Raw genomic sequence first — 141,967 nt, 5'->3', positions numbered from 1 at the left:
GCTAAATACCCTATAGCTAATTTTATGTCTAACCATAGGATTTCTGGGTCACATGCACTTGTTATTGATCAATTATCTACTGTATCTATTCCTAGTAACGTGCAGGATGCATTGACGGATCCAAAATGGACAAAGGCGATGAATGAAGAATTGGAATCTCTTCAAAAGAATGCAACATGGGAGCTAGTACCTATGCCGGTTGGAAAGAAGACTGTAGGGTGTCGTTGGGTATTTACTGTGAAGCTTAATGCAGATGGAACTATTAATAGATACAAGGCGAGGTTGGTTGCCAAAGGATACACACAACGTTATGGGATTGATTATGAGGAGACTTTTGCACATGTGGCAAAGATCAATACTGTTCGGATTCTAATCTCACTTGCAGCAAACAAAGATTGGCCCTTGCACCAGTTTGATGTAAAGAATGCGTTTCTTAATGGGAATTTGGAGGAAGAAGTGTACATGGATGTGCCCCCAGGTGTTAAGAATTACCCAAGTGAAGTTGGCAAGGTGTGTAAATTGAAGAAGTTTTTGTATGGCCTGAAGCAATCTCCAAGAGCCTGGTTTGGGAGATTTTCAAAGTCCATGAGAGCCTTTGGGTACAGACAGAGCAATTTTGACCATACCTTGTTTATCAAGCGCAAGAATGGTAAGATTACAGCTCTTATTGTGTATGTTGATGACATGATTGTTACAGGGGATAATCCGAAAGAGATGAATGAGTTACAAAAGTATCTGTCAAAGGAGTTTGAAATGAAGGATCTGGGGCAACTGAAGTATTTTCTGGGTATTGAAGTTGCGAGGTCTAAGAAGGGAATTTCACTGTCACAGAGGAAGTATGTTCTTGACTTACTTACTGAAACGGGGATGTTGGACTGCAGTCCAATTGAGACACCCATTGAGATGAATCACAGACTTGCCATTTATCCTGATCAAATTCCAACTGATAAAGGAAGGTATCAACGTCTTGTAGGAAGGTTGATTTATCTTTCACATACTAGACCTGATATTGCTTATGCTGTGAGTGTTGTCAGTCAGTTTATGCATTGTCCTAGTGAAGAACATATGGATGCAGTTTTTCGGATTTTGAGGTATTTGAAGATGGCGCCAGGTAAAGGATTACTGTTTGAGAAAAAGGATGAATTGGAAGTTGGGGGATACACAGATGCAGATTGGGCTGGTGATAAAACTGACAGGCGTTCTACATCTGGGTACTTCACTTTTGTAGGAGGGAACCTTGTCACTTGGCGTAGCAAGAAACAGAAAGTTGTGGCCAGATCAAGTGCAGAAGCTGAATTTCGAGGTATGGCACATGGAGTCTGTGAAATGTTATGGATTCGTAATGTCCTGAAAGATCTAGGTTACAAGCTTAAACAACCTATGGATTTGCATTGTGATAATAAAGCTGCAATTGAGATTGCACATAATCCAGTTCAGCATGATAGGACAAAGCATGTGGAGGTTGACCGTCATTTTATTAAAGAAAATCTTGACAGAAAGGTTATTCGTTTTCCATTTGTAAACTCAGAAGAGCAGTTAGCTGATGTTCTTACTAAAGGAGTGTCCAGGAAGATATTCGACAGCTCAGTTGACAAGTTGGGCATGATAGATATCTATGCACCAACTTGAGGGGGAGTGGAGAATAGCTGTAAATCTTATGTAATTATGATTCTTATTTATTTAGGTTATCATGTAATTATAGGAATGATTGTTTCCTATTAGGGTTAGACTACTCCTCTTGTCCTTGTATATATACCCCTTTGTGGGATGAATAGAAAACATTATTGAAAACCCTAAATCAAAGTATTCTTTTCTACTGTGCCTATGTCTCTTATTATTATTATTTTCATTTTCTCATCACAATTTTTGTTTCGATGGGGAGAAAACAGAATGAAATGAAGAGGAAAATTGAAGTCCATTTCAGACAATTTCATGCATGAAAACTTTTAATTCGAATTAGCAACATTACTGACATGCATGATTAAGTCATTAACAGAAGGATCAGAGTCCAATCAGTGAGCTTTGACTTGTTGGTAATCACGCTGTGATCTGTTGGTAAGTTTTAATTCTAACATTGTAAAGATCATGGGTTCGAATGTTCGATTCTTACTTACATATGTAAGAGTGTGGTAAGCTAAAGTTTTTTTTTTTAAAAAAAAAACAATTGTCCAATCGGTGGACTAATTATTTGGCACGTCATGATGATCGGTGCTTGCAAAATGTAATTCTTGAAAAAGAGTTACCTAAATGTATTGTCTTGCATCTCGAAGATGTTGGCAAATTGGGTCGTCCGATGTCGTCCGATCTTTTGCTACTACTCAATTGTAAAGCCATGACATATGGTTTTGGCCCTCTCTTGTTCTTGATTTGGTTTCTTTATAAGAGCAGTAATGTTCTTGCATCTTTCCTTTTCCTTTTGCTATTTCATTATACATTTGTGTCTTATTTTCTTCGTTTGTTTCACGGATTTCCTCAAGAAAGCTCTTGCATCTCTTTCTCAGAGGCAAATAGAATGCATGACATATTAGCAAGTTGCAATTAACTCATGAGTTGGGACTGTTGCGTATTGCAAATACTATATATATATATATATATATATATATAGCTACTATTTTTTTTTTCCTAGCCAGAGAATTAGCTACTAATTTGTTGACCGTTTTATTAGTCAAATGACATATATTGAGACATCACTGACATGCCTTATATAGTTATATATGAATTATTAAGACCGAAACTAATAGATGAAGAACAATTTCGAACCATTAGGAAGACAACTCTCGGGGGCGGGGACCTAGCTGCGGCCGCCTGCCCAATTATTTGGCAGCTCATGATTGGTGCTGCAACCTCCAACTTCTACCTTCATGGGACTCTCCGATTCACAAAGCTTTGAAAAGTCTGTTTGGAGAAATTCAGATATGTCTAACTGACCTTCATTTAGATCCATTATGAAATCATTCCACGTCACATCATTGCACAAGTCGTCTCCAGCTAGCTCTATATCATTCTTGTTTGCTTCGGCTTCAACGGTGGCACCGGAGAAAAATGTTGTTTTATTGGTAGTAGTAGTAGTGGTGGTACTTTCAAGATGATAACGCTGAAGATCTTCTTTCTTAACATTGTGATTGGTGAAGCAGTAAGAGCTTGTTGGTTTGACCATCCCTCCTCCAACCCCTCCATTATTTTTGGTCGAATGTGGGTCGTCCTCGGCGGCGCCGCTGCCGCTGGGGGATGAGGAGTTCTCCTTGATCTCATTTAAGTGATTTTCTTGCTGTAGCTTCCTCCTTAGAGTGGAATTCCAGTAGTTTTTAATCTCATTGTCAGTTCGGCCAGGTATTCTTCCGGCTATCAATGACCATCTATATATACACAGCAAGTTCTTTATCTCAAAGTCAATCACTATAAGTCTATAATTATATTTAAGTACGATTAACTGAACAAAAATGACGATGTAGATTATTAATTATAAGGAAAATATAAACTGATAATAATAAATGTGTGTAGGTAAGAGGAGGGGAGTATTGAGTTCCACCTGTTGCCCAAAAGTCTGTGGAGCCTGATGATGAGCTCCTCTTCATCATCTGCAATGTTGCCTCTCTTAATATCAGGCCTCAAATAATTCAACCATCTAAGTCTCACACTCTTCCCACATCTTTTCAGGCCTGCAGAAAACCACTCACAATAGAATCCATCGATACTCAAGCACTAATATTCATCTCTAATTCTGACATGCATGCATGCATGCATGCACATTAAACTTATTAGTTGAGGAAAATGGAAGAATCAAATTAAAGCACTTACTAAGATTCTGCACCAAAAAAAAAAAAAAAAAACTTGCCTGTTTCTTTTGAAATTTTTCCCCATTTGCCTTCACCGTGCTTTTTGACGTAGTCCATCAGAATCTGGTCTTCTCGGGCGGTCCACGCTCCTTTCTTCATTCCCTCCTTTTCGAAGCGAGAGCTTCTTCCCATTTCTCGACCACTCTCTTCCTCTCTCTGATTATCTGATTTGTCGGCTTCTCTCCGTGATCTCACTCTCTCTCTCTCTGATCTCTCTGTGGTGAGTATGTTGGGGAGTAGTTAAGCGACTATTATATATATGTATATATAGGTGCTTTTTTATATATAGGAATATATAGCCAGCTAATTTTCTTCATATTGTGTGGTTGCAATAATGAACAGTCTTTTCTTTTTTTTGGCTGAGGAATTATAATATTAGCACTGTGATATATGGATGACATGAGTTCAATTGGAAGGTCGTTGGTTAACTCTCTCTCTCTCTCTCTCTCTGTAAATGTAAATATGTAATGCCCACTTACTTCTACAGTTCAGGAAGCTAGCCATAAGTAATTTCGAATTGCTGTAAGTAGGTTTTGGAGGCTAGGGGACGATTTTGGTGCAACTAGCAATCATGTTACTGGCTTGGTGGTCCAGAAGAAATTAATGAATTCCAAGAGGTATCGTTTTCAGAGATTTAATATATACCCACCCCATTCCTGGCCACGTACATCTATACTACTTTCTGAATACTACTCTTTCTCCGACACATACTGCAGAACACCGTCCATCAAAACTTGTATATCAAACTAGGGAAATTCTAGTGTACCGGTGGGTATCTCATACCCACATTTACAAAAGTGAGAACAAATTTTGTTGTCAAAGTTGTAATTTGAGTCATACTTTGTGTAATCTTAGTTCTAATAATGGTAATTACACCTCTTACGACATTTTACAAGTTTTTGAACAAATTTGTTGTCAATGTTGTAATCTTAGTTCTAATAATGGTAATTACACCTCTTACGACATTTTTACAAGCTTTTGAACAAATTCGTTGTCAATGTTGTGATTTTTGTTTAACTATATGTAAATAATGTAAATGAATATGGTAACTTTTGTTCTCAAAGTTGTAATTTTGGTTCAAATACTTGTAAATTTTTGTTCAAATAGTTGTAAATGAGGGTATCTCATACCCACCAGTACACTAGCTTGTCTCTATCAAACTATCATCAATTTTTTTGTCAAAAAAATGAAAAGCCATCATCAATTTTGATTTCTTAACTAGAAGATTGTCAAGTTTTGTTGCTGTCGATGGATGACTAAACTACCGGTAAGAAAATGGGGGAGGATCTAGAACACCGACTTACACTTGCACCCACATGAATACATTTTATGGTTATTAAAAAAAATGTTGACTATAAATATCAATAACTAAGATTACTTATTAAGTGTTAGGTCATTTGCCCCCGCCGGTGCATAGAAGAATTTCTATGAGAAAATTATTAAAAATTTTACTTGAAAATAATTAAAAATATAGTCTAAGTATGATGCAGGATTGATTGATACCTATTTAAAATTAAACATTTATATAATATTATGAAATTTTCAGAACTTGGTTGTAGTAGTAGCTCATATAGTACCAATGATTACCGAATGATAATCATGTTATTTGGTGTATCCGACCATATAATAATATACACAATATGGATACATGATCTATTAAGTTTCTTATTTCATTCATGTAGGGAAATATTAGAAGCTATGTTTTTTCTTTTAGTTATTATACAACAACTGAAACTACACAAAATACTATGTTTCACTTGCAAACGAAAGATTTATGCCAGTACACTGTACAGGTGAATAACAAATATTCATGCCACTACACAATATTTTTTGGGGGCATTATATGCTATATATGATAAAGCACTGTATTTGGGGTTGGATCTTTAATATTGTGGCTGAAGTCTTATTCAACTTTCAAAGTGATCATTTCCTCCCTCCCGTACGTTGTCTCGTGTTATATAGCCTGTGGCACGTAGACATAACTTGTGGTTGACGATCATAACGATCATTTAAAGAAGGATTAAATTCTGTTTAGTCCCTGTACTATGACTATTTTTTCGTTTCAGTCTCTAACATTCTCAATTAATCTGAAAAGTCCCTAACGTCAAAATTTCCGTCTGATTGGTCCCTCCCGCGTCAAATTAGGAGTTGACATTAGGTGAAATGTTCAATATACCCCTCTGTTATTTCTTTTTCTCCTTTTTTTTCTTTTTCCTTTTTAATTTTTTTTTTTCTTTTTTCTTTTTTCTTTTTCCTTTATAATTTCTTTTTTGCTTTTTTATTTTTTTTTTCCTTTTTAATTTCTTTTTTTTTTCCTTTTTTCTTTTTTCTTTTTCCTTTTTAATGACCATCGTATCCTACTGCATCTGTAGCGCCACGTCGGCGAACCAATCCAGATCGACCCGAAACCCCAATTCTTGTTCTCCATGCCAGTGGCCCTTTTTTTTTTCTTTTTTCTTTTTCCTTTTCTTTTTTTTGTTTTTCTTTTCTCCTTTTCAATTTCTTTTTCCCTTTTTCTTTTCTTTTTTCTTTTTTCTTTTTCCTTTTTAATGACCCTCGTATCATGCTACATCGGTAGCGCCACGTCGGCGAACCAATCCAAATCGACCCGAAACCCCAATTATTATTCTCCACACCGGCGGCCATTTTCCTTTTCCATCACTATTCTTCTTCTTCACTTCTGGTTTTGGTCAACTTGGCCATCAAAAATCATCATTTCAACCAGACCCAAAATCCAAATCACCATTTTGAGCAAGACCCAAAAACCTCAGGGTCTGAAAAAATGGTAGTTTTCAGTGAAAAGTTTCCGGATTGAGGCTTGATGTGGAGAGAGAAAGTGAGATTTGAGTGGGAGAGAGAGAAGTAAGCTGTGAAAACAAGAGGGGAGTGGTTTAGCGGCGAATTTCCGAGCTGATTGGAATCTGCTTGTGTTTGGGAGATGGCGTCGGCGATGATGGAGGCAAGGGCGGATCCCAACAGAGGGAGATGGCTTCAGAGAAGGTGAAGAAGTGATCGATCAGCTCCTAGCCTCTTGCTTTTGCTCGATGTCCATATCTGCACCGCCAAGCTAGGTCTTTGCTGGGTTTGGTTTCAATTTCGGGAGTTAAACAGATGGATTGTGGAGTTTGATCGGAATGAGATTGGTTGGTTGAGGAATGAGAAAGTAGGCAAAATGAAAAGGAAAAAAAAAGATAAAAAAGAAATTAAAAAGGAACAAGAAAAAAAGAAGAAAAAGCAAAAAAGAAATTAAAAAGGAAAAAAAAATTAAAAAGTAACAAGAAAAAAAGAAGAAAAAGCAAAAAAGATATTAAAAAGAAAAAAGGAAAAAAGAAAAAAAAGAAATTAAAAAGAAAAAAGAAAAAAAAAGGAGAAAAAGAAATTAAAAAGAAAAAATAAAAATAACAGGAGAAAAAGAAATTAAAAAGGAAAAAGAAATAACAGAGGGGTATATTGGACATTTTACCTAAGGCCAACTCCTAATTTGTCGCGGGAGGGACCAATCAGACGGAAATTTTGACGTTAGGGACTTTTCAAATTAATTGAGAATGTCAGGGACTGAAACGAAAAAATGGTCATAGTACAGGGACTAAACATAATTTAATCCTTTAAAGAAAATCTGGATTACCATTAAATGAAACAAAAATAAACTTGCTAATGCTATTGGAGGCCCCGAGTATGCTATTTCCATTATTTCTTTATCGTGAAGACCTAAACGAAAAGGTATATACGCCCACTTAAAGTGACAAAATTGCATAACCACATCTTCTGGGGAGCATCTTTCAGTTTTGGGATGTAGGGTCGATCATCCCCCCAGAGGCTTTGTTGATAATTTCTCATAATTGAGTTTTTTTTTTTTTGGTCAAATGAATAATTGAGTCTACTGTCTTAATTTGTAGTAATAGTTACCACACTGATCATGTGAAACCAATGCAATCTCTGATTTCTCCCGCCACAACCTGTAAAATGTTCAAACCATTAGTATCTACTGATCATGATTGAGTCTCACCTGCTTCTTTGGGAAGTTACTCCCACAACTTTCCAGTGGGTTTAACTTTCGATATGAGTCATGTGAGCAATCTTCAACGGGTTTTGTACTTAATTGATAAGCTAAACAGATGTTCTTAATCGGGGTCGTCCAGAGTACCTTGATGTATGCCATACCCTTATTTTTTTTATTTTTTTCTACTTTTAGTAAATTAATATAATGGAAACCTACTGAACTGGTCAACAGGTTACCCAATTAAATATCGACATGTGTCATTTTAAAAAATAAAATTTACCATATTAACAACACACTTTTTCTTGATATGTAACATTGTTAAAAATCATGTAACAAGTATTGTCAAAGTAATAAATTACACATAGTTGAACTACAATTACGACTTATGACAACAGTTGTTGTGGTTATTGTAATTGAGTGGTCAAAGATGTAAATATCATATTTGGACAACTTTTATCAAATGGAGAACCTTGATTATCAAGTGGAGAAGCTCCTTACAATACTGATTTGTTACATATCTTTTTGTCTAATTTTAATTTTACCATGTTCACAACACAAATGTTGTCGAAATTGTAAAATAGTTGGTAATCTTGTAAATTGTATAGTTTTTGAAGTAATTACTACAATTAGAATAAAAGTTACCGCTTTTACATCATTAGTTGTGAGTTATGGTAAAATATGTAGTCATTGAGTAATTATTCCATTAATGATAAAAATATGAAGATTTACCACTTTGACAACAAATTTGTTGTTGCAGTTGTTAAATTGTCCATAAATTAGTACATTAGTTTAGGTTGAGTAATTACTATAAATAGGACAAAAGTTACCGCTTTTACATCAATTTTTGTGGTTGTGTTAAAATGTGTAGTCATTGTAGTAATCATTTCATTAATGATAAAAACATAAAGATTTACCACTCTGTCAACAAATTTATTGTCACACTTGTGAAATTATCCATAAATTACTAGTACATAGGTTGTAGGTGGAGTAATTACTATAATTAGAACAAAAATTATCGTTTTTTCATCAATTGTTGGAGTTTGTGGTAAATTACGTCGATTAAAAGTAATTACTAATTTGAGGATGGACATTACACAATATACTACTTTAATTACGCAAGGGAGAACTTTATTACACAAATGAGGACGGGTAAAGCTATGGGCATTACTCATACATGTTCTATTTTATATAATATTTACCATTCTGAGGACTCATGTAACCACTTTGAGGACACATGTGGTAATTAGAAAAAAAATCCTCATTAAAATAAATAAGGTATTCGTTAGAGTAAAGTAGGTTCTCATTAGAGTACAGTAGATTCTCATTTGAGTAAATAAGTCCTAAAGTAGGTTCTCATTTGACTACATTTAAAACAAATATTATCTATTTTTACACTAATTGTTGTGGTTGTCGTAAAATGCATGTAAAAAGAATTATATTTGGTTAAGGAAACTACTAATGATATAATTAATTGTTAATAAAGACTACTTAACTAATACTAATTTTGCGAGCTTAGGTTAGAAGGTTTTTAACCACGTGGTGTGGTGTGTTGGTCGAATGGCCTAGTCTGGAACCCCCAGGTCTAGCGTTCGAATCTCAGCTCCATCCCGTGGCCAGCAGATTTGAGGGACCATTTGGGTTCGTGCGTCTGCGGTGCAGTGGATTAGTCTGGCTTTGCCAGGCTTTCGCCGCAATGTCGGTGCAGGTGTCCTGGCGCTGGGATACCACTGCATGGGTGTGTGAGTTACTAACAACTAACCCGATCAAAAAAAAAAAAAGGTTAGAAGGTTTTTGTTTTTAATAAGAAAAAAACGTAATTTTCAATTGTGTAATTATCCATTGATAACAAGCATTAATCAAACATTAATTCGCTAATGATAAAATTAATTAGTAATATAGACTAGGGTAAAGCTATGGTATGTTAACATTTCTCATACATCAACTATTTTTACCACTTTAGGGACTCATGTTACCACTTTGAGGACTAATATTACTATTTTGAGGACTCATATGGTAAACTAAGAAAATTTACCACTTTAAGGACTCATGTTACCACTTTGAGGACTAATATTACTATTTTGAGGACTCATGTGGTAACTAAGAAAATTTATCACTTTAAGGACTCATGTTTACCACTTTGAGGACTAATATTACTATTTTGATGACTCATTTTACCACTTTTAAGGCAATTGTATGCATGTTATACGTTAACACATTGTAGAATTTTCCTATAGACTAAAGGAAAAAAAAAATTGGAAAGGCTAAGGGATAAACAAGTTAACAAATTGTTAAATATTTTGAACCATTGGATATATTACTAATCCAATGGTCCAAAATATTTAACAAATAAGGGTATGGCAAACACCAAGGTACCCAAGAATTCTCCGTTCTTAATCATCCACGGCTTTTGCTCCTCTTTGATTTTTATATGACTTTGTGTTATTTGTTTTTGCTAATTTTGCTCTTGTTGCTATTTAGTTTTATTTGATTTTGACCATAAATATCTAAAGCCTTTAGTGCATGTTTTCCAGGTCGAGTTCCTTGCTGTGCTAGAGGCTTACATTTGCTGTTAAACCATCTTAATTCTATAACAGTTGAATCGGCCTGGAATTGGTTCAAGCACTTAATCTGATTTTTCTTCACTTAAGGATTAATTGTTGGTGGACGACATTCAAGCTCCACTGACTTCTCTAACGTACAACAGTTTTGCTCCACCATCTTCAAAGGCAAAGCAAGGGAAATAATGTTCATCTTATGGCAATACTCGCCTGTTGTTAATTATTAGAGGCATCCGGACATAATCCAGATCTGGACACATTCTTTCAATTATCAAACAAATCCTTTCCGTTTCTTTCTTTCTGTTGCTTATTAAATCTTTCTCGTAGCAACTAATTAAGATACTATGATAGTGTTTGAAAGGGGACGAAATAATCAAATATAGCTAGACACATTCGGCAGTGTCTCTTTCTCTGCAGCTATGCAAAACTATGACGTCGATGAGTTAATTGTCTGTTGAATTCTTAGGTTCGATTATTTTGATGCAACTACGTCACAAACCAGAGACATGCAACTCCACATGCACTTTTTAGTGCTTTTTTCTACTCTCTCCACTTAATTTCCTTTGGGTCATTAGAACTCTACTGGTACTTTTCTGGTGTTTTTGTCTCTGCCTCATATTCATGCGTATTGGCTGCTCAGTTCTTGCAACTTCACCTAAGGGTACTCTTTGCTTACCAATTTGTTGAACAAGTTGCATCACACCGTTGTTTATTTAACTACTGAAAAGTCTAGCGATTTTTATTGGTAACTGTTGACCGAAAAGTATCGAACCAGTTTCCTTTTCCCTTTTTTTTTTTTTCTTTGTGATATGGTCGTACACATTGTATTTACAGAAGACATATAAGTGAGGAAAGCGATGCCACAAATATGAATATGAAATATCAACGTGTTTAAAACCATAAATAATTTCACAACCTAGTAGGCCAAGCAGTCAACGGATGGACCCAAATTACAAAACCCACTAGACCTCCCTCACGTGCTCTAAGCAACTACTCCCTCGAGAAAGTGAGTAAACCTTTCTTTTTTCCTTTTCCGTCCTTCTTCTCCCTCGAGAAAGTTCTTGCATACATCAATCGTACCATGTGCGGTGATGCGGGTATTTTGAGTATTTCACCTTTATAAGTAGGGGTAATTTTGAAATAAGGAAAAAAATTTCTGATGCTCGATTGGTCAGCCGCACCGCCACGTGGTACAGCTGACCCTACCCAAAAATTTCTCCACTTCTACATTATGAGTGTGATTAGATTGGTTCATTAATTGTGCTGCCACTGTTTGAGCTCAAAAGTATATATTTTGGCTGAAAAATGGCTACAGGTTCATAAATCTGAACTAAATATATATAGTTTCTTTTTTTTTACTCTGAATGACAATGTAACTCCCCGTCCCATCCCTGATGTCAGTGAGATTTGAACCCGTTACCTCCACAGTGTTAGTTAGGTTAGATAACCAACAGGCCACGGCCTCACCGACTCTTCTGAAGGAGGCTTGACAGCAATGACCAATTAAGTGAAATTAAAGAGTTTATAGAGTTTTTAGGTAAAATTAAAACGTCAGAGACTGAAACGTAGGAACGTCGTGATCTTTATATATTTATGAGTAAACAGTATTTTGTACTTATTTCTGTTAATGTCTAAAAGTTCGGCGGTAGCTGAACCTTTGTTAACGCTGATCCGGTGGGCGGATCGATGTTTGTGATGCCCGCCGAGCCTCCGCTACCTGTCAAGTAAAATACAAAGGGCGTCAGAGGGAGACCGCGTTGGGCGGTCTTCAACTCTCCGATGCCTAAGTTAGTTAATGTATTTATGTTGACAAAGTAACAGTAGGTAAGTATTGAATGCGTAATTAATGAGGAGAGAGGAGAGGACCTTTTATAGGTGAGGAAGAGGTTGATCTTCTCTTTGTTTTCGATGTGGGACTGATATGCTTCAGTTCCCAGTTTCAGAAGCTTCTGATGCCATCTTGGCGTGGGGCGTGGCGCGTGGCGGCGCGTCGGCGGCGATCTGGAGGTGGTCCGACATTGGGGCTGTAGCCCGCCTGGCGGTGTGTCTGCATGTCATTCCTTTGGTTGGAATTAGTACCTTTGGCGGTAGAATGAGCGTAGCCCATTAGAGCTAATTATGCTTGCAAATGTACATGTATGTACAATTTCATTTTAAATAAGGTGGGTAACGGTTTTCAACGTAGGAACATATTGAGACTCATCATCCTCCTTTGAATTGCAGTTTCAGTCTCAACAATAAATTTATTTTGTTTTCGACCCAAAAAACAAAGGAATAATTTTGTGTTTCTTTCTTTGTCCAAACCATATATTTTTAAAGGTAACAACCGTAACATGTGATGGCTCCGTAAGTCCGTATGATTTCAGCAGTAGTACCAATACCCTAGTACACACCACATGTGCCTATTGAAAGCCTAGCCTACCTAGCTATTAAACCCTTGTGAGGTTATTTGACAAAATCAAAGTCGGCCATGTAACCTCCCAACGACATTTTGATGTGGGGTAAAGCTATGGTATGTTAACATTTCTCATATATCAACTATTTTTACCACTTTAAGGACTCATGTTACCACTTTGAGGACTAATATTACTATTTTGAGGACTCATATGGTAAACTAAGAAAATTTACCACTTTAAGGACTTATGTTACCACTTTGAGGACTAATATTACTAGTTTGAGGACTCATGTGGTAACTAAGAAAATTTACCACTTTAAGGACTCATGTTACCACTTTGAGGACTAATATTACTATTTTGAGGACTCATTTTACCACTTTTAAGGCAATTGTATGCATGTCATACGTTAACACATTGTAGAACCTTCCTTTGATGTGAATGGACAGGTACTTTTAACTAACTAGTAGGAGATCGATGTTTTATAATATTTCGAGTACTGAAATTTTATAATCCAGTTCTATAAGATTACTTCATTCAAAGCGGCACATTGTAAATAGTATACAATTTAACAATTCGCGTTTTTAAAGTTTCAATTTTTTTTTTTTTGAGGGAAACGGAATCAGGTTCCGAATATATTAATCAAACGACGACTCTCCGTCAAGCTAGAGGGATTCAAAAAAACCCCTCCTAATACAATCAAAGCACAAAGCATACTGCGAAAAACACAAATAGTCCTAGAGACAACAGAAAAAAAAAAAAAAAAAAAAAAAAAAAAAAAAAAAAAAAAAAAAAAAAAAAAACCAAACTAGCTAAAACACGAAACAAAATAAAACGTCTACACCTGTGCAACCCTGAGATAGGAGGGCGGAACAAGGTGAGAAAATTATTCAAAGCAAAAAAAACAAAAAAAACGCAGACCTACACAATCCCAAGCAAGCAACTAGAATGACGCATTGACGCCTAAGACCTCAATTGGTGTACATCTCCGCAATCATCCCAGCAACAGCTTCACCAAGGACAATGTTGGACTACAACCCTAACCCTCTTGGGGTAGGGTGGTCTTCTCCATAACCTCCTCAACTGAGCCCACTACAGCCGAAGCAGGAACAGGCTTAGGTTTATTCCGATGACCACGGGGCCTACCCTTCTTCTTCGGAATCTTCCCATCAGTAACAGGAACCTCAACTAAGCCATCAGCAAGTTTCATGCGTTTTCTGTCCTCGACCCAATCCTCCTCACGAAGTCGTCGCACACCCAACACTTTAGATGGGTGTCCAAATGAAAAAAGACCACAACCCTCAGACCCAAAAAGCCCAACAGATGGCCCACTGGCCCATTCCTTGGTCAACCCAGACTCAACAGTCAACCCTAATTCATAATCAGGATTTCCCGCCGAAGACCTCGGAGGCGCCAAGGGAAGCACCGAACCAGTTCCGCCTCCACCTGCACAGCCATGCCTGCAACCAGTCCACCGCCAACCTCCGGCACCACAGACCCAGAAACCATGACCTCCTTCATCGGAGGTGTCGTCGATGGCGTAGTAGCTACATCTGGCGCCAACTCTGCATCGATCTCGGCCTCCCCCAGCAGCAAACCTTTGTCGCAGTCATTTCCGGCATGAGTAAAGAAACCACATCCTTTACAGATGCCATGGCACTTTTCATATTGGAACTCAAGCACCACCGTCAAATCCGGCGAGAAGCAAAATTCACGCTTAGCCCAGACCCGCCGACGAACGTCATGGATCAGCCAGATTCGTTGGACAGCCTCCTTCCTCCGCAACGCAATTTGGTCAGCCCTAACAAAAGTTCCCAAGACGTTGCCAATCCGGGTTAAAGCCCGATCATTGCGCATGGCAACTCTCAGACCCTTCACCGCCACCCAAACCTCCAAACAGTGCAGAGGAATCTCCGGCAGAGCGCTAACCCCGTCGTAGTCCGCCAACAACAGCATCGAGTTACTGTAGTACCAAGGGCCGCCGTGTAGAACCCGGTCGACTGTCACCTCCTGTTCCTTGAATTGGAATACGAAGATCCCCCCTCCTCCTCACGGATCAGAACCTTCTCCTTCAACCGCCATATCCCGGAGATCGCCGCCGAAAACGACTGAATGATCACCGGTTTCTTGTTAAGCAAACGGCCACAGAGGTAAAAGAAAGGGTCGTGGATCAAGTCTCCGCCCCCAACCAGGCTCACTACGGCCGCATTCGACAAGGCAAGAGTCCCCGTCCCATCTTCCGCCGCCATCGCTGCCCAACGCTCGATCAGTTTTTCGGCTAGGGAGAAAACCCTAACAGAGCAAAAGTCGACTATCTTACCCCCTAATCAAGAAAAAAAAATATAAAATCAGTAGCTATTATCTCAAAAAAAATATATAATCAGTAGCTATTAAAGTTTCAATTGATCATAGAACTTTTGAGATAATAGCTACTGATTTTATATATATTTTTTTTCAACTATTTTGTTTGCCATAATATAAAGTGCAAAAAAGAAAGAACGAAACTATTTCACTTTCGGGTGTTTATATTCCTTATTTTAGTACTTCTCGGCCAACCAACTGATCAGCATTGGACCTCATCAATTCATTATTTCGTTCATATATATTGATGACATTATTATTACGAAATTGGCATCTTATGAAGGGGATATGCTTATCAGGCTAATTTCATAATTAAACCCTTTAAAAGTTTGTTTGTGTTTTTATTAATTTTTTTATTTACAGAAATCCAGAATATGAAGAATGTCATGACTGTGAAATTGTGCTAGTTTTCTTCTTTGTCTCTTTGCTTGGGCCTCTGGCCCCCATCGTACCCAAAAAAAAAAACTACACTTTCTTATATCAAATTACGCAAAATTGGCGGAGGGGGGACACATTGATCGAATAATGCCTTTAAATGTCAATCCTCCCACTGAAAAATGTGAATCAAATTATGGCAAATTATGCTAAATAAGAGGTGCACATTAAATAATGCTAAGAAGAAATATAATTGTCAATAAATAACTTATAAATCACAACTACTTATAAAAGAGAATACTCAGTGTACCGACGTGCACTTGCATCAACAAAGTAAAATAAACCACTAGACTAAATGATGGTGGACGTTAATTTACTTTAATGTGGTATAAAAAATATGCCTAATATTGTTCCTCATAGTCATTAGTGGATGTGTTCCTTGTTCGCGGTCAATCTTCACAATATCATATATAAAAATTCTCTCATTGCCTTTTCACCATGAATTCGGAAACCGAAAGCATATGGCTAGCTCAGTCGACTAAATTGTGCATATCTAGCTAGTACATACAAACAAAAACAATGTTGCCTTTTCCAGTTGTGGTGGTTTTGCATCAGTGGGCTCACACAATTAACCTGTTTACAAACTCATGTGCATTTACCCAATGGGAGTTTCTATTCATACCTCTTCAATTGGTATTTAGACCTCTCACTTTTTCCAAGTAATAGTTGACTTTGTCAACTCATGTCAAATTACCAATAAAGACATAAATAGGAAGAAAAAAAAATCTCTTCTTATCTCTACGAACAGTAATAGTCTTCAACTTGGGAAAAATTTTCTCCTCCAATGTAAACCCTAAAATATATATCACCAAATGTTATTTAAGGTTGAAGTCAATTTTCTGAATTTGACTTTGTCTTCGTAAAGTGATAGACTTCCTTACTCACAAAGCTGACAATTTACAAGATCTATCACTGCGCTATAAAAAAAATAAAATGAGAGAAAATGGGAAATACAAAGACATCTCAGTTGATGAAGCCCTACTCATTCTGAATGCAATCAAACATGTGAACGAGCGACGACAGAAAGTAGTACTCCAGCACGTTTATATGACAAACACAGCAATGGGTAGTTGTCCACAAGATCTTCCAGCACATCATCAGTGCAGAGCAATTTTATGTTGAACTATTCTATAGATATGATGAAAAATTCGACCATCTGATATAAATCTATGTATGTTCATTTCAAGCTGCTATGGAAACAAGTATGAGAGAATCAGTTTAGGGACAATGACACCTCAATGCAATGAAAATAATACTTGGAAAACATATTTATACGAGATGATGAGTAAACATGGTATTGTTGCCTATGCTAATCGAGAGTCGACAATTCATTGAAAAAATGCTAGCACCTCTGTTACGCATATATGGAGGATCAACTTCTAAAAAAAAAAAAAAATTTGCTGCAATTCCAAATCTTCAAAAACTGAAGGAGATCAAACTACTGATTTTTTAAAGTATGAATAGAATCTAAAAAAAAAAAATGTCTTTTATTGATTTTTTATTGGACGATGGGCATTATAGGAAAATTAGAGAGGTGTAGATAGCAAATTGCTTATTTGTAAAAGTAAGTTGGAGGTCTATTAAGTAGTAGGGAGGTCCCAATGCCAAATTTGGAAGTATGAATATAAGCTCCCATTAATTAACCACTCTGAAAGATAAATAAGATAACTCTTCATTTTTTTCTAACATGACATAAACATGACTGATGACTCCCATTTAACGCTACTATCTCTCTAACCAATAGAAAGAGATGAATCGTTGATGGCGCTTAGACGTCGCCGAAAGCTACCTCCATGCCACCACCGTGTGTTTGGACCACAGCCATGAGCCATCCGTAGCAATTTGTGCCGTGGGACTCAATAATCAAGCTGTCATTGTGCGCACATCAATTTCCAACCACATAATCGGAAATGATTCTGTCATTTACTGTTTGTTCGATATTCTAGTACAAGACCATTGCTAAGCGATGTTCCATTTCAGCTGACCTATAATTTCCACTTAAGCAACACGTTCATATTCAATTTCTAGGGCCGCAATAGAAATGACAAAGCAGAACCAGTCCAATTTCATCCTATTTGGGCTGCCCATTCCAGCCATACTCAGAGTACCAATGGGCTAATTCTGCGTTGGGCTGATCCAGTCTTGAGCATAGAGTTTTTAATTTTGTTTTTTTTCTAGGGGGGTCTTTATCTCTTGGATTTCGAGAATGTCAATGGAAGGAAGTCAACTTTTGGGCTATCTATTTCTAGTCCATAATTTTATTAGACCAACAATTAAGTAGGCTCGCTCGGGCATAAAATGTATAAATAAATAGACCAATAATCATTTTTTATAAAGAGATTATCTATAATCTTAATTTCAAGTTTTTTTATATATATATTAAAGGTAGAGTGTCAAAACATTATAATCAATAAATAAGCAAAGACACTGAGCCGCCTCTATGTGGCTGTGAAAAAGAGACACTGCTAAATGTAATACCAGCCCACCTATTCAATGAAACTGAGGGCGGAGTAAACTAATAAGACATTAATAATAATAAATTTTTCTCATTCAGAATTTTCTTTCCATTTAGCGTAAATTTAGGCAGAAAACCTAGTTCTCTCTGAAAACTAGAGTAGAGGTTAGCGGCTAGGGTTTCGCTGATCTGAGGATATCAACGTTGAGAACGACGGTTCTCATAGATCGGAGGCGTGATGGCAGAGGCTATGGTGACTCGACTGGCGGCGGCACTTGCACTGACGGATGACGCGGTGGTGCAGTTTGGGGAAGCTGGAGCAGCGGCTGTTGCTGCGTCTGGTTTTTATCTGGTGGGTCGTATGTTGGCACCTAGGGCAGAGGATGCTGCTGGATTGCCCAAGGCGATGGCGGCGGTATGGGGCCTGCGTGATCGTCTCTCGATCACGAAGGTTGAAGGGGACCGCTTTCAGTTCCGCTTTGTGGTGAAGGAGGAAGGTCAGAGAGTTCTGCACGGGGGCCCGTGGCATTTCAAGAATCGGATGCTATTGCTGGAGGAGTATGATGGCTTTGGGGCGCCGGAGTTGGTTCCATTGAACTCGTTGGAGGCATGGGTCACGGTGCGACGTCTACCTCCACGTCTGCAGACGGAAGAGTCGTTGATGCTAATTGGATCGTCAATGGGCCGGTTTCTGCGGGCAGAGAAGTTTGCACTGCAGCGGGGTTCTCCTGAGCAACTCTTCCGGGTCCTCTTGGACGTTCGCCGGCGTCTCTGGGGGCAGCAGACTTTTGGCTTTACAGAGACGGTAAGGGCGGAGGTGGATCTGTTCTATGAGAAGGTCAAAGGGTGGTGCAGAGAGTGCGGCCTTTTCGACCATGGTGATCGGGTGTGTGATCAGTTTTTGATTAAGAAAAGTGGAGGTGGGCTGACCGGACCTACAGGGTTAGTAGCGGGAGGTCAGGTGACTCCGGCGGTGGCTAGGAAAGAGCCGTCTAAGGTGATCCTGTCAGAGACTCCAAGGTGCAGCGCTGGTGTTCCTGCGACACCTACACCAATCCTGTTAGGGCCGATGGCAACAACTGGAGTGCCAAATCTCATGGATATTGTTGGCCGGTCCATGGAGATGCTAAAGGGGATACCAAGCTGGAATGCTCCATGTCCCATTCAATCTGGAGTCCCACTGAATATACCGGTGGCTCCCATAGCTATAGAAGCAGCACAAGTAAGTGGTGTGAAGCGCTCAGCTTTTTCTGTGCAAGCTCGTCCAGGTAAGAAGGCTAAACTGCGTTCTGATTCTTCTGCATTAATGTGCTTGGATGTGGAGGAGGGTTTTGGCTTACCTAATGATAATGGGAAAGTGAAAATCTCACCTTTGAAGAATAAGAGGGGTAGGCCTAAAGGGTCCAAGAATCAGTTAGGACCGAGGGTGCGTAGTAAGAGAGTGGTTCGGAAGATTACTATTGCCGAGACTGCTGACGGACAGGTGGGCAATGCCTTGTCTGTGATGGGAGAAGATACTCCATCAGGGGAGAAAGTGGGTTCTGAGGAGGTATGTGTGAGTCCTCTCCTGATGGGGATGACTTCGGGTACCGCTCAAGAATGAGTTTTGTCGCCAAAAATATTCGGGACATCTTGGCCTCTTGATTCTCTAGGATGTTCTAGGATAGATTTTGGCAGGGCTTCATAATCTTTAAAAAGGTTGAATTACTTAGGTAGTGACTCTTTTGACAGTCCCACAGGGATGGGTCATTATGTGTAATTTCGCTGATCAATGCAATGAGTTGACAATTCTCTCAAAAAAAAAAAAAAATAATAATAAATTTTTCTCGCATAGTCTATTATTGGTTGACATCCTCATACCAATAAACCCTACATTCCTTTGTGGGTATTGAAACAAAAAAACAACGTACATCAAAACTCAAAAGCCACGCAGAAGCCAAGCCAGAATCAACCCGGATATCATGTTCAAAAACCACATGGATACCATTCCAACTAATTGTTGACCCAACAACAACCCAAATAGCTAAGTCCAAGCCCAACTCTGAACAGAAGAAAGCCCAAGCCCAAGTCCAGCCCAAGCGCAACTTGGTTTGATTCTTCCAGCCGAAGTTGCAGCAAACCAGTACGACCTTAATCTAGTATACAATCGACACCCCTCGAGCAGACGGCTTCCACTAGTGTCGCGAAAGACAGAAACGAGAAGAAACCAAAGCGAGGAATCAAACAATAACTCCGGTTGGGGTGATCTGGAAGACCCTCCAAACTGACGTAGCGCCGCCTCGATATATTGGACGCAACCGCCACCCACCCCCACTTCGGAAATACCAGCACTGATCCACCACCTATAGCTTTTACCCCAAAACATGTCACCAGAGACTGCTGCCTCGACGAATAAACGAATTGCCAACGCTCTTAGTCAAGGATATGATGAGGATAGAGAGTAGACAGAAGCCTACAAAAGTCTCCATGAGGAGACGACGTCAGAGTCGTTGACCTGAAAATCCGCCGCTTCCGTTCAGATTCTCGATCATAGTGGCTAGCTAGGTTGAAATCCTAGCAGGGCAAAAAGTGGATTGTTAGGTTAGTTAGCAACTGCTCTTAAATTGCAGTTTCTTTTCTAGCAGTTTGAAAAGAAAGATTTTCAAGTTGCAATAGCCCATCATATTTAATCTCAAGGAAATATGTGGGAATCTTCACTCAACATCAATGAATTTTCCTCATTAAGTCGGTCTGGTATTTTTGTGTAATCTAGTAGATAGCTATTTGGTAATATGAAGTTGCATATACTTTAATAAATATACAAAATTCAAAACTTTCAAGTTTCAACATTTAATGTGATTATACCACATCAACTGGCACATAAAATGATTTTAGATCATCTAAACACTATTCTATACTGATGTGGTATTACATATTCATCTTTTTATAAGTTCTTTAACGATTAATCTGATTTGCACAAATGCATGATATAAAACTTAGTCTCGTAACCATTTTGATCTCATCAGATAAATATATAATCACATGCATGTTTTAGTTTGAACAGCTAAGTTTTTACTTTTTTAATTTCAATAGCTAACTATTTTTTAATTGAGTGTATTGGCGGTTCATGATTTATTGTTATAAATTATGTATCCCTGTCTTTTGTAAGCTTATATATAGGCCAACATGTACTTGATGAGTGACATTTGTTAATTTTTTTAAATTTGTTTGCCGTTAGATTATGGATTCAAGCTCCAATAAATTGATGTATATGCGATAATTCTACAATTTATTCTCAAAAGTTTGGTTGATTTTTTTAATATTCATTATTTTAAGTGCATTTTTAATATCCATGTGCATTCATTGAGTTTCCACGAGATTATTTAGTTTTCAAATTAATTGAAGGTAATGAAGAAGATGGCAATTAAGATGCTATGCTAAGCGAGACAGCGAGAGCTACTCAGTGACTGACTACCAACTATCTATACAAGAAAGACATTAAACTTCAATAACAAAACAAAGAGGATCGGACTACTGGGATTTAATCAGCTCAATTTTTATTTTACTACATCATCAATTAATAATACTAAATCAATGTTTAATTAAACATCAACCCCTGATGTCCGGCATGAAATTCCGGGGGGTCAACTTTGATAGTGGAAACAGTCCTCTCTCATCCAATCCTTGAGCATTTCCTCCGAGAACAAGATGGGTTCGGAGCTAGCTGAGGAGCTAGCTGAGGACCACTTGTAATTGTTTGAGCTACCACCACCATTATTGATATTGCCACCGTATTGATCCTCCAAACCTTTGTCACCGCCACCAAACTGACATAGTTCCCAGTAGTCGTCGGAGCTATCTGGAATATTTTCCGACACATTAAAGAGCTTCCCCACATCAAATTCTAACACCAAATTCTCTGAAGGGGAAGTAGTAGTGGTGGTGGTGGTAGTAATAGTGTTGTCTTCCTCAGAGTTATTTATGCCCTCTTCCAAAGCAGTACCATGAACATTTTTGACTAATGGGTGCGGGACTAAGTGCGAGGTGACTACTACTCTGTTGCATCTCACTGCCCTTGTACGGATGGCAGCAATGGAGTCCAGCACCGTTGTCAACGATTTAGTCTTATATTTCTTCTTCTTCTTCTTCTTATTCTTATTCTCTACCGTTAGAGGTACTTGATGAACATCATCCTGGCCGTTATTCACCTTCTTTCCTAAGGTCGTGTTCCAGTAATTCTTGATTTCATTGTCTGTTCGTCCTGGTATTCTCCCAGCTATTAGGGACCATCTACACATGGATGGAATCAGCTAAACCATATAGAAGTATTAGGAACAAGATCAAGAAAAATAAAGTGAAAAGTTAAAATACCTGTTGCCTAGTAGCTTGTGGAGCCTAATGATGAGATCCTCTTCTTCCTGAGTTATATTACCCCTTTTGATATCAGGTCTCAGATAATTCAGCCACCTCAGTCTGCAGCTCTTTCCGCATCTCTTTAGACCTATATATATATATATATATATATATATATATATATATATTGACAAGAGTACGTACCAAACTTGGTAAGCAAAGCCATGGAAATGAAATGAAAAATATGCATCATTATCGACCAGTTACCAGCTTCTTTGGGAATTCTTCTCCATTTTCCTTCTCCATGGGTGTTGATGTAGTCTATGAGAACTTGGTCCTCAATAGCAGTCCAAGCTCCTCTGTTCAGTCCCTCCTTTACACAACAAGGACTTCTTCCCATTTTTTGATCAATCAAACTTGATTTGACTTTCTCAAAATTTTCTTTGCGTCTCTATATATCTATATCTCCCTCTTTCTATTGGGGAGCTTAGCTTCAGTTACAGGCCGGATATCCCACTAGCTAGTAACTGAATCTTAATTAGAAACTTTCCTTCCAAGCTGTCTCATTAAATAACCCAACAAACAAAATAGATAAATATTAGACCTATGTTCCAAATTGGAGTTAAATAAAAAGTCCTCGAAAATGATAATTCAATACAAAATTAGCCAGTGGGTGGACTTGCCCATTTTTATAGTGGTATTAGAAAATAATTTTACTACCTCTAAATCATATGAACTGTCGGCAAAAGCCTAAAAGAAAATTAAAAAAATATATGAAAATTAAATAGGAAAAATAAAATTAAAATAAGTTCCTACAATAGGATGAAGTAGAAGTAGAAGTAGTTATTAGTTCACCAAATAACAGCAGAGACTTATAAATGTAGTATTCCACTATTCCCTACTTGTTCCTACATATAACAAGTTGTTGTACAAGATCAATATTATTACTCTCCTACATAGAATGCGGGTGGATAAATCGTTACGTGCCTTAAGGGCTGTTTCATTAGGGTTTGTGAAACCCTAGGTAAAGAGTATCAGTAGTAGTAGCTAGCGTCAACTGTGAGTGCCTTATCATTAACGGGTGAGAATTTGATAATGTTTTTGGTGGAGGAGAAGGAGGATTATAATTTATAAGAGTGAAAAGGGATCAATGTGAATGGATTTCATCAAAGCCAGGATTCATCTGTCCCATATAGGCCAGCTCCTCCTTATTAATTGATTACTAAATTTCTCACAGACAAAAATATAAAGATCAAAACTCTCTTAATTTCAAGTATATATATATATATTTTTTTTTTTGGGGGGGTGGGGGGGGTCACTTTCTATCTTGTAGTAATTAAATTGGTTGCAGATAATGTAGGTAAGCCTTCTCGTTTGCAACTTGTAATATGTATGGGCACTAGGGAAGTTATAGAGTTCGATGGTGGTCTAGCTCTGCAGGGGTCCCTGTGGTATTGAGTAATTCGATCAATAGAGTCAGATGGACTTATTGGAGGGCAAGATCGATCGAGTGAAGTATCTACCCATTCCCGGCTAGCTATCTACAGCTCCTTCATTGATGATATAACTGCAGCACAACTATGGTCTAGTGTTAGTAGATCAATGCGTTGTATGGCTGGATATAAGCCACGGAAAATTAAGATGAAGTTGGTCATGTCATCGAAAATGTAATGCGTGCAAAATATTTGTAAACCGGGGCCTATTAGTTACATTGTGTTTTGATATCATTTTTCTTCTACTCCGCAATCGATCTTAATTTACCTTATGTAGTCTAAACGATTAAATATCTTTTATCGAGCTCGTAATGACGGAATGTGCGCTCCTCACACTTAGTTTTGATCAAATATTTACCGCTTTCAAATAATAGCTTTTATTCGTATGTCAAGAAGTAACAAGTTGTTACAATTTTGAAATAATAAATTGTAATATTTTTGGATATGGTTTTAATTTTCATGTTTTAGTTATTGTTATCTATTTGTAGGAAGTGGCTTTATGCCGGCAATAAGTCCCTACCCTATTGTGGTAAGGGGACGTGGGTTTTGTCTCAGTATACACACTCAGTGTACCTTGTCTGGCCTAGCGAGGCGGCAATCTGTTTGCAGGATCAAATTGACGCAACCTTCTAGTGTTGCAGGATGAAACATAGTGTCGCCGGATTTGTTTCCATGCAGTAACATAGTGGGAAAGCTGAGCTATTTGTAATTATGCTTATTCATAATAGAGTTATCTTTCCGGTATGTCACCGCTTTGTCAAAGCAAATAGAGTAGCCATATGTGCACTCATTGCTAGTTGATGCTTGTTAGAATACATAGTTTTAGTGGAGAATCCTGGTATTATTCTGAGATGTTCTCTTTATGCTTATTGTAATCTGGGGTTCAGGCACAAGATTTTACAGTTTCATTAATCAAGATTTGAGGGCAGCCACATCAACCCCCTTTCAAAAAAAAAAAATTGTAATATTTGTTTTAAAAATTGAAGATCAATCAGCAATGGAATAAAACCGATCCAATAAAATCCATTTGGTTAGCTCATATATAAATTGGGCATTAGAATTCTCAAGTAGTTCTCTCTCTAAACCCTACAGGCCGGCGTTTTTCTGACTGCGAGTTTCGTGCTCGTCCGGTGGCACCCGGGCGTCGGGGCTGCCCTCCGGGCTGTGCTGACGTCTTGGGATCTGCTGCCGGACGGGTATTCTATTGCCTGTGGGTCTCCGTCGAAGGGATGTAGGGCTGGGCTTGGCGGCTGGTATAGACTGGGCTAGGGGGAGGTGGTGGTCGTGCAACCAGGGAGGGTGATCGATCCCTGAGGCGGGTTTTTGGATCAACGGCGCCTCGGGTTTTCTCGTCGGTGGTGTGTGGTGCTCAGATCTGTGATCGGGATTTGTTTTTCTCCGTGCTGGCGTCGGTCGTGGCGGCGAGGCCGTGGTGGTTTGGGTCGTACACAGTGAGCGATTGTGGCGGCGAGGATCGTGGCGACAGACGGTGGACAGAGATCTGCCTGACTGTGTCGTACGGCGAGGATGGGATGGACAGGTGGACTGGGCCGGATCAGTTTGTTGGGCCCTGCGTGGATCTCCTTTGCCGGCTGCCCTATTTGGGTTTTTAGTTTTGGGCTGAGGTTTCTACCCTAGTCCTATAGCTTCTAATTTGGGCTAGGGTTTAGGCTCTTGGCCCAAACCTATGTTTTTAGCTTTTGTCTAATTACAATAAGTTTCTTGTATTAGGAACCTAACGAGTGTTTTGGCTTGTCTATTCGCTATGTTTCCATAGCTTTTAGGCTCGCTTTTAAAGTGAGCGATTAATTCGAATATAGTTGGTCTATCCTATGTACTACTGTGGCTCCTCCACGAAACCTTGATCTGGCCATTGTTATGTGTCAGCGGGTGAGTATGTAATGACCTTCTTGGCATGCGCTATTATCAATGGAATTACCATTATTCAAAATATATATATATATATATATATATATATATATATATATATATATATAAATTGGGCAATACACTACTAATATTGGAGATTATAAGCTCATATATACAAAAATTAAAGACCCAATAAAATGGGAGATTTTACCAGCTAATATATACACGCAATTCCATTACTTGAATTTTTCTTTGCTTTGGTGAAAGAAAGCATTGCCTGAATGATTAGGGCGAAGAGTCATAGATTTATGACTAGCACGTTAGAGGAGACAAGTAAGGTAATTATTGGCACAATTAACGGTTAGGGGTTCGCAGAAATTGCAATATATACCTATCTAGTATCTAAATCCTATATTCCTATATAGTAAGGTAATTATTGGCACATGCACATTGTATGTATTAAACATGATGTAGTCTCATATCAATACATTTACTACTGCAACATTATTCCCAGGCCGCGCCACTTGTTACAGTATGTGTTCATATGCGGTGGGCGGATATTTATTGGCAAAATAAAGAAAAAGTATGTATGTACGTGCGTGGTTTAAGTTTTCGCCATATTTTCTAAGTAATATTGTGGTTGCTTTTGGTGGATTATGTACTAATAGGTTGAAAAAGAAGAGATAGTATGAGCACGTGACACGCATGTGACTATTTTCGCGACAATAACTAAAACATGTAGGACTGATGTAGCTCAAAATTAAGAAATATATTGACCAATTTTCTAAATGGGCTCAGCTCATTATTAGTCCATTCGATCCCATGATGAAATCACTCTTCAATCTTTATTTTAAGTACTTATTTTGTAATCGGATACATTACTTGACATCTCATCTATTTAGCTCTAAAATTTTAATAAGTTTTTTGAAAAAATAAGAAAGAGCTAAATTTACTCTACCAAAGTACCAAGTTTTAAAGTGTTTCTATCATTAACAGGAACAACGAGTACGCGCCTGAGAGAAAGAAGAGAGTTTCCTCCCTGTCCGGTGGCAAGTTTTTTCGCCGTCGTCGGACGGGCCATTGTTGACCCCTTGTGGGTCTGGTGAAACACAGTGGTTGTCTATGAGGCCCAGGAGGAGGAGATCGCGGCGGTGGGCAGGTTTTGGATCGTCCCTCGCTGGCTCGATCGGCAGATTGGATTTCGAGTTCGGAGGCGGCCAGGTTGTAACGAGAACGGGGTGGAGCGGCTGGGGTCTAATCGAATTGAGTCAGTCTGGTTTGGATCTCATGGATTTGATCTGGTATGGTATATCTCTGTGGCGATTCTGCTTTGATGGGATACGATCTGGGATTTCGCATCTCTATGGTGTGATGAGGATGGCAGATCGATGTCGGAGAATGTCCGACGATGGTGGCGGAGCGGGGCGGTGGAGGATCCACTGGCGGTGGGGTCGAGCCAGGCTTGGCTGGCGTCTGGTGTATCTCCTGCTTCTTGGATTGGGCCTTGGGTTTGGGCCCTTTTATGCGTCCAAGTCTGGGCTGGTTGTTTAATTTCTGGTTTTAGTATTATTTATTTTAGTTGGTTAGTATTGTCTCGCCTTTGGCGAGTAATAAGTCCCTGCAGGTATCTTGTAGGGCTAGTCGGGCTATGTGCATGTGTGTGCACTCAAAGTGCCTTGTCTGATCTAGGTAGGCAGCGAGTTCCTTGCTTTGTTAAATGGTCGCTACCGCCTAATGGTAGGGTAAAGTTAAGTGTCGTCGGATTTATCCTCTGGCGACAATATAGTAGGAAAGATGTGCGTAAGGTAATTATGCTACTTTGTAATCAGGTGACTTGATGCATAAACTCTTCGCAAGCGTACGAATCGTGTCAAGTAAGGGAAGTATTTGGACCTTAGTTTATCGTACCTCGGGGATTAGGTGTTGGACCTAACCAAGATAATTGGCGGTAGGATACTAAAAGCACACAAGAAAAATAAAAAGTAAAATAAAAACTATAAACAATCAAGGCACCAAGTCTTGGCAATGCTCGGCTTAGCTCACACCAAGCCTATTCAAAGCCACTAACTTGTAGCCTCAAGATGGGTATACACAAATGAGTCGATGGATTTAATATTTGAGAATTGATTTGAACTTAACAAAAAGTAATAAAATGCAAAGCTATTAATAAAAATGCAAGGAAATTAAACTAAAAAAGTGTGAACAATATAATGAGAATGTCGGGTGCTAGGGAGGTTCCTTCACCCAAATCTCATGTGTCGGAAGCTAATCTAATGTAGATGCAAATTTCCTACTTTGGCGGTAGTCGTATCCAAGGCGGTTTAAGGCTCAAGGACCAAAATTCCCTTTCATGGTATTCCTACTCCGGTTCAAAGGTCGTAGGAACTCACTTGACACGAATTAGAGCCGGTTCAAGGGTCTCTAATTCACATCAAGAGGCCTAAAGATCGAGGAATTAGACTACTAACACTACTAAAAAAAACTTCAATTGCGACGGCAGTTTGCGACGGCAAATAAGCATTTTGCCGTAGCAAATACTTTTCGCGACGGCAAATTGAGCATTTGCGACGGAAATGTTAGCGTTGCAATAGGTGGCGTCACAAGATCCATTTGCGACGGTAAATTTCCGTTGCAAAAAGTATTTGCGACGGAAAACTGTTGCCGTCGCTTCAGTTATTATTTTGCGACGGCGATTTGCTACACAAGCTTCCGTCGCAAAGTCTTCATCAGGGTAGTCCATGTGGAGGTATTTGCGACGGCTATGATGCCGTCGCAATGTATACATTTTCAAAATAACCGCCAAAACCTTACCGCCAAATTTGTTGCTACGGTTAGTTTGCCGTCGCAAATATATTTATATTTTTTTATTAATTTTTTTTAATAAATAGATGAAATTATATATTTTCATACCAATTGCGACGCTGAAATCGCCATCGCAAATGCCAATTTTATTTATTTATTATTATTTAGCCCATTTCCACAAAATTAAACAAATGAATAATAATAATAATAGTTAAGATATTAAATATTTGGATCTATTAAATCAAAATAACATTAATTCATGAATAATATACTTAAACATATCCATTGACTCATTGTACCATATTCAAATACAAATACTAAAGTGAAAATAATGTCATTTGTAAGTATTGAACATTATAATAAGCACTCTTAAAATAAAACAACAATCACAAGTGCATCATTTTACTTTGTCATTTTGTGAGCTTTGCACTTGCTTTCATTTGCTTTGCTCTTTTTGCCATGAGAACCTGTAATATCAACATATAAAAACCAATGTTAGCTTAATGTCCAATAGGCAAGATAGACAACAAATTGCACACTCTTTCGTGATGGTTTCTGTACAAACAAAACAAAAAACATTAAGACATTAATGAACCTCAATCAATAGTCAGATAGTCAAAACAACTAACCCTCATATATTCAAAGATCATCTCAACTCAATATCATCTTTAGCAAGTAGTATAACACAACTAGGGGCTGTTAACAATAATCTATCATCCTTTCAAAAAAAAAAAAAAAACAATAATCTATCATAACCAAAACAATGAAAAGCCTTTCATGAATGGAAAAGAAAAGCAACACCTATTAATATGGCTGAGGTTAGTTACACGGTAGCTGGAATCACAGAAAATATAGCTGCTTCATCATTACCCAAATAGACAACAAAACCATTTGAGATAAATATATCAACAAAGCAACACCTATTAATATGGCTTCAACGGAAATAGTCACATGGAACTAATCAAATCCACAAACCAGATAATGAAGCACAATCCAAAAAGTCCATCTAAATTTTGAAAACCAAACCACAAAACAGTTTCAAAAACACAGCTCAGAACATATCTTCCTACATCATCCACATATGGCTTTATAACTTTCCTAGCCTCATCTGAAAATACTTTTTCTTTACTCAAACTGTAAATTTCAAAAAGGCAAAATCAAGCTGACCCAGTAGTAAATCAACTTGAACGAACTAACAATCTTTAAAAAAAAAAAAATCACAGATCTAATCATACTCAACAACCATACAGCAAAAACAAGTTCATCAATATCCTTCGGTGAAAAACCACAACAAGCTACAGAGCTCAAAGTCACAAACAAATACATAATCAAACATTTGCAACATAAACAGAACCAATTTCCAAGTGAAAGGACATAAAAAATCATAAGTATAGACCTCAATAACTAGCCTGAAACAACAACCATTTGCAAGCAAGCCAATTATAACTCATGTTTATGATAATGTCAAGCACCAACTAGAAATACAATATGTAAGAGCAATATAAACAATTAATATAAGAAAATTGTTGCAATTGCCTAAATTTATAAGAGAATTACCCTTTCAGATCCATTTTGTGAAGGGGATGTTACTGGAGAATTCTGCTCCAACAATGGCTGGTCACTATTTGCATTCGGAGTTATTTCATCTCCTATAGACTCCCTCAAAATTTCATGCCTGCTAGTTGCATCAGCAACCTAAGAAATATATAATACATATATATACACATAATAAATTTAAGTTAGTGCAAGTAGTAATACAATTGACAAAAGTCTAATTTATAAACCATATATCTGCATATTAAGTTTGTACTCAACCTGTTTAGGAGACTATGTGCTACTGTCCTTATTCTGCAGAAAATCAATTCGAGCATGTAGTTGCTGAAGCTGCAGTTGAAACTCTTGACGCACTTGTTCAGTGATTTTTTGTACGAGATCATCTGTGCTTTGAGATATATTTGATTCCTTTGGATATACTAGATTACGAGGCACACCAGCTCCAAAAGTACGACAATACCCATGACCATCATCTCCCATCAAAGAGTGGAAAATTCGATCTTTAACACTACCCTCTTTGACCATCTGTTGCCTAAGTTTATCCAACTCTTATCCATAGTGAGATGCAAGTTTTCTAGATCAATCAAACAAAACATTGAGTCAAGTTTATGTATGTCAAAGGCTAAAGGTTTATTTATTATACATATTTGTGTTAATGAATTTTTCCATTATTTAGAAGTTTGTCTTGGTTTCATTAAGCTACATCAGAATATGTATGCATGTCTTGTGCAAGTTATATTTTACGTAAATTAAATAATGTCTTTTTATTTAAGATAAACAAGTGTCAACTCTAAAAGACTAATGTACATCAATAAAAAAAAAATAGCATAGCCATATTACATTGCCACAGATAAACTTAGTACTTCTTCCATAATAAATGAAAACAGAAGAAATATAAAAATGGGGATGAAGTACTAACCTGGTAATATCAAGCTCTTGGCTTTGGATTGCCAAAATTAATTCCAAATTCTTCACTGCTGACTTGAAGATGAGCAGCCTTTTTAACTAATGGATGTTTTAAACTGCAGCAGAAAATAAAATGAGTGTTGCTTGTCATTACAGAAGCACAATGAACAAAAAGCTACTACCCAAACAATTAAACTGGACCTATTGATTAAAATCCAAGAATGTAAAAATTTATCTATGACATTGTTGAGGCAACCATAAAAAGAAGAAGAGTCACGGTAGTATTACAATGATATAACCTACCGAATAGGAAACTTGAAAGAGTCCAGGTCTTGAAGTCAGAGATGGGAAGCGATTCCTAGTAATGGAAAAAGAAACCGATTTAAAACTAGAGACCCTGCTGCTGCGTGTATATCAACATTGAACCACAAGAACTGAATGTCAAGTACAACAAAAGACCATTGAATAATAACAAATATATGAACAGAATGTCATAATAACAAAAATGCATCTTTGATTGAATGTATAAATGAAGTTGTGAATGCAACGAAATCTATACATGATTCTGAAGAATTCTGAGATGAGAATTCTGAAGAAGTTGTCTTGTTGTTTTCTTTAAGTTTTGTTTCTGATTCTCTGTACTCTTTTGGACCCAGGCCAGGGGAAGAGTGAAGGAAAAAGGGCTTATCACTACAATTATTGCAATAAAGACATTACGGGGAAGATCCAAATCAAGTGCAATTCTTGCCCTGATTTTGACCTACGTATAGAGTGTTTCTCTATAGGAGCAGAGCTGACATCTCATAAAAGCTATCACCCTTACCAAGTTTTTTTTTTTTTTTTTTTCAGGAAAGAAAAATAATATATTGCTGTCCACAAAGATCAATTCATTCAACACCATTACATCGTAAAGATTTATGGCCCAAACTAAACTATAATGATTAGTGGAACTGAAGCAATTTTTTGATGTACATAGCTTACAATTTTGGATGGAGGCATTAGGATTGATAAGAGGCTAAGAAAGAAAAATCTCAATTATGTATCTGAAAAGGAATAGAATAACTATATACAATAATCACTTTCTTCTTTTTATTCTAATTCAAAGGTTCAACCTAGGTAATGCAGTATTGACTAACTCCCTAGAGTAACATTTAGATTTTAAGACCTTTCTTTTGAACAATTCCTATAGTTTTGGTGAGTACTGAACTTATAATCACAATTTAGCATCAAGTATGCGATTTTGAAGAGATAAGCTGAACAAACTAAATATTTGGTCTTTTACATTAAACTGTTGTTCAATTCTATATCTGAACAAATAATGCATGTTCTAAGCACACATACAAGAACACATTTAGATTGCTTGCTTGATCCATGAATATCAACTAAAAAGGGAATCTCATGAACCATCCCCCTGAAAAAGCACAGACAGGAATACGAGAACAAGGTTTCGAACAACCAAACACAATCCCCATATAATGCCTAATCTGAAGGCAATATAAAAGCTCTGCTCCAATCAATTGGTAGCATTTGACCAAAACATCCCACTAGCAAGGGTCATATTGACTAAGCTCAAGTTATAAATAATAAAGCATATCATATACGGTAAGTTTTATGTTCAATGAGCAAATTCATGCAAAAGTAAGCAAGCCACACTTGTCCCAAAACTATAAAATCACAGTTGAAAAATCAAACCATTTTGTAGCCTGTGACCCAACGATGCAATTACCAATTCCAAGCTAGTCAATGAAACTAGAGAAATTTGGAGAATAGTGCAAAATAGTTTGCAACATAAGACTACTTCAGGCATAAGACTAGTCAAGGATGCCTATCTCTTGGTAGTTCCTAAAGGGGTAGTGAGACTGCCCTGTGACACCCGCAATCCCATCAAACCAATAGAACAACCTCTCAACCCATTAGGCTAGCATAAAGCTTAATAATAAGCTCAGGCAAATTGCGAGATGAGAATTGTACCCATCTAATTATAATTATATCAAATTGAGACTCTCGTATAGACTTGTAATGCCTACCCTCAACTGCCGTCCCATCACACCAGCTCAAGTTTTACTTATTCTGGAAATTAATTCAATTTCAGCAAGTCCTGCTCCAATCATTTGACTCGAACAAAACCCAAGAATATATAGAAACAACTCTAAGCTAACAATCAACCAAGTATCTATTGTCAACTAAGCAATCAACAAAACCAAATCGAGCCATAAACCCTAACCTAAATCCAATAAAATCTACAATTAACAGCAAAATAAAATGACGAAATCAAGTAAAACTACCTTGATGATTACTCGATAGGAGAAGTAGGCCTGCACGCCATTGCCCAAATACCTCGGTAGGTTCCCGTTCGAGGAGCTGCAAAGCATATATACACAATCAAAAACCAAGATCCACAACCCAACCAGCTACCTCCTAAAGCTACTGTAATTTGCAATCAACAGACTAGATCTTCTTCCCAATCACATCCCATACAGAACCAAAATCAGAACATGAAAACAACCAAGAGCGAAATTATACCAAAAGCTGAAAATGAAAGAGTCACCTGTAAGCTGATGGTAAGAAGAAGATTCGGTTATCAGAATGTTTAGAACGACGGGAACGGTGAGGTTCCGGAGCTCAGAAAGAGGGTGATGTTTGGGCGAGAGTGAGAAAGAGCGCGGTGATGTTTGAGACCTTGGGAAAAAGAGGGAAAAAGAATTAGGGCTGAGTGTTTTGTTAGTAGGACATTTGGCCAAAAAAACAAAAGAAAAAACGGAGGGAAAATTATTTGGGTTACCGCCAGAGTAATACGGTGACGTTTATGTGTTGCCACGGCTTTCTTTCCGTAATTTTTTTTTTTTTTTTTTTTTTGTAAAGTACATATATAAATAAGTTTTGCGACGGCAAGAGGAAACGGCGTCGCAATTGACTACAAATTTACTACGGCAAAGATTTTCCGTCGCAAATGATAAGCCTTAATCGCGACGGAACATTTTCCGTAGCAATAGGGTGTCAATTGCGACGGCAACTGTCGCCGAAGTAAAAAGGCGAAGCAATTGAAGTTTTTTTTAGTAGTGTAAGCGACCCGCCCGCGCATTCACGCAACGGGTGTAAATCACCATGCTTATAACCCCTCGAATACAAAATTGAAGGTTTCTAGCTTAGGAATTAGAGGGGGGTCAAGCCTCTAACTCCATCCTAGACATGCTCAAAATACACACCCTAGAGTTGACTAGGCCCCTAAACATGCATTTTAACCCAACAAAAATAGATATAAGCATCCATCATATGAAAATTGCATCATTACATTAAAATAAGCATCTTTTACACAAGATTTGGACTAGGGCACACAACCCTAGCCCCCAACAACAAAACTACTCACTACCCATCACCAAACTAACATCAAAATACATAATTGAAAGAGAAAAAAGTGAAGAGAAGTAGAGAGTAACAAGAACAAGCCACAAATTGCTATAGAGCAATTATGACTAGCCTTGATTTATGGCTCCCACTTTTACCCAAATTTGATGTTTATGAAGCTCTTGATGCTTGGGCTCCTATTTGAATCTTGTGGAATTGATGAAGTTTTGTGGTGGAATAGTGAAGAAAATATAGAAAATGGGTTGGAGGTGGGTGGTTCGGTGTTAGAGAGAAATGTTAGAGAGAAGAAGGAAGGCTGAAATGGGGTTGCGGCAGGTGAGTGAGAAGAAAGAGAAAAATGGATCTGGGCTGTGCGGCTGGTGTTGTATGTCTTGGGGGAAGAAGGATGAATAATGAGGTCTGCGGCTGTTTTTGGGATTGAGGTGAGAGAGAATAGCTTTTTTTTCGGCTACTGTAGGAATGTGTATATATATATATATATTAGGTCATGGTTTATGTAAGCCGAGAGAGATAATAGAATAAGGATGGCAAAAGGCATGTGGCTGGGAGAGAAATGAGATAAGAGAAGGGATAGGTGGCAGTGTGTGATTCGTTAGAAGAAAAGGATTTTTTTTTTTTAAATCTCTTTGCTTAGCTAGCTGCACAACACGTGCATGATTGAAGGATGATGGCTGACTTTGATTGATTAATCAAAGATTTGATTAATTAATCAAATAATTGATTAACTAAAACCAATTTTCTTCTTCATCTTTTCTATTTTTCTTTCCTCCTTTTTCTTCCATTTTCTTCTCTTCTTCTTTTGCTTTTTCCACGAGCTCAAACCAATTATTTTTTTTCTTCTTCACATATTTGCTTGCATCGACCCGTTGACCATTGTTGACTTTTCGTCCGTTAGTCGATAATTTCAATTAGCTCCAATTTTGCCTCATTTTCTCATAATTTCTATAACTCCGCTTATTTTCTGCAAAATAAATAAAAATACATTAACTACATAATAATTGATATGAGGATTAGCTTAATTCTAGTGTTTTAGATATAATTACACGTATATAAATGAGTGTAATCATCAGGTTACATATCGAGTTTTCTTTCCGTTATGTCACCGCTATGTCAAAGCAAATAGAGTCGCCAGTAGAGCGCTCTTTGCTAGTTGGTGCCTAGTTGAATACAATTATTTGGTGGAGACTCGTGATAGTATTTTAGGACGTTCTCTTGTTACTTATTGTAATCAGGGGTTTAGGCTCAATGTCCCCCCCCCCCTTGTATTTGATAGTTTCATTAATCAAGACTTGAGGACAGCCGCACCAGCCCTTTATTTCAAAAAAAAAAAAAGAGCTAAATCCTCAATGCATGTTATTCCACGCCAGTTCTAATTTAGTGACATTAAGTTTTCACAGCTCAAAGCAACGATGTAACAAATATGCTACTAAACATCGCGGTGCATACTATACACAATATATATATATATATATATATATATATATATATATATATACAGATCCTATCCAGAGTGAGGTCTTACTCTGTTTGCCTCAAAATCGTCTCAGCCGAAATGAGGGCCGAGGGACTTGTGGTTGAATCGTCCTTCTGATATTGCGCGGGCGTGCCAACTCGCGGTCGAATGGCCGACTGAGGTTTAGATCTGATTTGCGCTTGTATCTGACTTCTTTCAAATGATTGTAGGCCGAGGAAGGAACCCTCTCGGCCGTTAGGTTCTGATGCCTCTGTTGCAAGGACTTCGGTTAGGCGTCAATCCTGACCGGGATCTTCTATCACGTTCACTTCTTGAGTAAACTCAAAGGTTCGGGTGACAAGCGAGAAGTCTATTGGGTGAAGGTACTCGCAAATCACGGTGAAGACGAATGTGAAGTGGACTCGGTTGTCAAAGCGTTGTGAGATTATGTGTGTGTGAACAACGAATCGCATCGACCCAATCCGGACTGGCCGAAAGAGATCAATGGATGATAATTCTAAGTTATGAACTACTCCTAAGTGCGAAAAGTAAAGTGCATATAAAATAAATGAACAAGAAAGTAAGGTGCTTGAATGTAAAGTACTGAATTGAAATAAGAAACTAGAAATGAAAAACAAGTTATAAAAGTTGAATCGAAGGCAAAGTACCTATGAGATAGTAAGAGAGAAGTTTGTGTAAAAGTTGTATATTGATTTGTTTGTGTGGTGCAGGACCTTTTACAATGATTTACAATGTGCTATATATACAAGTCAAAAACCCTAGCTAACTTGTCCTCCAAGACGTGGAATTGAAGTAGGATTCTCCTTCCTTCTAGGATTGATTCGTCTCATAACTCCCTGACTTAGCTGATATCTGAAATCTTCACAATTGAAAACATTGATTTACCCGAACTCTTTCCTTGAATGACTTATCGGCCGAATTATTGTTTGGGCTTGGCCGAACCACTCCTACTTTGCCTTGCAGCCAGTTTGTATAGTAGCTCATATGAACTCGGGCCGTCCACCATTATGTCTATGAGATCCACATTTCTTCATATTTTGGGTCATGTGACCCAAAATCCCAAACCTCAATCGATGCATTCAGCCATACATTTCGAAAACCTCTAATCTCGGTCGAATAGCCGAACACTGCTTTTATTCCGGTCGAACGACTCAAAGCTTCCCTGATCAACCCTCAAGTCAGCACACCTGGGAGTTTCCTAAAATCAGGTGCAAACATACTCTGAAATTAACGTGTGAGGGTGGAGTTTAGGGTAACTTTTCGGTCTCATATTCACATCTCGACCGTCCAGTTTTTAAGTACTAGTGTATAGATCATCTCTACAAAGTTTCAGCCAAATTGATGATCTTTAAGGCATCTAACTCACTTAAACCAATGGACGAACATAATATGTTCACCACGAACAGAATATGTTCACCTTAAGGCAGTTATCAATGCCTTAACGGCCATCAATTTGGCTGAAATTTTGCAGAGATGATCTATACACTAGTACTTAAAAACTAGTCGGTCGAGATGTGGATATGAGACCGAAAAGTGACCCTAAACTCCAACCTCACACGTTAATTTCAAAGTGAGGTCTCACTCTCTATATATATATATATATATATATATATATGGGCTAAATACTAGTTAGTACCCTGTAGTTTAGGTCCAAAATCAATTCAGTCCCTGGACTTCTAATTTTATCAAAAACACCCCTGCACTTTCAATTTTGATCTAATAGGTCCAATTTGTTAATATTCTGTTATGGGTTCAAGTTATAGTTTGATTATTTGTTGAAAAACTATTTATTTTTAATAGTAGGACTCACTCCTAAATTGACTATGCAGACCACCTCGACACCACATCATAAAACATAGGCCATATATGAGCCACATTAACAAGTTAAATAACTCAATTGTCGGAAAACTAACAAATTGGACCTATTAGATCAAAATTGAAAGTGCAGGGGTGTTTTTGATGAAATTGGAAGTTCAGGGACTGAATTGATTTTGGACCTAAACCACAGGGTAGTAATTTGTATTTAGCCCTATATATATATATATATATATATATATATATATATATATATATATATATATATATATATATATATATAGATTTTATCCAGAGCGGAGTTTCACTTTGAACTTAACGTATGAAGTTCGAGTTTTAGGTCACTTCTCAGTCGCTTATCCACATCTCGACCGTTCAGTTTTTAGGTACTAGTGTATAGATCATTTATGCAAATGTTAGCCAAAATGATGATTGTTAAGGTATCTAACTCGCTTAAACCAATGGACGGACTGAATCTATTAACCTGAACCGTACTAGGTTTAAGGTAGTTATCAATGCCTTAACGATCATCATTTTGGCTGAAAATTTGCAGAGATGATCTATACACTAGTACCTAAAAACTGAACAGTCGAGATGTGGATATGCGACCGAAAAGTGACCCAAAACTTGAACTTCACACATTAATTTCAAAGCGGAGCTCCGCTCTGGATAGGATATATATATATATATATATATATATCACTTCCTTTTCATACTGTAAGTCTGTTATCATGAAATGAAAAGAATCCATAAAGAGTAGTGCAAAACAAAGATACACATTTTATAATGGGCTAAATACCAAGGTTCTAAAAAACGCTAGGCGCTAGTCGGGCGGAAGGCCGGGGACTAGGGCCTAGGGGCCTAGGCGGGGACTAGGCGGTTTTTTTATTTTTAGAACATATAATTATATATAAAAAATATAAAAGGTATTATAATGTTTGAAAATAGTAAAAATATTCAAAATATAAATAAAATGTTCAACAACAATGAGATAATGCGTTCTTAGAAATTGATTTGCGTTAAGAATAAATGAATAATATAAACCCACGTGACCACCCACCCATGTATCCAGTCACCGGGTCACCGATATATCCCTTTCATTCTCAATAAGATAGATGGATGGATAGATGTTAGCTGAGGATGTTTAATTAACACCACACCACGCCACACCACACCGACTGGCAGACATTTATGCAGGAAAAGAAGAAAAGAAAAATCGACGGAGGTAAGATGGGTGTGGTGATAATTGACGGAACGACGGTGAAGGACTTCGTGAGCGACAAGGTGCAGTTCAAGAAGAGCGTGGACGAGCGTTTTGCTGCTCTGGATCTGAACAACGATGGTGTTCTGTCCCGGTCGGAGCTGCGGAAAGCATTTGAATAGATGAGATTGATCGAGATCCACTTCGGCTAGAAGTGGCGACCCCGCCGGATCAACTGATGCAGCTCTACGATTCCATATTCGATAAGTTCGACTGCGACCAGAGCGGGACAGTGGATCTGGACGAGTTCAGGGAGGAGATGAAGAAGATTATGCTGGCAAAAAAAAAAGATAGAAAACGCCTAGGCGCCGACCGCCCAGAGACGCCCAGCCCCGCCTAGGTCTCCTAGGCGGCCGACTTTATTCCCAGCGCCCAGCTCGCTCGACTAGGGGAGAATCAGAACGGTATTGCTTCGCCTAGCACCTAGGCGGCGCTAGGCACCGATTTTTAGAACCTTGCTAAATACTGATTACTATCCTGTGGTTTAAGTCCAAAATCAATTCAGTCCCTGAACTTCTAATTTCATCAAAAACACCCATGTACTTTGAATTTTGATCTAATAGATCCAATTCGTTAATATTTTGTTATGAGTTCAAGTTATAGTTTGATTATTTGTTGAAAACTATTTATTTGATAGATTTCTAATAGTGGGACTCACTCTTAAATTGATTATGCAGACCACCTCAACACCACATCATAAAACATAGGCCATATATGCGCCACGTCAACAAGTTCAATGACTCAATTGTCGGAAGACTAACAAATTGGACCTATTAGATCAAAATTGAAAGTGTAGGGGTGCTGTGAATGAAATTAGAAGTTTAGGAACTGAATTGATTTTGGACCCAAACTAAAGGGTAGTAATTAGTATTTAGCCTTTTTATAATTCATGATTTGGTTGATGTGGCTACTAACAGATACAACAGTAAAAGCAAGGAATAAGTTGATCGATCATCAGTGTATTAGTCAAAATCAACATGATGATGTTTTATAGATTGTGCCCTAGACAGCGAGATCACTAAAGTTATTCACTAGTACGTACTGTATTATAAATACAGAGATTTTTATAATTGATGACGCGACAAATATATTTATTTTATATCTTAATTCATAAAATCCAAAATTCTTTCTTCGTCTGCAACAAAGTCCGTGAAAGCTGCCGAAAGTTGAAATCCGAAATCTGAATCACTTTGATCTTCCCAGCCGATCAAGTTGTCCATCAATTCCTGCGATATTATCACATTCATAGGTGCTTCATCATTAGCTTCGGCTTCAGCTTGACTGGAACTATCCTGAGGCTGTTTCTGAATTTGATCCTCTCCTTCTCCTTGAACCATCAGTACCTTATCAGTACTGATCATACTGCTGAACTTTGTAAAGTCGGTATCCAGAAACTCCGACAGAGTTATCTCCCTGGTGTAAAAATCCATCAAAATATCCGACGAATCTTCTTCCGTTGTAGTTGACGTAGTAGATGAATGAGAGAATAATGACCCTTCACTGGATTCAGATTCAACTTTGGAGTCATGACGATGATCCTCTTCAACTTTGGCCTCGTCGGAGGGTCTCATATTCTTTGCTGCAACCTTAGACTTTTCCAGCTGTGATTTCTTGCACAAGTGGCCGTTCCAGTAGTTCTTGATTTCATTGTCTGTTCGCCCCGGAATTCTTCCTGCTATTAGAGACCATCTGTACATATCAATCAAAAGTTCAAAACCTACACTAGTCAACAAACTACACATTCCACTGCTAGTTATATTATTAAGAAGTATTATATTCGATATAAACAATAAGAATACCTGTTTCCTAAGAGTTTATGGAGCCTAATGATGAGGTCCTCTTCCTCTTGCGTAATATTGCCTCGTTTTATATTCGGTCTTAGATAATTCAACCACCGAAGCCTGCAACTCTTCCCACATCTCTTGAGCCCTGCAATACACAACTAATTATAATTAAGTCCTATAAGATTTCAACTGGCATAGGGGTAATTAGATAGTTCTGATTTATCTGATTATGAAAAGTACTCTCGATCTCACCTGTTTGTTTAGGAATGCTGCTCCATTTTTGTTCGCCATGACCTTTGATATGATCCGCAAGCATCTTGTCTTCTTCAGCTGCCCAAGGTCCCTTGTTCACTCCCTCCTTAGAACAGCAAGGTCTTCTCCCCATTCTTAACTGAACCACTTACGCTTCTATCTCTTTCTTTCTGTGATCACACTATGACTATGACACTCTTTTAACTCTTTGAGATTCTAGCTAGAAACACTCGTACAGTGTTAGCTAATTACTTGAGTGGTGTTGGGGTTGTCTGCGTCAGTGATGGTTCTTATATAGTATAAATAATAAAATAAGTCATAGGCGGGTCAATGTTACCCCAAATTTAGTTTTCTCGAGACAACATATAATTAGATGTATTAAATACCCAAGCAAAGAAGAGTAATAAATTAAATGAGTTCTATAATAATGTTTTAAATTATAGAAATTGTTGTAAATATTATTTCTTATGTGGCTGTCCACGTTATTAGTTAGGGACCTACATGTAATATCTCAATAGTGTGAACACTTATCATGTAAACCCTACCTCTATATAAGGGAGGCCTCTGAGACTGAATAATACACTTCTCTATTTTCCCCTCATCCCTCTTCATCTTTTTCTTACTCTCTACAAAAGTAAGTCAATACTTTATAACACGTTATCAGCACGCTCTATTCTTTTCTTTAATACTCTATGATGATCCATGAGTCCTTATGGTGCAACTCCGTTGCTTCTAACCATTACTCAAGATCTATGAGTCTTATACTTCAATTACTTTTTGCATCAATTTTTTTTTTGGCAAGCATGCGTCAATGGTTTCTCTTCTGTTTGCTAACTATGGGCAAGATATATATTAATCGCACTATGGTTCTGCAAATATATATAGATTAATCGCACTATGGTTCGCAGAAACATCTTGATATATATATATTAATCGCACTATGATCTTGATATGTTTTCATATGATGCCCTCAACGTTTCTTTATACATATATATATATATATATATAAAAAAATATATATGAGGTATATGTTGTTAACATAATTGATATATGTTTGCCGTTTCATTACTTATCGCATATTTAATATGTATTTAATTAAATTTATCTTATATGTTTTATCAATTAAGCATACTTAATATTCATAATACAAGTGAACCTGAAGTTTCACTACTGCTACTCGAGCCAGAAGTTTCGAGTACATATCCGTTTGAACCCGAAGTTCAAAAATACGGAATTTTAGAACCTGAAGTTCTAATCATAAGAACACGAACCTGAAGTTTCGTGCATATAATTGCGATCCAATGTTCACTTTATTTTTTTTTCGAACCTGAAGTTTCGATATTGATTACTTGTTAAGAACCTGTGGTTCTAACACTATATATGGATCCTAACATACCTCATCTTCATTGTGGCAGGAAGATGACGAATTTGGCAAAATTGGATTTTGTCGCCCTTGACATCTCTGGCAAGAACTACCTGTCATGGGCCCTTGATGCCGAGATTCATCTCGAAGCTCAAAACCTTGGGCCTACAATCAAGGAAGGAAACTCAGCGTCCCCGCAGAATAAAGCTAAGGCTATGATTTTTCTGCGCCACCATCTCCATCAGGGATTGAAGGACGAGTACTTAACTGTCAAAGACCCACTTGAGCTATGGACAGGTTTGGCAGATAGGTTCGCTCACCAAAAGACTGTTGTGCTCCCTAGAGCACGTTATGAATGGACGCATCTGCGCCTTCAAGATTACAGTTCTGTGATAGATTATAATTCTGCCATGTTCAGGATCACCTCCCAAATGAATCTTTGTGGAGAAACTGTAACTCAGGCCATGATGCTTGAAAAGACCTTCTCCACTTTTCATGCCTCCAATATGGTCTTACAGCAGCAATACAGAGAAAGAGGATTCACCAAATATTCTGATCTCATCTCTTGTCTTCTGGTGGCTGAGCAAAACAATGAGCTCTTAATGAAGAACCATCAGTCTCGCCCTACAGGATCACAACCATTCCCTGAAGCGAATGCTATTTTTACTAGTGGTTATGGCAATAGACGTGGTGGAAGGCATGGCAAAGCCCGTAACCGTGGTCATAGACGTGGTCAGGGTCGACAAAATGGCCAAGCTCGTGGGGGCTACAACCAGCAGTTGGGCCCAAGAAACAATGCCAAGATTACTAAAGGAAATGGTCAGATGATCAAACCTCATAAAAAAGAAGACAGTGTTTGTCTTAGATGTGGTGGTAAAGGCCATTGGGCTCGCACCTGTCGTGCAGAAGACCATTTAGTGGCCCTCTACAAAGCTTCCTTGAAAAAGAAACATGTGGAGACAAACTACATTGACCACTCTGACCCATGGGATTCATCTGAGCCTATAGACATTACTCCGCTCGATGTCTCAGATTTTTTTGCGAACAATGGAAGCAATTTTGATGATATGACCAGTGGTGGAATTCTTGACGACAACTAGTTGTCAGCCTATGTTTAGGCATTTTTTCCATTATGTATTTCCTACATTAGCCGTATTTCCTTTGTTTTTTTTTTTTAGTCTCTATCTAGTCTGGAAGTTTTTTTTAAATTAATTTGTCTCTCTCTAGTTTGGAAGTTCAATAAAAGACGAATGTTTCTATTCTATTATATATTTATTTTTCAGGACAGATTGAATTACCATGTTTTCTGTTATGATGATCGTTACTCCTACTTGTGTTTGATTATGACTACAAGTTTCCCGGCATGTAGATAAATATCGATGGAACTAACCTGTGCATATATGTACTTATCTACGTGCATGAAAGAATCTTTAGTAGTTATCACAAATATGTTTACTTGCATGACATTGCAATGATAAGCCTGTTTTTTTTTTCAAATGTTAATTGATAGGATACACTCAATTTTGTTGACTCAATCCATTCAATAACACTATCACACCTATTCCTATTTGAATTGTTGCGCTGAAGTCTTTGCATGTGACTTGACTCTTAATTAGATTAAGAGTACTGGTAATAGGATAAGATTTCACAACATATCAACATTATCTCTCCTTCCCTGCCTATATACGTTATTTAGGAACTTATCATTATAATTGTTTCAATCGTTGTGAGAGATATATACTTTAACTAATTATAATTTGGATAGTCCTAGTTTTGGAGGAGTTATTTTTTTTTTGGGTTCAGATTTTTTTTCTTTCGCACCTAACTCAACACCTATTCTGAACCATCTATATGATTGTGAATATTTTTAAATTTTCATGCCATACTCATACTAATTAATTATTTTTTTTATGAAGGCATGACAATGGATTTTGGATGCTCTCAACTTATGAAGGATGGAGAAGAAATATGTCTTGCTGACAGTGCCACTACACATACGATCCTTCGCGATCGGATTTATTTCTCCACTTTAACGCCTTCTAAAGCTAATGTGACTACTATCTCAGGTCCTGCAGACCTGATTGAAGGCTCCGGAAGAGCCCACATTAGGCTACCCAATGGAACTCAATTGTCCATTCAAGAGGCTTTATACTCTTCGAGATCCAGAAGAAATCTCCTCAGTTTTAGAGATATCCGTTTAAATGGATACCACATTGAGACCACGAATGATAATCATGTGGAATATCTTTGCATTACATCCAATAAAAACTGCCAAAAGCATATATTGGAAAAATTGGTTGCCCTATCATCTGGGTTGTATTACACAACCATTCAACCAATTGAGGCATACCATGTTGTGAACCAGCAGTTCAAAAATCAACATACATTTATGCTTTGGCATGACCGTTTGGGTCACCCTGGATCCACCATGATGCGTAGGATCATTACAAATTCCAATGGACATCCATTGATGACTAAACATATTGTTTTGCCAAGCAACCCTTGCAAAGCTTGCTCACAAGGGAAATTGGTGGTTAAACCATCTTATGCAAAGATAGATATCGAATCCCCGTCTTTTCTACAAAGAATTCAAGGGGACATTTGTGGACCAATTGACCCATCTTGTGGACCATTTCGATATTTTATGGTCCTAGTTGATGCCTCTACAAGATGGTCACATGTTTGCCTCTTGTCTACCCGAAATGTGGCATTTGCCAAACTACTTGCTCAGATAATTAAATTACGAGCTCAATTCCCGGACTATAGTATCAAGTCTATTCGTCTAGACAATGCTGGTGAATTTACATCTCAAACCTTTGATGATTACTGCATGTCTATGGGAATTGAAATTGAACATTCGGTTCCTCATGTTCATACACAAAATGGTTTGGCAGAAGCTCTTATTAAGAGACTTCAAATAATAGCTCGCACTTTGCTAATGAAAACAAAGATGCCCGTTTCTGCATGGGGACATGCAATTTTGCATGCAGCAGCTTTAATTCGGTTGAGGCCCATAGCCAACCATCAATATTCCCCATTACAACTTGTTTCTGGGAGCCAGCCCAATATCTCCCATCTTCGAACATTTGGTTGTGCTGTTTATGTGCCTATTGCACCGCCACAACGTACAAAAATGGGCCCTCAACGTCGATTGGGAATCTACATTGGTTTTGATTCACCATCCATTATTCGGTATTTAGAACCCATGACGGGTGATACCTTCACTGCACGGTTTGCAGATTGCCATTTTGATGAGACAATATTCCCGCCGTTAGGGGGAGATATGACTGTTCCAAATGAACGTCGTGAATTAATGTGGACTGTACCCACTATATCTCATCTTGATCCTCGTACTAAAGAAAGTGAAATTGAAGTACGAAGGATTCTGCATCTTCAAAATATTGCTAACACAATGCCTGATGCATTCACTGACACAGCAAAAGTGACAAGATCACATGTCCCAGCAATAAATGCACCGGCAAGAATTAATGTCCAAATTGGACAAAATAATGTGGCGGCCAATGAGCCATCTGCTGCACGCCTGAAACGTGGCAGACCTGTAGGTTCAAAAGATTCAGTTCCTAGAAAGAGGAAATCAAAGGCACATCTGAATCCTAATGAAATCGCCCCTGAAGAGAATATTGGGCAAGACATTAATGTCCGATCCACAATTCATGATTCTGTAACTACAAAAGAGGAAAATGACATCGGTGAAACACAAGCCCATGAAGAGGCTCAGGTACCTGAAAATAAGGAAATTTCCGTAAACTATGTGTACACCAATGAGTTGTGGGATCGTAGAGATATGATCATAGACAATATATTCTCATTCGCAGTAGCTACTGAAATAATAAAAGGCGATGACACTGAACCTCGCTCTGTTAATGAATGTAGACAGAGACATGACTGGCTCAAATGGAAAGATGCAATCCAAACTGAATTAAATTCTCTAGAAAAACGCAGTGTTTTCGGACCTGTTGTCCAAACACCACCCAATGTCAAACCGGTTGGATATAAATGGGTATTTGTAAGAAAGCGTAATGAGAAAAATGAGATTGCAAGATACAAAGCGCGACTTGTTGCGCAAGGTTTTTCTCAAAGGCCTGGGATAGATTATGAGGAAACATATTCTCCCGTAATGGATGCTATCACATTCCGCTATCTAATAAGTTTAGTAGTTTCGGAAAAGCTTGATATGCGACTTATGGATGTTGTTACTGCATACCTGTACGGTGAGTTAGATACTGATATCTACATGAAAGTCCCAGAAGGACTTAGGTTGCCTGAAGCAACTACAAATCCACGCAATATGTACTCAATCAAATTGAGACGATCCTTATATGGATTGAAGCAATCTGGACGAATGTGGTACAACCGTCTCAGTGAGTATCTACTTAAGGAAGGATATGTCAATGATCCTATATGTCCTTGCGTGTTCATTAAGAAATCAAATTCTGGTTTTGCAATAGTCGCAGTTTATGTCGATGACATGAATCTGATTGGAAGTTCTGAAGAACTTGGAAAAACTGCTGAATATTTAAAGAAAGAATTTGAAATGAAAGACCTTGGAAAAACAAGGTATTGCCTTGGGCTGCAGATTGAGCATTTGGATAGTGGGATTCTTGTCCATCAATCTGCTTATACTGAAAAAATTCTAAAGAGATTCGGTATGGATAAAGCTCACCCACTTAGTACCCCAATGGTTGTCCGGAGTCTTGACACTATGAAAGATCCATTTCGTCCAAGACAAGAAGACGAAATTATCCTCGGTCCAGAAGTACCATATCTTAGTGCTATTGGTGCCCTGCTCTATTTGGCACAATGTACAAGACCAGACATTGCATTTGCAGTTAGTGTGTTGGCAAGATATAGCTCTGCTCCAACATCACGCCATTGGAAAGGCGTAAAAGACATTTTACGCTACCTTCGTGGTACAACAGATATGGGTTTATTTTATACAAATAAATCTGTTGATAATTCCACGATTGTTGGATATGCTGATGCAGGATATCTCTCTGATCCACATAGAGGTCGCTCTCAAACAGGATATGTTTTTACTTGTGGAGACACTGCAATTTCATGGCGATCATCTAAGCAAACACTCGTGGCAACTTCCTCTAATCATTCAGAAATAATTGCATTATATGAAGCTGGCCGAGAATGTTTTTGGTTAAGATCCATGATTCGCCATATTCGAAGCACGTGTGATTTACCTTCAGTAACTGACAATCCAACAGTCATGTATGAAGACAATGCTGCTTGTATTGCTCAGATTAAAGAAGGATTCATCAAAGGTGACAAGACTAAGCATATCGCACCAAAGTTCTTCCACACCCATGAGCTTCAAAAGAATCAAGAAATTGCAGTAAAGCAAATTCGATCCGATGAAAACTTAGCTGATTTATTCACCAAATCTCTACCTAAGTGTACTTTCCAGAAGTTAGTGGAAGGGATTGGATTGAGACGACTCTCGAAGCTATCAAGCGATGCATGCAAAGATCAGGGGGAGATTTCAATCAGGGGGAGCATCAAGAAACATGCTACCTAGGACATATGCGCGTTGTGCTCTTTTTGTCCTTCGACCAGGGTTATTTTTATCCCACTGGGTTTTTGTTACCTGGCAAGGTTTTTAGTGAGGCAACAATAAGCGCGTCCAATGCCATCATCAATTGGTGGACATCCAAGGGGGAGTGTTGTAAATATTATTTCTTATGTGGCTGTCCACGTTATTAGTTAGGGACCTACATGTAATATCTCAATAGTGTGAACACTTATCATGTAAACCCTACCTCTATATAAGGGAGGCCTCTGAGACTGAATAATACACTTCTCTATTTTCCCCTCATCCCTCTTCATCTTTTTCTTACTCTCTACAAAAGTAAGTCAATACTTTATAACAGAAATTTCATAGTCGAGCTTCAATATTTCGATACTTCATAGGCTGAAACATTTTCGGTCATAAACTCATCATCATCATCATTATCCTCTCTACATGATACTGATCAGATTTACATCGAGTGAATAGTGAAGAATATTCAACGTGATTCAGATTTGCATGTGCTGTAATCAGGCCGAGTGATCCACCTATCATAAGGACCTTACTCCTGTAGAGGCTCGCGTGCTATACACATGAGTTCTGAGCACTACCAAAACCCTGTTACGCGCCTGCATGTAGAGTACGTGGGGAAACTAGTGATAAATTATGCTGTAAAAATGAGATTAGGGAATAATATTAGTGTTGTTTAAGGGGGTCATGTGACCATGCATAAGACATCGATCGTATGGATTATCGTTTGTCTTGATTAATAAAGCTTAATGATAATAGCTAAGCTTAGCTTGGTCTTTTCGATCATATTCAATATATTCAACTACCATTCCAATAATACAAATTCTGGGCCCTTTGAAGCTAACTTTCCCGGTAGGGTCTTTCCCAAACTTGAAAGTTCGTTGATTCTTTTACCCTCTTTTTCACCTCTTCACGATCACTTGTCAAGTTAGCCATAGTTCAATTAATAAGGCACATGACTTATTTCGATCGAGTACAATGTCAAAATCAAATTGATCGATTTTGGGCATGCATGTACTATTATTGCCCAGTACGTTGTCTTGGATTTGTTACATATCACATTTGAGACATGTAAGAGCATTATTGAGTATTGTTCGTTATATGATCTTGTACAAATAATTTTGTATGAATAACAATGGTAATTGTGAGCAACAAAACAATAAAAGTTCAATGTCAGGTAAATAAAGTAGTTGACTAATTGAGCAAAACTTCTCTTAAAAGCGTTATGTGGTCTTTTTTTCTTTTATTATTATTTTTTGATCTTTTTGGTTTTCTTTTTATTTGTTTACTTGCAAGTTTTTAAAGATTAATAATGAACTAAGGACTTGAAAATTGGGTACTATATTGATAATGATTCTTTTTGATAGCTTCATGGCCATGTAAAGAATCTTTTATAAGGAAGCAATTGCAACATTATCTTGCTCAGTTTCCCAATTCATTCATGTATTTAATATTCGGCTTTACGTATGCACTCTGCATATATATCTTAACCCACCTGCATTCTGTAATCTCCTCGACTCGAAATAACTTCATCGATCTCATCCTCATCTCATAACATTTGCACGTACAGTTAATCTACTTACTCGGTTGGTCAAACCAACCTCCCCCCATGCCATTCAAGATCGAGCTTTAATTTTCTTACATGCATACGAGTAATTAATCTATCTGGACCCAATTCTTTCATTTCATAAATTCATATGGCTTGTGCCTTACTGCCATATATTCTATCAGATTGCAGAAGCCCATATACTATATCTTGATATAGTAACAGATTAGTTATTGTACCAAACGTGGATAAAGAAATTTAATTATCATATGGAGAGGGCCCAAATGGATAAGATTTGGATCCACAAATATTAATTAACTGCACTTGGAAAGAAAGGCTTGTGCTTTATACTCGATCACCAAAAGAAAAAAGAAAGAGCTAGCGCTGCGCATGCATGTGGCAAGCTAGCTTCTCAATTATGTGCTATATCTGTATTATAAAAATCAAATTCAAAAAGTTTCCCTACTAATAACATATATATATATATATATATATATATATAAGGCCATTCCATTCCTTATAGTTTCATGTTCTGAGAACCCGACCGTATCCTTTTCTATTGCATGTCTGGCAAGTTGTTTTGGAAACCCATCAAGCCCTAGCTAGCTAATTCGATCAACTGTTCGGTCAAGAAAGAAAGTGGCCTCTAATAAACCAAAAACCTTACCTTTCTTTATAAATTACTAAATTACCAGCTCTAATTAATATATCATATCATACAACCCATCATATACACCACTAGGTTAATTATTTATTAAGCTGCTGGCTATTACCGCCGGCTCCATTTTATTCCTTTAGTTAATTCTGTCGTTAAGAATCGGACGGATTCAACTGTGGAATAAAGGAAATGTACAACATAGCTATTACATAAAGCCAGCTGCCCCGTGATCGATATTTAATTAAGCCACCAAACCAACGAACCAATAAATCGTTGAGGATTGATTGACGAAGCCAAATTAAATCAAATCGTATGTGCAGGAGATTTAGATGTTAGGCACAACTATGACAAACTTGTGTATGGTCTTTGTTGAGTTCTCACAAATTCGATTTCTGCTAACGCTGTGTTTAGTTTGTGGAAAGGAAAGGAATCATTTTCCTTCCATTGGGAAACTGGTTCCTGAGGGGGGAGGGGAGGAACCAATTTCCTCCTCTTTTTCCTTTCCTTTGGGAACCAGTTTCCCTTCCTTGACTGTCCCAAACACAGGAAAGGAAACACTTTCATTTCCCAATACCTAGATTCTGGGAAACAAACACAGCCTTAAGAGTGCAAAAGGAAAGGATCGGATATGCATAGGAATTTGTTGAGTTCTCACAAATTAATTTTTTGTAGACACAACTTTTGCATAGGAATCTAAAAGATTGACGGTTAAAATCGTTGAATTAGCCAATTAGGTCATACACTAATAGAAAACAGTAAAAATTCTCAAATTTTAAAAGCAAAAAGATCATTTCTAGAACATGCCTCATATATCTACGGGGAAAATCCTCAAATGATACCTGATCTATGTTCCAATGCACATTTTGGTACCTAAACTTTCAAAACTATCCTCGTAGTACCTCAACTATTGCTCCATTTCTCCATATGGTACTTCCATCCAATCTGCCGTTAACTTTGCCTATTAATTTTTTTTTTTTTTGGGAGATGAATGTCATCCTATAAGAATGAGCCACGTAGGCAAAGTTAACAGCATATTAGATATTGGAAGTACCATATGGAGAAACGACGCAATAGTTTAGATACCATCATGGTAGTTTTGAAAGTTTAGGTACCAAAATGTGCATTAGACAATAGTCCAGGTACCATATGAAGATTCTTCCCTATATCTACACACACACACACAAACACAAAGAGTAAAATTGGCCTCACATATTGTTTTTGTCGTTGTTAACTAAAATTGATTTTTACAGTACCATAGTAAAAAATGAGAGCTACGTGAAAAGAAAAATATATAAATTTTGTTTAGTATAACATGTATGTATCTTGTTAAGAATACATGAAGAAATCTTGTTCATTGTATAAATCATGTATAGTAACTCATTACCAAAAGAGGGAAGCAAGACAATTGAAAAGATCAAAATACATTTACTAAAGATGACTTACAAATTCAAAACTTGAATGCATAAGCAAGGTTTAAAGAGTGTTTACAGAATGTAATAGGAGAAAATAAAAGAAGTGTATACTAAGAATATTTTGCTCCTAAGTTTACAATGTTGTTGAAAGAAAAACGGTCTCAAATTGAGGGGAAATCCCTTCTAATATAGGGTGGGGTAACTACCAATCTACCATGCTGAGATTGACCAACTTGATTGAGAATTCACTATTCATAAATAGTATTTTGCATGATTGGAAACATTATTCAATAGGGTCTTGTATTTTATTTATTTTTTTATCGTGAAACTGATATTCATAAACCCAAAAGGCACATGGAGGCCCAAACAAAGCCAAGGGCAGGCAACAAACCCCTCAAAGTCAGAAATTCATAAGAATTAAGACATGAGAAAGATAATAACTAAAAACCAAACTAAAACTTAAAGGCCCAAGCAACTCAAAAAACTCAAGCCCTAATCAAAGCTTCTTCTTCATGTCCAACTTGCAGCCGCCATAGCAGATTCGTCACCAGAGCTCCGACGGAAATCGCGGGCAAGGATTGGGAACCAAAGGTGGTCTGCAGAGGTGAGGATACGGACAGAGCCGCCATACATTCTCCAGTTGACCGATTACGAGAAGATCTCGCATAAAAAGATAACAACAACCAAACCAAAATAGATCTTAGCAAAGAAACCTGAGATCTGAAGATGTGGTTGCAGAGGTGTACGAAGTCTTCCATGGAAGGACAAGGTAGACAAGAAGAAGGAGATTTGTTCACGGTTTGGGAATCTTGAGGAGCAAAGGAAGAACAAAAACTGAGAATGACCATGAGAACAAATCTCAGAGTCACTATGCCAAAAAGGCCTTCAGACGACAGAACAGTTCTGTCGTCTGAATGAACCAAAATATGTCGTCTAGTACGGTGTCGTGTCTTGGGAGTATCAGACGATAGAACACTTCTGTCGTCTGATTTTTCAGACGACAGAACTTGGGGGTATTAGACGACAGAACACTTCTGTCGTCTGATTTTTCAGACGACATAAACAAATAAAAATCTTGTGTCGTCTGATGAGTTTTGCATTTCAGGACCATTGCGATATGTATCTTTAAACGTAATCACACAACAGTTTTGTGTTGTATGAGAAACAAAACAACTACATTCTGATATAAATTCTATTGTGTGAAGCATATTTGCAAGACATATTTCTGTCGTCTGAGGTTATTAACATGACAAATATTTGTGGTCTGAATATCAAAGGGACTGTTGTTTTTCCATTCAGACTACAATTTTCTGTTGTACGAACGCCAAAAAGACAATACACTTCTAATTGATTTTTGTGTTGTTTGTGTGCAGTTGCAACCACACATTTTGGTGTGCTTTTGTTGTAGCTTGCAATTTGAGATAACACATATTAGTTGTCCCCGTTACAATTGGTATGCATACATTCTGGAAACTAAAATTGCCCATTCATGAAAGTACGAAACCATAAAATCTACATCCAAAATCATTCATTACAATTTCCATTAATCCACCATTGTCTCATATACACAAACCTAATCATGAATATCAATTCAAAATGACCCATATCTACTAATCTGGACATGCAGACAAGTCCAAATGCTTAAAGAAGGAAGAATTTCTACTAGACACAAGTTAATAAAAGAACTAGCTAGCCATACTGCTGTACCAGTTTCACAATCTGATCATGAATGGAATCACCCGAATCATAGAAGTGGTCATCGAAGACGGAAGGTATTCCGGGGTGCGTGAGTATATATGCATAACCCTGCAGATAATATGCACATAGAATGAAGTTATATCCTTGTTTTGATGGATCAGATATCATGCAACCAAGGACAAAGCAGTTTAGTAGAATAATAAACAAAATAGCAAAACATCAAGCCACATTACTCAAGTGTCCTTACCAAAGAAAAGAAAAGAAAAAAGCTTACCAAAGCATGATTAAATTTGTCTTTGCTATTGTGGGCATCCATGAAAATGATAGCCAGTAAATAAGGATCCATTTTCTTACAGCAAGCCAGCACAAAGAGCAAAATGATGTCTTACAGCCCTTTGAAGCAAATCAGAGAATAGATTAGAGAACATATTAGCTTGAAAGAAAACAACAAAAACCTTCAAACGACGAGCCCAATTAGAGCAAGAACATAGCAAGAAACAAGATGATACCTCATGACTAACAAACTAACTAGAAGCAAAATCTTGACATCGATTATATTTCAAACAAACATCTTTCATGGCTTTACGTGTTCCCTTATAAGAAAAGAATAAAATAAAAAATTTAAAAGCTTTCAAACACCATAGTAAGAATGCTAAAATAAAGCAACAAGTGCATATTGACCGAGAGTTGACTCTACTAGATCTGCTTTATTCCCAGCTAGTGCCATGACCATATTTGGATTGCCTTGTCATAAGAGAATGATCCAAGTAGATAGAATTAGCTATATTGAAAGACGCAAACTCGCATAGAAAGTTAGTATACAGAGTACAGCACCTAAACAAAACTGAAATTAAAGTTATAGCCTAAAATTGTTTAAAGCAGCCAAGGACTGAGTGAGTTTAGACAGCAAGAAACTGGAATTTTACCTTAGGTCACGTACCTCCGCCACTATGATCGAGCTGACAGAACCTCTCGTACAGAGAAACTATCTCCTGCTGCGAAACTACATAGGTCACGCACAGATCACACATCAATGACCTAATTAGTTTACCTTTGAAATCAAAGGCTTCTTGTTTATCTGAATACTCTGAGCTATAGAATCAATGAAAGTTTTCAAATGGCCAAAGACTATAACTTTACCACAAAAACCAACCGAAAATCAAACTCAAATCAGCAAACAACTTACCTCAAACCAGGCCAATTGATCACTACGATCAGAAACTCCAACACAAACAAAACCCCTGAAAGATTAAAACCCCTGAAAGTTCAAAACCAACGGAAACGGAAAACAAAATCAATTAACCCATGCACACACATGCAGCACAAATATTTTATGAACTACTAAAACAGAACAGCTGATACGAGGCTGCAAATACACCACCAATATGGAGAGAAAATAAAAAGGAAAATTACCTTTTGTAATACCATCTTGAACTCCAGGAGCTCATTGTATGATTGTCGAAGTCTTTCACTATTAGAGTTCATTTCAATTAGCTCATGTTCGTGCTCACCAAGTTGAAACTGGAATTAAGAAATACAAACATGAATGTTATCAGTTTACAAGAAATTGCTCCATGGATAAGGGTGCAATTGGTTAGTGCCATTTTAAACAATATGTTCCAGCTTAACATTACTATTACTCTTGCAAACTTAAAACTCAGAGGGAGGGAATACAGACAGAGAAAGAGGAAGAACAATGCTAGAGCAGCGATATAGAAATAGACCTCTAATTCCTCCAACTCAATATCTGGTTGTGAAACTGGACGTATAGACCCAAGCAGACCAGCTTTACTGATTTGATCCTTAAAAAAGCGCAGCTTTCTTGACATCTCTGCACATCGCTTCACCTATGGAAATCCTCACAAAAATAGAAACAAATAAAATAAATAATATTGCTAACTGTGAACAACTTTGCCACCAACTATAGAATTATGATGATAAAACAATCATCAGTAACTTTTCAATGAAGTTGGTTTCAACTTCCAGATGTCATCAGAATTACGAATTTTATAAGTACATAAACAGTTTTCAATTAGTGTAGATTGCAGGTGGAGAAAACATACTATAGAATCATGCCCTAGTTTAAAATCCATAAATTGTTATCTTTGTTAAACAAGCACAATGGGAGCATACACAATCAAGTTTTAAATGTTGGACAACAGAGTAATCAATCGCTTACTTATTCTTCTAGATCGCTACTTAAACTTCATGTCATGCAAGTAAAAAAACTGGTAGACTTGTTACACTCAATACCAAGGAAATTGCAAAAACCGGGCATTTAACATACGAGTATATACAAACATTCTGAAAACTGAAAATGTGAAACTATTTAAGCAAGATGCTGCTGTCCAAAACATTGACATTGCAACTGTAGTCAAAGAGATCAAGTGGATACCTGATTAACAAAGGTTAGCTGGAAAGGGCTTTTATCAGCATTTAACTGCAAAAGAAAAGGGAAAAGAGAAAAAGAACATGACCATGAGTATATCAGTGCACATCAAAGAGACTGTATTTCAAATTCCTATGAAGAAACTATTAACCAGATACCAGAAAAAAAAAAAAAAAATTTCAGTGTTTTCTTAGCATGTTTCAAATGCAAAAAATACATGAGTTGTGGCCCTAGAAAAGGGGACAAAACTTTGTTGTTATATACCTTGTGCAGCTAGATAGCTTCCACATTTGCACTATACTCCAAGACAAACACTGGTAAAAGTAGAATATTTACAAATCACAAAAATGAAGCGACTTTTTTTATTTTGGCCAAATGATTTTAGGGACAGTTTATATTGCCTTGATATCCACCATTGAGCTAATAATATTGAGAACTTGTTCCCTTCAATTACTCATTTATAACAAAAGAAAATGTAAAATTTGAAGTCATGAAGTAGTTAGGTCCAACAGCAAGTCCAGTACATACTCAGTTTAATGCAAACTACCAGCAAAATTTTCTATATACTAGTTATAAATATTAGAATAATAAAGTTTTAAGATAGTGATTAATATCTATGTACATCAGCACCGTTCTTGTATCATTTTGAAAACTATATCATGAATGACTAATTAATCATACTCGTACACAAAATTTAATTTCTAAATAGATATGATAGTGTATATAACCCCACTTAGTGTTCAATAAATTAAATCCGGGAACATTAAAATTGCAAAACAATCCGCAATAAATATCGATGTGCAGAATACCCATCTACTGGATGGCATAGATATGGGTGACTTGTCAAGTAAAGTGGTCGGTACCGTTCAATTACCCATCTACTGGATGGCATAGATATGGGTGACTTATCAAAAGTTTAATAACGAATAGAGAATCAAAAAAGTTGACGGCGAAGAGGTCGGTACCGTTCGGCGGCCTAGAGATGCGTGCCGAGAATCCATGGCAGAGCGAAGGCGAGGCTAAGGATCCTCCTTACAGCCTCTGCACGGCGTTTCCGGCTTTCTGTTTTTCTTTTGTTTCAATTCCAGACTATAGAGAGAGTTACAAGTTTTAACGGTCAGCAAGGCCCAAATGAATAACAGCAAAGTGGTCGACACTCCTCACCACTTTGCCTTCCCTTCGCCCCACGCGTCCAGGCCTGGTCGCACCTCCTCCAGCCACGCCTCGAAGCATTGCCTTTGCGAGAGAGATTTCATCAATTTCAATATGCAGTAAGAAAAATCATGAGAAAAATGTAAGAAACCAGACAAACCCCAAAATCAGAAGAACCCTAAATGCCCAAATTAAAAAAACCATTGTTTTTGGGAGAGCAGCCTTCTGGGGATTGGATCTGAACGGAGGGTTGAGCCGGAAGAGGAAGAGGCGGAGTTTGGGGCATGTTGGTTTTTGATTGAGAGTGATTGCGGTGGCTGTTGGGGAGGTTGCGGGGTTTGGGGAAGGAAATGAGAGAGATGGAGAGGAAGACGGGGTTTTGCTGAAGGACACAGAGTTTTAGACAGAATTTGTAGGAATGAAAAAAACACGAAGGATTTATGTTATGCCAAAAGAGACCTAAAACAAAAAAAGTCAAACTCACCTTATTCAGACAACACTTATATGTTGTCTGAATATCACCCTATTAATTAGTCAACTATAAGGTTTGGGCGCTTAAGAGGGAAAAGACTCAACTTGTTGGAGGGAAATCTAAAATTTCTGCTAGGTTTTTTCCCATCTTTTCAAACAACATATAAGTGTTGTCTGAATGCTTACCATTTATCCAAATTTGAGATATGAAATCACCACCTTCTACAACTACACAAATGTGTTATCTGAATGCTCACCATTTTTCCAAATTAAACCAGTATGATTTTAGTGTATATTCAGACGACAGAAAAGAAAATTATGTCGTCTGAAAAACTCAGACGACATAAAACAAAACTTATGTTGTCTGATGCGTGTCGTCTGAAGGCCTTTTTGGCATAGTGAGTATATCTTAGAGATTCAAATCTAAGATTTAAAAACACATTTGATATGAGAGGACTAAAATCAGAAGCAAAAGAAAAGGAAAAAAAGGAAAACAAATCACCACTTGGGTGAGGAATCACCACAGAGGATGAAGGATCACCAGATGGGTGAGGGAAAACAAAGAAAAATAGGTTGCTGTAGAGATGAGAGAGATTGGGTTAGAGAGAAGCTCCTGCTTCTCTCTCTAACGGGAACAGTAATAGGGTCTTTTATCATCCTGAAACTTTCTGCATGGTATATATGGAGCTAAACAATGATTCGTGAACAGGATGACGCTGCTAAAGATGGAGATGAACATGAATAGTGTTTTGCTTGATTGGAGGCACTCAATCAGTAATAATAAGGGTCTTGACTATCATGAAATTCTTCTGCAAAGTAATCTACCCATCTCTTCGTCTTTGGCTTAATTTTCTGAAGATGAAGCCAAACAAGATTTATGAACTAGAATTATGATCACACATACATTATAGTAGCTAAGATGAGTGCTAGCTAGATATGTTTAATACTTTATTTGTTTATTGATTTGGCCTTCACTCTTCACAGAAAAGTAGGGCTGTCAATTCCGACACGACCCGATAACACGACTCAAAACCCGCACAATTAAAAAGCGGGTCAGCCACGGGTCAACCTATTATGACTCATTTAATAAACGGGTCGGCCGCGGGTCAACCCGCCAACATGAAGTGAACCTGTATAACCCGATTATGCATACTTTTTCTTGAAATTTTGGACGTTGGGAGTATTTGATCCTAGGATTGGAAATTTTGAAATATTTTGCTTCATTATTATTGGATTTAATTATTTATGAATTATATATAATTATTTATATTCTTCGTCTTATGGAGTTTTTAGTGAATTTAATTAATTTATGCATTTTTTTAGTTAATTGGGTCGCAGTGTTAAGCCTTAAATGGGTCATTTTGTCCAACACGACACGACCTATTTATTAAATGGTTTAAGTGGGTTGGAAACGGGTAACCTGTTTAAGAAATAGGTTGGGTTTGAGTTTAAATTTTCAACACGATTAGTAAATGAGTTGGGTTTGGGTTTGTCTCTTGTGACACGACATATACCTTGACCCGACACGACCCATTGACAGCCCTACAGAAAAGCAAACTATCTGTCTTAATTGTCATAAATTGGATTGATATCAAATAATTTTCTTGGGCAAGGTATACCTTCTTCAATTATCATCTTTATAACCCTTTCATTAACCCCTAATTTTCTTAATTTTTGGTTTACATATGAAATCAGATCGAGACACCGAGCATGTATAGGTAATAAATAAAAGTCGATTTATACCCTGTATGATTGTGACTTTTTTTTTTTAGGAGAAAGAAGAAAATTACAACGAAAAGCCCCTCGGGCAACCAAAGCTAAACTTGTCCCAGTAAGGGCAGGGAGCGCCAAAACAGGGAGACACTGCAACCAAACTCTAGGAGACGAGCCTGATCCCGTAGACGTAACAGCATCGGTTAAGAAGTTCGCTTCCCGAAAAACATGAGAGAAGGAGATGCTTGTGAAGGAATTAGCAATAGAAGCTATGTCTTTGAGGAGAGATTTTAACATCCAGGGACCTTCACACTTGAGGTTGACACAGTTGATGATTAGGGACGAGTCACCCTCCACTAAATATGGTCCAGGTTGAATCGCTTAGCAGCTAACAGGCCATCCTTTAGAGCTATACATTCAGCCAAAGGAACCGTTGAAGATCCAATTGACCTCGAACCAGCAACAATGGGGTCACCAAAGTGGTTTCTAATAACAAAGCCCGTAGCAGCCTGGTTGGAAGAAGAAATAGACCCATCAAAATTGAGCTTGACGAAGTTTTCAGGCGGCGGGTGCCATTTAATGACTTCACTTAAGCTATTGGAAGTCGTAGCAGAACGGGGGTTGTGGGTCCTGTAGGCAGCACAAAAGGAGGCTGAAGCATGCACTACAGAAGCCGGACTGAACCCCGAATCCCTGAACAAAACATCATTACGCTTTTTCCATATTTGCCAACAAAGAAGCAAACAATTTTCCAAAGCATCCATTGGTGCATTCTGAAACATGTAAACAATCCAATCATCAAAACAATTAAAGGTAGTAGGGCTCTGATTCAGATTAGCCATAGACCAAACATCCCAAACTTTTGGGCACGATCGAAAAATATGATCCAAATTTTCCACATCATTATTACACAGGCCACAAATAGGATTGATACTAGAAGTCTAGAATTGAAGCGAGAAAGTCTTGCTCTTGTTTTTAGTCTATCTCTAACAAGAAGCCAAGCAAAATGTTTTGCTTTTGGTGGTATATTGAGCTTCCAAATTTTGTTCAGCAAATTAGCCTTAGGGTGAACATTCTGATTGCATTGAGACCAAGTGGCCGATTTGATGGAAAATTTCCCATCAGAAGTCGACCGCCAGACAAACTCATCTTCCTTGTCAGAAAATGGAAGATTAACAAAGGAGATATCTCTAACAATCGAGGACTCTAAATATTGAGAGAGTTTTTCAATATTCCACACTCCATTAACTAAATAGTCTGAAACAGACTCGTCTAGATCTATAGAGGCTCTGCTAGTCGCATCAACCAGCTGAATCAAGGGGAAATCATAGATCCAATTGAAGGTCCAAAATTTTATGTTATGACCATTCCCGATAATCCATCTCATTCCTTTCAGAATAATATCTCTAGAGTCCAAAATACCCTTCCAAGCAAACGACTGATGAGATTGCTTAGGAACCTCAAAAAAGGAGAACCTACGAAGGTATTTTTTCCTAACAATCTCCACCTACCAGTTATTTGGATCTGTAATAACTTTCCAACCTAGCTTGGCCAAAGCCGCTTTATTAAAACAAGAAACCGGTCTAATACCAAGCCCTCCTTTAGACTTCGGCAAGCAAACTTGCTCCCAAGCCACCGGAGGAGAACCAGAGCTGCCCCAAAAGAAATTCCTCATTTCCTTCTCTATGGACTTTAAAACAAAATGAGGGCATTTAAAGCAAGAAAGAACATGGATAGGCACAACAGAAGCGCTCGACTTTAGAAGAGTGAGACGCCCAGCCCTAGACAGTGTGGAACTCTTCCAACCACTAAGCTTTTTTGAAATTCTAACAAGCAACTCTTTAGCATTCAGGGGATCTTTCCAGAAAATAATGTTATGAACACCTAGATATTTGCCTATAGTAGTTCGATGTTGAATACCCAAAATATTAGCAATATGGAGTTTAGTTGAAGCATTTAAGTTAGAGGAGAAATAGACAGAGGATTTATCTGAATTAATGTGCTGCCCAGAGCAAGCAGCAAATCTAGAAAGAATCCTTGTGATATTCCGAGCAGCTTTAGGAGAGCCCCTACCAAAGATCAGACAATCATCCGCAAAAAGAAGGTTAGAAACTCGAACACCATTCGGCGAAGAAAGTAAACCAACATGGTGCTTAGAAGTAGTAGATGCTGCATTAAGACTTCGAATTAAAGGTTCCGTACAAAGAATAAAAATGTAAGGAGAGATTGGATCTCCTTGTCTAAGACCCCTCGAGGGTTTAAAGTGTCCCTTAGCCTTACCATTAATAAGAATTGAAAAAGAGACTGAGGAGACACATTCCATAATCAGATCAATCCATTTAGAACTAAAACCGAACTTCGATAAAACACAACAAATGTAATTCCAATCAAGAAAGTCATAGGCTTTCTCTAGATCGAGTTTGACTGCCATTGCACCATGTCTAGCCTTCATCTTATTAAAAGAAGAAAAGATTTCGTGAGCTATCAGAATGTTATCTGTAATCGAGCGTCCTAGCGCAAAAGCTCCTTGATTCTTGGAAATACATTTTGAAAGTAAAGGTTTAAGGCGAAAAGCTAAAATTTTGGAAATGATCTTGTAAATGACGTTACAGAGACTAATGGGTCTAAAAAGATTTACTAACTCAGGTTTCTCAACTTTCGGGAACAAAGCAATGTTGGTATGATTAATTAGTTCTAGAGAGAAAACATTATTAAAAAAATCGGAAACTAAATCACAAACTTTCACTACTAGAATTTTTGCCTTAGACATCGGCCAGAAACCGATGTTAAAAAAAAAATTGTCCGATGTCTTAGTGGGTGATGTTAAAGATCATGAAAACCCAGACATCGGTTGTTAGCCGATGTTAAAAATGCATTTGCACATCGCTTTCCTTTAAGCAACCGATGTTTAAAATGACTCCACACATCGCTTTCCTTTAAACAACCGATGTTTAAAATGCTTCTACACATCTCTTCCTTTTAAGGAACCGATGTACATTTTCTTTACTAACATCAGTTTACAATCTGCTATTATAGAACTGATGTTCTTAGTCATTTATAACATCAGTTTATTATCTCATGTTGTTGTCTTTTCATTCTTTTTGCTTCAATTTCTAGTTTAATGGTGATTTGCTCCCTACGTGCATAAATCAGTTTTTTTCACTAGAAAAATATCACAATGAGAATACAAGTTGTAACCAAAAGAAAATTCTCTTTAATACTATTTTGAAAAAACAAATACAAAGAGTAAGGAGAAGGGGACATATATATAGCCTAAACTTCTCCATATACAACAACAACAGAAAAGAACAAGATTGAAGTCTCCGAAATAACATGGGAACAATCCGTGGGGCTGGTAAACATTAAATATGAGATAAGGTAATGCACAAATAATCCCCCACCTCCTCGGATAGCATGTCATTGTTCTTCATTGCATTCAGCCAGAAACAGGACAGTTCTTTCCCTGCAATTTGTCTAAAGCAACAACAAATAAATTCTCATTGTCAAAGAACAAACAGTTACTAAATGAACCACCAATACTGTACATTCAGCTTCCTGCATAGCTGTGAAATAGATCAATAATGCAATTCAATTTTAGGAAAAAGAGATGAAAGAGATAACAATAAGCTAATCATTCGTATAATAGTCATAAATCAGCCACGAATACATCATTACCAAATGCCAGGGTGCCTACTACTATATGACTTGTGTGCATACATTTTTGTAGAGAGGTTCGTAAAGCTTCTGATATTTTCCTTCCAACACAGCTCTCTCTCTCTTAAAAATATTGTTTTCAGTAGATCCTGATGCCCTACGTACATGCATGAATTATGGGAATTTTGGAAAGAATACTTAATCATTAGGCTTAATTATTTTTTTGTAAGAATTATCTCTAATATATTTACCCAAACAATTTAAGTTTATCATGCAGTAGCTTTTGTAAAAACCAAACTAGAATTTTAATTATATAGTGACGACATCAGAACTAACCAAATATTGCAAACAATCTCTCTTTCTCGCTGCTGGAAAAGTTTACTTGACAAAAGAAACTTTCCTTGAGACAAAAAAGAAGAAGCACAATCTGCCAAAAATATAAATCAGATACATCATACATATATGTATTACCTTTTTCCCATTCACTTGGTGCCATTAGTGGATGATTTCATCTCGAATTGTTGAACTGTACATGGCACCAGAAACATGTCATTGGATTTATATTTGAAAGAGATGATATGTAGCTTCTCATGAATTATCAAATATGAACTACACATGTCATAACACGACAGAATCTGATTGACATTTGTTTATACTCAATCTATGTTATTCTTATTCAAGCATTCTCTAATCAACGTTGGCCTTTTTCATCTCTATAGACTCTAATTATGTTAGATTCCTTCCCTGCACTCTCAATTACAACTTCACAAGTCCTAGACATAAATAAAGGCTGAATCTAGTGCACTCTAATATGCTGTCTCGTGAGTAGTTAGCTGTGATTAGACTGAGCAAAATTCACAATTAACCAATTCATCGAAATCATTGTTTCAAAAAGCTGTACTTCCTTACAAAATGTCATAACCCCGGTGCATCTGACTTAGGACGTCTGCGGCCTGTCAACAAACACATCAAAGCTCATGAAAGCCTCTTTATCATGCTCTGTGATCTATTCAAGGAAACAGATGATCATATATCCCCACAATACATTCAAAAATGTGAGTACAGAGATATGGCATATAATTGGTACCTCCTTAGCAAGCACTTCATTATTTTTCAGTGTATAAAGCCTAAAGTTATGCCTCTCTTCTGCATTAAAGACATAAGTCAACATAATGCTCAAGTATAGTTCATGAGCTATTAAGATTCGACTTTGGAGGAGGTACCTTGCAAACGCTTTTGTTTAGCTTTCAGTGCAGCTCTCTCCTCAAAAAGATTTTGTTTCCAGGACCTTGAGTTGGCCCTGCAAAAAGAACAATGGGAAAGGGTACTCCTAAGCTATATGGATGAACACAATGCCAGTAGTGCTGATCCACCAGTTTATTCTCAAAGGTGTTATATAAATTACACTTTCAAATTTAGAATTAGGCTCAGAAAGTTCAGAATAAACTTAAAGCTAAGAAAGATAAATCTTAAAAGAAGACCAACCTGTTTTTCTGTCAAAGCCTCAATGCGGGTCTTCAGCTCGGGTGATTCCAATTTGTTAGAATGCAATCCAACCAAGGTCTGAAGCATATGCGCAAAAAAAAAAAAAAACACCATTAAACATTATCAACAAGAACATACAACTTAATCGACAAATTGGGAAACAAAACGAAACCCGGAAACTACATAGAATCAAAATTAAAGAAAATCAACCTCCTTTCCATAGAGAGAGATGGAGGAGAGAGAAACTGGATCTGGAAGACTCTTTCCTCCGTCATCGATCTCCGACCACCAAGGTGGACTCACCGCAGCCACCATCTTCTTCGCCTTCCTCCGACGAGTCAACGGCAGACTGCACGTCCTCCGGTCACGACTAGAAGCAAGGTCACATAGTTCTGTTCAGTCCACCTTCGAGATAAGCCACAATTCTGTGGGTGAGGTAAAGTTAGAAACTGATTATGTTCAATTTTGTTCCCCGCCTACGCGAAATTTTTTAACTTTGTCTCTCTGCCCCGCCTACTCGAAATTTTTTAACTTTGTCTCTCCGCCATTTAAAAATTTTTCGAATGAAAGTATAGACATCAGTCAACAGTAATAACTAATGTTAAATATACAAATAGAAATCGAATTTTCAGAAACCGATGTTAGAATGATTTTTTACATCGTGTGAAATCTGGACCGATTTAAATGACGTGATGTCTAAGGCCAAAATTCTAGTAGTGTTTATTCATAATAATATCCCAGTTTTTGTGAAAGAAGCAGGCATTAAGTCCATCCGGTCCAGGGGCATTTAAGCCTCCAATAGAGAAGGCAGCCCGCTGCATTTCTTCTTCAGAGACTGGTCTAAGCAAACAAAGATTATCTGAATCCGAGATAATAGAATCAATTGAATTCAAAAAGTCTTTATCCGGAAGAGAATTGCCACGAGAAGACTTGTACCTATTCATGAAGCTTTGAACAAAAACATAGCTAATATCATCATGGTTAGTAAGCCACACATGCAAGTCATTTTTAATTCCTGTAATACGATTTCTCTTTTTTCTAATAGTAGCAGTGGTATGGAAAAATTTTGTATTCTTATCCCCAAGGGCAAGCCAGTTAGCTTTGGCCCTCTGAGCCCAATACAATTCCTCATTTTGCTGGACCTCCAAGAGGGCATTTGTCAAACTCTGAACTTTATTCCTTAAAAAATAAGAATTGGGATAGTTCATAAATTGAAGCTGATAGAAGGCTATATCCTTCTCCAAAGTAGAGTACTGATTCCTAAAGTTCCCAAACTGTTCTTTGCTCCAATGACTGAGGTGAAAGCAAAAAAGCTTTAGAAATACACTTAAAATTCTTAATAGGGTTGGAATCCAAAGTCTGACTCCAAAATTTCTTGACTAAGTCAGGAAACTCCGGGTGAGATTGCCAAATGGCTTCAAATTTGAGACTATTAGTCTTAATAACCCTAACAGGAAGAGTAGTCAAAACAATAGGTCCATGATCGGATCCAGAAATAGGGAGATTTTCTAGAGTAGCAAAAGGGAATAAATTCAGCCAATGTGGGTTAGCCACCACTCTATCCAAACGCTCAAAAATCAGAGACTGATCAGAATGCTTATTTGACCAAGTGAAAGGAAGTCCTTCAGCCGAAAGGGAGCAAACATTAATGGAATTCAGAAAATGAATAAAATTGCGCATTTAAAATGAGGAGGGATTGTTGCCTCCAGATTTTTCTTCAGTATAAGTAGCATTATTAAAAGGGACTGAACGCGGAATACGCGTTGAAATTCAACTTCAAAGCTTCAAACAATATGGCGGAGTACGAAGCACTCATCGTCGGCCTACTCCTTGCCATCGACACAGCGTCAACATATTCAGCGACTCTCAATTAGTCGTTAACCAGATCAACGACAGCTTCCAAGCCAAGGACCAGCAGTTAGCGGCATATTTGGGGTGCATAAAAACGTTGCTTAAAAAGTTCAAATTTCACACCATCACACAAATCCCCAAGGAAAAGAATGCCAAGGCTGATTCACTGGCGAGACTGGCAACTGCCCAACCACATCAAAGTCCAGCAGACACAAGGGTGGAATGCCTTGACAGACCAAGTATCACAAAAACCCTGGCGGAGATCTTCAGCATTGAGGTCAGTCCCAGCTGGATGGACGAGATCATCGCATACAAGCGCAGCGGCACATTGCCGGAGGATAAGGTCCAGGCGAGACAGCTCAAACAGAGAGCAACCCACTATAACATCCAGAATGGCAAGCTTTACCGCCAGGGATTCACCCATCCCAACCTCCGCTGTCTAACCCCGGAAGAGGGAAAGGTTGTTCTAGGAGAGATCCACGGCGGAGAATGTGGAAACCACTCGGGCGCCAGATCCTTGGCCAACCGCACAATGCGACAGGGCTACTTCTGGCCCACACTTTGTGATGACGCCCGGCGGATTTCAAGGTCTTGCCACAAATGCCAGCAGTTGCAGATCTCCCACATGCACCTGCAGAACCGCTGTCAATCATCATCGGCCCATGGATTCACTCCACGTGGGGCCTCGATTTGATGGGAAAGTTCCAAACCGCCAAGGGCCAGTTCAAGTACATCATTGTTGCCATCGACTACAACAGCAAGTGGATAGAGGCGGAGCCACTGACGACAATAACTACCGCCAAGGTAATTCACTTCCTCTGGAAGAACATCTACTGCCGCTATGGTGTCCCACATACAATCATTACAGACAACGGCACGCAGTTCAACAACAAGGAACTCATCTCCTTTACCGCCAACTTGGGCACCAAGTTGAGTTTTGCATCTGTCGCCCATCCCCAAACCAACGGCCAGGTTGAAGCAGCAAACAAGATAATCAAGAAGTTGCTAAAAAAGAAACTCGACGACGCCAAGGGTTTGTAGGCGGAGAAACTTCCAGAGGTTCTATGGGCCATCCGGACAACTCCAACCTCCGCCACCGGCGAAACACCCTTTTGTATGATGTTCGGAACATAGGCTATCCTACCCATCGAGGTCACTCAACCTCCCGCTAGGGTCGAAGGCTACTGCCCAGAGACCAACAGCGACGACATCAACCTGGACAGGGACCTCCTAGAAGAAAAAAGACACAAGGCCCACTTGCACAACTTGCAAAACAAACAGCGGGTATCGCGTTTCTACAACGCCAGAGTCAAGGCCCGGAACCTCCAATTGGGGGACTGGGTAATGAAGGAAGTCATTCCACCGCCAACAAAACTCCGTCCAACTTGGGAAGGTCCATACAAAATTGTGGAAGTAGTTAGCCCAGGCACCTTCTACTTAATGGGCAAGGATGGCGTCACGTCGACCCACCCTTGGAATACCGAACATCTCCGGTATTACTACAAATAGACTTACCGCTACCCAGGAGCATCTTGACTTAGCTAAATTTTTGTTCAATATTTAGCTAAGGGAAGCTACCCAACGGGTACTACCCCGCTTTTGTACACGCTGGTCAATCAGCTATCAATGAAACGAGGAATTATTCAAACCATTGTTCCCAAGTATAGCACCGAGGGCAACTGGCAACGCCAGCAATCGTCAGCGGACCACGTCCGCTACGCGGTGCACTTGGACCAATCTTGATCCCTTTAATGTTTCATTGATTGGCAAAAGAAAATCCTAAGTCAAAACCCTAGCGGTACAAGCACATCATGACAAACACCAAATTCAAAAACTTCATTCCATTTCAAAATATTTGTTACAAGTTGTTATGCCTCAGCGGCTACAAAAGAAAAAGAGAAAATATAGTAAAGCTTTTAGACATTAACAATCCCCAAATTGGAAGGCGCGTGGGGCGCGTACCATTTTTTAAGATCCTCTTGTGCCTTGTATGATTGTGACTTTGATACTATTGTTTTTTTACTTTTTTTAAGACCATAAAATAAGGGCTTTAAGAAGAGCACTTTCGTAGAGAGATCCTCTTCCGCTCATCCCCCATCCATTCTTCCCTTCCCGACGTGCTTTCGTGGTCACTCTCAGACTTCCTATCAAGATCTATCAATCTCACCGTTTCTCATCCACCTCTTATTCCTCCCATCAATATTTTCCCTTTCTTTTCCTTGTTGTTGTTTTTCTTCTTCTCTTGATTTTCATATCTCATATTCTGCACGCTTCATGTGCACATCTTTCTCACCAATCAACTTTTTAAATGAAGGTTCACCAATTCGGTGTCGTATCATATATCTTACATCAGCATGTCGACGACTCTGCGCAGTCTTTCTCCATTCCTCTTTCTTTTTTATTTTTTTCTTTGGTTACCGTTATGGCTGGAAAATCCTTGTTTGGCGAGCTGGCTGATGGCATTAGTTGATGTTTTGTATGGTTTTGGGATTTGGATGATGAAATGCTTTTCATGATGGGATTTGCTTGAACGTTCTTGCAAATTAATTGGGTGATTTGGTTCCTTTCTCGGATCATGTTGGAAAGCTTGGTGACTATTTTGTGTCACCCGGAGGACTGGCAACTTTTGGCGGCGTCGGCAAACATTGCTGGTGTTTCCTTTCTTAGAGGATTTCCATCCGGGTTTCCTCTCTTAGAGGGTTTTCTCTTTTGATGAGCTATTATTGTTGTTGGGCTTGTTTTATTTTTCCTTTCAGTTTGTTTGTAATCTGGGCAGAAAGTTTATTTGGGCCTTTGCTTGTTTGTTTAATACAAAAAGGGTTTTTATCATTAGTAGGGTCTAAACTTTTTTGAACCGGAGAAGATAGTACCCAAACTTTCAAAAGAATCAATAGGTACTTTAACTTACAAAAACGCATCATTTAGGTAGGTCTGTTAACTTTCCATCAAATCTCAGTTAAAATTAGAGGTAAATTCGACATTTCAACGCACTTTTCACATGAAAAATACATTTATACTCTCAATGATTAGCCAAAAAAAAAACCATGAAATTTGAAAACCTACACAACCAATCCTAAATACCGGAGGAGAGACAGATATAGAGCTCCCATTTTTTTTTTTTTTTGCTTGAAGGATTTTAAAGAACAAGAAAAACAAAAGTATGTGAAATGTCTGTTTTGCCCTCAATTTTAACGGAGAGTGGATGGAGATTTGAGGGAAGTACCCAAGTGAAGCGTTTTTGTAAGTTGACTAAGTTCACGTATCTAATTAATCACTTTGAAAGTTAGGGTACTATTTTGTCCGATTCAAAAAAATTAAGACCCTACCCATGATTAGGGCTGTCAATGGGTCGTGTCGGGTTGGGTTCGTGTCGGGTCAAGGTATTTGTCGTGTTATGGGAGACAAACCCAAACCCAACCCATTTAATAATCGTGTCAAAAATTTAAACCCAAACCCAACCTGTTTATTAAACGGGTTACCCGTTTCCAACCCGTTTAACCCATTTAATAAATAGGTCGTGTCGTGTTAGATAAAATGACCCATTAACATTGTGACCCATTTAACTAAATTTGAAGTTTAAAATTGAATGTAGAGCATAATCCATAATTAAATTTGAAGTTTAAAATTGAATGTAGAGCATCGATCAAATCCTAACTTCCAAAGTCTTCTTCACTTTATTCAAAAACAAAAGCAAGTGATCACCACCTACAATTGGAAGCAAATCAAAATCAGTAGATTAAACTAGCATCAAACTCATACAAAACGTAATTAGGACACTAAAAGGAAGATCTACTTCCTCACAGTAAAAGAGTAAAGAAACGCTGCACAAGTAATTAACGTCACTTACCAAGAAAAAATGGTCACATGCTAATGAGTTTGGCATTATTTCTCTTAGCTTGGATGAGCAGCAGTAATGGAACAATCAACAGACTCATTATTACCATTGCTTATGCTTAATTTGGTAATATCTTCAGTCAAGTCGTCCAATTTAGGTGGCAAAGTATGAACATCAACTAATACAAATTATAAGAAGAAACAATAAAATCAATATATATGTCATAAAAAAAAATATGGAACTCATAAAGTTAAGTGTAAAAGAAATACCTTCTTCAGCAAATATCCAATCACGTGTGCAAATAAGAGCTTCAACAGTTTCTGATTTAAGTGCACTACGATATTGGTCAAGAACTCTACCACCAACACTAAATGCGGACTCAGAAGCAACTGTAGAAATTGGAATGGATAGTACATCACGAGCCATAATACATAATTCAGGATACCGAAATTGGTTCGCCTTCCAAAAGTGAAGGACATTCAAGTGTGTAGTCCTTGGCAGCCTTGGTTCATCTAAATACAATTGCAACGGAGTCTTTTGGGCAGAGAAAACAAATTCTTCACTTTCAAAGTCATCAAAATCCTACAATTACATAATGGCAGATTAATTAAGTCAACAAAAGTCAGAAAAATGTCTACTACTCCTACTGAACAGCAGACGAAAAACTAGTTAAAAACCTGATCAAAACTAATCATAAAACGATAAAAATTTATAGAGATGTAGTACACACACAGGACGTCCAGCACACAAAATTTCAGAATTTTTGGAGATAATTTCCTATTTTAAATAAATTCATAAAACAGGTAACATAATGTAAAGAACATAAAACAGATTTTATTTACCTTCATAACATCCATGCATTCTTTAGAAACCATTGCATCAGCAGCAAAAGTATGATTAGTATTTTGATTGCTTGATGATGATGTAGAGGCAGAACCCATTGAAGTAGAATGAATTTTCATGTACATATCAAAAAGAGAAAACAACTTGTCACGCACCCTTTTCATTTCAATGGAACCATTGCCATATAGCCGTCTATATGAAAACTCCACAAACTGCAACTTGTATCGAGGATCCAATATTACAGCAATTGCAAGAATCAAACTGTACTCAGACCAATACTTCTCAAATTTAGTGATCATTTGGGATGCCATATGACTCATAAACATATCATGATCTACCTTGGCCTTTCTCAAAGTATCTTCAACCACAAAGACTTGAGGGAAGTACAAATTAGATGTGGGATAATGAGTTCCAGAAAATAAGCAAGTAACATCATAGAACACCTTAAGAAACTTAGAAATCTTTTCCACCTTTTTCCACTCATCATGAGAAAGTGCATGCTTGTAGTTAGAGTCACTTAACTGCATATGAAGAAATGCACGTTGATAATAAATTGCACCATCAATCATAAGGAATGTAGAATTCCATCTAGTTGGTACATCTTGACGCAAGCCCTTTCTACATTCTAAATAAACTTGTGCAACACAATCCAAGAATTTTTGTTTCCTTCCTTGTGAACCCCTAACATACTTAATGCTTTCCCTAATTTTCACAATCGAACCATCAATTGCTTTCAACCCCTCTTGCACTATCAAATTAAGAATGTGAGCACAGCAGCGAACATGAAAAAACTCACCATCCATTAGAAGTACATTCTTTAGACTAAGTTGTCCCTTTAGCAACTCAACAAAACAATCATTGGCAGATGCATTGTCTAATGTGATAGAAAACAGTTTTTTTTCAATACCCCAATCCACCAACAACTTATAGATTTTTTCAGACAGAGCAACACCACTATGTGGAGGAGGCATAAAACTAAAATTCAATATTCTCTTTTCCAATTTCCAATCATCATCAACAAAATGAGCAGTGAGAGCAAGATAACCATCAGTTGCAATAGAAGTCCACAAATCAGAAGTCAAGCAAATTCTGCTAGGAATAGAAACTAGAGTGTTCTTAAGCTTCTTCATTTCTCTAGCATGCATTTTCATTACATCTTCCCTAGCAGTGTTCCTAGATATCAGCTTGATATCAGCACATACATAACTGAACAGATTTCTAATCCCAGCATACTCAACAAACTGAAAAGGCAAATCATGCATAACAATAGCTGCCACCAATAGTTCACGAAATGTATTAGGATCAAATCTAGCAGACCTTGTGATCAGAGACCCATCATCATTATGAGATACAACTAACTGCCCTAGGTCTAGAATTTTTTGTTTCACACAAGAAGCAATATGACGTTTCATATTTCCTGTCCCATACCTGCTAGAACACAAGTAAGTTATACCGCATCTTAGGCACTTAGCCCTTTGTTTATTATCCGGACCCAATGGAAGAACTTCAAACTTAGACCATACATTTGATGTGAGCTTTCTTCGCCTCTTATCAAACTTTGGAGATGTAGTATTTGCTTCTTGGTAATCATGCATCACATTCTCATTATTTTCAACAAGATCACCTTGAGCATTTTGAACATCTTGAGCATTGTCATTGATAGGGTCCATCTGCCATACATAATACAATATTAATAAGTAAACCAATTATATGCAAAGTAGAGAAAATAACAAGATGAATATGCTATATACTAATATACCTTTGCAGTTTGCAGAGAATCAATATAGAAGAAAATTTGATGCAGATGACCCGTGAGTGTTAGGGTTTGTGTGTTGATACAAGACCCAAACAAGAGAATTTATAGTGTTAACGGTAACCCTAGCTTAAAGTGAGAAAAAGACTTATTCAACCTTTATATGCATATATTATTATTTTTTTAAATGGGTCGTGTATGCGGGTTATATATATAATATAACCCAACCCATTTAATAAACGGGTTATATGGGTTCACTTCGTGTTGGCGGGTTGACCCGTGACCGACCTGTTTATTAAATGGGTCATGACGGGTTGACCCGCCGCTGACCCGCTTTTTAATCGTGCGGGTTCAACCCGCTTTATTTCGTGCGGGTTTCGAGTCGTGTTGGCGGGTCGTGTCGGAATTGACAGCCCTACCCATGATAATAACCCTTAAAAAATATCATTTCACTGCCCAAAAGAAAAAAAAGAGCACTTTGAGCTAAATTAATCTGTTATCTATGTAATATTTTTCTAAAATAGTAGTGCAAATTTGTAATTATAAGGTGGTCGCTGAGAAAAGAAGAAGCATATGCTGATGATATATATTAGGGCTGTCACTCGGTCGGTTCGAATCAGTTATAGATATTACCAACTTCAAAACCAAAGCTTTCGGTTTCAAAATTGAGTTACCAATTACCAACCAAAATTTTCGGTCTTTAATCATATCTACCAAATTCAGTATTTCGGTTTTCGGTATTACCAACTTTAGAACAACTAATTCTTTGTAACAAAAATTAGAATGAACAAAACTAGGTTTTTCAATTTTATAGTCGTAAAATTTGTATTCATCTACTAATTTTAGCTTTATTTTGTATATATGACATCAAGTTTTAGCCAGTTTCATTAAAACTAGGTTATTTAACCATCTTTGACTAGGTTACTTAAAATAATAGTACGTTTAATGTAGCAGATGTAGTAATGTTCATACTATTATGAAAATTTTTATGTTAATTTCTTAATATACATGTATGTGTATTGAAAAACGTAATATATAAAGCTATTATTTATATTTATCGGTAGATTTGGTATTTACTAAAACCAAACCAATTTTTTCGGTAATTTTTAATTTCGGTTCTATTAGTCTCGGTTACCAAAAAATCGATTTACCAAACTTAAAATATCGGTTGGTATTCGATCAGTTTGGTAATTACCAAACCAAGTGGCAGCCTTAATATATATGCACCTTACTCGATCACTCAGCTAGCTATAAGTCTCAACACAGTATGAAGGCTTTGAAAGTTAGATGAGAACCCAAGAACTGAAGAAAGCCATAGGTAGCACCATCCTTTCATAGATTAAACAGTTCACGGTACAGTAGTGGTCCACTTCACTCTTTGATAATGACGTTTTTTTGTTTTCTAAAACCCATAAAAAATTCATTAATTTTTTTTTATCTTGTTAATAATTTAGACAAAATAAGTGACAGATCTAGAGAAATAATATTCATGTAATCCAATTAACTTTGCTCAGTATTAGTAATAACACGTTTTTTCTCATCTAAGATATATACTTTATATATCTTTATATATATATATATATATATATAGTGAGGTGTTTAAAAATCAATATCCTAGCCAACATTTACTTGCCGGATACTCATAGTTGTCTCATTGTTAATTTGGATCCATACTTCAACAAGAAATAAAAATAAAAAGAAGTCCTATGCAATCAAAATGTATCAATATACAGTTTGAAATGGTTTTGAGATGGAGTGAACTTACATAAGAAAGATACAGAAATATACTCGTTTTAGGCCGATGGGCTATGGCTACTAATTAACAGGAATAAATGTGTTTGGCTGTAACTAATTAGCATCATGGATCAACGACATCAATCAGTCAATTTATTGTAATGGCCTTTAAAACCCCATTTTAGAAATATATGATCTCACAAACGCAAGAGTATATATATATAGTACTATCTTATTTTCTTATATCTAAGAGTGTGATGTTTTATAATTCGCTATCTTTCTGGAACAATAGTTTGATTATTGCATGAAACAATTTGGTTACAAAATGTAATATTTAGAGTATCCGATTTATAACTAATTGGATGAAAAGTTTTGAGTGCGACTTTTGTGAGATTTATCTAATAAATTACTCATTGTATGATCTAGAAGTAAAAACAAAACAAAAGTTAATGCCAAAAAGAAAAAAAGAAAAAGAACAAAACAAAAGTTGTACATGCATGACCATTAAGATCGAGAAAGGAAAAACCCGTCATATATAGTTATATACTTGGATTACTTTCTCTTTTCCGATGGCTTCTCTAATAATCTGAACCTGGACGAGGTAAGTTGGTAACCTGCACTAACATAAATTAAAGGAGCTGCCATTTTTGGTATTGTTTGTCATATTCTGAACTCTTTCCTGACAGAAGAAGAAGAGAACAGGTAGTTTTGTTAGGACGTGGCATCTCTTGATTGGTGAGTCACCCCTAGTCATGTTGGCAATTCGAATATTTCTGGTCGAAGAGAACGCATTGCAAATATCAGTTATTCACTTATTCTAAAGATCGAAACTAGAGATAGGCCGAGGGTGAGTGTATTTGGTGTGATGGTGACGCAGTCGGAAGTAATCTGGATTTACAAGCAATAAACCCTAAAAAGATAAATCTGGAGTCCACCAGAGAATTTGAGAAAAATCTCTCATTTTATTAAATTTAATATATAAACTGATCATAATACAAAACATGATGGTGCTTATATAGGCATCCAAGACCTAAAATCATAATCAAACAAGAAATCCTAAAGAATCCAAATTTAAAAGGAAACTAAAAACCTAAAATAAAAGAATTCTAAAACAAATGTAAAACTAGCCTAAAAATATTAAATCCCGAATCGGATAATTAAAACGACATATTTTGGCCTAAATCCGTTAGGGCTCACTAAAGTGAGTCTTGAAGATCTCGTCGTTCCCATTCTAGGTATCATGCGTGTCAAACGGTCATTCTGGCCAAATTTTACTCCAATCTGATTCACAATCCAGAACTTGACTTTTCGCATAAGAAATCTGAAAAATCCATAACCAAATTTTCTTGGATATTGCAGAGGCTAGTAACCTCATTATGCATGAATTACCTATTTTCCAATCACTCTCCTTGATTCCACGCCGCTTCTTTATTTTTCTAGTTTTCCGGCTAAACCAGGCTCATTCTCGTCCTACATCAGATGGTGATGGTAAGTGATGGTAATGGTAAAGTAATTTGGAGTTCACATCCAAAACTAATTGGCAATGGATAGAGTGATCCAAACTCTTATAAATCCATAGGTAAGGACCAATTTTTTCCATGTAAGATGTATATATTCTCAACAGGTAAGACAATGATTTATTTTAATCCTATTAAGATGGGAAGAGGTGAGGTTTAAAAAAAAAAAAATTAAAGCTAAAGAAATATTTTTGCGCATTTATGCTGCTTTTTTGTGGATCTTAATTTCATAGTGCAAAAGATCTATAATTGTGTAACTTTCTTGTAGGCAAGTCATCAAAGGTGTTCATGCCATCATCCCTTTGTCATAGCTGATTCACTTGGTCATCATAGAATTACAAATGCTGTTAAAACATCTGGGATTCTAAAGGAGACTCTGTTCAGAACCGCCTACAATTCTAAGAAGCAGTCCCTGATGAGTGGTATATACACTTATAACTAGACCTTCCCATTGTTTAGCATGACACTATTTATCTTAAGTACGATTTCGTGTGTGCAAAATCAAAAAAAAAAAAAAAAAAAGTCATCAAAGGTGTTCTGACCTTTGGTTAATCAACCTGCATGAATATTCAAAACTCGAGACATTTAATTGTTTCTGTGGAGCAAACTTCTCCCCCATTGAAACCAAATCCCCTTGGGTTTCAAAACAAATCTCACCCTTTTTTAAATGACACATGGACCCTATGGTCTTGGAGAAAATGAATCACGCTTGTACGCAGTAAGTAGCTAGTCTTATAGACTCGACATCTTATTGAAAACCTATATTGTGAGGGAGATGGAGTTCGGGTTACGTCTTAGACCTCATATGGCATTTAATAAACTGGCACGACTTGGTGTGTTAAGACTTAAGAGAGCAGATCCCCAGTTCACATTTTAGCATTAATTTTGTGCTTATGCAAAAATCAACATTATTTAATTACATGTTGTACATGAATACAAACGGTGAAACTCTAAACTAAAAGGAAAAAAAAAGTGAAAAATAAATTAATCTTTCTATACTTCAAGTGTAAGAACAAATTTCTACCTACTATTACGTACTACTACTAGCAGGCTTATTCTTATCTTGCAAAAAAAAAAAAAAGACTTAACCTTAATTGGACAACAGTATAATGTTTGCGAAACAATCTTTGATGTTCAAATAAAATTGAAAATGTTGTTTTCATTATCCATAACACTTAAGTGAGCATTGAGATTGTATGAGGTTGTTCCGTTACTTTTTTTTACGTGGATAAGTGTTTTAGTTGGTTAATGGCTTGGGCTCCTCTGTTTTCCGAACAAGCCTAATAGCTTGGCGCTTATATTCTAGCAAGTTTGATCCTTTTCCTAAGGTCGAACCTATCTAAGGGAGTCGAATAGGGCAATCTTGCTTTGTACATTTGACCTAAATAAAGAACACTCTTATACTCTGCATCACTGGCGGGAGCATTTTTGTCCGCATAGAACTGAAATCGTTACATTTTGCCATTGTTGTTTTATACATAAGTATAAAATCAACCAAAGATAACAGTACTAGATATATGATTCTGTTTCAGTGAAAATATTTTGAGAGGTAAAAAAAAAAATAAAAAACTTGGGAGCGAGCTACTAGGTGCGGAGTTCCTACAATATGGGCACGAATTGCGTGTACTATTCTGCTGCCGCCTACCACAAAGGCACAAACACAATACAACACGTTACCTCATTTAAGAGCTGAGATTCTGAAATCATTGGCCCAAGTGAAGAAAATTCAAATCCTTATAAAGCTTAGAATACCAAATCCTTCCTACCACATTGGCACAAAACAATAGTTCCTTGTTAACACTATCTGCCACGTCAAATGCCAAAACAAACACCAAAGTTTTCAGTAACATTTGCTTTCCCACTTCGGTACCATTCTTCATTGCTTGGCGTGGTCTATAAATAAAGGGCAGGAGTCCTTCCCTTTTTCTTTCAAAAGAGAGATAGAGATACGGACAAGAGAGAAAGGGAAATGGGGAGGAGTCCATGTTGCTCCAAGGAAGGACTTAACAGAGGAGCTTGGACTGCCTTGGAAGATAAAGTACTAACATCTTACATCAAAGCCCATGGAGAAGGCAAATGGAGAAACCTCCCAAAGAGAGCTGGTATGTACTCAGTCTGTTCTTCTCTCTGTTTCGATCCGCTCTCTTTTCACTTCTGCTTTTGCTCTTCTCTTACTCTGTTTTCACTCTATTTTTAATGCAGGTTTGAAGAGATGTGGTAAGAGCTGTAGACTGAGATGGTTAAACTATCTGAGGCCAGACATAAAGAGAGGTAATATATCCGGGGATGAAGAAGAACTCATTATCAGACTCCATAATCTTCTTGGCAACAGGTAAAAACTACAGCCCTCTCACAACTGAAAATTCTTATTGTTGTTGTCCGCCACACCAACCCCCCCCCCCCCCTTCCTCCTATCAATTAAAGTTTCTACTTTGGTTATGTTATAGATGGTCTCTAATAGCTGGAAGGCTACCGGGGCGAACAGACAATGAAATCAAAAATTACTGGAACACCACTCTGGTGAAGAAAGCTAAACCCGAATCGAATTCCGGATCATCCAAGGAAACATCTCCCGCTCCGACCAAATTCAGGCCCAGAACGCCATCAGCTTCAGCATCAGCCACAGCCACTCAACCTCAAGTAATAAGAACCAAGGCCACTAGGTTAACCAGAATGCTAGTCCCATCACTCCCACTTCTTATCGATGATTACTCAACAACCACAAGCCCATTAGATCTTCGAGTTCCTCAAACCCAGTCGGTAAGTTCACTTCCTGAAGATGCAGCAAATACAGAAGTACACTTTCAGGGGACTGATGCAATGAACTTTGGCTGCAATGGATTTCAAGCAACTGCTGGTGAGGATGAAGATGCTATGGGAGACTACGATATTCCATTAGATGATGGAATGCTCAATGAGTGGACAGGAAATGATAGCTGTGATCTTGAGAAATATGGTGCTTCATTGGATTTAGATTCCTTGGCATTTTTGCTGGACTCTGATGACTGGCTGGGCTAAGAAAATAGTACCTAAATCTTTAAATATATGGCAAATAGGTTATAATGTCACGCAAGTAACTAATATGTAAACAATAAAAGTGAGGCTAAACAAAATCAAATATCGGTACGTACGATTCTTATTCCTTTGTAATTGAGATGGATTTTTGAATCCGAGAGAATTTATTCTAGAAATTAACATTGTCACGAAAAATATCACTTAATTTAATCTTCAAATTTATATGTCCTCTAGCTTAATTACATAAATAAGTGACTTTCTTGGAATTTAGTTCTTCTTCTGATTAGTAAGTTACTTTTACTAGTACCTACTGAACTCTTTTATGTGCACACATGTGATTCAATTATTTCTAGTAAGAGTTGAGATTGACTATTAAGGGTCACCTATAATTCAATTGAATATTAAAGATTGAGATTAGAACACCAACATAGCATTAATCTTATAGTATTTGATATCAAATCCAAGAATATGTGATCGTAAATTATATGTAGTCAATTGATCGAATGTGGAGTCCGAACTAATAATATCATGTAGATTCCAAGAATATGTTATTCGATCTATGGTCCTGAACTACCACTTAGCACTGTCATGTGGTGGTCTGAGCCAATAATATCACTCGAGTTTGGTGGGAACCATTGCAAGAGGTGAAAAGTAAAATTAAATTAAGAAAATCGATCAGCAACAAGTACATGTCATATGAATCGATAACATTAACATGGATCACCACGTGTACTATGATCAAAGACCATAAAATATTTTTTCTCGATCGTGAACAATTCTAATCAAATTATTATCACTAGAGTTTAATATTATTAATGCGAGAACTTTAGAAGAGTGATCGAATTCCTCACTTGCTCTCATCACGATCACGACTGAACAGTGCTGCTCATGATACTCATCTACTTATGCTATATAATTAAGAGAAGAGTTTTTATAAAACATTTGGATTCAATTTGTATATTATATAACTTTTTTTTTATTGGCTGATTTGTATATTATATGACGCAGTCAGAAGTAACGGGGTTTACAAGCGATAAACCCTAAAAGACATAGTTCTGGAGTCCACCAGAGAAATAGAGAAAAATCTCTAGATTTTATTTAATTTGATATGATAAATTGATTCTAATACAAAGCATGATGGTGCTTATATAGGCATCTATCATAATCTAACAAGAAATCCTAAAGAATCCAAATTTAAAAGGAAACTAGAACTTAAAATAAAAGAATCCTAAAACAAATGTAAGACTAGCATAAAAATATTAAATCCCAAATCGGATAATTAAGACGACATATTTTGGCCTAAATTTGTTAGGGCTCACTAAAGTGAGTCTTCAAGATCTCGTCGTTCCCATTCTAGAAAAGTATCATGCATCTCAAACGGACAATCTGGCCAAAAGTTAATCAAATCTGATTCATAATCAAAACCTGACTTTTCGCACGAGAAACCCGAAAAGTCCAAAACCAAATTTTCTTGAATATTCCAGCGGCTAGTAACCTGATTACGCTTGAGTTACCTATTTTCCAATCACTCTTTCTGATTCTACACCGTTTCTTTACTTTTATGGTTTTCCTGCTAAACCAGGCCCATTCTCGTTGTTAGAGCATCTTTAGTAATACTAGCCATTTTTTAGTCAAATTTTAGCCAAATAGTCATTTTAGCTAGCCACTTTAGAAATACGTTTGCATTAGTACTCTCTATTTTAGCTAGTTTTGAATTTATATTATTTTTTAAATGAAGATTAAATAGTTTAAATGTATTTATAAATTACATAAAATAACTTAAAAGGAATATTTTAAATTAGAGAGAGCCTCATATCACTCTCTATATTTAGGAGCGAGATAACTAAAAGTTATAATGGAGAACCACTTAGGAGTCTGGTGTAGCTGCTAAAATAGATAAAAAACTAAACATGCTCTCCAAAATAGTTAAAGAACCAAAATAGAGAGTTTGCTAAAGATGAGATGCTCTTACATCGTACTTTTATAAAATTCCATATAATATTTCATTCTCAAGTTGAATGTTCTACAATCCAATCACTCCCTTTCTCCCCTTTCACAATCTTCATCATGCTACAATAACTTCACAACTCACATGCATTGTATATGTATGTTCTAAATTTAAGAAAGAATTGCATTCTTCTAAATACATCAATTTTTGTCTCCATCGTGATAATAAAAATTTGATGTATAGCGAGTAATTTTACTTGAATTATTAGAAGAATTTTATTTCTCAATTGAATCACCGAATGCGTTATTTTCCTGTATCGTGACAATTGAAAACTTCAATTCAACTGTTATCGACACCAGCGGTATCTGATTAATGAACCTAATGACATGACATCTTCTATGAACTTTACAAATTGGTAATTCATCTTTAATAATATTTAATATCACGTCACTAGCGTTGTCACTTGTCAGTGCAAACTTGTTTGCTTTCTAAACGGAGACCAATAATTTGAGGGTAGTCTGTTTCGCTCACGACATCTGATTAATTAAAACGACTTGTTTCAACTTACCATGTCAACCTAATGAACCTATAAAGTATAAACCCAACAAGGCAAGGCAATAATAACTAGTTATTTTCATATTAAAAATATATCGCTAGCTAAGGGCTATGAAGCACTTTTCAAAAAAAAAAAAAAAAGGGCTATGAAGCATGTGTAATGTGATCGATGACAATGACATCGATGATGTTTAAAACTTTGTTATGATTGCCACAATAAAATTTTTTAGGTGGAAATCAATTACACGAGAAATGGTACCAATTAATGCATGTGATCAATATATCTTGTTCTTATTTGATGATGTAACAACATATATCGAGTCTTTATATGCCAAGTGTGCGGACCATATACATGAGCATTAATCACTTGTCCTTGATCTACGTTAATTTTTTTAATCTTTTTTTTCTTGAAACGATTTTTTTTTTTTTTTATCTTTATGTGATGAATATTTTGAAGTCGTTCTATAATACATCTGAGTTTATGATATTATATGAAGTGAGAGAGCCATTCTAATGAGGACTATTAAAATGAATTATTTAAAGACTTTTGTGTGAGATCCATTTTTCGATCACATTTTCGCAAATCAAGGGTTGAATATTTAGATATTTATGTGTATATCATTTATGCAATTTTTCAACCAAATTGAAAATCGTTAAGACACTCATAATCGTGATTTATCAGTTATGAACATGAACGGTTCATGTTTGACAGATTTAGTTCGTTCATAGATTTGATCTAGTTCGGTACTTTAACGATTATTGATTTGACATAAACTTTTCAGAAGTGATCTACTCATGCATCCATAAACTTTTAACGATTGATTTATTGTGATGTAATCAAAAATTGGGCATTCCAAATAATTGATTAGAAAGTCCTCAACTAGTTCTCATTTTAGTGATCCTCATTATAAGAGATCCCAGTGAAGTTAGAGCGTTTATAGGCATGTTTAGTGCTACTTCATAAAATTATTAAATTCAACAAATTATGCACTTGCGTTAACTATATATGTTTCATTCACGCAGTCAATCATTTTAATGTCCTACTTGATTGCAAACTCATACTATAAGATGCGGCTACTACATATACGAAGTTTGAATCTATTTTTAAGTACGGATACAACACAAACATAAAAGAAAACAAGAGAGATTAGTTTTGTTTTTTCTAGCAAAGAAAAAAAGAGAGAGACTATGATTTGTGCTTTGAAATGCTGGTAGCTAGAAGGGGAGGGGTAGGTTAGGGTTTGAGGTGGGTGAAGAAATATCTATTAACTTTGATCCATCATATTCACCTTTGAGGTGGGTGAAGAAATATCTTTCAAAATTCAAAGTTATTGACCACTAATTTTGAATAGATGATTAATTTAGTTAATGCACTTGTAATTACCATGAGCCATTTTCTTTTTGCTCATATTTAAGAGTATCAGAGAAGTGAGATATCTATGTCTTAGGAGCATGCTAAAAAGTATGGTTGAAGTATTTCATTTTGTTCCATCATGGTTTACCCATAATTTCTGCCATTTCTCATATTCTTTGGGGTTTTCTTTAATTTAGCTTTTCAGCTCTTTCCTTTTCTCAATGACTTAAGGATCAATAAGTGATGACCAAAAAGTTTGAGTTCCCGTCCCTAGCTATTTGTCTAAGATTAATCATGGTGATTTTGCGGATCCAATAGAAAAGGTGAAATAAAGAGTATTTTCTTTTTTTGGTTAAAATGTTTATAAAAAGACAAAAGTCAAGTTAGTAAAGACAAAATTAAAGTTATTAAAAAATAAAATAAAAAGTGTGGATTGTAAAATAGAGTGTAAATTTCATTTTTAATTTGTCTGATTTTTTTATGACAAAACATGTAATGTGCCCGTTCACTCAAACTGAAATCTGTTACACGTACCGTGTGTTCCACGGCAGCTGATAATCTCTAGGTTTTGCAATCTGCAATTGAGCAACGGGACAGCAACATGATCGAGAAAGCGAGGGTTTCAATTATACAACAACACGTACATAATTAAGATTATACAATAATACAAATTAAGCTGATCTAAGCTGCAGTAGATAGCTAGGGTTTGATATATATGTAGTTAAACATATAGATCGATGTGGTAGTCCAACTACTTTTAGAAGGCTTCTATTCTCAAATGACGTCGTCTGTGTTCCTAACCCAGGCTATATATAATATATATATAAGGTTAAAAGAGTTGATTAATTAAAGAAGTTGCCCTCAATGACCCCAAATGGGAAACAAATGTGGGTTTGCATTACTTGGAGCCTAAGATTGTCATAAAAAGATCCATGTATATATTTATACAGTAGTGTTCCCCATGGTCAGCTGCTGACCAGGGGAACACGGCTGTATATTTATATACCAGTGCAGGTCTTTTCGAAAAGAGATCTGTCACAGATTATAATATTGACCTCAATATGCAGCCTTGAATCAGTAAACCACGTTATTTGACTTTTTTTGTGTTCGTTCATAATGCTGGTGTTAATGTTGGACTATTGTAGTTAATGTAATTTGTACGCACTTTAACCAATTAGTTTTGTTTTACTCTACGAAGTAAGTGATGTCAAACATATTGAGTACGAATTAATCAAAGAATTATTTTCAACAATTCATTAATGTTGATTTCTTCCGCATACCAAATTCACTTTCACAATAACAACGATTATATTCACTTACAGTCTTACTCACCTAAGAGACAGTTTTATGAGATTGTGAGGGGTAAATGCATCTCAACCACATGTATTAAATTTAAAAACTAAAATTATAATAATTTGAAACTGTGTATTTGTTTTCAGCCGTCAAATTCAGTTTCTCTCACAGTCTCTTAAAAACTTTCTTTAAGTGAGCAAACATCTATTAACTTATGCTAATTAATCAAAAACATTGACCGACCTCTTTCAATACTTAATGTGAAATTAGGCAAAACCTTAGAAACTTACATATACAATAAAAAAAATGTCAAACCCTTAGAAGCTAGTCAATGTACATGAGGTAAAACCTTCCTACCAAAAACCAAATGCTTCTAGAAACATACAAACATGAACGATCTTTATGTCTTCGGGGAGAAAAATATTCAGCGGCCTGCAGAGTCTTGCACATCGTTTTCAATCCCACATACGTGCTAAACTCATTCAAACAATTGTTACAGGTTAATTCATCTCCTCCAATAATGCATATGCGTGCACAGTTATACCTGAATATGTAGAATTTTGCAACTTAATTAAGTTGCATACTACCTAACATTCTAGCAGCAAGCTGGTAAGTTTCATATATGTCAAATGTAATGGAAGGGCAGATGAGGACTGTCTCACAATACAGAACGCAGTAGCTTCCTTGTCCCTTCGAATTCAGTACCTTGTGATTTTTGTTTAATTTATGAAATTCCTAGCCTCGTGACGTACGTCATCATCAAAAAGAAAACTCAAGCAGTCAATATCACAATGACATATTGGAAAATTCAAAGGAAGAAAACATAAAATTGACAGTCCTTTCAAAAAAAAAAAAATTTGACAGTTAAAATTTTAATAAATTGAGTTGTTGATCAAGCAGGTAGTAGTTACTTGAGATTGTCTTCGTCCCAGAGCTGTCTTCTATGTGTTGTTCATCTATGAAGTTTTTATTTATTTTAAAAAAAAAACTGTTATTTCTAGCCCCATCTAACAAATAAGTTAAGTAACAAAATGTAAAAATAGCATATTAAAAAATTTACACTATTTTAATAAATAGTTTATAAGTGGCTGCTTTCAGCCTTTCATTAGCTTCTATTCTCACAATTCAATCCTTGCTTTCTTTACAACTAATTTCAAATGCTGTACGTATTGACCATTGTGAAGACTTATTTAATTAAATTTCCTAAGTTCCTAGACAATCGATGTTAATTTGATGTTTGAACTAACGCGTGATCGTGAAGTACCCTAATTATTTATGCAAATATTAATTTGTGAAGCTGAACCATGATTGATGACCAGAACATTGAGATATGATTCATATATAGTCATATATAGTCTTTGACTCTTTGCAGATCCAGGAGAAACTAAAGGACCATTATTGTTATTGTTGTTGTATTATTGATTTTGAGGGTCGTTTTTGTCTGAGTTTTGAAAATGAACCACTATGGTGCTGCCCTGATCCGTCACCTATTAAAGTCTGTCACGTGACTCACGTCCAAGTACCGTAAGTCCCACACCGGTTAATAACAAGTAGGGTTCCAAATTTCCAATTAATTGGTGAAGCTTGAGCAACAGAAAGTCAGAAACAGAAACAGCAATATGAAGAAGAAAAGGCAGGGTTAAATGATATATATATATATATATATATATATATATATATATATATATAATGCAAAATTTAAGCTGATCATCAAAGCTAAATATATATGTGTGTGTGTGTCCAATTAGATCGATGATGATGTGTTGCAGTCCAACTACTTTAGAAGGTTCCGATTTTCAAACGACGTCCTAATGAAATTTCTAACCCGACCAGGTTAATTAAAATAATAAGATCGAGTTAATTAAAGTAGCTGTACTCAATGATCCCATGGAAAACAAACTTGGGTTTGGATTACTATGTGGTTTTACTTGAAGTACAAGATTTGTGTTTAGGCTATATGTATATCCATTAACAAAGGTCGTTGACCTTAACAAAGAGTTAATATCCATTAACAAAGGTCGTTGACCTTATTAAATAGGCACATAACGAGAGTGGATTTTACCTTGCTTTCGATGTGGGAGAGATGGACCTCTCCTATTTAGTAGTGTTTAGGCTGTGACATCTCCTATTTAGTGGTGGGCTGTCCCAAAAGTTACGCTTATGACGCAAGTCCTGACCAAGGTGACAACAACGCTATGTGTATCGATTGACCTTAATATTCTGCTGGTATGTACAAGATAATCATATGCTAGAAGCTATGTAGGTCTCTACCTATTTTCATTTCCAAGATAGAAGATCTGTCACACCACAAATGTTGATACTGATCTCATATATGCAAGACAGATTTAGTAATGCCACATTATTTGACGTCTCGCATTTGTGTTCGTTCACGATGCTGGACAGCTGGTGTTGAAAATTAAGCTCATAACTGATGAAACGTTAATTCTAGCTAATTAAGCTTTATTGGCACCAATTTCCACGTGACTAGCTAGGTGACTATTGTAGCTAGTTAATGTAATTTTTACTGCAGCTAATTTATTTTGTAACTATATATACAGTTATACACCATCCATTCGAAGTTATTATTACTATCAAACACGTTAAACTCTAATTAATCAAATGATTAATTTCAAAAATTCACATACTAGTTTCACTTTCAAATGCAGTCGCAGAGTTAATATAGTTTTTTTTTTTTTATCTTTTTTTGGTAAGCAAGGGGTCAAAATGACCCAGAAACAAAGAAAACAGATTAAAAGAAACAGCTAGCCTGGCTTATCATCAGGCCTAACAGAGATTCTTCTTTGCCGAGTTATTCCACCAAGATCATCAAAATAGGCAAAAGATGTATGAATAGGAGGACTATCAAACTCAATTATCCCATAAGCATGATTGATTTAGTTAATTTTGATTCCATGTTACACATACAATTATATGTACACAAGTGTCTAACCTGCTTGCAATTAGTCGATCAATGAAACTTTTCAACCAAAACCCAAATGCTTCCAGAAACGCACATACAAACAAGGTAGGCCTTGTCAACGGGCCGGGCGGGCTAGTTCATAGCGGGCTTAGAGAGGGCCGAGTCGGACTTCATTTGTTAATCGCAGCATCTAAGCCCGTCTATATAATGCAGGCCTTGCGGGCTTTTTTGGGCCGGGCTTTATTTACAAACAGCCGTTGATAGAGGCTATTTTCTTAATTAACCTGACAGTTCAAGGCAGGAGGCCGGTGCAAAACTATTATCAATTTCCTAGTACATGTTTCTTACCCAATTCTTCCTATATAGCTCAATCCAACTCCTTTTGTCTATGAACTCAACGGGTTATTGCTAAGACAAATGGGGCCAGATGCACAGAGTGCTCTGTGCACTAGCAACGTTAACGTGATGATCTCCACTTTTGATTATGTTCATGATGATGTATGCTTTTTGGATTATACCAGTTCAATTTTCATTTTACGTGGGTTATTTTATGATGACAGATGCGAATCATATTGTTTTGGGTTAGGATTGAGACTTCCGTAGTTCAAAACTTGAAACTTAGAAATTCAGTACAGACCAATCTTCTGTTATGTTGCATTGTTATAAATAATCTTGTTAAGACAATCAGTAATAAATGTTGACGTATATGTGATTTTACCAGCAAGATATCAATATCCTACAATGCCTACATGATCTTTATCTTCTAACCACTTCATCCACCCTCACCTATTTGGCTGACTTAATTCATTTCCCTCTCTGTGGACTCGAGTGGTTTCTTGTTTACTTGCTTTCTGGTTTTTCTACGAGGCATGTTTTTCAGAAAAAGAGAATAAATGACCATGTCCAGCTGATAGTAATGGATAAAAATGACAATAAAGCATATATCAATGTGATCAATTTTAGTAATATCTTTAATAGAACTAAAGGAGGAATCGGGTGTGAATCTTGTAGTTTATGAATGGCGGAACTTTTGCAAAGATTTTATAAGAATCTAAGCCTTTATTCATCAGGAAGTTGATAGAGCGAGAGAAATAATGTATGAATAATCAACAAACTATATACTAATATATATACAATTTTATATAATATATATTAATTTACGGGCTTTTCCTGGCCGGGTTTGGCGGCTTTTACAGACCTTTGGCGGGCCGGCCAAGGTTTTAAACCCCTAAACCAAGCCCGGCTCTCTATCCACCGAGGCGGGCCTTTGAGTGCAGGGCCGAGCCTTTACCCATCGAATTTGCGGGTCTCCATCAGCTCATTTGATCCGCGGACTAAATGATGAGGCCTAAATCAAGAAAACAAATCGATCAGAGGCCCTAAAAGTCTCCTGCAGTCCATAGTAAAAATAAAAAATCATGTCTTCCACAATGAAGGTTGAATTTTTTTTTTTTTTTTTTTTTTTGGAACTAAGTCCTATGAATGTTTTCATATACGGAAAACTTGTTACTTGGAAGACAAAGACTATTAGACGAGGGTTATTGTTTGTGATTGTCGGCTCTGGGCCCGAATCTGGAGCAGATTTTCTCCTTGGCTATGGGCCACTACCTAGTTGATGGGCCATTGATACTTACCTATAGAGTTGTGGGCGAACTCCGATTGGGCCTCAATCAGATTCGTGTGTCAGAAGGGGCTTCGGCTCTCTGGCGATTTGCTGCTTATGTTCCTACAGAAATAATGGTAATTAATGCTAGTTCCAATAAGAAAGAGCTAGCAGTCGAATTTTTTTCTTTTTTCCTTCTGGAAATCTTCAAACATAGTTGCTATTTAAAATCCGCTCAGAAAGAAATTCATTGAAATCCAAAACCAAAACCCGATTACATCATGTACAGTCGCATTTGATTTTCTCCAAATTCGTCCTCTTATTTTTGTTTTATTTACGTTTACAATTAAATTTCAGTTCTCTTATCTATGAACTTCTATAAACATCTAATTTTTTTTGAAAATTTTTGGTGCAAATACATTCTAATTTAATTTTTGTACAGGTCTGTTCCTAAGATTTGACAATGGTGACTTATGACCAACGCAAGTATTGTAACAGAGACAACCTCGGATACATGAACTAGCCGATAGTATTGCCTTCTAACTGAGCTCAAAGAAGATGGCTGCAGCCTGCAGGGCTATCGCCGGTAGGCCACCGCTACCACGGTTATTCAAAAGTCCACCACCAAGGTCTGGACTATCACCGGCCTCCTCTAATCCTCTAATCTCAGAATCGAATGCTTGCTTTAATTGTTTATAACTAGTTTCAAGTGCTACGTACGTAGTAATTAATTAACATAATTAACCAGTTGTGCATAAGTAATTATGTAGTGTACATGCAGTTGACAAAAATAGTTCGATTGGTACGTAACTGGACAACAGGTCCATCTTTATTTACTTCCTCTATTTATTTTGGCCAGATATTTTGTTGCGTCGTAGCTGAACACTGAGCCCTACTTCCAGGGCAAGTTCCCCCTGCAGTAGTACACTAGTACTAACTACTGCTTTAAATAACCACTTATCTGGTCGATTCAGGCCGGCCGGCTATGATCAATTCTGTATTAATTCCTCAGCCGCAACTAAAACGAATGGACAATGCTCGTGCATGGAATCTGGCAACCCCCACAGTTGATCACTATCTTCGTCAACGTATATACAGTCGCAGCAAGAACAAAACAACGATCGATTGTACGAGAAAATGAGCTAGGACTGGATGAATATATAGGATGAGGAATTGAGGTTCCATTCGATCTATATATGCACGTGTTGTTCATGTTGTGCTTATTTTCAACTATTGTGGCTAGGTTTGCTTTTGCCATTAGCCCATTATTATATAGTAGATCAAATTGGTTATTGGTGGGAGAGCCGTGTATTTGATGAAACACATCTACAAAATCCAAATCAGTCGGCAATTGTTGGAGATGTTCAGACTGTTGTGAACTTTATTATATACCTGGAATTCTCATTCTCAACATACGTGACATATATAAACTCTCCAAAAAAAAAAAAACATATGTGATTTATATAAATGTGTGAAGATAGAACTCTCTCTATCGGCATATACAACTGCCAGAATCATTTATTCCATAAATTTCTATGTAAAAATCATCCACGAAAAAAAAAATGAAATTCATCGTCTTTTGACCAAAATTTTATTGGTGTAAGTTTTACGTGAAAAAATTAAATAAAACGGGTATATTAGTAGTTAAATACTTAAATGACAACAATTTAGGAAGTTAGCATAATATTTTGTATTATATATTTATATGCACACAAAAAACTAAAGAATAAACTGTTCCAAATATTGTACTACGTAGTGGAAAAAAAGAGCGTCTTCAAGGTTTTAGTGCAAAGAAGTTGCTTTCTTGGAATCAAATCATCTCAAGGATCTTTATACTAGAATTTGCTTTTATGTCCATTCCAATTCTGTGTATGATTGTGTCTGATACAAAAGTTTCATTTGCTATATATGATATTGCGTGTGGCTTGTTGAGAATGTGTATAAATATAACTCCCACATTGGAAAAATATAACTTTGCTTATGAGTTTATAAGGGTTTGAGTCACTCCATCTATTGCCAATTAGTTTTGGATGTGAACCCCAAATTACTTTATCATGGTATCAGAGCGGGTTACCCACGTGTTTGGTTTCAGAGATTGCCACACGTGCTCACCGTCACCCAATATAACTTGTCCACGTGTATGGCTTGAAAAATCGCCACACGTGCGGGGGCGTGTTGAGAATGTGTATAAATATAACTCGCACATTGAAAAAATATAACTTTGATTATGAGTTTATAAGGGTTTGGGCCACTCCATCCATTGCCAATTGGTTTTGGATGTGAACCCCAGATTACTTTATCATGGCTCGCCCTTGGACTTGGACAGACGTATCCCTAGTAGCTATCCTGCAGTGTTATTACTAGTTTTTTAAGTATCAACTCGTCAAGTAATTGACCCAAAAAGATAGATAGCGACTAGTACTCATGATTAATTCTGTATTAATTCCTCTGCAGTAGCAGGGAAAAAAAACAGAGCTTATTGTAGAGTGTAGACTAGAGTTGGTGAGTTTTGTCAACAGCTTGGATAACAACCATCAACTGGCGGAGATTGAACCCTTTTGCTGATGATACCCAAAGGTTCAAGTCCTTTTTTCAATCATTTTCCTGTGTTTGGTTTTCCCGTGAAGCTAACCGTACGTGCAACGGCCAAGCTAGCTAAACAGAGGTTGCTCTCCCAAGAATGGGTAAACCATTCCCCAACCTCTCTCCTCTCAGTGTTGCGGAATATGATGGCTCCTTTGCCCCCCTATCTACTACTGTTAGCTGGCTTTGTTTTGTTTAAGATGTTTTCTGGGTTTCCTACTGTTTGTACTCTTTGCTTTGTTTAATGAAGTTTTTTTCAGACCAAAAAAAGAAAAATTATTGCCTTTCTCTGTCACTATAAAAGAATACATGGTCACACTGACTTGCTTGCGAGCTACTGGAAGACGATGAAGCTAGCTGCCATTCTAATTGTTTCCCGAAGCAGTCTTACGTAATTAGCGAGGAAGTTTACAACAAAGGCGAATAACCATTCAACAGTAACGCAAATAAATCCAGGTAATGTTTTTTTATTAGCGGTCTTGTACTAATTGAAAGAGTATTCAATGCACTGACGTGCATTTACACCAACAAAATTGGACGGCTGATAACATCAAATATATTTTTTAGTTATTAAACAAAATGTTGTCTATAAATTTGAACGGCTGAGATCGACTGAATCTATTGGTTCACTTGCATCGTTGGTGCATAGAAGAATTTTTCGTACTTAGTTAAGGTACTTTTCGATCACTTCCAGTATGTCCAGTTTTTGTTTTGTTTCGTTTTTACAAAGGTTTGGCCAACCTTAATTATTAGTATAGTGTAGTTGGTTAAATTAGATTTAGTAATTTAATTAGTTTGTTAGATTAGGGTTGATCCATTGCCTAGGTTGATTAAAATTCGTAGATAGACTATGCGTGTACATTTGTTCAAGAAAACATACGTTCATGATGTTTAATCAAATATAAAACCATTTGTACGTTAATGCTCTTTACTACTTGTATATACAGTTTTTTTTTTTTTTGAAATAAAGGGCTGGTGCGACTGCCCTCAAGCCTTGATTAATGAAACTGTCGAATACAAGGGGGGGACATTGAGCCTAAACCCCTGATTACAATAAGCAACGAGAGAACGTCCTGAAATACTATCACGAGTCTCGACCAAATAATTGTATTCAACTAGGCACCAACTAGCAAAGAGCGCTTTACTGGCGACTCTATTTGCTTTGACATAGCGGTGACATAACGGAAAGATAACTCGATATGTAACCCGATTACAACGTAGCATAATTACCATACGCACAGCTTTCCTACTATGTTGCCGTCGGAGGATAAATCCGACGACACTTAGCTTCACCCTACCACTAGGCGGTAGCGACCATTTGACAAAGCAAGGAACTCGCTGCCTACCTAGAGCAGACAAGACACTTTGAGTGCACACACAGGCACATAGCCCGACTAGCCCTACAAGATACCTGCAGGGACTTATTACTCGCCAAAGGCGAGACAATACTAACCAACTAAAATTAATAATACTAAAACCAGAAATAAAACAACCAGCCCAGACTTGGACCCAGAAAAGGGCCCAAAACCAAGGCCCAATCCAGGAAGCAGGAGATATACCAGACGCCAGCCAAGCCTGGCTCGACCCCACCGCCGACGAATCTTCCACCGCTCTGCTCCTCCACCATCGTCGGACCTCCTCCAACATCGATCTACCATCCCCGTCACACCATGGAGATGCGACATCCCAGACATCCCAGATGGAATCCGATCGAAGCAGGATCACCATGGAGAAATACTAGACCAGATCAGATCCCTGGGATCCAAACCAGACTGACTCAATCTGATTAGACCCCAGTTGCTCCGCCCCGTTCGTGTTACAACCTGGTCGCCTCCGAACCCGAAATCCAATCTGCCGATCGAGCCAGCGAGGGACAAACCAAAACCTGCCTACCGTCGCGATCTCCTCCTCCTGGGCCTCACAGACAACCACCGCGTTTCACCAGATCCACAAGGGGTCAACAATGGCCCGTCCGACGACGGCGAAAAAGCTCGCCGCCGGACAGGGAGGAAACTCTCTTCTTTCTCTCAGGCGCGTTCAGTTCTGATATTTTTATACAGTTTCTTTTTAGCTAAAGTTAAACCACACTTTAAAAATCCACAAAACACCTGCTTAAATTATAAAACTTAAGGATCAAGACCACTCTTCTCATCTTAATTATACAGTTATTTTTATTTATTATTATTATTATTTTTTTTATATCTCATCTTATATGTCAGTCTTAATACATGATTCTTGCAAAAGTTTGGTTAGATCGGAAATCATTTAATCAAATCGTATGATTATTCACTTTTATCATTTCGTTTATATCCGACGATTTGTAAGTGCATTAAAATTTTGGATGAATAAACACTTATCAACGTAATTCAAATTGCGGAGATCGAGTCAATTATCAAAGACAAATCTAAAAGATCAATGGTTTTGATTGTTAAATTTTGTTGTGTGATATATATGCACTTTTTTAAAGTGCCATTAGTCTTACCGGAGAATGTTTGAAATAGAGTGTTAATTAATACGTTGATAATAAGTAGAAACAATGATTCATATATGGATGCAAAAGGCCACGGTGATAGAAGAGTTTGGTTAGAGCCAGACATATAATTGATCATTACTCCCCACTGCATCTTTCTTAGCTAGGGCTCTTTTGGAGATGATTCAGATGAAGATGCTATTAATAACCCAAACACATGCATGTACAGTTATACGTACCGATGACTTATACGAAAAGCAAATGTAGAATTTTGTTAGATGACAGTCATGGATCCTCACAGTATAGCAGCATTGCAAAGTGCTGTCGAATTCAATGAGAGATACGCAGAACTGCACGCGAGGGCCAGGCAATTCTAGCATACAACTTGTCCATAGATATTTCGCAAAACAATCCCGGCATCAGCATGGACACCAAGCACTACATTGCTGATGTGGGTGTTAATGAGGGAATTAATACCTAGAAGCTAAATGGATACTGTCATACTGAGCAATCCAATTAACATTAGGATATTGCATGAGGAAGCTATTGCAAACGGGATGCTTCCGGAAGCTAGCTGCTGATTGGGTGCCACCCAACTATCCAACACCGACTACTTCTGAAGAATCCGTCGAAACCCTTGCCGTTGATTTGATTGGTTTTACTGTCGATCGGGCCATCCTCTTCTCGCGGTCATGCACGTGTTAGGACAGCTTCATACATGAACAATCGTCCCCAGATGACTCCAGGCTTTTTGCCTAGCGCCAGTTCGAACTTTGGGGTGGAGAACCCAACCATCGGTGATACTATGTATGATCCTAATGTCATCCAAGAGACAGATAGTTGTTAAAAACGCATTGTCTTTTAATTAACATGTATTCCATTCCCTGAAGGACACGGTTTGTGATTAAACTTTATTTATTTTTGAAGCCTCTTATTGGTTTCATGTTATGTGAGAGAGAAAGCCAGCTGGTTGCTACAAACTATAACCCTATATATATACACACACACACACTTCGGAAAAGAGAAAGATTTCCACTTCCTAACTAGTCTCGGAGAGAATTCTGAACACTATATATAACGTACAGGTCCTCAGCAATAGTCACACGCAATTAATTAGTACTTTTCATTCTGCTTCCATATATTGAAGCTTCATTGAGATTATTGATCAATGGCTCCCAAGAATCCCAAGAATTCATCTGTGAACAAGCTCCTTGCTGATAATAATGAGTATATAAAGTTGGCCATCAAGGCTACAAAATGTCATAAGCTCAAAAACAAGGTCTGGGAGCTTTCAGTCTTGTGCGATGTTATTGTCTCCTTGATTGTTATTGGACCTGATGGAAAAGTCTCGAAGGAAAACCTAGAAGAGGTGAAATCAATTATAAGGGAGTATTGGCTGAAAAAACGACTCGACCGCTCCGATCTCTTGGAAGTTGTTCTTGAAGAAATCAAGAAGAGGACTGTGGATATCGACTGCAACTGGGTGCCATCAGAGGAGTTAAGGGATATGTGGAATAGCTTGGAGTCCCAGCTAGAAGCTGTGATTGAGAAGACTAGTAGAGTGGTTAGGGATAAGGAGAATACTATTGGTGATATGAGAAAATCCATGCTGCAGATTGATCGATCATTCTTAGATTCATCTGTATAATTGAGTCATCGTGTTCATTAAAAAATTCCAGAAACTAATACAATACCATACTAATATCTGTTGTTAATTTGTTCGTAACTTTTCCTTCAGTTTGAAAGGCAATCTAAATTCTAATGCTTATGAAGCCGATGATGAAATACATGTATCCTTTGAAATTGCCAATCATATGACAACGAAGATTTTAACTTTTATTTTTGTAAGTTAGCGTGTGATCACAAACTAATTTTTGCTCAATTATTTATTTTAAGTGCAGCGTACAGTTACGCGTTTGATGAATTATTACTACTATATAGTTTTTTTGTTTTTTTAGAGAAAAAAGAACATTCATTCAATCACCAAAACCATACATTTGGGGGCCAAAACCCCAAGAGAAGACAGTTACAGGTACCATGAGCCGATAGAGGCTCAACTATAACCGCAATACGCCAATTTCCAAGGCTATTTAGACCAAATTTACCCGAGTTTCTCAGTAAAATCATGTAATCAACAGCATAAGAGACTACGTCCTCTTCGACACTGTGTCTCAAAAGAGCCAAGACCACGTGCAAGGATCGCATGTCAGCATAGACACCAAGAATAAACCGACCATAAACCTAATTGTCCCCGGGTATGACACCATAACCTTGGCACCACAAAATAAACCAACCCCAGCTCAAAAGAGTGGGGACTTATTAACCCTAACAAAACCTAAAACCCCAATAAAGAAAAAGAACTAGCCGCAGCCCTCTCCTTCCTTTCCCCAAAGCTTCGACACCAGCCTAAGAGCAATCAACAGAAAACCAAGAATAGCCCAGCTGATCTTCTCATCTCCAGGCCACCACCCCCCTCCACTCACCCCTCCATCAACCCTTTGCCATAGGGCCTGACGACCATCAACATACCACTGTCCCCATCCATGGTTAACTGACCATCGACACTGATCACCGCTCCACCAGCCATAGCCACCACGCATCAAAATCAGAGAAGCCCAGCCTTTGAATCCTTGTCTCCCCGTCCACCATCGTGCTCCATGAACCGCCGCCGTCACCGTAGGGAAGCAAAAGAGATGTCGCACGATACCACGCCCAAAGCAACAACATCCTCGCCCGGCTGCAGCCACCATACTCCGACTAGGCAGAGCCTTCATCGGCGCTGGGGTGCCGCCAGACGAGGGAAACCACCGCACGAAGAAAACCAAGTTTTGACTCCGACTTTTTTGGAACCAAAACACTACTAGAAAAACACCATTTAAGGACATTGAAACAGAGTCCTTAAATACATACAAGGACTCTTTAATTTAAAGAGTCCTCTATCCAGCAGTCATTGTAAGTCATATACAAGGACACTGGAAAAGAGTCCTCTTTTCCCTACTAGGACACCGAAACTGTGTCCTTAAAGCAAAAAATCAGTGTCCTTGTATCTATAAGAGGACACTTGAATTGTGTCCTTATATCATCAAAAACAGTGTCCTTGTAACTATAAGAGGACACTTCATTTGTGTCCTTATATGTATAAGAGGACACTTGAATTGTGTCCTTACATCCGAAAAATAGATGTCCTTAAATATAATAGAGGACACATAAACTGTGTCCTTAAAACTAAAAAATTGTCCAAAAAAAATATATTAAAAGTATGATCTATACTCCAATTCAAGTCCATATCACAATACATATGACTTGGCCAACCAAACCGATCTGCAAACTAGTAATATTCAGTTCAATACAATCTCAAATCTTCCAGCTATACTCAATTACAAATGAGAATAATTCAAGATTTTGAGTATTTGGGATAGACTATACTAGCATTCTAATTGTTTACAGTGTATTTGATTTCTTGAAAGTGAAGGGTTCAGATAGAAACTTTCACCAGAAACTACACTAGCATGCTCCAGTCCAAGATATTGCTCACAATCACCAAAAACTTCTGTTCTCTACAGGGAGAAGAGGAACAAAGCAATGAACATTTAAAACGGGAAGATAAATGCAAATTTCCACTGCCAAAGGGAAGATAAAATTAGTATACATGATCTGGTACAGAATCTAATCACAAGTGATAAGTTCCTTGTGTCATAAAGTAATACCTCTAGTGCAGAAAAGCATCACATGTCAAAGAAAGTGATTGCAATCACCAAGGAAGGGGTCACAATCACTTTCTTTGACAACCTGCAAAACAGTATGTAAGCCCTGCAAAACCCCCAGTTTCACATAACTGAACTAATTAACCTTCTTATTAACCACTGAGATAGTATTACTAACCAAATTTAAAATTGAGCTTCTTAGAGTTTCAATAATTTCTTCTTCCCAATAATTTTTTACCATCTGATTAAAGGAAAACTACAAAAGTAGAAATCTACCTTAACCATCTCCCAATGAACTGTTTTACGATTCTTTCTTTCCTTTTGAGCATCAAAATATTAATGGCACTGCATCATGAAGAGCTCAGTAAGAACATAGTAAGCTAGTGATCTAACCACTAAGGAAACAAAAAGAAGCCACAAAAGGAGGAAAAATGCCTTTGAATTTTTCCTAGCAATCACTGACAATCTTCATCTGAACATTTTTAGTATCAGTTCGAACTTGCCAACAACTTTTACTACAACCATATATGTCTACAATGTATTCAAAAGTTTCAGTCCAATCTATAGACTTATCTGTGAAAATATTTCTGAATCATTCCCTTTGGTAAAATGTAAATTTGAACCTATTAATTGTGCATATATATATAGAGATAGGAAAGAAAGAAGAAACCTCTGCAAATGCTATAGTGAGTCACCCTGCAGCACTGAATATTTCAGAAAACCACATTATCTGCTTGATCAACACAGCAAGGAATAGAACAAAAAGAAATTTCAAATTTCACATTTAACAATCTTCAGCAGGCCCAGAGTTAAAGAGTATATAGAAAAACTTACACCTCTACAACCAACAAGATCCATTATCGTCCCATTTACTAATGCACCAATCATTTCTCCAATCGTCATTGTTGAACTGAAAATTGAGTACTGAATTGATCACAAGAAAGTCCATCAAATGCAAAAAGAACATAAAAACAAAAAAGCTGAAAATACTAGTACTTACTGCTACAACAGTAAGGCCCAATCTTCCGCATGAGTATCATATCTACAAAACATTGTTATTACGCTTTAGGACTAATGCACAAACAAATTGTAATTTACACTATTGTACTCCTAACTTGGTGTATGTCACATTTAACCTATACCAACAACTTGATGCAGCAGAGCATACTTATCAGTACACTGACTCTCCTTTCATGCCAACATATGGTAATATTTGGCAGATAAATGCAGAATTTGAAATGTCAATGAGTATGACTTACAGCACAGCCATAGCCGAAGGAAACACAGAGAGCGACCAATTTGCTCAGAACCTTATTATTGGAATCAAACAGTGAGTTAAAGGGCTTACATACTGTTTTGCAGGTTGTCAAAGAAAGTGAATTAAAGCGCATCTTTCACCTCCCAACCTCCTCCTCTGCCACCACCAATGACAAAGCGCACAACAATCACAAAGTCAATTATATACAAGCACACGATCCGTCTACCAAAAAACAAGAAAGAGTAAAATTGTGCACTTGCTTGCACAAAAGCGCTGAAATAGAAACCAGTAAATTGAACAATGACAAAGAGAAACTAAAGTTGCAATGCAAAATTTTGATTTATCTCAACTTAGAAATTAACGGGGGTCTAATTATTGTTCCTGCTGGATAACAAAGCCGAACCTTAGAGATAGTAAGGGCTGGACTCCATTGCTCTTTGAGGATATCAAGACATTGCTATTGATATTCGGTTGGAAGACCTTAGTCCTAAATGCAACCTAAAAATTGATACACTGTCATCTTCCCGACCAAAAAAAGAAAAGAAAAGCATACGTTCATAAACCCTAAGGATCAAAGCTGGCAGATTAGACAAGTTACCTTAGTTGGTTTCAAAGGATAGTCAGGAGGGAAATGAATGGTAATAAGGAATACACCTCCTGCATATGAGCTATCAGGGGGTCCCCTAATCGTTGCTTGCCAATAAAACATGTCCTCAGCCACATGACCTAATAAAAGTTAACCAAAAGTTTACAGAAATATCCATCTGGGTATATAACAAATCAAAAATTACAACCAATATCTACACTAAAACCGTCAATTTATCAAATTGAGCTTAATGAGTATGCTATGAACACCAAAATTTAGTTTCTAAATAATAAATCTTTGAGCGTATCGGCGCTGCAGGAAGTGGGAGGATCCTTCTGCAAATCCTTAAGCTCCTTCAAGATGCGCTCGGAGGCCATGATGATGAAACTTAGCTTATTGTTCTATTACTTTAACAGGGAAATCATTATTGTTCCTGCAGGAAAAGCATACCTTCCCAATAGCATGCGCGATGCCCGACTCGTCTTTCGAGTGGCTGCAGGATTGGCGGCGATAGAGCTACTTAATCGCGGAGGTCTCTAGGGGCGCGGGCGACGGCATTGCGGAAAGGATGAGAGGGTTTGGTCTTGGCATCTGCGGAAGAGTAGACGGAAACAAAAATTAAACCTAGCTATATGATCTCATCCAGATAATTAAGGATTATGAATCTTATTCTGATCTGGATAGAGGAGAAAGCCACCGTCACATTATGATCTGGATAGAGCATACAGATCTAGCAAGAAGAAAAAGCTATAGACAGATCGATACATATCTAGCAAGAAGAAAAAGCTATAGACAGATCGATAAGGAGAGAGAATTACCCATTCGGTGAGCTAAAGAATCAGATCTGCAATTTGTTTGACGAGGAAGAGATGCAGAGAGAGAGAGAGAGAGATAGAGACCAATTTTATCGGCCAACCTAAAATAATATAGGCTGAACCGCTGAAGTGCACCAAGTGGGAAATTTAACTTTTGGCAAAAAAAATTTCGGCGGGCTACAGAAGTTTGCTCCTGTTTTTTTTTTGGTTGTCCTCATAAGCTTATTAGGACACGTTGACAAAAATGTGTCCTTATAACCAATATTTCTAGTAGTGAAACCTAGAACTATTTTTCCTTCATAGAATATTACTACTATATAGTTAAATATCTAGAATTAATAGAACAAATATGTTGAAAGAGAATTTCAATTCATTGAGAGTCTAATTTGTTACACATAATGACTCGCTTCAAATAACAAATAACTATTACTTATTGAGGTACATATTTACGGCGCTTTTTATTGATGACAAAATTAAATTAAAAATCATCGGTCCAAAGTGACACTAAAGGCCTTGCCCATCCCACTCAAACCTAGGCCCAACCAAGGCTATCTTGTATATAGCACTCACCGCCAACTGGAGGGAAACTTCTGTTTTGGCCTTTTGGGCTTCAGAAAGTGAGTCCAATATATGTACGCTTTCACACCAAGAAAACCGAAATTCCGTCTATTTTCCTCTCTCTATCTGACACCTTTGATCATCTGAGCTCTGACTCACCGATTCGACTCGGCCATGGCGGTTCAGTTCAAATTCCGAAGCTCTGCGAAATTCGATTCCGTCGACCTCGAAGGTCGAGCCTCAATCCCCGTTCGTGATCTCAAAGCCAAAATCATCCACCACAACAACCTCAACATCTGTCAAGATTCCGATCTCGTCTTCTCCGACGCCATAACCGGTCAAGGTCAACCCTCCTTATTAATCTTCTCGTCGTTTCTCTTTAGTCTATTGACGATTGGACTAGTAATTGCATAGTGATTCTCGCTGAATCAGAGTTGTTGAAACACATAATTTACTGCTTGGTAATTTGTATTTGATATTCCTTTGTTTTTTCTGGATTAATTTCAGAGTACACTAACGAGAATATTCAAATTCCGTGCGGCTCGTCCGTGATTATCAAGAGAGTTCCTGCAGGATCGGCACATGTGGATATGTAAGATTTCTGTCCATTTGATATGCATAGAGGTTTAATTGTTGATGGAAATTTTTTTACTGTTCTGGAGCTGTTTTTTTAACTGATAGACTATTGTGACAGGCCTCACTTCAACTGCAAGGAAGCTGGGAATCCGCCGGTTTGTATTTTAAACTTTGAACTCGCATTTTTGAGCTGTATGCATTTGAAGCTGTGTATCGTACTTACTATCTGGTATGACATATATGTTTCACAGAATGTTGAGACAGTCGACTTTGATGACTTTGGGGTTGACGTGTATCCCGTTCCCGAGGCAACCTTCGTCTGTTCTGGTTTGGATGCAGACAAGGATGCCCGCAGTCGGGGATATGAACCAAATACTGGCATCACAAGGTATACATGTTTTATTTCATCTATAAGATCTTCAATGTTTTTGTTGATTTTTCGGTACTTATGCATACATGTTTCTTTTTGAAATGTGCACCTAGATGTTTGGAGCCAGCAGTAGGAGGATGTCAGAAACTTGAAGCAAGTGGGATTAGTGATGCTATTCCAGGAAGTATGTTGTTTCTCTCATTATATTTATGAGTTTCTGTTAATGGGTTTGGTCTATGCTTACAACACTGCGACATTTTGTTAAGGTCATTCGCATGGTGGAGTTGAACAAATCTTACCACAGACAAACTCAAAGCCTGAGGTTCAAGAAGACTTTAATTTGGAAAAGTAGGCATCCTTTTGCTGTATCGATTTTTTTTTTCTCGTTCTTCAGTCTCAAGGACCTGATCTTTTGTTTTTGTACATGAAGGATGGGTTGTGATCCCGTAGATACAAAACATGCTGATATGCCATCAGAGATGAAATGCTCTCTATGCAACTCGTTTTTCAAGGAGGCTGTGATGATACCCTGCTGCCAGCACAGTTTTTGTGAGAAATGTAGGTTTACAGTTTTTTCTGAGAGAGTACTGCATATTTTCACCTTGTTTCTTTAATCCCAGAAACCGTACCTCATGTGGTGTTACTGTGTTAGGCATCAGTAATTTTATGCTTAATATGACAACTTTCCCATGTTTCTTGGTTCAGGTATACATCAAATGCTGCTTGAGAAGGCAAGATGTCCCAAGTGTTTTTCAACCAAGTGCAGAATTGAAGATCTGCTACCAAATATATCTCTTAGGCAAGCAATGGACCATTTCCAAGAGTCTCAAAATTTAATCACTGTTCCAGATAATGCTTTTTGCCAATACGCTCCAGGTAGGAGTTTCATTACCAGTAGACTCTTACTCACCTGCCTCTATTCCAATCCTATGCTTAACTGCTCTATAATAACAGATGGAGAATCGGGAATTCAGGCAAAAGATGTCTCTTGTGGTGGTAGTATTTTTCAAAGGGAGTCAGAGTTGCCTCACTCTCCTGAAACAGGGATGGGATCTAATAATTGCTTAGCAGAATCTGCTTGTCACTCACCATTCAAAAATGATGCGCCGTATCATTTTGGTGCAAGAAACGTGCAAAAAATTCCCAAGTTTTCGCACAAGAACAATCAAATCGATGGAGATGGATACGGTTATACTCGTGTGGCTCCATATGGCTCGGCAGCTTTTGATGATTTCCAAGGGGAAAGCAAGCCTATACCTAAGGAAGGTATCACTTTTTATAAAGTTTTCAGTCCGTTCACTTTTGAAATGTTCTTATTATGTACATTTGAAAAGCCGCTTTTGATTTATTGCCATGAAGGCTGCTTTATGGAAAGTAGACTGTTAGTATTATCTTTAGTTGTATCATTAATGCTAATATCTTTTCCACTTGATATTGAAATCCTGATCTGTTCTTTTGTGATCTGATCCCAGCTGAACCTGTAATCAAGAAAAAGAGGCCACCTTGGGTTTATACTGCAGGTAGTATCTAACTTTGATACATTGTTGACTTGCCAGAACTACACTTATAATACTTTTTCTAACAACCATGCTACTTTTCAGGTGGTGGAAAAAGTTTTTTGGAGGGTGGGAGAAATAGAAAGGTATTTAATTGTGAAATGAAACATGCGAGATTTAAAAAAAAAGTTTTTCTTATTAGTTGTTGGAAACTTTCTTTCTGTTATGGACATATTTATAAACTTGGGCTATAATATTAGAAACATAGGTCCATCATTTTGGACTTTGTTTCTAAGAGCATTTTTTTTTAACTCTTGACCTGTCTTTATGAAATCAGGGGGATCGTGCCTGTTATATGTGTGGCTCCCCAGATCATTTAATAAGAGTGTGTCCAGTTGCTACCAGTCCACGCCCTATGCTTCATTCAGGTATGGAATGGATGGCTGCATTAAAGATTTTATAAATACGATTAATTTTTCTGTGATGCTTACTTATTTGTGTATCCAGGAAATGCAGTCTTTCCAGGAGCTATGCCAGGTTATGTGCCACCATACTGGGATGGGGCTCTGTTGCCTCATACCCCGCCCTTTAGAAATCTATACGGAAATCATGGGATGACAGCTTTTGACACGTTGATCCCTCACACTCCTTTTTCTGTTCATCCATACATGCACACGCCATCCATGTATAGATCGATTCCAGGCTTTGGGTAGGTTTTTTTTCATCATCCATTGATCTCTGTATGTAATATCCAATTATATAAGAGTACATTGCACTATATTGATTTGGACACCAAACCATCTTGCAGTGGATATATGGGAATGGGAGGTGTAGCACCTCTTCCTGAAACTGGTGAAGACTGTTATATAAGTCGTTCAGAATTTCTGGATCTTGAAGGTCAAGAAAAGAGGAGAAAACTTTCAAGGGAGAATTTTAGGAGGTAAATATTATCAATGATTCTGCAGGTGTTCTGTGGTGGATGAGCACATATTCCTCTTTTTGCTTTCTTTGATTGCATCGGTCCATTGGCTTCTTGCCATGAAGAGGCATCTGCTGCTGAAACTATGTATCTATCAGAACACACACAAACGAAAGCACATTTTAATTTATTAAAGTTAAAGATGGACTCTTGTCTTATCAAATAAATTGTCAAAGATAGGTGTATGCATATTTCTCGTCCTATTTTGGATCTGAAATGATATTGTTGGTTTTGTTTATCATGTTATTAGTAGCTGATTCGCATGTGTTTTTGTTTGGACTAGAGATCAATCTTGTGATGACGATGAAGACCGGGGGAGGCATCAGTATAATGGGAGTGCAAGATTGCAAGAGCATAAATCTTTTGTAAACAGGGAAAAGAGTGTAAGCTACTCCAGTGACGGCTCTACTAAAAGGTCTCAGAGACAAGATCGGCATCGTAATCAGATAAATGATGACAACATTCATTTGGTTGGTCATCGGAAGAGTTCTCATTTGGTGGTTGGTCATCAGGATGGGAAACTGTATAATCCCACGGAGAAATCAAGTTCAGAATTAGATGATATGCCAAGTAGCTCCAGTTGGCACAGTGAAGAGAAACACAAACATTATCATAGAAGCTCCAGAAAGCAAAATGAAAGAAGAGAGCAGTGTGACGGTGATAAACACAAACACTATGATAGAAGCTCCAGATATCACAAGGAAAGAAGAGAGCAGTGTGGTAGTGATTCTAGTCGGAGTCATCATCAAAATATCATTGAGAAAGATGATAAGAGAAAGGGAATTCAGCATAATAACAAAAGGCACAAACATCACAGTAACTCGGGATCTGATTTAGAACACAGTGTTTCCAGTGATAAGAAGCTACAGAAAGGGAGCAGTCACAATTTTAGAAAATCTGAGCACAATGCAAAGTCTAGTGTTGATGAGCGCAGTCATGACAGATGGAAAATGGTTAGTGGGTCAGATGAAGATAGTGGAGAAGATTATCGGTACTGTAAACGGAAAAGGGTAAAATGATAGAATCAGCAAGGCTGATTTGTGAGGTAATTGTGTAGATGAAGTCACGTTTCTCAACTTTGATGTTCAGTCTGGTACTTTTGATTTCAGTTAGATATTTGTATTAGGTTCAAGTATTAGCTAATATGTTCCTAAACAGAAAAAAAATATTACGGTATTTGTTCTTTTTTCCTTGAAAAGCATCTACCTATACAAAGTAACAAATTTAGTGCAGTCAGTTTGGACTTTTCTAGGCTACTTCTGATCTAATGTGAATTCTTGGTTTTTCTTGATACAGATCTAATTGACTGGTCGGCTATTGGAAGTATTTTTCTATTCATATCTGCTAACATCTTCACTTTTTTAGTTTGATCCTAGTGAGGAGGGCTAGCAAAACAAATTTTTGAAACAGAGCCGCAGTGGTTAATATAGTCATATGGCTGAATTCTGTTCTCTCCTCCCGAATCTTACTCTTTGCCAAGACATATTGAAGCTGGAGAAGGTATGTTCCCTCTCAGAGAAAATAAGATGAAGAAACATAAGCCAGAAAAATGGGGGATTGTTGGTGCTTCCCCACCATCAGATTTAGCTGCTTTGTGTGAAAAATGGACCTAAAAGGTAAAAAAAAATGAAACAGTGTGTTGTATGTATAAATCAGTGGATCTAAGAATTTTTTTTTTTCATGTGCAATGCATGTAGAGTCAGAGATCATGCACATTTAGGACATTTTTAGTTGTTGGCTCTCATTTTATTCAAGCTAAAATGATTGATATATGATGTTTACATCAGTTGATAGGCTCTTTTCATTTAGTTATATGAGTTCGTATTAGACTTTATATATTTATTTCATGTGCCATATTAGTTGGTAATCAATAGTCGGGGGCTATACTTGGCGTTCCAAAGATAGTGGTATCATGTACTAAAATTTATATGAACTATAAATTTTAGTGTTTTTTTTTTCTTCTGTTTCTTCCTCACCTTTTATCTGAAACTCAATAGTCGTCTAGTGCTTTTCAAACAGACTTCTAGCAGAAGGTGAAATACCTCCACCACTTAAAACAATTTACTTGCTAATTGATTTTCTTTTTACTTTTCCATTTTACAGGTAGATACATGTCATTCTTCTTCTAAAACACCAAACTGGTGCGATAATTTTGGTTGCTGCACCAATACAATGCAGCCCAGCACTACAATTTTCACCAAGTGGCTGTTTCAAGAAGCTAGATAGAAAATATGCAAGTTGCAACGGAGAACAAATCTATCCTCGATTAAGGGCTATGGATAATATGAAGGACACTATTATCCATCCCAACCCGATGTATCCCACCAATCTTGTCGGCCCGAAGTCTTCAGGTTCCTGCAACAAACCACGCAAGAGGACTCATTCATGGACTGAACTTGAGGAACCAAAACAAACTGAAACTGAAATCCTAACTCAAAAGGGGAAAGACAGGATACAAATATGCTTCTAAAAGTTTAGAGTTAACAGGCAAATATAAACTAGAGGAAGTCGGGGTGTAAATGACTCTGAGACAAACCGGGCATGTATGTGTGTGCATTTGGCTTGAGTTGAGCCTAGCAAATATATTAAATTGAACTTGGATAAACCAATTAGGGTAGAGGGGGAGTTTTAGCTCAACAGACGATAAACAGAGAAAAAGGATGAAAACTATTTTATCATACTCCTAATTAAAGGTCCAATGCCAAATTAGTACAAAGCCTACGAAGGAATAACGGATTAAAATGAGCAAGTGCTGGCGAGCTGTGGCATGTAGTTTAGGGTTGAATTTTACTAAAAAGATTATACCATTACTGGTGGGGGGGTATCCGGCGTTGCTCTCGTTGTCTCAACCTCAAAAGGCCAAAGATAGGTATCTGGCTTTGCACTCCTGCCTAGGCTCCAATCATATAATCTTTTCTCATCCGCGGACGATAATATTGTGTAGGACTCCTATATATATACACATAAATCATCAATCGAGAACCAATAAAGTTGTCTTCGAAAATTTTGACGCGTGAAAAATTCATTTACCGACTTTTAAAGGTTCCAATTTCTTGTTTAGCTCCTCCTCCTCTAATTCCTGGCTCTTTAGCTCGTCAAGCTTGGTTTTATATGCAGCTAAAATCTACATGGTTAAAAGAAACACATAAAGGGTTAGAGAGGTGTACTAAAGACGTTAAAATGGTTGAAATATAAAGTGTGTGACCTGGTCGGAGGTGCATCCTCTTTGAAGTCCGAGCCTACCATAGTGATTCACATCTGTAATTGCTGCATTCCAAAACATTTCTTATTAGTTGAATGAAGCTTGAACTGAATAAGGAAAAGCTGAATTTTTATGATGAATGGGTGATCATTGTTCAACATTACGTATGCCACGAAGAGCTCGTTCGACATTAAGGGCAGAAATCAGTGAAGGCGGTTCTTTCGGAACTTCGATGGAACTTTCATCATTCTCAGTAGCAGATGCAGTCTCTGCAGCCGATACATCACTTGAGCTTCTAATGCAAAACCTGCGCGGTTTTGGCGCAAACCTGATGGCCATGGAGTTTGAGAACGCAAAACCATCTTTTGGAGTTGGTATAGGAAAGCTTTTCTGGGCAATATATACTGTAGAAGTGGAAGAGGACACAGCCATTGGCATTCTACTTTGGTGTTTGACAATGGTCTCCGGTTGAGTTTTTGTTTTGGTGGGAGCTAGATAGGGTCGGCTTTGTTTCTCTGCCAAAGAATTATTATCTACCAAAATCTTTCTAAGGAAAAGTTTTGTCTATTAATTAATAAATTGGCTATCAGAACAACAAGTCGTTGTAGTATAGTGGTAAGTATTCCCGCCTGTCACGCGGGTGACCCGGGTTCGATCCCCGGCAACGGCGCTTATTTTATATTTGAACTTTTTTTTTTGGTGGCTCTTCCTGATTGAAACGGTGTCGTTTTACGTATTTTTTTTATTTTGGTTCTTCCTGACCGAAACGACACCGTTTTACTGTTTCCAGTTATCTTCCCTCTTTCACAGTTTCACTCCAACCTGCAAACTGAAATTCCTCCCCACTGTACGACGCCGTTTTGCTGCAGTTATCTTCTCTTTTCCATACTGAAATCCATTCCAGTTATTAAAGCTGTACACAATTGAAACTGAGCCGAACACAAAACAGTGATAACAGAGCAGAGTTATCCTTCCCAGCATAGCATGAGTAGTAACGAAACAACCGGGTCGGGCCTGCAGGGCGGGCCGAGCGGAGGAGAAGCGGGTCCCAGCAGTAGCAGCAACCCGAGCGCAGCACGCCGTTTCCCACTGGCGGCTCAGCCGGAGGTCATGAGAGCCGCCGAAAAGGACGACCAGTACGCCTCCTTCGTCTACGACGCTTGCCGCGACGCCTTCCGCCACCTCTTTGGTTCGTCAATTCTCCATTACAGATTTCAATTAAGCTCCAAACCAAACGACCTAGTACTACTAATTCCCAGTCCATTTTTCTTTTTTTAGGTACAAGAATTGCTGTGGCTTACCAGAACGAGGTCAGCCCCATTTTCCAGGTTCTGAGCTTTGGGTATTGGGATATCAATAGCTACTTCATCGTTGTGTTTTGTTTATTTGTGATTTGGGCAGACAAAGCTTCTCGGGCAAATGCTCTATTACATTTTGACTACAGGGTCGGGCCAGCAAACCCTGGGAGAAGAGTACTGCGATATCACTCAGGTTCGACTAGTTATTTCAGCTTCTAAATCTCTCACATTTGAAGCCATTTTGTGTGGTTGGTAGTTTGATACTTGTTTTGTTTAGGTTGCAGGGCCCTATGGGCTGCCTCCAACACCAGCAAGGCGTGCACTTTTCATTGTGTACCAGACGGCTCTTCCTTATATTGCAGAAAGAATTAGGTCTTAACTCTCAACCTGCCCCTTTTTATTTTGATATCTTGATTATGAGTTTTTACAGATGGATTGATGTGTGGCTGTTTCTGGATTTTTCTGTTGCCAGTTCTCGAGCTGCTAATCGTGGCATTCTCCTTGCTGATTCCCAGTCTGATCAGGTTTACAGCATCAGTGCTTTGATGAGCAATGATGCTCAGTCTTCTTCAAGCACTCGTGCCGTGTCTTCCTCCACGCCGCCGGCGTCTGCTTCAGCTCTCAAAAGATTGAAGCAGAGATTGAATGCATTGTGGCTTTCTGCAGTTCGGAAATGGCCTACGGTACACTTATGACTTATGCACCTGTTATCGTTCTCAATCAAGCGCTGACTTTTGATCTGAGCTAATAGAACTGTTCTTGTTCATCGCGTTTCTCTTGAGTTGGCTCAATGGCATTTTTGCTTTTGTTGTTTTTTGTGCTCAGATAACCTTGGTAGAATGTCTTTTGTAGTTAATATCTCTATGATGCTGGTTCATCCAGGTTCTCCCTATAGCTCGAGAGTTTTTGCAATTGATTATACGTGCCAACCTGATGTTCTTTTACTTTGAAGGTGAGTTCAGAATTTAGATGCTCCTGTATAGTTGTGAAAATTCTAATGGGGGTTTTGGGTAGAATCTAATTTCCTTGCTACCATCGATTCTCTGCAGGTCTCTATTATCATATATCGAAACGTGCTGCAGGCATTCGTTATGTGTTCATTGGAAAACCATCTAACCAAAGGCCTAGGTATGAATTTTTTGTACTGTGGAATCTCATTTAGCCACTTCTTTAAGGTGTATGCATGAAAAGCCTCGCCTGCAGCGCTTGTTCTTCTTTTGGTTATTTCCTTGTTTGTCTCAGAAGTTCATCTGACAATTGTACAGCAATTATTTATCCATGAAATTCAGTCTCATTTGAATTGCTCTCCCATGCAGATACCAAATTCTGGGCATATTCCTACTGATTCAGCTTTGTATCATTGCTGCTGAAGGACTACGGCGTAGCAATTTATCCTCTATAGCAACTTCAGCTCAGCAGACCTTTGGTGCGCACCAAACTTCATCAGGTCAATATCTTCATAACACTTGAATACTTAATCCGTTGGGGAACCCACTGAAAACATTTTCTTTTCTTAGCAATTTTTATACAAGTGAATTCATGTATGTGTTTATTTGACGAAATATGGCATAAAACCTAGAAGCTTATGTGCACGGTGCAGTTGATACATCTCTCGTCAACTTTATATAGTATCATAACTGGCGCTTCTTACCTGTAGCTCAGTTATAACATTATACTTTAGAAAGCGATAAAATCAACTTTGGATATTGTCTGGTGTTTTACCTAATGTTTTGTAGACATGTACATGTCTACTTATATTGAGTTCCTTCTGATGATCTGACCAATTTTTGTTTTTACTTTTTTGAGTTCCTAGGTAATTCTTCTTCATGATGATATATTGAATACCACTATTTTCTTTTCCGTTAGTAGACAATAATAATCTGTCACCTTCATTTCTGTGGTTATAGGTCGAGATTTGCCTGTGTTAAATGAGGAGGGCAATTTGATATCAGTGGACGGTGCCAAGGGTAGTTGGGTTTCTGATTCATCAACTTCAGAGGTACATATTCCAAGCATCCAACTGATGCTTTTGCATTCTTGTTTCCCTCTCTTGTGCCTAGACATGCTCTATATGACAACTCCATATTTCAGTTTCTGAGTCGAAGGATTAAACATAACATAACTCGAGAATACTTGTATTTAACACAGTACAAAGTTAGAAGTAAGTGAATAGAATACTGGTTTTGCAACATGAAACACGATGCCTTCCTTGGCCTGAGTTTTGTATCACTCCCTGCACTGCTCATCTATTATGGTCCTCACAGTTTATGCACTGGTTTTATGCATTATGATTCAGTGTAATGTAAAGGAATCGGTTAACAAAAAGCATCACTTGCCTACTTGGACATCTGATGGATCTTAGTTCAAGTGCTGGCAATAAACATCATCATTATGCAGTCTAGTCTGAAGCATTTAACTGACTGACCCTTAAATTGACCTCCTTTTTCATTTCAGGTGAGTGGGATCAGCAAATGCACACTCTGTTTGAGCAATCGCCAACACCCTACAGCCACACCTTGTGGTCATGTATTCTGCTGGTACTGTCTCCTTGCTTTGGGATGAATCCCTCGTTCTCTCTTTCCTTCTCCTCTTTAACATGATTTATTTGCAGGAGTTGCATTATGGAATGGTGCAACGAAAAACCTGAATGCCCTCTCTGCCGGACTCCTATTACTCATTCAAGCCTAGTTTGCTTGTACCATTCAGACTTCTAGCAGTAGGTCATGGTTAACTAGAATAGAGTTGAGCCACTTGCTCTCTTGTTTAAAGATACCAGAGTACTGTGACTACTGTCTGTAATCTGAAATAATAGATAGGTTATAGTAGAAGAATATTGCCAAGCAATGAGTCTTTCTCTCAAATCTGTAGGAGGAACAAGTAGAGCTACTTATACCTAGGAAGAAGGCATAAGATTGTAACATGATTTCTACTTGTAATCTAGCACAACTTTGTAACATGTTATGTGCAAATAATTTTAATATCCCCTTTAGAGGGAGGTGAACTTGCTCGAAACTCTTGTGATTATTGACGTATTTTCACCTTCGAATCGAAGATCTTTACTATCAAAGTTATACGAAACAAACGGACGGTTGATCGATATATTTGACATGAAATTATGAAACATTTCAGTTGTAAATTGGGCTTGGCCCACCCAATGTACAAAAGGTAGCAGGCTCAAAAAGCCCAGAAAGGAAGCGATAGCAGGCCTTCGGATCAGGACCCCTATAAATTGATAAGAATGTTGGCCTCGCAGTGCCTCGGCAGATGAAAATTAGGGTTTGCTGCAAGTAATATCCGATAGCGCCGCAGCTCAGTCCCGGTTACTAGTTCACTCAAATCTTGCCCAGCATGGCGACTCAGGTTCAGATGAGCAAGAAACGAAAGGTAGCTAGCTCCGATTCCCGATACTTGTTAGTATTGAATTCTTATAATTGCTGAAAAATGATTGAACTTTATGGTTTATTTGACAGTTCGTCGCCGACGGAGTTTTCTTTGCTGAACTGAATGAGGTTCTGACCAGAGAGCTCGCCGAGGATGGTTACTCCGGTGTCGAAGTGAGGGTCACCCCCGTCCGCACTGAGATCATCATTAGAGCCACTCGCACCCAGAATGTTCTCGGTAAATTCTGTTTAATTAATTAATTTTTTTTTTTTTTTTGTTACAAAGATTAATTAAATTTGATTGAACAATTATGAATCAATTTTGAATTAGATTAGAGAATTCGTCGTGTTAATTTTTTGGTATTATACCTAAAAATAGGTGAGAAGGGGAGGAGGATTAGAGAGCTAACCTCTGTAGTACAGAAGAGGTTCAAGTTTCCCGAGGGAAGTGTAGAGCTTTATGCCGAGAAGGTTAACAATAGGGGACTTTGTGCCATTGCGCAGGCCGAGTCCCTCCGGTACAAACTCCTTGGAGGGCTTGCCGTTCGCAGGTATGTTTCTTTTCGCTATTCCTTACTATTATATTTCTTTTCTTTGTTTCTTATTTTGATAATTTGATGTATGTGTGAATGCATTTTCGAAGTCACCTATTCAGCGAGTAGGTTGTGTACTGAGTACCTATGTATCGCGTCTGAGGGTGACTATAGTTGCTAGTGCCATCTATGCTTTGTTAGCTTAGGAATGACTTTCATTCCTGGCTTTGCATTGGATGGTAAATTTTGCAACGTTTTTTTTTTTTTTAATTAAAAAAATCTCGTTTCTGATATGGATTTGAAGATCTTAAATCTTCTTATATAATATGAGATTTGTGTAGAGGCTCATTAGTGAAATAAAATTTTATTGAATTTTAAGTGCTATAATAGAGGAATCTGAGTTCTCACACTACTTTCATGGTTTCTTGGCTTAGGACAGATATTTGGTGAATTTGATGATGTCTAGTTTTGCAACATTTCATTGCACATGAGTCTAGCATTGTTTTGTTGAAATTCCCTTCTGTCTTTGCTTCATAAGCCTTGGGGTTTAAATCAATGCTTAAATAAATCCCTTTTTGGAGTTTGTCAGGCTTCTTGTGCTACTCTCAGGTGCTTGGAGTTTGGAATATTCTCCAACATCCTCTTTGCTTTTTGTTGCTTTTTACAAACATTGTGTGCAAGACCTGATATGATGTTTTTACAGGGCATGCTATGGTGTTTTGAGATTTGTCATGGAGAGTGGCGCAAAAGGATGTGAGGTATGCCATAATGCCTTTATTGTCTTGAATAAACAAAAATATTTTTGTTGTTGAAATCTAAAATTAATATTCCCATTAGGTTATTGTAAGTGGAAAGCTCAGGGCACAACGTGCCAAGTCGATGAAGTTTAAGGATGGCTATATGATATCCTCCGGTCAACCTGTTAATGAGTACATTGACTCCGCTGTTAGGCACGTTCTTCTTAGACAGGTTTGCCTCTTCTCATACTGATGCCCTATTATTTTGAAAAGATAATGATCGTGTGATTTTGACATGGTACAACAACAGGGTGTGCTCGGTATTAAGGTGAAGATCATGCTTGACTGGGATCCCAAGGGGAAGCAGGGACCAATGACCCCTCTCCCTGATTTGGTGACCATCCATACTCCCAAGGAAGAACTCTATACTCCAGCTCCTCCAGCGGCAGCAATCAACATAGATGCACTTCCATCTCCTGTTGCCATTCCTGTTCCTGTTCCAGTAGTTTAATCTGAATTAGGTTGTTCTCACCTTTATGTAGCATCTTTGCAGCAGTTTTTTGTTTCAATGATGAGAGGAAACTTAATGTTTCATATGGTTTGCATATTTGTGTTGCCCGCTTGTTTTATCATTTTAAATGTGGCAAGTGTTGTTAGCATAAATCCTTTCCATGTATGAATTTTATCAATGCAGGCTTTTTCATTTTGAAATGATCAGAAATCTTGATAAAAATTGTCGCCTTGGCTAGTTCCAAATTCTTGGGGAGTGAAATTCAGTCTATTTTTAAGTTTTCAATTCACATTTTCTAGAAAAAAATTTTGTTATCAGTACCAAGCCAAATTTGTGGTCCTAAAGTCATGGGGTAGATTTTGCATATTCAAGTGCTCGATGGTTTCGTTTCAATTAGAAGCAGTGCGTGTATGTAAGAGTACCATTAAGTCCTGTTCGTTACTGGTACGGTCCAGTTCGTACGTGTAATAATTCACTATAGTCCTGATCACCTGGTCAGCAACTGACCAGGGATCATTTGCTCAATCACCGTCCGATTGAAATCGGACGGTTTACAACTCTCTTTTCCTCTCTCATCACTTAGTTGTGAACCGTCCGATTTCAATCGGACGGTGAGTGAGCAAATGATCCCTGGTCAGTTGTCTTAGAAAGAAGAACCGCACTCATCTGCTTGTGTAATTTTGTTGGAGAGAAAATTTAGTTGAACATTGAAATGCATGCATGTTGGTTCCTCCTCAGGCCGCAGGGTCTGAGATTTGGACGAATCAAAAACCGCATTCATTGCCTAATCACATAAACGATACACCGTGCCATTACCTTGATAATAAAATAATAAATGGCCATTAGGGGGAGACCAGACTCAGAGGCAGCTGAAACTGAAAGACACAGACCCAGTCTTGATGAGTGATGACCTAATTCTTTCTCTGCTCATTTTCTGTATTTTCAAGGAACATGCATGATGAGCTTTTTATCTTGACCATCATCAGTAGCCTATTCTTCTAGTGCATATTCGCACTTGGTTACCAGCTGCTTCTTGGTATCTCGGCTTGGGGTATCAGCAGGTCTCTCATATTGCTCATGGAATGGGTGCGTCAGTACTCGCACAGCTCCATTAGCCCAAGAAACAAACAAGAACGAGTATTTAGTTCATTTTGAAGTATTTGCCATGATATATAGTACTTTTCAATTGAATATTTGAATAAGACCTGAAGAACTGAGTTCATTTTCAAGTTATGACAAAAATAAAAATTCATTTTCAAATCCATACCTAGAAATCTTTTTCCCAGCTGGTGTTGTTTCCTATTCGTATTATCTACATATGTAAGCAGCTGCTGCTTTAACACAGGCAGTTATCATCATATATTCATTTATTTCATCATCGATCTATTTATTTTGATCGGTAAATTTTTTTTTTTTTTTGGGGGGTGGGGGGATCTCCTCATCTTCTTCCTCAGTCAAAGTTTTATTTATCTAATTTTAGGGAAATTAGTTTTCATTTCAAATGCCTATACTTTATTAGTTTATTGCCTCCAATAAAAGGTTTTCAATTGATGTAATCTTCTCATCTTCTTTCTCAATTAAAGTTTTATTTGTCTAATTTTAGATCCTAATGCCCAAATTTTATTGGTTTTATTGTCCCCCACTAAATTTTTATTGGGGGCAATAAACTTTTATTTGGGGGAGAAGGCAATAAAAAATTAGTAGGGTAATAAATGTCTCCTATGACTTATGAGATATCCGACAACCTCAATGAAGACCTCCGACAACCACTCCGGTGAAATCAACGAGATTTATGGCAAAGTCCGGCTGCCAGTGACCGTGATCCGGCGACCTTCGATAAGATCCCTACAAAGTTCGGTGACCGGTGAGCGTCATCTGGAAAAATCCCCGATGACTTCTCTCTCTATGTGATAAAGAGGTGAGAGCAAAATAGTCCCAAAAAAAAAAAAAAAACTTAATTGGATATTAGAGAATAAAATGAGACATCTTATGGGTGGTGGTGAAAACTAATAATTAGGTGGAGTAAAGGGGATTAATGTCTCAAAAATTAGGGTAAAGAGGCATTTCCCCTTTTATTTTAGGGGGGTGAAATTTGCACCCTCAAAATTGCAAACCACACCCCCCTTTCATTTTTTTAATAATATTTAATGTCCCTCTTTTTACACTTCCTAAAACGCCCTCAATCAAATTTTCTTTTTTCTTTTTGGTCTTTTCTTCTCTCTCTCCTTCCCGATCTTCACCAAGGTCCTTTCTCTCTCTCTTTATCTCTCGAACAGCAATCACCGTCGTGCCTCACCTCCACCACCATTGCACTCACGGGTCTCCGATGACTCGAACCTAGCTTCCACGTCGACCGGCGAGGCAGGCAAGCCACTCACGCGCCGACACCGGTAATACCAAGATCTGATTTGGGCACCCAAATTTGGGGTACACATAGCTCTCTCTCTTTCCCTCCCTCCTCCAGCGTTTTCTCCGACGCAATATGGTCACACCTACAACTCCTCTCTTCTTGATTAATCACACATACAAGTCACATAGTTCAATTTCTCTAAACCGAGATGAAGAGACGAGAGAGAGAATTTCTCTCTGCTTGGTTGACTAGACGGCCCAGACCCATTCTTCAATCCGGCTTCGAACCAAGGCCGAAACTCACTCCAGTTTCAAGGCGTGAACGGCTGGAACACTGTCCTCACCGGCGTCACTGTTCCACCACAATCAGAGCTCCACTAGCAGAACACTAACTGATTTTTGGGCAGCACCCAAACACTCTCTCTACACCCAAAACTAATCACCTGCAATTCCTTCCCTCTGATCGATCACATTTACAGGAATCAAACCGGCCTCCAGTTTCGTCTTGGAAAAATTTGGAGACCCAGGGACTTCGACCTGCTTCTAAGGTGTATTAGCTCCATCGGAGAGGATTCACGCGCCCACGCGCCACCACTACAGACATTCAATTGAAGTCCCAGACTTGGGGTCCCCAACAAACTCTCCAAGTTCGGGAAGTGCAGAATCTCGGACTCGGGTCCCAAAGGTCAAAGCCACAGCCGAACCCAGTGATCTCACTCTTGGTCTCGGTGTCTTACTGATAACCTCGCTCTCTCTCCTGATAACCAGTGGAGGTGGATAATTTTGGTTGTAGAGAGCAGTGTGTGTGTGTGAGAGAGAGACATGACCTTGGTGAAGATCGGGAAGGAGAGAGAGAAGAAAAGACCAAAAAGAAAAAAGAAAATCTGACTGAGGGCTTTTTTTTTTTTTTTTTGAAACGGCGTTTTAGGAAGTGTAAAAAGAGGGATATGAAATATTATTAAAAAAATGAAAGGGGGGTGTGGTTTGCAATTTTGGTGGTGAAGATCGGGAAGAAGAGAGAGAAGAAAAGACCAAAAAGAAAAAAAAAAATCTGACTGAGGGCGTTTTTTTTTTTTTTTGAAACGGCGTTTTAGGAAGTGTAAAAAGAGGGATATGAAATATTATTAAAAAAATGAAAGGAGGTGTGGTTTGCATTATCTATAGCATTATCTGTGATGAGAGATTAACTTATAGTAATCATACTTTTGGATCTATCCCAATGACTTGGCATTAGACATTGAGCCTCTTTCTGTCCGAGGAAATTAAGCTTTTGGAAACCTCATCAAGTTGGCACATCGTGCGTAGGTCAGCTTCCACTAAGAGCACGTGTGCAATTGAGACAATTCGACGGCAGGTCACTCGAGAACCCTAGCACTTTTCACGACAAACACATTGAGAGCAAAAAGGATGTTGGAGCACCAATGCACCCACAATACCAGAAGTGATCGATAAAAGATTCAAAATTGACAGTGGAGTTTGTCCTCAATCCCATTTTGTTTATTTCATAATCCAAACGGGGGAAAATAAACTTGCAGACGGATTGGATAGTACTCGCTGTAGTGGGGAGCACCAAGCACGCCTGATGTGCTTGAAATTATGCAGGATTTGAAGGACCTATATAAATAGATGAATGCATGCGCTTACAATTAAGTATTATTTTTTATAACATTTTCTGAGAATTTCATTATGGAATATTTGGATGATTCAATATTGCCGTCTCTTGAAATGAAATCAAAGAATATTCCAATTGCATTATGTTGGATATTTGATTTGTCTTCAGTAATTAAACAAGTAGGGTTCATACGGCTTGTAAGTTGTAACTCTAGTTTTGTGCATGCTTAATGCCCTACTTAATTATTAGTACTCATGATCATAATTTTAACTCTCTAACTCTCTCAACATTTCCCGATCAAAAAAAAAAAAAAACCTCTCTCAACATTTTTTTCTAAGCGAATAGTGAGTATGTTAAAATTAAATATGTATCCCAATAAAAATGATAAAATAACATGATCCCAATAATATATATATATATATATATATATATATATATAAACACACACGATGCTTTTTACTTTCTATTCAATTAGTCATCAACGGTTAAAAATTTCAATCTATATGATGTTTCTCTCCCTCTCTTAGTATCATGTGTGTGTGTACGAATACATAATGTCTTGTAATGAAGTTAAACTTACACATGTTAGAAGATACCATGTTAAACAGCGACAAGCGTGGCCCGTGGCCCACCATTGTACCGATACTGTCCCAACTTAACCACCCGTTAGGTGTTGGGTTTTTGTTGGGTTTTAATCACAAAAGGCCTCGGTACAATTGGGTGAGATCCATCCACTTATAAGTTATATTTTTATTTGTCACTTTTCCAATATGGGATATTTCATCTCCAACACACATATATCTATAATGTTATACAGATTTCAGATATCTCAAACTTAAACGTCATAATAATAGTAATAGATTATATGAATGGAACGACACTGAATGGTGAAATTGGTGATCATTATCTGTTGGAAACTTTTAATTATAAACATTAGTATTGACCTAATGTTTTTCCCCATTAGAAAATGATTTAAAAAGGCTACAAAAGGCTTTGACTTTGTATGGGAGCCACGTACATATGAAAGAGAGGTATTGACGTAACAAGGACATCACCTTTTAAATACAGCCTCTAAAAATGATTGTGAGCCGCCCTTAAATTGAACAAAGACCAACAATGCCCTATGTGATTAATTTTAGAATATTGTTTTCCTTTTGTGGCCTTGTCTCCCCATTAAGGGGTTTCAACCCTAATCCAAGAGCTGGCTTATGACCATTTTGTCCCCTTTGTGCTCTTATATTAGTTACTTGTATGGGTCTTTCTAAATAGCCGGCAAATATCTAAATAAACCCAGCAGTAAAAAAAAAGTCATTTAATTTCCAGTTTTACCCCATATTGTCCATATTGCACCCAGCACTGAAAGCAAGTGTCCTCCACTCCTCATCCCCACTACCTCTTCATCAGATTTCTCCGACCTCCAACCTTGATATTTCCCTAATTCGTCTGATGCAATTCTCAATTCCTTCAGTTATTACAGATTCTTTTTCTTTTTTCAATTGTCCAACTGAGAATTTATATATCCATCAAGAAAACCAAGTTCTTTCTAGGATGGTTCATCTAACTGTAGAATTTTCATTTAGATATTGAGGATTTCAACAATTGGAACACTGGGTCATGGGTTTCTTGTCCAGCAGAAGTGATCATATCCTGCTGGGTTATGAGACAAATTGAAGGCTCTAACCTGCAAGTGCTGTAATCCAGATTCAAAGCCTTATTACTTGAGATTTAAGCTCCGGCGGAAATCGTCGACATCGTGATTCGATTGTATAATGAGTAATTGAAAGAGGCATGTTCTTCCCCATAAGGAACTCTCTTGATCTTCTCTTACATTAAGAAAAGCAACCAAACATTTTAGAATTTCCAGAATCGGGATTTGAGTCAATGATTTGATCAAATGTGAGAGAAATCGGAACCTGAGAGAGATATCAGTGCTGGGTTTTCTAAGGATAAAGTTGGAAATTTAAGGGTAAATTTTTTACTACTGGGTGTATAAAGAGATTTGTTGGGTACATTTAGCAAAACCCTACTTGTATTTATATTGTTTCTGTATCTTGTCAAAGGAAGCAAAAGTCGAATATGAATTGGGTTAGAGGGAGAAAATTTTCTTCTCTCAACAATTTTTGTCCCAAGTGATCATCTCTTTTGTGATTTTTATGTCACCTGATACAAACGTGTGTCAGGTGACATAAACATCTATTAAAATGTTAAAAATAACTCTAGACTTGTCACACCTCCATAACATCTAACATGAAAAATTAATATTAGAACTAGTTTATCACTCCATTTGTACGTATCTGCTCTCTGATTATTTAGAAAGCACTTACAATGGGGATTCTTCGTGTAAGCAATGATCTCATGATCTCTACTAGGCTTGAAGCATATTGAACCAAAAGACCTCCTAGTTGAGTGACATATGGCGCATAACGATGGTCTGCGGTTTGTAGGGAAAATACAATATTATGCAAAACCCTAATGACAGTAACACCATTAAAATTGTTTTAAGCTTTATATTGAATGGAGAGTGTACTAGTGTAGGATGGCATGACATTAATTATTATGTAGTGTTAGGAAGGAGATTGTTTCCTTTTTTGTTAATTAAAAATTGTAGGGTAGGGTTCGATTAGAATACTTGATATGATGTGATAGAAGAATTTAGTTAAAAGATGATGAGTGAAAATTTGATGATAATTGACATGAAATATTTATCTACTGAGTTATTATACTGGTAAACAATTGTACATTAAAAAAATTAATTTTGGATTGAGATTTGTCTTTACATCTGTAGCATTACGTACTCTTTTCATCCTTGTTTTATCTACCTTCAATCAAGTTTGCAATAGTTACCTCACCTGAATTTCATTAGAATGGAACTCCAATCAAGTCGAGGGCGGGCTTACTAGCATCTTGGCATAGTTTGAAGCTAGGGAAATGGGTGATTTGGTCATTTTGAGGTATAGCACGCATGAAAGAAAACATCATGCACAGAAAGGGAAGGCAAGCAAAACACTAATTTATTTGGTCAGCTATTGAGATGATGAGCATTGGTCGAGGATCGAGCTACTGAGGTTTTATGGAGAAATGTATGTGACATTGTATAGTGGGCATTCCACGAAACCAAAGATGGCTTCTTCTCCTTCGTCCTCATCTTCATCTGAGTGGAGTCACCCCACGCGAGCTCGCACGAGCCCTTCTCGATCCTCCTGCCCAGCCTTCCCTCTCTACCTTCCCCCACCGCACCAAAATCAACCTTTAGTAGTGATGTGGGGACCCACAATCAAATCCCACTTCTGTGGGGTCCCATGTATCCCTTCTCCTTCCTTCTGCTAGTCTAGGGCATGCACTAATGGGACATGCTAATCCTCCACTAGCCAGAGCGGCAAAGCCAGGCCAACTTTGTGTTTCTGATCAAGTACCGAGACCTTTACAGCGCCTTACTATCGACATCGCATTCTACTTGTATATTTTATAGAAAGATTGCAAACCCAGAACCTCAATTGCAACCTAGATACTTTCCCCGCATTCATACTGTAGCATCATACCACGTGTAACTTATAAGTGTCCTAGGGTTTCCACCATTAATAGGGATCTTGTGATCATCTATGATGAAATCAGCTGCTCCATTATTCTATTCAAATTCTGTCTCCTCAACGTGATTGGTCTAAAGAGATTAAAAAAATATTTTCTTAATCTTTTATTTTATTTTTTAATTTCTGTAGATCAATCATATTGAGAAGACAGAATTGAGATTTTCAGATTTATGAAACAGCTGATTTCATCCCGTGATCATCCATATCTACCTCATCAAGCTCTGGGTAGACTTCATATCAGGCGTGCGCCGCGTGCGACCCAACTCGCACACGCATCATCGTCAACCTCAAAACCTCGTCTACCAAGATATTTCGATCTGTATATATCAAGTTCCAATACCTTCATTCCTTCTCTATGATTTTTGACTGCAGACTTAATTGGACTACCACTTTCACTTTAATACAATCAAACTAATTGACAACAGTGATAATAGTGACAAAGTATAGTAAACACAGCAGGTTGATTTATCTTCTTTTTCATAATTAGAACCTTTTTGGCATGGTTTACACACTAATTCTGTTAGACGGAAGTGAGGCAGAAAGTTGGTGGTATCATCCTCTAGCCGATAAAACCATCATTACCCGTGCTAACGATCAATTATACATTTTGATCACATGCACTCCTAGTTTATTAGTAACAGTGTCAACTGTCAAGTGTAAGGAAATTTGTTTTATTTTTCATCTTACTTTATTGTTGCCACCAGAGATCAAATCTCAGTTAGTGCCACTATATATACCAGTGTACAACCCCTCTCATATGTACTCACACTAGCTTGCCTTCCTCAAGCCTTCCTGATAGTCCTAGCTCATTTGCTAGCTTCTCCCTCTTCTTCTTCGTTGGTTTATCTGTGCCAATTAATCACAATGGGAGAGGCTGTTGAGTTTTTCCATCTAAACGGTTTCTTGTCATCAAAATTTGATCGTCATGACGAAGTACTCATCAACAATAACGTTAACGGTAACATTAACCATGAAGATATAGATGGTTCTGGCAGCTGGTACGAAGAGACCATTGACGATGATCTGAAATGGTCATTTGCTCTTAATGGGTTCGTAAACTTTATCATGACATATCTCTTCAATCCTAGTTATAGTCATTGTTTTTCTCTAGCTTATTTCGTTCTTTTTTGTTGGGTTTCTTTTGTCATCTCTGCATATGAATATCTACTCAGTGTTCTGCACAAGGGGGTGAGCGAGTATCAGGAGATAGTTTTACTGGATACCAAGCGTTTTGGCAAGGTTTGCACGTTTTACTTAGTAATTTGCTCAAATTATCAAAATGGATGGAAGGTCATATCAAATTAATTTATCTAAAAAAAAATACAGATATAGAATTATATACATACATACAGAATAATTTGTGCATATATGCAGGTATTGGTGATTGATGGGAAGATGCAGAGTGCAGAAGTGGACGAGTTTATATATCATGAATGCTTAATACATCCTGCCCTTTTATCTCACCCAAAGTCCGTAATGTTACATTCCTTTTCCATTTGTTAATACTCAAGATATAAGTATGTATATACTTATATTAGTATATATAATGTTCTGCAGGCCTAAGAATGTGTTCATTATGGGAGGTGGGGAAGGGTCAGCTGCAAGAGAAGCCCTTAGGCACAAATTACTTGACAAAGTGGTTATGTGTGACATAGATCAGGTAACTAATCAATATTATGCTCGAATCAAATTATCTAACACTTCTGTCAACAGTTCAACAGTTTGTTGAATAGAAATGTCTTACCTATGAGACCTAAATGTTAGTTTTCCGTAAAATACTGTAAAACTATCAACTATCAGCACATACACTTATTTATTACTTGTATATATGCTTCCTCAGACGAATAAAAAACACTAATATTTGCTTACCAAAAAAAAAAAAAACACTAATATTTGGGCCAATTGTAATTATTCCGGCCAGGAGGTGGTTGATTTCTGTCGCAGGCATTTGACAGTGAACCAAAAGGCCTTTGCTCACAATAAGCTTAACCTTGTTATCAATGATGCCAAGTAAGTTCAAAGCTCTGTTTTTTTTTGTTGACGGGCTGCAAACTAAAGCCTCATTAAGTTGCGAATTATCTGTAATCAGACTAGAAAAAAGATACCAACCTAGCTCAGGCAGGACTGGTCTGAACTTATAATTGGTATAATGATCATATGATAGATTGTTCTATGGTTGTAACTATGAGCATAAAACTTATAAGCATGTTTGTTATGAAAGGGCTGAATTGGATAAGAGCTGTGAAAAATTCGACATCATAGTGGGAGATTTAGCAGACCCAGTTGAAGGAGGGCCTTGCTATCAGCTTTACACAAAATCCTTCTATGAGAAAATTCTCAAACCCAAGCTTAATCATGGGGGCATTTTTGTGACCCAGGTACGAGCATGTAATATTGTCACACACCCCTTTTATACTTTCAAAAATATCCTCAATCAACTTGTTTTTACCATTTTACAGCTATGAACTTACTGTCAAGTACTTAATTTGCATTTACATGTAGGCTGGACCAGCAGGCATTTTCACCCACAAAGAGGTCTTCACCTCTATATTCAACACCATCAAACAGGTCTTCAAGTGTAAGTCTCCCATCTTATACTGTTCAACTTAGAAAGTTAGCTCATGCATGTTCAGTGGTCTTGAATTAGAGGTTTCGAACTCATTCGACCAGGAGGTCAGAGAAAAGTTAACAATGTATATGGAGCTAAATTTATTTTCACTTGTATTGTGCAGACGTTGTGGTTTATGCAGCTCACATACCTTCTTTTGCCGATACATGGGGATGGGTCATGGTATGTAAACTAAAGCTTGATTTGATCAAATTGCAAAAATGGTACCATCACTTTTACTAGATCGGTTAAGTGACTACTTTATGGATGTCCTAAATTCCAATAATTTAGGCCTCGGATGAACCTTTCTCTATGAATGCTGAGAAAATGGACAGAAGGATCGAGGAAAGAATTGACGGGGAGTTAAACTACTTGAATGGTGCTCTGTTCATGTCCTCTGCAACCATGAACAAAACTGTTTCTTCATCGTAAGACCAGCGTTCTTTCCTAATTCCTCTTCTAACTATTATAATTAAATGCCATCTTCGATCTGGTGCTTATATAAACGCATTTCAGGTTGTTGAAAGAAACTCATGTCTACACTGAAGAAGATGCTAGGTTTATTCATGGACATGGGGTCGCTTACCGCAACTAGTTGCAGTCTCAAGAGTCTACACAGGTTGGGGGAATTGCTGTACAGCAAACAAAATTGCAGAATGCATGGAAACTACTTAAACAGTCATTAATTTTGTCTACCCAAAAAAAAAAAAAAAAAAAAAAAGGAAAAAAAATCAGCAATTGTTTGAAGCATTTGGTTTTAGTTTGGCAGAAGCTATGTTAGCTTCATTGGGTTGTTCATAGGATTCAAGGTGAGACTTTGGCTATGCTTAGTTTATCTTTTATGAATGAAACATGAGGCATTCCTCCACTTCCTTACTCTGGTCTCTCTGGCAATCTCTCATCTAATTTGTTGAACAATCAAATTTCACTTTATTGGAAACAGAGTTGCGCAATACATATATGAGTTAACAGAGTCTGAGCACAATACTAATTAATTACATAAGCTTAAACAAGAAGGTACAACATGAAGAAGAGAAAAGGCAGAAAATTCAGTTAAGAATTCAACCTCTTCTTTTAAACTCTCTTAACTGGATCAAAGTTGGAGACACCAATAACAGCTCCAAGAATTGCTACAAGCACAACTCCTCCAGCTGCAATGCTAAGCAAAAAGTTGTTGAGAGATGGGGTAACGCCGGCCCCGGCCGCCTCAGCCACCTCAGGTATCACCATGGAAGCTGTCAATGCAGCTGCTGTGAGGCCTGTGACTGCCTTCTCTTTCAAAGAGGCCTGCACTTTGAGCATGTCTGTGGACGACTTTGGCTTCACAAACACAGCCTTGTTTGGTTGCCCAACTGGGATTATAGACTTCAACAATGAACTTGACTGGTTTGTTCTGTTTTGGGTGGCAGACATAATTGGCATAGCCATTGAAACAGAAGCCATTTCTTGTGTTGCTAACTGGGTCTCTCTTAGTTTGCCAGAGTATACAATGCACTAGGTGTTGTTATTTTGGGTTCAGAACTCAGATATGGAATGAATGGGAGGTATAGATTAGAGATTTTTTTTGCTGACGTTTCGCTTCAGCATTATCCTATGTGGCAAATTCTACACCTGGGGTTGAAGGATAAGCTTATCCCCCCAGATTACCATCCACTAGTTTCTCTTTGTTGAGAAAGCATGCTTGGGCACTTGAGAATCACACGTCGCACTTTCCTTGTTATTGTTCAAAAGAAAAAAAAAAGCCACCAGAGAACTACATAATCATGCATGGCCCAGAGAACTACATAATCATGCATGGTTCGGTCCAAAGAGGAAAGTCCATATATTTTGACCATTCTCATTTTCTTGCCTTCTGGCCCAAATGAAGAATTGTAATATTAACACTGAAAAACATGAGAAGTGTTGTAAATGTAAGCAAAAGTGTTTCAGAAAAAGAGAGAGTTTGGACGCATGGAGATAGAGTGTGTCTATTCATCTCACCATGAGGGGGTTTATATAGGAGTACATGATGTATACAAATAGACAACGTTTAATTACTCCTATTCACAATCCTATCAATCACTAATCTATAGTGAAATGCATATATGACTCTCCATCTATTTACATGATATTAGCCATAACTATTTACAACACTCCCCATTGGATATTTCATGTCAATAGTATTGCCTAGGCTGAGCGCTTCTAAGTTGCCTCGTCAAAAACATTGCCAAGTAATAAAAACCCTGTGGGAGAAAAACAACCTTGGTCGAAGGAGAAAAAGAGCACAACGCGCGTGAATGTGGAGTAGTCGTATCACAACAGAGATACGTGAAGTCTTCTTATCAGCATCATAAATAGATAGTATGTCTACGAGAGGTATGCATTAGAGTTGCTACACCAAAACCTTGCCCGGTAAACCTAGTGGGAGAAACCCGTGGTCGAATGGAAAAGATGAGCAAATGCATATATGTCAAATCAAAGCATCTTCAGGATGTAGTATAAGTGGGGTGACCATGCCAAAGATGTGCCTCGTCAAAACCTTGCCAGGTAACAAAACCCAGTGGGACAAAAATAACCCTGGACGAAGGACGAAAATAGTACACGATGGTCAAGTGGGTATGCTTCAGGATACTCCCCTTGATTTCGACTCCCCCTCAAAATTACATGTTAGGTAATTCAGATAGTTTACGTAGACCAATACCTTGAACATGCTTCTGGAATGTAGACTTTGGTAGTGACTTGGTAAAGAGATCTGCACGATTGTCTTCAGATCGAATCTGTTTGACTTCAATCTTCTGATGCTCATGTTGTTGCTGATTGAAGAAGAATTTCGGTGCAATATATTTGGTGTTGTCTCCTTTGATGAGACCCGTCTTCATTTGCTTAATACAAGCAACATTATCTTCGTGGATAATGGTTGGTTCATCAGTGGTGGAATGCAGTCCACATATGCTTCGAACATGCTTTGTAACGGCTCTTAGCCATGTACATTCACATACTGCTTCTTGAAGAGCTAGTATCTCAGCATGATTTGAAGAGGTAGCAACAAGTGTCTATTCGTAGACCTCCAAGAAATTGCAGTATTCCCAATGGTAAAGACATAACCAGTTTGGGAACGTGCCTTGTGCGGGTCTGATAGATAGTCTATATCAGCATATCGAACAAGGCAAGCATCATTCTGAGGATCAAGGGGGTTTGATCCATTCCTTGATGCGTAGGGATAGGATAAGCCCATATCCGCCGTACCTCTAAGGTAGCGAAAAATGTATTTTATGCCATTCTAGTGGCGGCGTGTTGGCGCAGAGCTATATCTAGCTAACAAGTTCACATCAAATGAGATGTCCTATCTAGGGCATTAAACCAAGTACAATAATGCGCCTATTGCACTTAGATATGGGACTTCTGCCACCAATATCTCTTCGTTATCATATGCAGGACGATACGGTTCTCTTTAGACTTCAGACAACCATGGGTGTGCTTGCTTTTATCCTCATTAAAGCATCTTAACATCTTCTGGATGTAATTTGGTTGATGAAGCAGAATGCCATCAGCACGGTGCTCGAGCTCCAGGCCAAGGCAGTAATTCGTTTTCCCAAGATCTTTCATCTCAAATTCAGACTTCAGGTGCTTTGCGGTTTCTTTGATCTCTTCAGGAGTACCAATCATATTCATGTCATCGACATAGACCGCCACAATTGCAAATCCAGAACTTGTTTTCTTAATAAACACGCATGGGCATAGTTCATTGTTTACATATCCCATCCCGATCAAATATTCACTTAGACGGTTATACCACATCCGTCCGGATTGTTTTAATCCATAAAGTGAACGCCTCAAACGAATGGAAAGCGTGTTCCGTGGTCTAGAACTATTTGCACCGGGTATCTTAAGTCATCCAGGAACTTTCATGTATATCTCTGTATCGTGATCCCCATAGAGATAAGTTATGACCACATTCATAAGCTGCATATTCAGTTTTTCGGAAACTACCAAACTGGAAAGGTAGTGGAACGTTATGACGTCCATTACGGGAGAATACGCCTCCTCGTATTCAATCACAGGGCGTTGAGAAAATCTTTGCGCCACTAGACGAGCCTTGTGTATCACAATCTCGTTTTTCTCATTACGCTTCCTTACAAATACCCATTTAAATTCTACGGGTTTAACATGGGGAGGTGTAGGAACAACCGGTCCAAACACCTAGCTTTCTCTTTGTCAAGGACTCTAATTTGACCTGGATTGCTTATTTCCTTTTTAGCCAGTCGTCTCTTCGTTGATATTGATCAACAAAGCAGGGTTCGAGGTCATCGCTTATTATAATTTCGGTGGCCACCGCAAATACTAATATATCATCGATGATAATCTCAATCCGATTCCAAATCTCACTAAATTTACCGAGATTTCTCTATTCTTGGGAGTGGGTTCAAATGTTGGAGTGTCCCCCAACATGGTCTCTTCTAGGACATACCCATAATCTGGATTTATCTCGTGAGATGAATCGGTTTGAGATTGCGATGTCAAGAGGATTCGTTTGTGCCAAGTTTACCCTCTTCAGGGCAGGGACATATGACTGGTTAGCCGCCATGGTCGTACCTCGTCCATCTGGGACGACACATCCTACATGGACGTCTATCCTTGCAGGCACATTTGCAGCAGGTATATATGATCTCGTCACTTTTTCTAGATCAGAGAAAGTGTCTGACATATTGTATTATATACTCTATAGATCTAGAATTGTCCGCACTTCACTATTTTTGTGCAGTTTGGGGATCAAGAGAAGACATTGTGGGGACATTCCATGTTAATTCACGTCGTTCATCAGGAACGGTGATGTTCTTATCTCCCCCTAACGGCGGGAAGACTGTCTCATCAAAGTGATAATCCGCAAATCTAGCGGTAAAGAGATCGTCTGTCAAGGGCTCTAAAGAGCACATAATGGATGGGATTCATAATCGACATACATGCCCATCCTTTGTTGAGGACCCAATTTTGTACGTTGTGACGACACAATTGGCACGTGGACTGCATACTCAAATGCGCATAAGTGCGAAATATCAGGTTCGTACCCAGTCACCAGCTGTAACGCGGAGTAAGGTTGGTAGCAGTGGGCCTCAACGGGACCAACATAGCTGCATGCAAGATTGCATAGCCCCACGCAAAAACTAGAAGCTTGGTGCGCATTACCAAGATTATATTTTCGAGACCATCTTGGGTGTGAACATAGGGAACTATATGTTCGGCATCCATCCCAATGGATATGCAATAATCTTCGAAAGACTTCGATGTAAACTCTTTGGTATTATCAAGTCTTATAGACTTTATGAGATAATCCGAGTGGTGAACCCTCAATTTCATGATCTGGGTGAGAGTTCAGCAAAAGCAGCGTTTTTTTGTGGACAATAGTGTAACATATGATCACTTTGTTGATACATCAACCAAAACCATTAATATTTAAATGGTCCACATGGTGGTTGGATATGTCCACAAATTTCCCTTGCATTCTGTGCAGAAAAATGGTGGTGTATGTACTAGTATTTGCATATGATGGTCTAGTATTAAATATTCTTAACGAGTATGGCATAGTGTGTCATTATATACAAGACCCTTATTTAGAAGGGGATGCACCTGCGATGAGTTGAGGATATGGTGCATCATACTTTGACCTGTGTGTCCCAAACGGTCATGTCATAGCAAGTAGTTGCTTGAATTAGTTAGCTTCTAGCTAACAGATTTCAATTTCTCCAATGTACGCTTCTGGCCACACACTTGGAGGTTATGCAAAGATATTCCACTCATTTTCTCAGTGGTTTCAACGTGGTAACCGTTGGTTCGAATATCCTTAATACTCAATCACGCTCTTCTGGAACGTGGAGAATATAAGGCCTCATTAATGGTAGGTTCAGTACCATTGGACAACAGACAGTGGGTTTTACCATAACCCTCTATCAGGTTGGATTGGCCTGATACGGTTGTCACAGAGGTATGAATAGACAATAAGTTTGAAAAATATCTCCGATCTGGAAGTATGGTGTGCGTAATAGCACTTTTAACCAGACAACAAACTTCCCCACAAGACATGCCTATTCATAAATTTAATTCAATGGATCACAATTTAATTCAATGGATCACATGTATGAATAAGTTTATTGAATTAAATATATTCGAACATAACCACATTTCTATAATCCAAAATAATTGAAACATAAATCCCCAAAATCCAAAAATGTTTCATTCATTAAGATGAAATAGATATGGCACAAGGGGCCAATTATACCCATGTCTTCGAGTTCTAATCCTCGGTATGTTCAGTAACTGCCTGAAAATCCATGATCTCTAGTGTGGAATCGATAAAAAAATGACCCTTTAATAAAGTTGGTATTTCGAGTTCCGCGACCGGCGTGGTACTCATCTACTGCTTCGGCTATTGCATAACAGGTGCGGGACCAGCAGTCAATTCCTCCACATCGATAACAAAGATCATGCTGATTCTGGTGGCGACGGGCCTGACCAGTGTTCCTTTCAACTCGGGCTTGCTGAGTTATGGCATCATGGTTTCTACCACGTGGGCCTTGGCCACGTGGAGCCTGATTACGTGGCCTCTTGGGCTTTGGCCAAGTGGCAGACAGTCATATGGGCTAATTTTGTTCTGCCAATCATGTCTTGCTTCAAGCAAGAAAATGGTCATCTGATGGTGAAAGTGCTCTTCCAGAGCGACCCAAAGAGTCTGTGTATCCTTTTCATCGGATACTCAACTTGGAGTGTTTTCTCCATATGTTTTATTTTTGAAAATTATGGCACTCATATTAAAAGTCTCAATGACGACATTGTTAGCATTGATTGTTGATCTCATCTTCTTTGCAGTCAGATAAATTTTCACATCTTGAGTTCACTTTAGATAGTTTCTTCTAGCGACCTCCAAAGCAACAAAATCAAACATGTTGAGATTTGACATTTCTTACAGGAAAGGAACAAATAATATTAGTGCTTTGGGTAATATCATCCATAAGCAAGTAATGAGAACTTCAGGTTCTATAACATGGTATGAAAAATCAGATTAGACATGTAAAATCTACTGGTTTTATCATGTGTGGTGAATTTATGAAGGAAACTTCAAGTTTCTTAAACGTCATTATCGAAACTACAAGTTCGATATATGTATGAACTACTGGTTCATTTAGAACTTCTAGTTCATTAGGTACCTGCATTTTCTACACATATATTCTAGTGAGAAAATTTAGACAAGTAACTCAATAATATTGAATAAAGCAAATTGAAATAATCTCACAAATTTGGATAAATAACATTCACAAATCAATTGAGATATTAATTGCATGCTACTAATTTAACATATTAACTATCACACAATTATGTGAATAAATGCTTCTGGCAATTAATTACACATATTAGATATGGTGAATGTATTTACAATATGAAATCATTTTTCCTTTTATTTTGATTCTGCTGGACCAAATAAGGAGTGAGCTTGATAGTGAAGCCTATCGGGCTTAGTCTGCGGGCTAGTGACCCGGACTTAGTCTGCGGGCTTGTGACCCGGGCTTTCATGCGTAAGTCAAATGGTGTGTGAGACCTGCTGGGCTGCTAGGTCCTGCTGAGGGAGAGTAGGCCTATTGGGCTCAAACTGGTTTGCCAAGGAATGAAAAGTTATTACTCAACCCTTTCGGTAACTCCAATTGAATACGACCAGGTAAGGAAAGATGAGGTTTAGGTGGAGCGAGGCTCACTTAAGTACACGGCCTCATCTGAATCTTGCCTAGACATTGCATCCAACTGGGATTCACATCCAAAACCAATTGGCAATGGATGGAGTGGCACAAACCCTTATAAACCCATAGGCAATGTCTCATTTTTCCGATGTGGGATGACATATATTCTCAACACGTCCCGACACGTGTGGCGAATTTTCAAGCCATACACGTGGACAACTTTGGGTGAGGTGGAGCCTGTGTGACCGTTAGGCATGCACACGTGGGTAACCCGCACTGATACCATGATAAAGTAATCTGGGGTTCACATCCAAAACCAACTGGCAATGGATGGAATGACCCAAATCCTTATAAACCCATAGGCAAGGTCCCATTTTTCCCATGTGGGATGTATATATTCTCAACACATCCTGCGAAATATCATTTCTTGGTGACATTTGTTTCAGTGAGATGAACTTCAAGGGGCAGTAGATAACATGTAATCTGTATGTGATCTTGTTCTGAATGATCATCTATGTTACACAATCACAAGTATATAAACACAAGAACTAAAGGCATGCTAAACATACTATATGTTAACATAAGAACAAGGCACATACCTGTAGTGGAGAATAATTAAGTCGGACGTCATTAGTGCAAGTCTTAGTCTTCTACAAGTCTCTAAGTCTGAATTACTCTCAATGGGGCGAGTGACTGTAGAACTCGTTTTAGAGAGTGCAGGGACCTCGACTTATATAGAGGTTGATATTAGGATTCTTCCCATAAAAGTAATCCTAATACTAAAGCAATTACTCTTCTATATTATGTATCAATATACATTACTCGATATTCAAGTATATTAAGTTTCCCTAATCAATATAGATGCAGACACAATATCCATATTGTAACAAGATTAGAATCTCTAAGAAATCTCAGTCACTTCATTCTTAAGTCATTAACTTGTTATTGTAATTACTTATATAAATAACGATGAGTCCACAAAATAATTCTTACATCATAGGCAGCAGCAGTTGCTTCCATCTCACTGGTAATCTCTTTGTTCATTTAGACCCTCTATCCCGTCCAATGTATGAGAGATGGTGGACAGCCCTGAACTAGTTACTGCATCCACCAAGACCTTCATGGTCCAAGAAGAAACCTTCTCTTGCTTTATCTGTTGAAGCTTTGTCATGTCAATGACCTCTTTTTCCTTCCCAGCCTTTGCCTTCTTTGTCGCTCTGTAACTCAGTTTGCTAGTGCTCGGTGATTTCCCACTGTTCCTATAAGCCTCCTCCATAAGCGGATGCCCCGAAAGTGTCTGAAGCACGTACTGATGGAAGATTGATTCTTGAATTCTATCAAAGAAGGTGTTCACATGGAAACTAGATGCTAAGATCTTGAGCAACAATGTTTTTAACAACCATAAAAATGCCCCAATGAGAACTAAAACAATAGTCCATGTCACATAACTTAAAATCTTGGTGGAAGTTTTTGACCGCTTAACCCCACGATTGAACAACAGTAACCATGTGAGAAGAACTAGAGACAACCACAAGAAAACCTGAACACTCTTCTTCATTCCATGAACAAAATACTGTAGAATCGCTGTACATCTGTATGTAATTAAGATTTTATTTAATTAGGATATCCTGTAATTATGGAAAGATTGTTTCCTATTAGAGTTAGACTACTCCTTTGTACTTGTATATATACCCTCATTGTGGGATGAATAGAATTATCGAATTAACCCTGAATTGAAGTATTCTTTTCTACTTGGTATCAGAGCAGGTTCAATCCTTTGAACTTGCGCTGCATCCTTTGAATCCTGAATCCTGAATCCCGAAGAACACCACAAACCGCTGCGTACCACCACCGTTGAAATCAAACCATCCTGAATTTCAAACCACCATCACCCTACCTTTTTTCGAAGAAAAAAAAAAAAAAACTTTTTTTTCAAAAACATTCATATCCATCTTGAAACCCTTGAAAATTCAATCCTGCGAAAATCATGAATTCCTCAATGATGCAATCAGAGAAACAGGCTATGGGGCATTCGGTGACTACCGAATTTTCTTTTATGGCTCAACGCAAACAGGGTCCTCCAGGCTTCTCAGGACCTTCTCCACACCGTCCTCTAGGTAAACCAAATCCATATGCAAACAAAAGGTGCATTATCTGTGGGGAATTAGGTCATAGCAAGGAGCGGTGCTATGAAGTGATTGGTTACCCTGATTGGTGGGACTTCACCAAGAAACCGCGAAAGAATCTGGGCAAGGCCGCTGTTGCTACTACAGAGAAAGTTTACCTAGACAATGCCTCTGCTAATGTAGCGCAGTCAGGTATGAAGGGTAAGGTTACTTTTAATAGTACATGGATAATTGATACAGGTGCATCTGACCATATGACCAATGACCCAAGTCTTGTGAAAAACCTTAGACGTTCCCCTCAAGCCGTTGTCTCTACTGCTGATGGTACTCCAACTCCGGTCACCGGAGAAGGTTCTATTGCTTTATCTGATACCTTAACCCTTGAATCTGTCTTAGTTGTTCCATCACTAGCTTATAATCTCCTGTCTGTTGGTCAAGTTATTTTAGCTCTTGCATGTATTGTGACCTTCTATCCGTCTTTCTGTGTGTTTCAGGACATTCTGACTCGACGGATTCTTGGTTATGGTGTTAGAAGGGGGAAATTATACTATCTGGATCTGACAGAGACTGGAAAGAAACAGAAGCATCTTTTGGGACAAGCTAATCAGATCAACGGGGTAGAGAATGCGAAGGAAGCTGTATGGTTATGGCATCGCCGTTTAGGTCATCTATCCTTTCGTTATCTTAAGAAGCTGCAACCTCAATTGTTTTCAGTTGTTAGTGATTTGGATTTCCACTGTGACATCTGTGAACTGGCCAAGAGTCACCGTATTTCATATTCACCAAGTCTTAATAAAAGTCCTGTTCCTTTTATGAAGATTCACTCTGATGTCTGGGGTCCTGCGAAAATTCCTTCTCTTTCTGGAGCTCGGTATTTTGTAACGTTTATTGATGATTGCACTCGCATGACATGGGTGTCATTACTGAAGAATAAGAGTGATGTATTTGGAATGTTTACCGAATTTCACAAAATGGTGGCAACTCAGTATCAACAATCCATCAGAGTGTTTCAGTCTGACAATGGTGGAGAGTTTGTGAATGGCCCTATGATTGAGTTTTGCCGGTCACATGGAATTCGTCATCAAACCTCCAATTCTTATACTCCTCAACAGAATGGTTTAGCAGAACGGAAGAACAGGCAGTTGATGGAAGTTGTTCGTGCTTCCTTATTTGGCATGAATGTACCTCGGTCCTATTGGGGAGAAGCAGTAAAATCAGCAGCATATCTTATCAACCGTACTCCTTCACGGGTGATTGAGTTTCAGAATCCTCATCAGAAGCTTCATACACTTTTGACCATCCCTTCTATGCCTAATTTGGAGCCCCGGGTGTTTGGTTGCACAGCCTATGTTCATATTCCCAAGCCTCAACGCAGCAAGCTTGATCCCCGTGCCTGTAAGTGTATCTTTGTTGGTTATGCTGACTTCCAGAAGGGTTATCGATGTTATGATCCCCTTACTGGCACTATACATGTCTCTCTTGATGTTGCTTTTCGTGAATCCGAGCCTTATTACTCAGGGGGAGCTTCTCAGTCTTCCCTTCAGGGGGAGAGAGGTTGTGAAGGGAATCCTCGTTCTATTATTGACTTTGATGTCTTTGAAGACTTGGAAAATTTGGAGGATACATTTGAGGGTAGAAATTTGGAAACAGAAAATGCAGTTGCCGAACAGAGCATTGTGAATTCCGAAATAGACAATGCGACTGCCGAACGAAGTGTTGCGAATTCCAAAACAGAAAATGCGACTGCCGAACAGAGTGTTGTGAATTCCGAAACAGAAAATGTAACTGCCGAACAGAGTGTTGTGAATTCCGAAACAGAAGAGACGACTTTTCTGGATAGTTTGAATCAAAATCAAGACGTATCTGAAGCTCACACACAAGATATTCCCCCTTCTGCATCACCAACTGAAGATCCCGGTCAGAATGATCCTCCTCAGGTACCCCTAAACTTTAATGAATCTTCTGGGTTAGAAAGTGTCGAACCTAGGAAATCACAAAGGGTTACCAAGGGAATTCCTAAGAAACAATATGAACCAGATATCAAAGCCAAAGCTAAATACCCTATAGCTAATTTTATGTCTAACCATAGGATTTCTGGGTCACATGCACTTGTTGTTGATCAATTATCTACTGTATCTATTCCTAGTAACGTGCAGGATGCATTGACGGATCCAAAATGGACAAAGGCGATGAATGAAGAATTGGAAGCTCTTCAAAAGAATGCAACATGGGAGCTAGTACCTATGCCGGTTGGAAAGAAGACTGTAGGGTGTCGTTGGGTATTTACTGTGAAGCTTAATGCAGATGGAACTATTAGTAGATACAAGGCGAGGTTGGTTGCCAAAGGATATACACAACGCTATGGGATTGATTATGAGGAGACTTTTGCACCTGTGGCAAAGATTAATACTATCCGGATTTTAATCTCACTTGCAGCAAACAAAGATTGGCCCTTGCACCAGTTTGATGTGAAGAATGCGTTTCTTAATGGGAATTTGGAGGAAGAAGTGTACATGGATGTGCCCCCAGGTGTTAAGAATTACCCAAGTGACGTTGGCAAGGTGTGTAAATTGAAGAAGTCTTTGTATGGCCTGAAGCAGTCTCCAAGAGCTTGGTTTGGAAGATTTTCAAAGTCCATGAAAGCCTTTGGGTACAGACAGAGCAATTCTGACCATACCTTGTTTATCAAACGCAAGAATGGTAAGATTACAGCTCTTATTATGTATGTTGATGACATGATTGTTACAGGGGATGATCCGAAAGAGATGAATGAATTGCAAAAGTATCTGTCAAAGGAGTTTGAAATGAAGGATCTGGGACAACTGAAGTATTTTCTGGGTATTGAAGTTGCAAGGTCTAAGAAGGGGATTTTGCTTTCACAAAGGAAGTATGTCCTTGATTTACTTGCTGAAACAGGGATGCTGGACTGTAGACCAATGGAGACACCCATTGAGATGAATCACAGACTTGCTATTTATCCTGATTAAGTTCCAACTGACAAAGGGAGGTATCAACGTCTTGTAGGAAGGTTGATTTATCTTTCAGATACTAGACCTGATATTGATTATACTGTGAGTGTTGTTAGTCAATTTATGCATTGTCCTAGTGAAGAGCATATGGATGCAGTTTTTCGTATTTTGAAGTACTTGAAGATGGCGCCAGGTAAAGGGTTACTGTTTCAGAAAAAAGATGAATTGGAAGTTGTTGGGTACACAGATGCAGATTGGGCTGGTGATAAAACTGACAGACGTTCTACATTTGGGTACTTCACTTTTGTTGGAGGGAACCTTGTCACTTGGCGTAGCAAAAAGCATAAAGTTGTTGCCACAAGTGCAGAAGCTGAGTTCCGAGGTATGACACATGGAGTCTGTGTAATGTCTTGAAAGACCTGGGTTACAAGCTTAAAAAGCCTATGGCTTTGCATTGTGATAATACAGCTGCCATTGAGATTGCACATAATCCAGTTCAGCATGATAGAACAAAGCATGTGGAGGTTGACCGTCATTTTATTAAAGAAAATCTTGACAGAAAGGTTATTCGCTTTCCATTTGTAAACTCAGAGGAACAATTAGCTGATGTTCTTACTAAAGGAGTGTCCAGGAAGGTATTTGACAGCTCAGTTGACAAGTTGGGCATGATAGACATCTATGCATCAACTTGAGGGGGAGTGTAGAATCGCTGTAAATCTGTATGTAATTAAGATTTTATTTAATTAGGATATCCTGTAATTATGGAAAGATTGTTTCCTATTAGAGTTAGACTACTCCTTTGTACTTGTATATATACCCTCATTGTGGGATGAATAGAATTATCGAATTAACCCTGAATTGAAGTATTCTTTTCTACTAATACAACACCTTCTTCCGAAGCAAAAAATTACACTCGATCACAAAAACTATCAAATGCATAACCCAATTGGTAACCAACATACCACTAATTAAATATCACCATGACAAGCACACACCATTTCCAAATCTCTAATTCCCAAACCATAGAATGCCTTAGTTCGCGGACAGTCAAGCTAGCCAGTACACAACTCAAAATGCATAGAAGTACAATCAACTCGACCAAGAGCTTCTTGTTCTCTTTCCCACGCTTATTTTTACTCAATTTAACCTTCTTGTAAATCTCTTCATCCTCTGTTTCTTTGGTCCTGCCTGGAGATGACGACGCATTCTTAGCAGAAGAGATGGATGTAGCCTTGACTCCTGATAGGTTATAGGGGGAACCCTTACTGAACGAAGTCCTATAAGGGGAACTTGCACCAACCTGATCTAAACTACCATCTTCATTCATAACAGGTGATGGTTCACCAAATCTTGACTTGGGTTTAGTAACTGACCTATTAAATGACTTTCTCCTATTGATGATGCTCTCATTGCGATTGGGGGCTCTTGGAGGTTTACCAGGGTTGGGATTGGCTCTTGAAATATCCGCTGAAACTGACTTGGAGAAACCAGTACTACTAGACACAGCGGGCACTTTGCTTTGCTTGGGAGCTGAAGATTCCGAGCCCTTTGAAGAAGACCATTTTGCTTCATTGGTCTCTTCACTTTGAAATTCCACTATGACTTCGCCTCCATTCGCAGATTGTTTCTCCGACATGCTTATTTCCCCACTTTTTGAAGCTTCTCTGGCCTTCATTGAAACCCTATCACGCTAAACCCTAATCAAAGAAAAGCCATCATTAATTCAAAAAACAATTTGGCTACAGAAATACCCAAAATGAAAATTATGAGACACCAAAATCAGAACCGCATTTAAAAATCCAAACTTTTTGGACACTTTCTAAATATATGCACTCCCTTTTCTTCAAATATATCAGATCTCATTGGTTTCTTTTAAAAGGTCATCTGAGATTGTTTTCAGACAACAATAAAGCTAGTTCAGTCGAGTACTACAACTGCACCAAATCAACTAATTAAAAAACAAAAGCTACTTTGACTATGACAGTAAGAACACTATGTTCATTGTACTCACCCGGGTCAAGAGAATCAGAATGGAGTACGGATATCCATAGAGGACCAACAAATGAAAAGATTCTTGAAGATCAAGTAGTGAGCTTGCTGGGATTTGGGAAACTAAACTTCTGTTATCATCATCACTGAAAAACTTAGAAGAAGATTATTGAAAATCTTGGGGATTAGACTATAGTGTGAAACAGAATGAGTAAAGGAGCCATTGTTGCCTGTTCTGCTGTTCAGATAGAGAAAGACCGTTGCAAAAGTCAGAGACAGAATTGAAACAGAGGAGAGGAGAGTTCAGATGTTGAGGAAATGCAAACAAATTTTGGTCTTTGAAAGTAATGAAACTTGGGTACGGGAAGAAGAAGTAGGGGGATGGCAGGTTGGTAACTAGTAAGTGACAGTAATTGGAGATTGTGAACCACAGAGCTCCTCAGCATAACCCTCAAATTCTTATCTGATAAATTGATTGATGTTTAAGTAAAAGAGAATTCGAGAGAGATTGAAGGGAGAATTGTATTTCATTATTGAGAATAGGAGCCCTGTATATAGGGATTACAAAGTACATGCTATAATGTTATAAGGAAAACTAATCCGAATAGGACTAGGAAATCTAGAACGTTCTCTCATATTACTACTCTTAGTTTGATAAGGCACACTAAGTCGATTTTCCTTCAACACTCCCCCTTGTGCCGCTCAAACTTGGTGATGACGCTTCATCCGTTGCCTCGTTAAAAACCTTGCTCGAGTGAAAAACCCTGTGGGATAAAACATGCTCGAGGAGGAGAAAAAGAGTACAACACGTCCTCTACTCTTCCAGATCGAACATGTAGATATCATAACTCCCCCTGATTGCTACAATCGTGGGAGTTCGAATAACTTTCTCAATCCGATGCTCTCACATGTTTCTCGAATGTGGATTTAGGTAACGACTTAGTGAATAAGTCCGCTACATTATCCTCTGATTGGATTTGATTCATTTCAATCTTTAGAAGTGATTGTTGTTGCTGATTATAAAAGAACTTAGGCGATATATGCTTGGTATTATCGCCCTTGATGAAACCTAACTTCATTTGTTCAATACAAGCTGCATTATCCTCATAAATGCATGTAGGTTCATCTGTGGTAGACTTCAAACCACAACTTCCTTGAATATGTCTAATTACAGACCTTAGCCATATACATTCACGTACGGCTTCTTGTAGAGCAATAATCTCTGCATGATTTGAGGAAGTAGCAACAAGGGTCTGTTTTGTAGACCTCCAAGATATCGCAGTGCTTCCCATGGTAAAAACATAACCCGTTTGGGAGCGACCTTTGTGAGGGTCAGAGAGGTACCCTGCATCAGCAAAACCCATCAAAACATCATTGTTGTTTTGATGGAGGGGAGTAGGGAGACGCCGGCCACCATGGACGGCGGCGGCGCTGGCGGCTGCAACATGGCCGGCGGCCAATTCTTGGACGGTGGCATTTTGCCTCTTGGGGTCCAATCCCAAATTTCCGTCATTCCTTTTCTCTCTGTAGGGATAAAATAGGCCCATATCGATCGTACCTCTTAGGTATCGAAATATTGTCTTTACAACAATCCAATGGCGGCGTATTGGCGCAAAGCTATGTCGAGCTAACAAGTTCACTGCGAAGGAGATGTTCAGTCTTATGCATTGAGCTAAGTACAATAATGCGCCTATTGCACTTAAATAGGGTACTTCGGCCTCTAATGATTCTTCATCCTCATCCTTTGGACGAAACGGATCTTTTCCGGGCTCAAGACTACGGCCAATCATGAGAGTACTCACAGGCTTTGCTTTATCTTCATTAAAGCGCCTTAGGATTTTCTGAGTATATGCAGACTGATGGATCAAAATCCCATTAATACGGTGCTCGAGTTCTAAACCGAGACAAAACCGTGTTTTCCCAAGATCTTTCATCTCAAATTCGGATTTCAAATATTTAGCAGTTTCCTTTAACTCATCTAGAGTTCCAATTAGGTTCATGTCATCGACATAAACTGCTACGATTGCAAATCCGGAACTTGTTCTTTTAATGAACACGCATGGGCATATTTCATCGTTAATATATCCCTTCCCAATCAAGTAGTCACTTAGACGGTTATACCACATCCGTCAGGATTTTTTTAATCCATATAGTGAGCGTTTTAATCTTATCGAAAACGCGCTCCGTGGTTTAGAGCCACTTGATTTGGGTAATTGAAGTTCATCTGGAACCTTCATATATATCTCTAAATCTAGATCCCCATAGAGATATGCTGTAACCACATCCATAAGCTGCATGTCAATTTTTTCGGAAACTACCAAACTGACAAGGTAACGGAACGTTATAACGTCTATTACGGGAGAATATATCTCCTCATAGTCGATTCCAGGGCGTTGTGAGAAACCTTGCGCCACGAGGCGGGCTTTATATCTAACCACCTCATTTTTCTCATTACGCTTTCTAACAAAGACCCATTTATGACCAACAAGTTTTACATCTGGGGGTGTCTGCGTTATAGGCCCAAATACCTGTCTCTTTGTTAGTGAATCTAATTCAGCTTGGATCGCATCTTTCCATTTATGCCAATCCGCTCTTCGTTGACATTCTTCGACAGAGCGAGGTTCGATATCATCATATTCTATAATTCCTTTTGCAACATGATATGCAATTGCATCATCAATAGCCATAGAATTTCTATCTATCATCTCATGTACACTAGTGTAATTCATAACCATAACTTCCACGACAACTAACAAATAATAAGATTTCCGAGCTATGCTACCAAGAAATCGATTTCCAAGAATAATTGGATTAGACCTAAACAATGATGTTTAATACGGTCAAAAATCGATGCTTGCGGACGCTCTTAGTCCGAAGTCTTACGAACGCTCTTAGTTCTTTAATAACGTGAATCCCCACGATTCCGCTTTTCAAGAATCGAACCCACGTTATAAGAAATGTGGGATGTAGAAGAAGGGAGGTTGCAATTCCCCGAGAAAAAGAAGGAGAAATTAAATTCCGAAAGCGAGAACTTTAATTATAAATACTTACTTGTTTGTTTGGGGCTTGAAACCTTGAAATCTTGTACTTGGAAGCGATGTAGCTTGGTTGGCTTGGTGATGCTAGGCTCGGGTAATGATATGCGGCTGGTATATGTGGATGGCAGCAAGTAGTAGTTGCCGAAGATGAGAGCTGAAGATGGAGGCCGAGAGTAGCAGTTTGGTGCGCAGTGATGGACGTCCGAAGGCTAGCAGGGCTAGTTGGGTTGCGGCAAGGCTGTAGGGGCAGTAGCGCAGCAGTGCAGGGCTGCAGGCGCGCAGGCGAGCAGCAGGGGGCGCGTAGGCGCTACAGGGGCAGGTGCGCAGGTGAGGCTAGCGTGGGCTAGGAGCTGCGGTGATGAAGAAGATTTTCGGGTTTTTGGTTTTTGGTTTGTGGTTAGAACATGTGCTGATAACGTGTTTAAGTAAAAGAGAATTCGAGAGAGATTGAATGGAGAATTGTATTTCATTATTGAGAATAGGAGCCATATATATATAGGGATTACAAAGTACATGCTCTAATGTTACAAGGAAAACTAATCCGAATAGGACTAGGAAATCTAGAACATTCTCTCCTATTACTACTCCTAGTTTGATAAGGCACACTAAGTCGATTTTCCTTCAACAATTGATAGAGAAATATTATGACATAATGC

At 38.0% G+C, this 141,967-nt stretch overlaps 13 protein-coding genes, 3 long non-coding RNA genes, 1 other non-coding gene and 1 pseudogene across 23 annotated transcripts; 7 read left to right on the top strand and 11 right to left on the bottom strand.

The window, feature by feature from the left end:
• Positions 1-2,721: 2,721 nt before the first annotated feature.
• On the bottom strand, positions 2,722-4,084 carry LOC133739196 (transcription factor MYB1-like). Its single transcript, XM_062166932.1, has 3 exons — positions 3,836-4,084; positions 3,530-3,659; positions 2,722-3,356 (listed from the first exon to the last, which is right to left on the bottom strand). Exons 1-3 carry the CDS (start codon positions 3,966-3,968, stop codon positions 2,792-2,794), a joined length of 828 nt encoding a protein of 275 aa, XP_062022916.1. The 5' UTR covers positions 3,969-4,084; the 3' UTR covers positions 2,722-2,791.
• Positions 4,085-21,557: 17,473 nt separating this feature from the next.
• LOC133739487 (transcription factor MYB123-like) lies at positions 21,558-22,881 on the bottom strand. The gene is made up of 3 exons (XM_062167268.1): positions 22,638-22,881; positions 22,389-22,518; positions 21,558-22,307 (listed from the first exon to the last, which is right to left on the bottom strand). The coding sequence occupies exons 1-3, from the start codon at positions 22,768-22,770 to the stop codon at positions 21,662-21,664; spliced, it is 909 nt and encodes a 302-aa protein (XP_062023252.1). The 5' UTR covers positions 22,771-22,881; the 3' UTR covers positions 21,558-21,661.
• A 5,885-nt stretch (positions 22,882-28,766) lies between these two features.
• LOC133739426 (uncharacterized) lies at positions 28,767-34,808 on the bottom strand. Of its 5 annotated transcripts, XR_009860619.1 has the most exons (8): positions 34,498-34,808; positions 33,543-33,673; positions 33,280-33,355; positions 31,298-31,352; positions 31,008-31,110; positions 30,350-30,662; positions 30,092-30,229; positions 28,767-29,001 (listed from the first exon to the last, which is right to left on the bottom strand). It is a non-coding gene; the product is annotated as an uncharacterized LOC133739426 (long non-coding RNA). The 5 variants fall into 5 exon arrangements; XR_009860616.1 differs by having other exon boundaries at positions 31,298-31,397; positions 33,543-34,808; XR_009860617.1 differs by having other exon boundaries at positions 31,298-31,394; positions 33,543-34,808.
• A 5,020-nt stretch (positions 34,809-39,828) lies between these two features.
• On the bottom strand, positions 39,829-41,194 carry LOC133738900 (transcription factor MYB8-like). 2 transcript variants are annotated; one of them, XM_062166576.1, is made up of 3 exons: positions 40,947-41,194; positions 40,710-40,839; positions 39,829-40,599 (listed from the first exon to the last, which is right to left on the bottom strand). In XM_062166576.1, the coding sequence occupies exons 1-3, from the start codon at positions 41,077-41,079 to the stop codon at positions 40,014-40,016; spliced, it is 849 nt and encodes a 282-aa protein (XP_062022560.1). In that variant the 5' UTR covers positions 41,080-41,194; the 3' UTR covers positions 39,829-40,013. The 2 variants fall into 2 exon arrangements, with proteins under 2 accessions (XP_062022560.1, XP_062022561.1); XM_062166577.1 differs by having other exon boundaries at positions 40,710-40,852; positions 40,947-41,114.
• A 1,171-nt stretch (positions 41,195-42,365) lies between these two features.
• On the top strand, positions 42,366-43,409 carry LOC133738018 (uncharacterized). Its single transcript, XM_062165458.1, has one exon. It carries the CDS (start codon positions 42,366-42,368, stop codon positions 43,407-43,409), a length of 1,044 nt encoding a protein of 347 aa, XP_062021442.1.
• Positions 43,410-53,026: 9,617 nt separating this feature from the next.
• LOC133740359 (uncharacterized) lies at positions 53,027-56,267 on the bottom strand. Its single transcript, XR_009861157.1, has 8 exons — positions 55,843-56,267; positions 55,585-55,629; positions 54,914-55,036; positions 54,603-54,710; positions 54,376-54,447; positions 54,116-54,192; positions 53,464-53,582; positions 53,027-53,297 (listed from the first exon to the last, which is right to left on the bottom strand). It is a non-coding gene; the product is annotated as an uncharacterized LOC133740359 (long non-coding RNA).
• A 3,003-nt stretch (positions 56,268-59,270) lies between these two features.
• On the bottom strand, positions 59,271-61,366 carry LOC133738016 (uncharacterized). The gene is made up of 3 exons (XM_062165457.1): positions 60,494-61,366; positions 59,825-60,223; positions 59,271-59,687 (listed from the first exon to the last, which is right to left on the bottom strand). The coding sequence occupies exons 1-3, from the start codon at positions 61,364-61,366 to the stop codon at positions 59,271-59,273; spliced, it is 1,689 nt and encodes a 562-aa protein (XP_062021441.1).
• Positions 61,367-63,213: 1,847 nt separating this feature from the next.
• LOC133735716 (uncharacterized) lies at positions 63,214-64,470 on the bottom strand. The gene is made up of 5 exons (XR_009859234.1): positions 64,264-64,470; positions 64,054-64,131; positions 63,792-63,868; positions 63,656-63,714; positions 63,214-63,574 (listed from the first exon to the last, which is right to left on the bottom strand). It is a non-coding gene; the product is annotated as an uncharacterized LOC133735716 (long non-coding RNA).
• Positions 64,471-64,763: 293 nt separating this feature from the next.
• Positions 64,764-65,733, bottom strand: LOC133738015 (uncharacterized). The gene is made up of 2 exons (XM_062165456.1): positions 65,462-65,733; positions 64,764-65,346 (listed from the first exon to the last, which is right to left on the bottom strand). The coding sequence occupies exons 1-2, from the start codon at positions 65,731-65,733 to the stop codon at positions 64,764-64,766; spliced, it is 855 nt and encodes a 284-aa protein (XP_062021440.1).
• An 11,656-nt stretch (positions 65,734-77,389) lies between these two features.
• LOC133741130 (transcription factor MYB123-like) lies at positions 77,390-78,827 on the top strand. Its single transcript, XM_062169078.1, has 3 exons — positions 77,390-77,688; positions 77,789-77,918; positions 78,034-78,827. The coding sequence occupies exons 1-3, from the start codon at positions 77,556-77,558 to the stop codon at positions 78,602-78,604; spliced, it is 834 nt and encodes a 277-aa protein (XP_062025062.1). The 5' UTR covers positions 77,390-77,555; the 3' UTR covers positions 78,605-78,827.
• A 17,733-nt stretch (positions 78,828-96,560) lies between these two features.
• On the bottom strand, positions 96,561-99,252 carry LOC133739537 (SUMO-conjugating enzyme UBC9-like; annotated as a pseudogene).
• Positions 99,253-100,334: 1,082 nt separating this feature from the next.
• Positions 100,335-105,911, top strand: LOC133736722 (E3 ubiquitin ligase PQT3-like). Of its 2 annotated transcripts, XR_009859678.1 has the most exons (17): positions 100,335-100,591; positions 100,756-100,840; positions 100,943-100,979; positions 101,076-101,212; positions 101,308-101,378; positions 101,461-101,542; positions 101,625-101,752; positions 101,900-102,070; positions 102,149-102,460; positions 102,667-102,714; positions 102,796-102,836; positions 103,028-103,118; positions 103,198-103,399; positions 103,499-103,630; positions 103,953-104,714; positions 104,966-105,169; positions 105,773-105,911. XR_009859678.1 is itself a non-coding variant. In XM_062164317.1 (15 exons), the coding sequence occupies exons 1-15, from the start codon at positions 100,423-100,425 to the stop codon at positions 104,686-104,688; spliced, it is 2,442 nt and encodes an 813-aa protein (XP_062020301.1). In that variant the 5' UTR covers positions 100,335-100,422; the 3' UTR covers positions 104,689-104,964. The 2 variants fall into 2 exon arrangements, 1 of the variants encoding a protein (XP_062020301.1); XM_062164317.1 differs by lacking the exons at positions 104,966-105,169; positions 105,773-105,911 and having other exon boundaries at positions 103,953-104,964.
• Positions 105,721-107,381, bottom strand: LOC133736723 (NAD(P)H-quinone oxidoreductase subunit U, chloroplastic). Its single transcript, XM_062164318.1, has 5 exons — positions 107,036-107,381; positions 106,875-106,936; positions 106,704-106,793; positions 106,475-106,618; positions 105,721-106,024 (listed from the first exon to the last, which is right to left on the bottom strand). The coding sequence occupies exons 1-5, from the start codon at positions 107,307-107,309 to the stop codon at positions 105,926-105,928; spliced, it is 669 nt and encodes a 222-aa protein (XP_062020302.1). The 5' UTR covers positions 107,310-107,381; the 3' UTR covers positions 105,721-105,925.
• An 88-nt stretch (positions 107,382-107,469) lies between these two features.
• Positions 107,470-107,541, top strand: TRNAD-GUC (transfer RNA aspartic acid (anticodon GUC)). Its single transcript has one exon. It is a non-coding gene; the product is annotated as a tRNA-Asp (tRNA).
• A 149-nt stretch (positions 107,542-107,690) lies between these two features.
• LOC133738471 (peroxisome biogenesis factor 10) lies at positions 107,691-111,195 on the top strand. Its single transcript, XM_062166026.1, has 11 exons — positions 107,691-108,060; positions 108,150-108,181; positions 108,273-108,362; positions 108,447-108,541; positions 108,642-108,852; positions 109,052-109,121; positions 109,219-109,297; positions 109,486-109,616; positions 110,077-110,168; positions 110,624-110,706; positions 110,781-111,195. Exons 1-11 carry the CDS (start codon positions 107,856-107,858, stop codon positions 110,881-110,883), a joined length of 1,191 nt encoding a protein of 396 aa, XP_062022010.1. The 5' UTR covers positions 107,691-107,855; the 3' UTR covers positions 110,884-111,195.
• Positions 111,196-111,392: 197 nt separating this feature from the next.
• Positions 111,393-113,426, top strand: LOC133738472 (small ribosomal subunit protein uS3y-like). The gene is made up of 6 exons (XM_062166027.1): positions 111,393-111,553; positions 111,640-111,787; positions 111,929-112,100; positions 112,786-112,840; positions 112,920-113,051; positions 113,130-113,426. The coding sequence occupies exons 1-6, from the start codon at positions 111,518-111,520 to the stop codon at positions 113,328-113,330; spliced, it is 744 nt and encodes a 247-aa protein (XP_062022011.1). The 5' UTR covers positions 111,393-111,517; the 3' UTR covers positions 113,331-113,426.
• Positions 113,427-121,630: 8,204 nt separating this feature from the next.
• Positions 121,631-124,354, top strand: LOC133739918 (thermospermine synthase ACAULIS5). The gene is made up of 10 exons (XM_062167733.1): positions 121,631-121,927; positions 122,051-122,117; positions 122,253-122,347; positions 122,436-122,538; positions 122,800-122,888; positions 123,100-123,256; positions 123,381-123,456; positions 123,611-123,669; positions 123,778-123,914; positions 124,003-124,354. Exons 1-10 carry the CDS (start codon positions 121,743-121,745, stop codon positions 124,079-124,081), a joined length of 1,047 nt encoding a protein of 348 aa, XP_062023717.1. The 5' UTR covers positions 121,631-121,742; the 3' UTR covers positions 124,082-124,354.
• Positions 124,355-124,392: 38 nt separating this feature from the next.
• LOC133739919 (uncharacterized) lies at positions 124,393-125,018 on the bottom strand. Its single transcript, XM_062167734.1, has one exon. It carries the CDS (start codon positions 124,927-124,929, stop codon positions 124,561-124,563), a length of 369 nt encoding a protein of 122 aa, XP_062023718.1. The 5' UTR covers positions 124,930-125,018; the 3' UTR covers positions 124,393-124,560.
• Between the last annotated feature and the right edge of the window lie 16,949 nt (positions 125,019-141,967).

Source organism: Rosa rugosa, chromosome 3 (genome assembly GCF_958449725.1).
Source record: "Rosa rugosa chromosome 3, drRosRugo1.1, whole genome shotgun sequence".
Taxonomy (NCBI): Eukaryota; Viridiplantae; Streptophyta; class Magnoliopsida; order Rosales; family Rosaceae; genus Rosa; species Rosa rugosa.
Note: the sequence above shows the minus strand (reverse complement) of the source record. Positions and strands in the feature narration are given on the sequence as shown.

Bases quoted from the DNA above. Each gene is read 5' to 3' on its own strand.
- LOC133739196 (XM_062166932.1), bottom strand. From the start codon at position 3,968: ATGGGAAGAAGCTCTCGCTTCGAAAAGGAGGGAATGAAGAAAGGAGCG. The intron at 3,660-3,835 runs GCAAGTTTTTTT...GGTTTTCTGCAG, and splicing joins AAAAATTTCAAAAGAAACAG to GCCTGAAAAGATGTGGGAAG. The intron at 3,357-3,529 runs GTGGAACTCAAT...GTGTATATATAG, and splicing joins CACAGACTTTTGGGCAACAG to ATGGTCATTGATAGCCGGAA.
- LOC133739487 (XM_062167268.1), bottom strand. From the start codon at position 22,770: ATGGGAAGAAGTCCTTGTTGTGTAAAGGAGGGACTGAACAGAGGAGCT. The intron at 22,519-22,637 runs GTAACTGGTCGA...ATATATATATAG, and splicing joins AAGAATTCCCAAAGAAGCTG to GTCTAAAGAGATGCGGAAAG. The intron at 22,308-22,388 runs GTATTTTAACTT...ATCCATGTGTAG, and splicing joins CACAAGCTACTAGGCAACAG to ATGGTCCCTAATAGCTGGGA.
- LOC133738900 (XM_062166576.1), bottom strand. From the start codon at position 41,079: ATGGGGAGAAGACCTTGCTGTTCTAAGGAGGGAGTGAACAAGGGACCT. The intron at 40,840-40,946 runs GTGAGATCGAGA...TGTGTATTGCAG, and splicing joins CAGCATTCCTAAACAAACAG to GGCTCAAGAGATGTGGGAAG. The intron at 40,600-40,709 runs GTATTCTTATTG...TGATATGTACAG, and splicing joins CATAAACTCTTAGGAAACAG to ATGGTCTCTAATAGCAGGAA.
- LOC133738018 (XM_062165458.1), top strand. From the start codon at position 42,366: ATGACGAATTTGGCAAAATTGGATTTTGTCGCCCTTGACATCTCTGGC.
- LOC133738016 (XM_062165457.1), bottom strand. From the start codon at position 61,366: ATGAAGGCTAGACATGGTGCAATGGCAGTCAAACTCGATCTAGAGAAA. The intron at 60,224-60,493 runs GTTTCTTGTTTT...CCCTTGATTCAG, and splicing joins GAGGGCTTGGTATTAGACCG to CTGGTTGATGCGACTAGCAG. The intron at 59,688-59,824 runs GTAATAATGATG...TACATGTTTCAG, and splicing joins CAATCCTATTTGTGGCCTGT to AATGCACCAATGGATGCTTT.
- LOC133738015 (XM_062165456.1), bottom strand. From the start codon at position 65,733: ATGCGCAATTTTATTCATTTTCTGAATTCCATTAATGTTTGCTCCCTT. The intron at 65,347-65,461 runs GCAATCTCACCC...CTTTCACCTCAG, and splicing joins CTCAAATTTGAAGCCATTTG to TCATTGGAGCAAAGAACAGT.
- LOC133741130 (XM_062169078.1), top strand. From the start codon at position 77,556: ATGGGGAGGAGTCCATGTTGCTCCAAGGAAGGACTTAACAGAGGAGCT. The intron at 77,689-77,788 runs GTATGTACTCAG...TTTTTAATGCAG, and splicing joins AAACCTCCCAAAGAGAGCTG to GTTTGAAGAGATGTGGTAAG. The intron at 77,919-78,033 runs GTAAAAACTACA...GTTATGTTATAG, and splicing joins CATAATCTTCTTGGCAACAG to ATGGTCTCTAATAGCTGGAA.
- LOC133736722 (XM_062164317.1), top strand. From the start codon at position 100,423: ATGGCGGTTCAGTTCAAATTCCGAAGCTCTGCGAAATTCGATTCCGTC. The intron at 101,753-101,899 runs GTAGGTTTACAG...TTCTTGGTTCAG, and splicing joins GCACAGTTTTTGTGAGAAAT to GTATACATCAAATGCTGCTT. The intron at 103,631-103,952 runs GTAAATATTATC...TGTTTGGACTAG, and splicing joins TCAAGGGAGAATTTTAGGAG to AGATCAATCTTGTGATGACG.
- LOC133736723 (XM_062164318.1), bottom strand. From the start codon at position 107,309: ATGCCAATGGCTGTGTCCTCTTCCACTTCTACAGTATATATTGCCCAG. The intron at 106,937-107,035 runs GTAATGTTGAAC...TTTGGAATGCAG, and splicing joins ACGAGCTCTTCGTGGCATAC to CAATTACAGATGTGAATCAC. The intron at 106,619-106,703 runs GTCGGTAAATGA...GTATATATATAG, and splicing joins AGAAATTGGAACCTTTAAAA to GAGTCCTACACAATATTATC.
- LOC133738471 (XM_062166026.1), top strand. From the start codon at position 107,856: ATGAGTAGTAACGAAACAACCGGGTCGGGCCTGCAGGGCGGGCCGAGC. The intron at 108,061-108,149 runs GTTCGTCAATTC...TTCTTTTTTTAG, and splicing joins CGCCTTCCGCCACCTCTTTG to GTACAAGAATTGCTGTGGCT. The intron at 108,542-108,641 runs GTCTTAACTCTC...TTCTGTTGCCAG, and splicing joins TATATTGCAGAAAGAATTAG to TTCTCGAGCTGCTAATCGTG.
- LOC133738472 (XM_062166027.1), top strand. From the start codon at position 111,518: ATGGCGACTCAGGTTCAGATGAGCAAGAAACGAAAG. The intron at 111,554-111,639 runs GTAGCTAGCTCC...TTTATTTGACAG, and splicing joins AGATGAGCAAGAAACGAAAG to TTCGTCGCCGACGGAGTTTT. The intron at 112,101-112,785 runs GTATGTTTCTTT...ATGTTTTTACAG, and splicing joins GGAGGGCTTGCCGTTCGCAG to GGCATGCTATGGTGTTTTGA.
- LOC133739918 (XM_062167733.1), top strand. From the start codon at position 121,743: ATGGGAGAGGCTGTTGAGTTTTTCCATCTAAACGGTTTCTTGTCATCA. The intron at 122,118-122,252 runs GTTTGCACGTTT...GCATATATGCAG, and splicing joins ATACCAAGCGTTTTGGCAAG to GTATTGGTGATTGATGGGAA. The intron at 122,889-123,099 runs GTAAGTTCAAAG...TTGTTATGAAAG, and splicing joins CTTGTTATCAATGATGCCAA to GGCTGAATTGGATAAGAGCT.
- LOC133739919 (XM_062167734.1), bottom strand. From the start codon at position 124,929: ATGGCTTCTGTTTCAATGGCTATGCCAATTATGTCTGCCACCCAAAAC.